This window comes from Dryobates pubescens, chromosome 4 (assembly GCF_014839835.1).
Source record: "Dryobates pubescens isolate bDryPub1 chromosome 4, bDryPub1.pri, whole genome shotgun sequence".
Taxonomy (NCBI): Eukaryota; Metazoa; Chordata; class Aves; order Piciformes; family Picidae; genus Dryobates; species Dryobates pubescens.
In genome coordinates, this window is record NC_071615.1 from 46,820,312 (window position 1) to 46,964,490 (window position 144,179).

The 144,179-nt window shown below is 41.6% G+C and overlaps 1 protein-coding gene and 1 long non-coding RNA gene across 6 annotated transcripts; one reads left to right on the top strand and one right to left on the bottom strand.

The window, feature by feature from the left end:
* Positions 1 to 9,748: 9,748 nt before the first annotated feature.
* On the bottom strand, positions 9,749 to 108,974 carry SATB1 (SATB homeobox 1). Of its 5 annotated transcripts, XM_054161229.1 has the most exons (13): positions 89,768 to 90,392; positions 89,606 to 89,675; positions 86,568 to 86,803; positions 82,540 to 82,716; positions 81,523 to 81,649; positions 80,629 to 80,752; positions 60,386 to 60,497; positions 57,370 to 57,824; positions 47,952 to 48,164; positions 38,164 to 38,319; positions 13,883 to 14,086; positions 13,312 to 13,407; positions 9,749 to 10,662 (listed from the first exon to the last, which is right to left on the bottom strand). In XM_054161229.1, the coding sequence occupies exons 3-13, from the start codon at positions 86,776 to 86,778 to the stop codon at positions 10,180 to 10,182; spliced, it is 2,358 nt and encodes a 785-aa protein (XP_054017204.1). In that variant the 5' UTR covers positions 86,779 to 86,803; positions 89,606 to 89,675; positions 89,768 to 90,392; the 3' UTR covers positions 9,749 to 10,179. The 5 variants fall into 5 exon arrangements, with proteins under 5 accessions (XP_054017204.1, XP_054017203.1, XP_054017205.1 ...); XM_054161228.1 differs by lacking the exons at positions 89,606 to 89,675; positions 89,768 to 90,392 and adding an exon at positions 108,906 to 108,974; XM_054161230.1 differs by lacking the exons at positions 89,606 to 89,675; positions 89,768 to 90,392 and adding an exon at positions 90,399 to 90,525.
* A 98-nt stretch (positions 108,975 to 109,072) lies between these two features.
* Positions 109,073 to 114,628, top strand: LOC128897185 (uncharacterized). The gene is made up of 3 exons (XR_008462233.1): positions 109,073 to 109,225; positions 110,154 to 110,341; positions 113,721 to 114,628. It is a non-coding gene; the product is annotated as an uncharacterized LOC128897185 (long non-coding RNA).
* The last annotated feature ends 29,551 nt before the right edge of the window (positions 114,629 to 144,179 follow it).

A 144,179-nucleotide genomic window follows, 5' to 3' on the forward strand; every position in this document is an offset into this window, starting at 1 on the left:
CTACATGGCTGCCATCACTGGGTCACACACAGGAAAAGACAGCACAGCACAATCATGACGTTGTATGACACTACAGCATGGAAAGCAGTCCTTGGCCCCTCTAAAATGAGGTCAGATCAACCTTTAGCTTTCACAAACTCTTAGAACTTTTAAGCTGTTTGTGCTTTTGGAATAGCAGTGAGTTTGGCAGTTAAATGTGCAGACAACTGCTCCATTTTGCTGTTGGTTTTTTTGGGTTGGTTTCTTTTTGGTGCTGCTAGTTGATAATTTCAAACATTGCCTCTAGTTGTGTTACAAGAGATTTGGAATTTTCTCTCTGTATTCATCTTCCACACAGTATTTACTGCCAGTAGCTTTTTGCAAGCCTTCTCCATTTAGTTTTTCCTTTGAAACAGCTATTTTACTATGTTCACTCTTTCTGCCTTTTTGCAGGACATCAGTACATGAATCACAAAGTGCTCCTCACAGTTTTTTCCTCATGGGTATCTCCGATCTCCTTCAGCTTAAAATAGACTTTCAGTTCTCCAGTCATCTCTAGGCATGACTGCCCCCTGTAAATTTTTATCTAGATATTTCTTCTCACCTTTCCTCCTTTTCTGTCTCCTTCAGTCTCTCAGATGATATTAAATCCTGATTAGGCTGGGGATACAGCATTTTGCCTACTAAGGCAAGCCAACAACACCTGTACTTATTTCCAATTCCGAGCTGTCATTCTGATAATGATAAAGAATCACTTTTCCTAACACTTTTGAAAGGACACTCTCATGTACCTATTCCCTGCCATCATTTGCTCTGTGCTAAGTTGTTTCCTAAATGACTTTCCTCAGGTGAAAATTTTTACTACAGATGAAAGGCTGTGTTTAGGTTGATGACAGAAGAGTAAGGAAGAGTTAAGCCATTTGGGGAATGGTACATAGCATCATAGAATCATAGAATAGTCCAGGCTGGAAGGGACACCCAAAGGTCATCCAGTCTGACCTCCCTGCAGTCAGCAGGGTCATCCCCAACTAGATCAGGCTGCCCAGGGCCTCATGAAGCCTCACCTTGAATATCTCCAGAGAAGGAGCTTCAACCACCTCCCTGGGCAATCTGTTCCAGTGTTCCATCACCATCATAGTAAAGAACTTATTCCTAGCATCCAATCTAAATCTGCCCTTCTCTAGTTTGCAGCCATTGCCCCTTGCCCTGTCACTGCAGGTCTTTGTAAACAGTCTCTCTCCATCCTTCCTGTAGCCCTCTTCAGGTACTGGAGGGCTGCTATTAGGCCTCCCCAGAGCCTCCTCTTCTCCAAGCTGATCAACCCCAACTTCCCCTGCCTGTCCTTGTAGCTGAGGTGGTGCAACCCCTTGATCATTTTCATGGCCCTCTTCTGGACCCTCTCCATCAGGTCCATGTCCTTCCTATGTTGAGGGCTCCAGACCTGTAGAGAGTACTCCAAGTGAGGTCTCACCAGAGCAGAGCAAAGTGGCAGAATCACCTCTCTGGATCTGCTGGCAATGCATCTTTTGATGCAGCCCAGGATGTGATTGGCCTTCTATGCTGCAAGCTCACACTGCCTGCTCCTGTCCAGCTTCTCGTCTATCATCATCCCCAAATCCTTTTCCTCAGGGCTGATTCCTAACACCATGAGGAATCCTACACCCCCAGTCTGTAATGACAGAACCCTGCACTTGCTCTTGTTGAACCTCATGAAGTTCACCTGCATGAAAGGCCCCTCAAGATGAGGCAAGAAGGAACGCCCAGCTTTGAGCAGTGCTGACATTATCAGGACAGTGTCCTGTTTTAATAAAGATAGGGAAGAGTAGCAACATTTCTGAGGTCAGTTCTGCAGACCACTCATTTTGTAACGTGAATAACAAAACAGAGCACTGTTTGCTTAAATTCTGTTCTGGGACAGAGCGCCCTCTGAAATTAATGGAATGCTGCTTGACTTCTTCTGGCCACAGCAATTTCAGACCACTGCAACTGATGCTTTAGGACAACTATATCAGTATGGAACCTCTCTGTGAAGATTCTTGGGGCAGCTTACCTGCTCCAAAACTTCAGAACTTTGTGTGCTCGTATAGCTCTGTGCACCCACATAGGTAATCTTTCCACACCCCCCCACACCCCCTGCTCTGTTCTCTTGCACCAAGATAAGCATTTGGGCCACACAACACCTCTGACCTTTTTTTAAACTCCTATGGCACATCTGCTCTGTGGAGGAGCAGGGCTGTAGGAGATAGGTCAGAAAAGTAGGTTCTAGGTTGGAAGCATACTGCTTGTGGTTAGATGTGATCCTGGAAGAGTATGAGAGTGTTTACAGCCTGGATGTTGCTTCAGCACGTTGTGTGGGTAAGCAAGTAATCTGGAAAGAATCCTAACTGCATTTGCCATGGTGGCTGTCAGTCTGCAGCTGACAAAAAGAATCCTGCATGTCCTACACACTGGGACAGTACCAGAGGACAAACAGGGGACCTCTTTTGCCCCAGACAGCTGACAAGGGCTTTGTGTTACCCTAGATATTGCCTGCCAGGGCAAATCCCATGATTTAAGACCATTGTATGTTTCAGGTTAGGAACATTTTCCAAGGAGTCTTGGAAGTACCTTGGAGTATGTGTGGGTATCACTGTAGCCCAGCTTGCAAAAAGAACTCATTCCTCCACACAGGGGTATCTATTGTGACTCAAGTGATGCTCCCATCTTTCTTCAGCATCCTCCTCTTTGCTTTTCCTGCTATTTGTCTGCCTGTGGGTTTGGTCCAGTTACTCTTTCCAATGCAAGTGGCCTATTCTAGCAACTCTGCAGGGCTGAAAGCCTGACTGGTGATGATAAAGGGTAGCTGACTTCAGATACATTCAGTCCTTACTGCCTCATATTAAACTGTGGCACATATATTTGAGTGCTGGCATGTAACCATGAGAGATGCCATTTGGGCAAGATGACCCAGAGCAGGAAGGGTGCCTGGGCCAAGCCAATGTGAAACAATGTGTTGTGGGACAGAGGGAGGACTGGCAGCAGCAGAGCAGGCAGGAGGCTCCCATATGAACCTGAAAGCAAACACGCTCGCTGCCAGGGAGTGTTACTCCTGCTCCAAGGAGGATCACTTATTGCAGTTTGAATTATTAGCTCATTTGTTGTAGTGAAAGACTGTGAATGCAAGGCACTGTGAGGATACCAAACTAGAATTATATGTGTTCCAAAAAAGGCCTGGGAGTATATATCCCTGCTTTGCTGTGGGTCTGTTTCTCAAGAAGAGGATTAATCATCATACAAAAATCAAAACACCTTTGGTCTCTGCCATGTGTAGCTGACATCAAAGCACAAGTTCAATAAGTTAAGTTGAATTGCTACTACTTAATGCTCAAGCAGACCTTCTGTAGTATCTAATTTGCACTGCTCTTAACCTATGGGGCATTTGCTTTGGTAAATGAACTTTGCAAGGTTTGGTGTTCTCCCAGCACACAAAAGTATAGACTCACTAAATCACTGAAATAAAATCACTGGTTTCAGTGGGACCTTCCCAACTTTCTCCTATTTGCTGCACCTTCCCAACTGAGAGGAAAAAAAATGAAGTGGAATAGTTTACTTTAAAACCTAAACTTTTTCCTCTCTTTTTTTTCAGCATCACCTGACCAGTTTAAGGTAGCTACAGGATGCCTGTGGGATCAGACCCAGCCAGCATGGATTCGGGAAGGGCAGGAGAAGAGGAGGCTCAGGGGAGACTTTATTGCCATCTACAAGAAACTGAAGGGTGGTTGTAGCCAGGTGGGAGTTGGTCTCTTATCCCAGGCAATCTGTGACAGAATGGGAGGACACAGTCTCAAGCTGCACCAGGGAAGGCTTAGGCTGGATGTTAGGAAGAAATTCTTTAGAGAGAAAGTGATTGGTCATTGGAATGTACTGCCCAGGGAGGTGGTAGAGTCACTCTCCCTGGAAATGTTTAAGACATGGTTTAGTTGATTGGATGGTGTTGGGTGATAGGTTGGACTGTATTTCAAAGGTCTTTTCCAACCTGGTTAATTCTGTATGAAGGATGGGTATTCTCTTGTCACAATGTCCTTTTCTCACTGATTCTTTCTGTAGAGAAGTGTGACTGATTTCCAAACCAGCTTGAACTTTTTGCTCTGCATTTACCACCATGAAACATAACCACAATGGAGAAGATGCAGACTTTTTCTGTCCTGTTTGAAATTTGTCTTGTGATTCATAAGGAGTGATTCTCACTTTCCAACCTGCCCCTCTTCCTGAAGGCTTCCTGTTCAGAAGTGATTGATAAGTGAATGCATTTTCCAGATATGCTTTATTGCTTTTTTCTCCTCCTTTCCTTCCTTATTTGTGAAGAGGAGCAGTGAGGGGGAAGAAATGGTCTTTAAATGAGACACAAAAGCAGAGATTTATTGAATGATAAGAGCAGATTCAAGGGGTCTCCAGGTAAAAAAAGTATAATTAGCTTAATATCATCTGACTAAACAGCTCCTGCTCCACCACCACCAGTTTGCACTCATCCCAGAGCTGGGGGGGAGGACCCTCACCAGCCAAGGTACCACAGAGAGGAGCTCAGCCCCAGGAAGGAAGCCCAGCCAGCACCCGTGGACAATATTGGAATGGTCATCAATGATTGTCCTAGCTAACCGGGGGGCCACCAGGCCCCCCGGCCTTTGTTGTCACCACCACCATCACCCAGTGTGCACCAGGGGCACTCACCAGAGACGAGAGGAGGATCCTCCAGCCCAGATGGGCTCAGCTTGGGGCTTCTGCCTTTCCTGGGGGGGAATATAAAGGGGAGTGGGTGGGGAGGGCCAAGTGGCCACACCTGGGGTGGGAGGAGACTCCAATAAAGCCCAGGTGCTCTGGGTTTGAGGGGAAAAAGGGGGAATATGGAGCAGGTGAGGGAGCTTTAGGGTGTCAGGTAATGATAGGACTAGGGGGAATGGAAAAAAAAATAGAAATGGGTAGAATCAGAAATTCTTCCCCATGAGGTTGCTGAGACAGTGGAACGAGTTGCCCAGGGAGGTGGTGGAAGCCTCACCCCTGGGAGTTTTTAAGGCCAGGCTGGATGTGGCTCTGAGCAACCTGATGTAGTGTGAGGTGTCCCTGCCCGTGGCAGGGGGGTTGGAACTGGCTGATCCCTGAAGTCCCTTCCAACCCCAACAATTCTATGATTCTAAAACAATTTTGCAGTTTAGGCTGGATGTTAGGAAGAAATTCTTCACAGAAAGAGAGACTGGCCATTGGAATGGGCTGCCCAGGGAGGTGGTGGAGGCAATGTCCCTGGAAGTGTTTAAAGTAAGACTGGATGAGGCACTTGGTGCCATGGTTTAGTTGATTAGATGGTGTTGGGTGATAGGTTGTACTTGATGATCTTGAAGGTCATTTCCAATCTGGTTAATTCTGTGATTCTGTGAACAACCACAAACCTAAAATGCTACAGTGAAGGATAAGCAACTGCTGTATGCATGACCTGGGGTTGAGACTCTAACCAAGCCATGGACTTCTTGAGATCTGTGAGCTCTTTAGTTTTCCTTCAGGCTTGAAAACCACACAGAGAACCCTAGGATATACACATAAATCTTGTCAGTTAAATATAGATTAATGGGAATCAGCAGGGAATAAAAATAATCCACTATTTATAGTAAATACCATGAAACATGGTAAATACTTCAGTTCTATAGCAAAAATTAAGTCTCAAGTAGGGACTCAACATTTAGGAGCAAGTTCCTTACAATGAGGGTGGTGGAACACTGGAACAGGTTGCCCAGGGAGGTGGTTGAGGCTCCTTCCCTGGAAATATTCAAGGTGAGGCCCTGGGCAGCCTGATCTAGTTGGGGATGTCCCTGCTGACTGCAGGGAGGTCAGACTGGATGACCTTTGGAGGTCCCTCCCAGCCTGGACCGTTCTATGATTCAGTTTCCTCTTTTTTAGGCATTTGGCTTTCTTTGCAGCTTAAATTTTACTTTCTGTATTAATTCCCCCACCCCCCCCACACACTTCCCCAAGGGTGTACAAAATGCTCATTGCACATACTCTCAGGGAAGGGCTACTCAGTTTCACTAACACCTTTCCCTTTAAGTGTTTTGATGTCTCAATTTGTGCTCTTTGTGACAGAAGTCCGGTCTGATCTCTTAATTATTGCAGAAACGGCAATGTGTAGTTGTGGGGCTTTTTCTTTCTTTTTTTTTTTTTTTTCCCCAGAATTATACCAGATGGTGAGAAAATTGAACAGAAAAGGACATAAGGTAATTTTCTAGGTAGTCTAGCTGGTCCATGAGTCAAGGTGGCACATGCGTGTACTAGCTTAACTCCTGACAGCATAAATCTCTCACATCCACATAAAGTTAGAATCCTTAATACCCATGTCAGCTTTGAAAACACTCCTAAGGATTTAACAAAAGTGCTTTTGGTCACTTGGTCCAAGTTAAAAGACTATACTCACAGCCCCCCCCCACTGGGACACAAAAATGCACTGATTCAAACCTCTGTGCAGGTAATACACAACTGCAGAGGCTGAACTACTTGGAAGACAACCTCAGCTATGGCAGGAGAAAGAAAAATGAAGATAATGGAAAAGAAAGAGCTCTAATAACCACCTGCAAGCACACATGGCCTCTACTTCAGCACCCACAAAACCCAAATGGATAAAAGAAAAGGGAATCACATTCAAACCACCAAAGACACTTTAAAAAACACTCATTCTTCTTTTACAAGGTATAGGGCTTGTCACCCTGTTTCTGATATCAGGAGTGCTGTATCAGCTTTTAGTGTGAAAAAAGTTATTTTCCATGAGTGTCTTTATTTCACTTTCCCTTCTACCCTGCCTATGCAAAAGTTTTAAACATTAGTTTTTCCTCTTAAGCACTCCTATTGTACTGGTCACTGCATTTCAGTATGCTAAAGTGTGCCAACAGTATTGTCCTACATGTCTACATTTCATCCTGCCCCACAGCTGTGAGGAGGGACATGACCTAGCTCCCAGGGGCTGAGTGTCTGCACAAAGCAATGATCCCATTTAAAATAATTGAAGAAATCCAAGTGACCACAGTGGATTCCTTGGACTAGGTTTAGGTTTTGCCCTTCTGCAACCAAGATGATTTTGGACTATCAATAGCTTCACAGCTACTACAAGTCCTCTAAGAGCATAGTCTGACTGTCCTTCCCTTGGAATGCAATGCCCAATTACACAGCTGTGTCCTTCCTAAGGCTTGCATCCCTCCTGGAGCAGTATTAAGGCTCTTTTCTTTTAGCTGGTCTGGATCTGAAGCCCAAATCACGGTGTGCACCTAACAGTCCTGGGAGCAGCCAAGAGGTTTGGCAGCCGGGAGCAGCTCAAGGAGTCTCAGTGGTGATCACAGTATCACAGTAACTAAGGTTGGAAGAGACCCCAAGGATCATCAAGTCCAACCTGAATGCAGGAAGTGATGCAAGTGATGCAGCACTTGTGGCAGTTTGAAACATGTGGAATGAAAAGTGGCATTGCCGCCTAATATGTATCTTCTCAGAGAACTTAACAGAGGTAGAAGGAGAAATTTGCTGTACCCCAAGAGTAATTTGCACCTTTGAAACTCATCCTGAACTTTTCAAACTTTTAATCATTTTAGAATTACCCAAATCCTGAATTGCACCAGGTGTGAACTGCCTCTCTCCCAGGAAAAGAGAACAACGTGTTGTGTGTACTTCACAACTTTCAGCCTGGACTTCTCTCCAGCCTGGACATGAGCCTTGCATAAATTCAGAACTCACCAACTGTTATGGCTTTGTCAAGAACCTTCTGAGTGATCATTAAAAGTAATCTTGCTGAGAAGGGGACTGCTATGTGCAAAGCTCATCTTTCCTATTTACTTTGTGACTATTAATGTTTTCCTTTAATGTTTATACGTCAGTGCAAGGAATGGTGTTCGCATAATTCTAGTGTAAAATAAAACCAGCTGTATCCATTATAAGTGCATTACTGCCAGGAACTGTAAATATGTTTTTGCCTGATAGCCTTTTGACTCAATAATATCCTGCTATCTCTGCTGGGCAGGCAAGTTTTTAAACCAAGAAAAGACAGGTTACGATTTTCGTAACCAAACTGCGTTGCTCTTTGAAGTCTGCTATCTAAATTCAAATTTGAAGAAGGTCATTAGGAAAAAAACCCAATAATAATAATAAGAAGAAGAAAAAAATCTGCCTGTGATTTTAAAGGAGAACAATCAAAATGTCCTCTTCAAAGTGCTGGCGAGAAAGGTACAGCGTGCCCCAAGAAGAAGTTATTCCTTCCAGAGATACAGATACGCAGACAAACCCTGCTGGATCATACCATACAAACAATTTTAATTGTGTAGTTACAGTCAATAACCACTCCTAGTCAGAACATTTCTGCATAAAGAAAATTGTGATACACTTATAAAAACAGCCAGCTGTAACAAAATAACTGGTGTTTTCATAGCAATAAACTCATAAAAAAGAAATACACCTTTATACAGAAAATTTATACAGCTGTAGCTTTAAAATTGATTGTAAACCAAAGGAAGACACATTGCAAACATCAATTATTTTCACATTAATTGCATAAGTTTCTAAGGTGATCTATTAGTTTTATTTACCTAAGCTTATTTGCATGATAGTAAAAATTGCATACAACAATAAGAGTGAAGCTTATAGTATGAATTGCTTGGATAACATAGAGCACTTTTTATAGGCAACTGTGTAAAGCACATTTTCTCTATTTAAAACTTTTAAGACACTTTGTTTTACTGCCCATCAAAATACATTTATAAATAGAAAAAAGAAAAATCAGTATGGTAACAAGAGAAGCAATATTACACTTAACGGAAACTTCCCCAAACAAACCAAACCAAACAAAAAAAAGAAACAAAACATAAAAATAATTAATTACAACATGATGCTGCAGGATCTACAAATAAATAATGAGGACTAAATTGTGTTTCACATTTTTTCTCTTTTTATTTTTTTCCTTCTTTTTTTTTTCCCCTTTTTTTTCTTCTTTTTTTCTCCTTTTTTTTTCTTTTTTCTTTATTTTTCTTATTTATTTTTTATTTTTTTCTTCTTTTTTTTTATTATTTTTTATTTTTTATTTTTTTTTTTCTTTTTTTCTTTTCTTCTTTTTTTTTCTTCTTTTTTTCCCTTCTCTTTTACCTTCTTTTTTTTCCTTATTTTTTTTTATTCTTTTTTTTATTATTTTTTTTTTCTTCTTTTTTTTTCTTCTTTTTTTTTCCTTCTTTTTTTTTTCTTCTTTTTTTTTTTCTTTTTTTTCCCCATTTGCTCTAAAAACCATGTAACAATGAGAATGGAAAATTAAAAACCAACAAACCACATCAAAATAAAATAAAAAAGAAAATACAGTGACCTTTATTTCCAAAAGAAAAAAAAAAAAACCAAATCTGAATTACGGCAGTGCCATATAATACAAGGCATTTGTTGGCATATGTTATCTTTAAACTGCATTCCACAGTCTATAGTTCTTTTGTAACATACAATAGAACAAGAGTAACAAACTCTCTCTCTCTCTCTCTCTCTTTCTTTTTTTTACTATTTTCTTTTCTTTTAATTTTTTTTTCTTTTCTTTTCTTTTTTTTTTTTTTAAATAAATGTGAGTTTCCAAAGATCAAATGTGGAGTGCTACGGTAATAATTAACAACAACAACAGCAGCAACAACAAAAAAACCAACCAAAAAAAAAAAACAAACCAAACCAAACCCCAAACCAAACCAAACCAACCCAAGAACGAGAAACGGAGACAAACAAACAAACAAACAAAATTAAACAGGAAATCACCAAAGTTGTAATGCTTGTCTGAAGGCTCCAGAATCAAAAATCACTGGTATCATGCTTTATTGGGTACACTCACAGTGTATCCAGTGAACACAAACGAATTACCAAACAATCCTCAATGCTTCATCTGTTTCTGCGAAGCAGTTTGTAAAACAGAGTAAAACATCTAGTGCAGTCTGCATTATCCTCCTTTCATTTTTTGTGTTTTTTTGTTTGTTTTTTTCTCAACTTTTTGTGCAAGTTTTGGAAGATTCATTGGCCAAACAATGAACAATAAAGGGGGTGGGGGGTGGGGGGTTTGTTGTTGTTTTGTTTTTGTGTTGTTTTTGTTTTTGTTTCGTTTTGTTTCGACAGAACGCCGAGATGGAATTTTCGTTTCGTTGGGAAGTATCAGTGGCACTGTTGAAAGAAAATAATACTTCTAGCTCAGTCTTTCAGTTCAGCATTAATCTCTGTGTTCCCTTCTACCGATAACTCTTCTTCTAGTTTGACTGAAAAGAGCGTGTTTGCGTTTTTGTCTTGGATGCTGTCTTCTAAATCCTTGAGCAACTCTTCTTCTTTGTACTCCGCGACATCCACCTCCAAGCCGGCATTGTCCTTCAGCTTCCCGTGGTGCTTGAGATAGTATCGCTGGTTCTGAAAGAACTTGATAATGGTGTACTTGGGCAGGTCAAGCTGAGCAGAGAGAGTCTGGATTGCTTCTTCATCTGGATACAGGCCTACATCTTGGATGAAACTCTGTAGGATCCCTAGGGCTTCAACAGAAATCTTTGTTCGCGGACGGGTTTTCTGACGATTTTCATCCTCAGATTCAGCTGGTGATGCTACTGTTGGTTGCCTTGGGGGTAGTCTGGGACCTGGTTGCTGTTGCTGTTGCTGCTGCTGTTGTTGCTGTTGCTGCTGCTGCTGCTGCAAGACAAAGCACAGCATTTTTATTATGTGTTTTTTTTTGTACGTGTATTCTTGCTCATGTTTTGTGCTACCCAGAAAACCTGGGGGAGGGGAAATTGCAAAGCTACAAACAAAGGCTTGGTAAGTTTAGAGAACAAAAAGGGAAAAGAGAGGGGGGAAAAATCAACACAAACACAAACCCAAAGCAACCCATTTTTGCTGAACCAGAATTAAAATATGAATTAGTAACTCTCTGCATACCTCACATGTCTGCATGTGTGTGAGTAGAAAAGGAGGATAAAGGGACAGAGGGGTAACAAACAGAGAGCTAGAAGGAACACTCTAGCTTTGGCTGACTGAAAGCCCTGATGACACGACATCAGTGTGGTTTAGCTGACAAATTTTAATGAACATGCTCCATGAGTCAAGTGCAGACAAGACAAAATGCTAAGCAGGTGACATAGTATGGGATTAACTTGACCAGCTTAGCCAGAACTGTAGCAAGGGGAAAGCGAGAAAAGTGCCAGATGAGGGCAAACGCGAAGGAGCTCTGCCAGCAGCAGCTGCTGCTGCTGCTGCCCAAAACCAAGGGTTGCAAATCTCTAGCAATAGCTAGACTAAGAGACTGGGGGGAATTGGGGAGAAGGAGAACATTTTAGCCGAGAGCAGAAATATCCCACAGCGGAGCTGACCTTAGCATGCACTGAAGTCTCATCAAACTTGCAAACGTTATGACAGAGTGCGTTAGCTGGAAGGGCCTAACGTTACACCGTCAAACCTAGCCTCAGCAAGGACAAAGAGATCCAGAGCTACAAAATAGGTATTTGCCCTTCTGTCTCTGGCTTCTGTTGCCTGTGGTCCTGGAGAGGGCCTGCCCTGCCCGTGTTCCAGTATCCCAGCATATAAAGGGGAGCAAACACATTTATCTGCTTCTGTGTTTGTGCTGGGGATTACTTGGTTAATATTATAAAGCACTCAGATGCAAAGCTTTAAATAAGTTGCACTATTATTATTAGATGGGAACATGCTGCATGCCAAACACTCGGGCAATGAGTCAGTATGCACATCAGCAGACTAAGATAAAGCAAATCATGATGTAAATAATTAACAAGACCCTAAAATGAAGTTTTGCAAGCATGGATTTCAGAAAAAATTCCTAAAAGGTGAGGCACTGAGCCCTAGGGGCAGAAATGATTTTCTCATCTACCACCCAAGGGCAGGACACTACAAGATCACGTTTGAAATCAAAAGCAAATTTATCAGCTACTGTTTTTGTTGACAATTCTTTTGCTTCACAACACAGGAAGCGCTGGTTAGTAAGATATTTTGGATCAGCACATTTCTTGTCATATGGTACAAACCACCAGTTATTACTGAAAAAAACAACAGCAGCAAAACAAGCAGTGGTTATCACTACATTTCATTTCCCTTTGTGAGTCTCCCCCCTTGAAAATTCTGGTGTGTCGGTAGCAGTTTCCAAGCTTCCAGTTGCAGCTCACTTGCAGACCCCAAGATGCAGAAAATACCGCAAGAATAGCATCAATACTGCAGGAGTTACAATTCTTGCCACTTCACGGTGCCACTCCTGGCTGTGGAGACTGCATAGCTCTCCCCACCCAGCTGAGAAGCCACCACTTCAAGTGATCTTCTTATTGTAAGATATGACACAAATGCTAGTGGGATTGGGGCTTTTGCCTCATCCCTATTCACATCCTTTCATGTTTTATGGTCTGTGAGCAGTCCCATTCAAGGCTTCAGCCCCAAAGAGATTCAGGACTACTCCCAGCACATTAAATTCTGACAAGACTGAAGGCTTTGCATATACAGTTTGAAAACTCTGTATTTATGCATTTATGTAGAAGAGCAGAAACAAAACTCAGGCCCAGTCTCCCAATCCTTAGTCTTACAAGTCATATTATGAGATTACAAGGCAACTCCTTATGTGAATAATATTTAGGAGATCAAACACACGACATTTATCAACAAGGCAAGAAAATCTAACTACGTGGCACAGTGGCTGAATGTTTATACCGTGCATAAGCTTCTCCTTTTATCCCTTGAAGAAGCAGTTTTATTAAACACAATGTACAATTTCAAACAAGTGCTGGTTTATTACTTAATACAGATCTTTCTCTCCCTTTTTTGCTAAATCAAACAGCAAGTTTCCAGGCTTTCCCAATTATTCTAGCACTTGATATCCTAAGGGATTGTCTTACTCAGTTTGCTTTATCTTTAATATACACTTGTGTTGTTTCTGGCTGTGAGATAAGTCTATCCTTCCTAGCTTTGTAAATAATTTTCTGTACAGGTAATACAAATGATACACACTGGGTCTTAGCTGAGGTTGAGAAAGCACAGGGTAATATATGCCCTTTAAGAGGGAGCAGTTAAAAGGCTGATCTCAGGTCTTTTATGAGAAAGGATTAAAGACTCCTCAGCTCAGAGAGACAGCAGTTCACATTGCTCACCTGGGCTACAATACTTAGCAAGACTGCCAGCCGTGCTCCCACTTTTTGTGCCCATGCAAGCAAAGGGTAGGTGCAGCCCATGGAGGAGGGCACAATGCTGGGACTACCCTGGAGCAGAGGGCAGCTGTTTCCAAGCCCTATGGCACGGGTCCTGCATCCCCTCCTCTCTCCCTGACACAGTGTCCTTGTGCCAGCTCACCTGTGGAGCAGCACCCAGCCAAGGTCCAGCAGTCAGCAGGCCTGGTAAGAAAGCGCCTCTATGCTCTCCTTTCCCAAGGGTGGTGGGAGAGGGGCTCTGAAGGAAAAACAAACAAACATTGACTCACCCCAGCCTAGACTGAGGCTAAAGAAGGATGAGGAATCCCCTACCCTTCACTCCTACCCAGGGCAAGCTGGAGGCTTGAGCTATCTTTTGAACGGCACCGCAACAAGGTCCTCTGGCATTGCTGGCAAGATGTTTGTGCCAACCAGTGCCAAACACCTCTGCCTTTTGGTCCTCACACCTGTCTAGGCAGGGACAGCCCAGCATGCAGGTGCCTCTGTGCCGCCACATGCACACACATCTGTGAAAAACCAAAAAAGCTGATGCAAAAGCTGTGGGTGGATGCAGCCCCTTCCTTGAGCTCTGGCAGCGGCTGGCAGTGCACTCTTATCTCATACCGGGAGACCTGTGTTTAGCCCGGCCAGAAAGAAAGAAACACTAATTTCCTTTGCTCGGTTTAAAGCTTTATTTACTTAGTGCTCTGTGGGATTGGCCAAGGTAAACTAACCTGAATCTGTTCTGCTGGCACATGGATAATGTGGGAAGGCCTGTCACCATGGTGATGAACTGCATTGCTCTCTTGTTCATAGATGGCATCGCGTTCAGGCTGAGGAAGACTGAGGAACCTTCGGATCATGGAGAGATTCTCCCAGAGGGTCCTGTTCTCTGGTGAAGGATCTTCTTTCCAACGTAACAGCTCACAGAGCCATCCCTTGAAAATAACACCGGCAAAAGGTTAGTTTTTTCCCCTAACTTCACAAGGGGCAAAACGAGGGTGAGACATGGACTTTAGAGGCACCGCATGCTCTTACACACTCCCCTGATAGGAAAAGGCTTTCACCGTACAGTCTGGGCTCAAAGCAAACACTGACACACTGTGTGAGAGGGTGCTGTACTGTTTCACAGACCCTTGCCCACCACCAATGTTTTTGAAAGCACCTTCCTTTTGGGTCCTGCACCACAGCACTGGTTTTCTTTGAAATACAGTGGTTGATAAAGGCAGAATCCCTGACAGGGTTTTCACTGACATCAGTGTATTCTCTTTTCTTTTATGCATGGCTACATGCACAGAAGACCACTGAGTTTCAGAAAGCAGTAAATTGGTGAGCAGTATTCTGTTAGGGCTGGTCAGGGAGCAAGATATGCTCACTTCTGACACACTCTTTATACCATTTCCACAACACAAGACAGCAAGTTGCCCAAGAGCTTACCTACTTCAATCCAGATGTGGTTTTGTGAAGTAATCTATAGAATTCCCTGCAAGAACTGCAGTGGTTACTAATTTTCTTCCACATGAGACATACAAGTTAATCACAGAATCACAGAATGCCAGGAGCCAGAAGGGACCTCGAAAGATCACCCAGTGCAATGCCCCCCTGCCAGAGCAGGATCACCTAGACCACATCACACAGGAACACATCCAGACGAGTCTTGACTATCTCCAGAGAGGGAGACTCCACAGCCCCCCTGGGCAGCCTGTTCCAGTGTTCTGTCACCCTCACAGGGAAAAAAAATCTTCCTCATGTTTCCATGGAACTTCCTATGCCTCAGCTTCCACCTATTGCCCCTTGTGCTGTCATTGGGCATCACCAAACAGAGCTTGGCTCCATCCTCTGGGCTTTCACCCTTTATATCTTTATAAACATGAATGAGGTCACCTCTCAGGCTCCTCCTCTCCAAGCTAAAGAGCCCTCAGCTCCCTCAGTCTCTCCTCATAAGGAAGATGTACCACTCCCTTAATCATTTTTGCAGCTCTGTGCTGGACTTTTTCAAGCAGATCCCTGAGGTCTTTCCTGAACTGAGGGGCCCAGAACTGGACACAATATTCCAGATGCAGCTTCACCAGGGCAGCGTAGAGGGGGAGGAGAGCCTCTCTCAACCTACTAACCACAGCCCTTCTAATCCACCCTAGGATGCCATTGGCCTTCTTGGCCACCAGAGCACATTGCTGGCTCATGGTCAACCTCCCATCCACTAGGACCCCCATGTCCTTTTCCCCTTCACTGCTCTCCAACAGGTCAGTCCCCAACCTGTACTAATATCCTTGAAAATTTAACAATCTTGAAAATTAAACAATATTCTTACATCTTCTTTAAACTTAATGGATGAGGTGTTTTTTTTTTCTTAATAGTGCACTGGTAGCTTTAAGAGACTGCCAACGCTTTGGATGGCGGAGTGTGCCTCAGCAGCAAATTTTGGTAGATTAAAATGTAGGAAAGAAAGAATTTACATGCATAAAACATGCATATTTCTTTTGCTTTTAGCTTCAAGAATCTGTTTCCAAAACTACATCCCTGCAATTTTATTTCTCAATGCTGCAGGAAAGATAATGTGGCAGTTTATTGAATCAACAAATAATGTACGTGTACAGAAGCTTTTAGATCCAGTTTATATGTACTGGTAGTTAAAAACTGGTTTATCCAGACTAGTTTACTACTAGATACAATACCCATTTTATATGTACTGGTAGTCAAAACCTGGTTTATCCAGACTAGTTTACTTCTAGATACAATAGATAGAGAGATACAATATAGATAAGTATTTTCTTGAAAACATTCAGAACTTTAGCTAACAGTTAATAAATGCAGTGTAAAAATATTGCCATGATAGGAAGAGGTGAAAGTAAACAAATAATCTTAATGCATTCATGTTGCATATGAAAATAGTTAGTGAGATGTGTATACAAATTTGAAGTATATTCTCTTGGATAGAAATGGAAAACTGAACTAATGACACAGGAGAGAATGCCCCCAAGCAACAGAAATAAGCAAAATGACAAATGTTAGAGAGATGGTTGCACCATGTGATAGGATGAAGGGCAATGGATGTAAACCACAGCATAGGAAGTTCCACCTCAACATGCAGAAGAACTTCACTGGGAGGGTCATAGAGCACTGGAACAGGCTCCCCAGAGAGGTTGTGGAGTCTCCGTCTCTGGAGACCTTCCAGACCCATCTGGATGCATTCCTGTGTGATCTGTGCTGGATTCTATGGTCCTTGCTCTGTCAGGGGGGTTGGATTTGATGTGGGTCCCTGTGGGTCCCTTCCAACCCCTAACATCCTGTGATGGTGATAGCAGAGCTGAGAAAACAAAAATCTAAACGGGTCCAAAATCTGGTGAGTGCTCACTTAGGGGTATGAGGCAGGGAGGGGAGAGGAGGGGGAGAAGAATGGCAGCAGCAAAGGACCTCCTTACAGTGTGGGGATGGAGTGTGCCCTGTTCCTTGACCATGTGGTAAGGGTGGATGACTGGTACTGCCCCAGGGTTTATCACACTGACTAGGAAATGTGGCCAAACTCATTCACCTAGAGCATGTAACATCTAGCCTGTCCCAGATGGAACTGTATGGTGTGCCTTTAAATCAGCAGCAAGGGTCTGTGGTCTTCCCTCCTCAGCATAAGGCACCCTGGGATGTATTAGCAGGTTAATGCATGAACTGTCCCTGTCCTTAACAAAATCAAACAGGCTGCTTGTGTCTCTCTGCCCACTTTGCTTCCACAGGGATATGTGTTGGATTATGCTCAACAGCAGCATTAGTTTTCTGCAGTGAGTTGAAAGAGCTGCAATCAGAAAGCACAGCTAGTTGTTGGGGATGGAAGAGAGAAGAAAGGAAATGAATCCAGGTATTTTAATTAAAATGCAGCTATAAAATTTTTAATTAGAAACCCCCAAATGAAACAGCCCACCCCAAAGCATAAAGATTCATAGATGCACAGAATGGTTTGGGTTGGAAGGGACCTCAAAGATCTTCTGGTTCCAACCAGCCTGCCATGGCCAGGGACACCTTCCACTAGACCAGGTTGCTCAAGGCCAGTTGTCCCCTTTGGTTGTCTGGAGCCTGCACTACTTCACATTGAAGCTAACAGTGGTGAAAGAGAGCAGAGCTGACTCTCATGGCAGCCAGGTGAAACTAAAACCAGCCAAAACAACCTGTACTCTCCCATGACACTTCTCTAAGGCACACAGACAGACGGCAAAAGAGATTGCACTACGCACCCAGACATTGCACATAGCTGGTATGGTGACCACACGAATCACAGATTTTTTTGGGAGGGAATAAAGACAGCAGAAACTCTTTTTAAACAAGCAGTAGTATAAAGTATTTCCTAAGCAATCCTATTTTTATGCTGATTAAACATATTTTACAACAAGAAGGTTTTAGTTAACTAAGAAATTCCTTCTCCCTTCACTGTCTTGTCTGGTTTTACGTTTACTAGATCAGACCTTATCTTCACTAATTGCCAAGAGCTGACATGGGATTCCCAGTATTTTTCTATCAACTTCTGCACTGAAATAGTACTTCTTACCCCTTCTGTAGAAATGATTTGATGAACTGCAACCTGACACATGGCTATGCTAGCCTTCCAAGGAAGCAGTGATTTTGAGACACTGAAATCAGGGATTTCTGACCTGGCACACAGACTGCTCTCCTACCAAAATGTCTCCCCTGGGTTTGTCATATGTTTTAAAAGCAGACACACTCTTATGAAACACATGACAGACAGCATGGTAGTGACCACTTGAATCATGCTAAAATTACAAGGATGGAAACGATTTCTGTCTTTATTTTTAAATCTTCATGGTGTATTTCTGAAAACATTTATGATGATCTTTGAGGTCTCTTCCAACCTTGGTGATCCTGTGAAATCTGACTTCCAAATATTCTCAGAAGAGACAGTGAATGGTCAGCAACAGAGGCTGTAAGGCTTTTACTTTGTTAAGAGACTAAAAGCTTTCTATCAGTGTGCTTTCTTTCATTTCCAACCAAACAAAACTGGAACTACTTCATTCAGTTTCAGAATTCTGTATACAACTTAATGCTGATACAAAAGTCAGCTAGGTGAGAATGTAGGAAATGTTTTGTTAAACTGTAGGAAAAGCAATCACACAGGCTTTACTAAGAGTGAATTTTAAGCTCTGTAAAACTTGAGTATTGTTTTCACTTGACCTAAGAGGCTGCTGTAGGTAAATGCAGGTGAATTTACAAGTGAACGCAATGACGCTGATTTTTCTCCTCTTGCACTCACATTTAAGTTTAGAGCAATTTCTGTCTAGTTCACACAGTTCATTCTGAAGGAGGGCTCGGGCCATAGCTGTTGTTTGGGGTTGGTTTTAGTTTGGTTTGGTTTTGTTGGTTGGTTGGTTTCGGTTTGTTGTTTTGTGGTGGGTTTTTTTGTTTGTTTGTTTTTACAGTCTTACAGGAAGTGGAGAGGACCACAAAATAATAAAGAAATACATATAACTCCAATTAGATCACAACTGGTTTCTACAGCATATCATTACAAAAAACCCCCAGCCTTAAAATCATTAAGCTGATGCACTTGTGTGGGAAGGCAAACCCCCCAAAACTCTGCACTGACATTGGGAACAACCTCGATTTTAAAACAGTAAATTTGCCAGGCAACATTACACTGAATATAAAGAGAGTACAAAGCAAAATATAAACATTAGCCACATGTAAATATGTTTGGAGAACTTTCAGGATGTTACTACTTTTCAAACTGACAAAGTTTAATTTGACACCTTCTGTTCTAAAACCTTTGTTTCTATTCAAAATCACGCCTTTAGCTGCTATCAATCACTGTGCTCTCCCTATTACTTAAAATACTGGCATGGGCCCTGGATAAGCTGAAAATGCCATGCAGATGAATTCTGAGATAATATGTTCAAACCTGTTATATACAACACAAATCCTGTAAAGTTATGTATTGTAAACCTACATTTATTGGGAACTAAAAGTCTTAAATCCATCTGCTACAAAGAAAATACTGTTATGCACTTTCAAGTAACCAAGTACCATCTGCAAAGGTCTTGCTACAGTAAGCAAGAAAATGGTGAAGAAAAAAAAAAAAAAGATGCTAAACCTAAGATATCTAAAATAAATAAGAGTCTTCTGTCTAGTTTTCTGATATGGATTTAGTACAGAAACATAAGACACTGGGGGGGTGGGGTGGGGGGGGAACTGTGAAAGCTGATCTGCCAAACTACTGCAGGAAAAGCGCAAAGATAACTGCCAAACATTAGACTCTGCAAGACCCATGAGCACGCTTGTTTTAAAGCAACCCTCCATGTCTTTTAGCTATGTATCCAAATGGCATTTTATTTAGTTTGACCTGTGCTGTGTTGAAATAAAAATCTTCTGCTCTTTCGCACGGAGTTTCTGAGAAGCTATTCTTGCAATCTGGTTATTTTTTCTTAATAAACAGCAAACTACAACAGAAGACTGCACTTCAAGGTGCAAATACCAACCCTGAGCAGATCAAAGAGCGTCACAATCGTGAAAGATGTTCTCTCTGGGCAACACTTCCCCAATCAGCAATAAACACATCTAGCCAGGGAAGAAAGGGCTTCAAGGTACAGCAGCTGAACTCTTTTGTTTGATGGATTTGTGATAGTGTTAATAATTTGCCAAATTCTGAGTACCTCTCACGGAATGACTAAGAAAGGCTCCGCCGTTTTCAGAGGAGCTGTAATTTGATTCTAAGGAGGCAAAACATTTTAGAGCATCAATGCTAAGATACGAGCAGCTTTTCTTTGGTACGGTGTATCTCAGGATTATTTTGTATCATTCTCTGGGGCATATAATATAATAAAGACATATGGTGTTCAAAGAAATCAGTCAAAATACGGAGGTATTTGATACAAACATTTTAGCAGAAACTGTGAATTGCGTTTGAGCATCTCCTACGAACAAAGACTAAGTACATAATCCATTAAACAGTACTTCTAACCCCCCAAAATTGAGCATTGTGCACTAAAGTAGACATTCTGAATGAGAGCATTTTCAGCAACTAACTGTAAAGCTAGCAATTTATCATTCAGCAAATAATTTTCTACTTTTAAAAGAATCTGTAAGTGTTACTTATGCTAATGAAGACTGTTTTTAATCTGCCCACAAACATGCTAATAGAGGACAAGTTTTAGTTTTTTTATTTACAATGCTGAAGGCATTCCAGTGTATGGAACACAGATATGAAATTACACTTGGTAAAATGAGCTCTTAATTGTCTGAGCAACACAAATCCTTCACCTTTAACACAAAAGCTTACAGACAAAACAAAAGAAAGAACTCCTGGACTCAACTTTAAATATTGACTTTTGGGTGGGTTTTTTTTTCACCTTCAAAAGCCATTCAATTTGCTTTACAAATCTCGTTTTTGTTCCAAATAGGCTGTGTTCATCATAAGTATTTCCATTTCTTTTCAAAACACAATCTGAGAGGAGGAAGAGAGACAGAAGAGAGGAGGAAGAGAGGAGCAAGAGAGCAGCAAGAGAGCAGCAAGAGAGCAGCAAGAGAGGCCAACATCCCCACTACAGCACATGCATACAGTCTTAGTCTTTAGTATTAAACTTGTAAGCTGCTCATTGCACAGAAAGGTTGCTTTGGACAAAGTCATCATACTTTGAACGAGATACATAATGGTAGCAAAGGAGTACTGAAAGCATTTAAATTATTTACTAGGTTAAAAGGGTGAAATGGTACTTTAAATACATCAAATTTCATCATCTGGGCCATTTTTTGGTGGCAAAGTGGTATTGATCTTTCCAAATGCTTAAAATTAACTATTTCCAGAAGGTCATTATTTGATTAAAGGCATTAAAGTTGAGGGCAAGAAATGATGTACTTTGTCTTCTTTCCCATTCAAATAATCATGTAATTTAATCACAACTATCCCTTCATGTCCTGTAATAAAAATGTTTGTCTTAAGATATTGTTCTTTACCTAACATATTAACCTTTAAATGTTATGAAGTACTTAAGAATAATCTTTGCTTAGAGAAGATTCTTCCATAATGCAATGAAAGGATCTCCAGCATTTAAACTGATAAGGCCAAATTTCCCCTACGCATTGATTAGAAAACGCATTAAAGCCTTCAGCTGAGATTTCTCATAGTGTTCAACAAGATGGAAAATTCAGGGAGTTCTGAATCAGTAAGCTTATGCATATGGCATTGTGGAGCAAAATACATACATTTCTCGTCAATGTAAATAAAGGCAACAAATAAGTAACAATGGACACAGCTTTAATGTATCTGGGGAATGTTGTTTGTGCTGCATTTGGAAGAACACAGCGAGGAACGCCCACCACAGGGCAAGAACAGAGCTTTGCATTCAAAATGGTTTTCCAGGATGAGAAATTCGAGTTCTTTCGGGGGGGAAATACCTGTCTGTAGGCTCAGACACAGCAGATGAAGGAGGTTCTCCTCCCCCTCTACTCTGCCCTGGTGAGACCTCACCTGGAATATTGCATCCAGTTTTGGGCTGCCCAGTTCAGGAGGGACAGGGATCTACTCAAGTGAGTCAAACAGAGAACAAGGGTGATGAAGGGACTGGAGCACTGCCTGATGAGGAGAGGCTGAGAGACCTGGGGCTGGTTAGTCTGGTGAAGAGAAGTCTGAGAGGGGATTTAATCAGTGTTTATAAATATCTAAGGGCTGGGTGTCAAGAGGGAGGGGACAGGCTGTTCTCCATTACATCCTGGGATAGGACAAGGGACAATGGATAGAAACTACAGCACAGGAGGTTCCACCTCAACAAGAGGAAGAACTTCCTCCCTTGTCAGGGTCACAAAGCACTGGAACAGGCTGCCCAGAGAAGTTGTGGAGTCTCCTCTGGAGATGCTCAAGACCCACCTGGATGCATTCCTGTGTGACCTGTGCTAGAATCTGTGGTCCTGCTCTGGCAGGGGGGTTGAACTTCACGATCTCTGGAGGTCCCTTCCAACCCCTAACATCCTGTGAACCTCTGGAGCAAGCCTACATTACGAGAGCAATCCTAATTACCCTTATCTGTTCTGCAATTGCCTGACTGCAGGAACGTTTATTATGACTGCAGGTGTGTCTTTCCTGAAATACATAAATTGTCCTGGTTTTCTACCATGCAAAGCCAAGAGACCTAGGCCACCAGATATTTTTAGGAAAACTAGCAATCTACCAGACTTAGTAGTTTTTGATACGGACCAACACCCCTGTCAGTGAAAATCTTTTCAGGGTATTTCTATTTTCCAGTAGTTTTAAGCACTGACTTCTGCAAGGTGTATACTTCTGAGTCATTTTTAAAACTGCTGTGAATGTTCAATACTTTGGGATTTCTCTATTTTTCTCACAAACCTGTGCCTCTTTAACTCAAGAAACTGTTTTCAGCCTGCTCCAGAAGAGAGATAGCGCAATACAAATGCCTCTCACCGCGATGTAAGCTAAAAATAAACGTCCCCCAAAAAAGAGAGTTGCCTTAGCATTCTGTTTACAATAATCAGCCTTAAGTTTCAGGCTTTGCCTTTGAGCATTCCCCTGAATCAGAGAAAAGTTTGAAACCTGAAGCTGTCCTTTATCTCCAGATATTTCTGGTTTATCTATTTTACTGGCTTTCATTACTCCAACACTGAAAGGGGAAGCCAGATGTGAATTTTAAATAAATCTCTATCTGCCATCATAATAGAGGAGATTTAGCAAAACAAACAAACTGAAGCCCCTCCAACCTCATAGGGCTTTTCAGAAGAAAGGTAAACTTCACTAGCAGGAAAAACTTCCTTTGAAGAATAGTGATACAGATTATGACAGTTCTTTAAATTTCTTCTCCAACCTATTATTCAGCTACACCATCTGTCTGGATGCTACCTCCACCTCTTCTCTGGATTGTGAAAACAAATGACCAAACAGGTAGCAGTGGTACTGACATTTCACTGTATATTTTTGGTGATATTTTAGGGGGGAAAAGGTTCATAATGTCTCTTCTCTCTGCTTTTCCTCCTCTTTAGCTGCATCACTTCTTGTTTATTGTATTAGACCCTTTACTCAGAGTGGCTAAGAGCCAGTGACCCTGAAAAACTTGGTGGATTGTGGCACAGTTACTGAATATGAACACTTGAGATGCTTCACCAGCACTTGGGAAGAGAAAAACCTAACCTTTAACTCAAAAAAACCTTATTGAAACTTAAGTATTACTACTTCTTAGTTGAGTATAGGGGGAATTGAATAGCCCAGATGAAGCTTGGCTCCTCTGCTCCCTGCTTCCTCCACCTTTCCTTTCCCTTGTTCAAATGTAGCTTTTCTACAGCATTCCTTTCAATTGCCTAGCAATGATAGATAGGCACAAGCCCTAATCAAAAACATAATATTCATGCCTTTGAAAATCCTACGTAGAATTCAACTACATTCATATGTAAAAAGAAGGGGGGGGAGGGAAGTAGATGCAGAAAAACAGTGGGTGAAGCTTTCTTCTGCCTTCCTCTACTCCAGATTCTTCCTCTTTCACGCACAAAATTCAACTGACTCTGTTACCAGAAGGTACATGTGACAAAAATGGACTTAGCAATAAAAGAAATAATCTGAACAAGAAAAAACAACTGCTAATTATTAAATAAGTCAGTCTTAGTCTGGGACATTGCTTTTTATAGTGCAGGCATATAAAATGGGTCAGTGAGTTTCACAAGAGGATGACTGGCAATATATGTCCCTTTATCTTTTATTTAAGCAGAGAGAAGTACTGATTTCACTGCAATACCAATGCTTCCCTTGAAAGCAAACACAACCCTAAACCAAACCACGACCTTTAATAGCCTGCATTCATTTATTCTTACACAAGCAATCAATTCTTCTATGGAAGACATCTCTGCAGTTTAGTCAAGAGTCCTCAGCACAAAGAACAAGGCAACTTAAAAATAAAATAAAGTCTTTTTTTACTGCTATCAATTTACAAGTGAACAGCAAACATTTATTATTGTGTTGCTTACAGAGATCTAACATTTGTTTTGGAGGAAAGACCTGCAGTAGAAAAGGTCACAGGGCTGAAGCGCCACTTCCACAATGACTTAAATATGTGGATATCACATTGACAGATTTTGAAAGTTGTTGTTTTTTTTAATCATCATTTTCCAGAAGGAGTAATTTGAATCTGTGGCTTCTTGTCATATGATTGATTTTCTTTTTTTTTTTTAAGTTTTATTTTATTTTTTTCAGAATTCATTTGGGATGGAGGGGAGATCTCCCACACACTGAGGAATCATAGGCTAGTAGATATTTGGACTTCATTGCAAATTCAGGTCAGCTGACAAGATACTCCGACTAGCAACGCTGTTCCAAAACAGACAGCTCAAATCCATTCTCAGACATTCCTTCACATTTTATGAGTAAATGTTGTTGGGTTGGGGTTTGTTTGTTTGTTTTTCTTGAATTAGACATTTAACAGAAATTTTATCAGAATATCTAACTTCCCTCCTGCAGCTCAGCTGGTTTCTGTGGCTCCCAGCTTGTTAGTGAAGAACATTTAATGCTCTGATAGTGCCAAGAGGGAAGGAAGCTTTAAGGAAATTCAAAAAGAAACTTTTCCCTAACTTTCCTCCAGATTCTGTTAGCCACAGAAACAGTCAGAAAATTAATTATGATCATTACCTCAATGTAGTTTAAAAAAAGAATCTTTAAAATCCACACCTGTAAAAGAGGGATGCCTCCCAGCACATTATAAAGGAGCAGCCAGAAGCACAGTTCTCACCCGTGCTGAAATAAAGGCAGAGAAGCCCTTAGAAAGCTAAAATACTCTTACTTGTAGCATGGTTACTCGGGGCACGGACAAAAGACTAGGAAAGCCGGATCAAAAGGGGAGCTGGAGAGATCAGGTTTCTCCCTCCTGGGTGGGAATTGACACAAGAGTGTTTTCAGGTAGTTTGCGGTCAGGATGGGGACAAGAACAGCCACAAAAGCAAAGCTCATAGAGCGAGCTGTGCCTAGCATTAGACTTCTTAGGAGCCAAGAAAAGTGCCAGCCGAGCTGAGCCTCGGCAGCATTTCCAGGCAGCAGCTTCTGCTCTTCAATCAGATGTAGCATGGAGCAGGCACTCTTCTTCCTGCCCTGATCCAGCCATCCTGTTCCCCATGTGAAAAAGGATTGACTTTAGACGGACTCTCTCCTCATACCAGAGAGCAGCAAAGGATTTCTCAGAGAAGCAGCAAACTGCTTCAGAGCAAAAGTAAAAAGAATTTAAGACCTTCTTAGCTGTTCTAAAAAATGTTTTTCTATAGACAGTGGGAAACAACCCTTCACCTGAATTGTAATTGGTCACTCCTTTAACAGAGCACTTCTTGGACCACGGCTGTCCATTTGTTTCTGTTTGCACCAGATGCCTTTATTCTTTTCAGGGACATGTCTAGCAGCTCTGGGTTTTCCAGGAGTGTTGTTCCCCTGTCTTTTCCTGTTTAGTTATGGGTCGAGCTCGCTTTTGTTTTCTGTGCTGTTTACTTGGTACCCTGCTTCCCCCACTGCCGGGAACCACGGGCTGCTCGCTAACTCCCCAAATTCCTCCTCAGCTCTGGCATCGCAGCTTTGTTTCCATTTCCATACATCATTACCTCTCGTACAGCTCAGAGTTTTCCCTTTCTCTTCTCTTCTTCTTTTTTTTTTTTTCTTTTTTTAATAACACTTTAGTTTCTTAGTGTTAAAATACTGATACACTGAATCTTCAAAAGCCTTTCAGTTCTGTGATCTGCCCACAGCAGGCACCAGAAACCTGAGAAATCAAGAATGTGGCTCCCTTCCCAGCTAAATTCATGTTGCCATGAGGGGAAAGGAATGATGCTTCACCCAGGAAGCTGGCAGTGCTGGCACTCAGCCCTCAGCTCCCCACCACCTAGCGAAGCCCAAAGATATGGGGTGCCCACACTGCACCCCATACACATGGAGATGCTTGTGCAAAGAGACTGCATGCCAGGGGGTGTAGCTAGGGTGAGACTCTGGCATGCTGGTGACAGCGGTAGGACAAGAGAAAGAGGCAGATGGAGCGAAAGTGGATAGTGAGGGTGTAATACAAGAGAGAAATGGGGTGAGAAAAAGTCAGAGGGATAAGAGGAGAGCTGTAATGAGAGGAATTAGTGAAGGTGGTGAGAGGAAAACAAAACAGGAGGTGAGGATACAGGAAGCGGGAAGAGAGATTAAGAAAATCCATCCTGCCAGAAACAGCATTTCTTGTCAGGCAAACAGCAGGTGCTGCCTGGGGAAGAGCTGATTCATGCATCTGGAGTGCAGGAACTGAAACACCTCTACCTAAGTAAGAAAAACTAAAGCAAAAAAGAGGCTCCACAGAGGTGGGAGAGTTTGCCATGCTGTTTTTTCCTTTTGGCTTCTCAACTGAACGACATCTTTCAAATAGTTTTGTGAATGCGGTGGGTTGAAAATTCCCCCCCAGCATTAACTTTGCCAGACCACCCCAGCTGGAAGCAAATGGCAGCTGTATTTACAAGCAAAAACTACAATCTACAATGAAATGCAATGAATATGTACAAAATATACAGGACTTACAACATTTACAGATATTTACAATTAACTAACAGCACAAGGATCCCCCTGGTCAAAGACCAGGGGAAGCTACCTGCTTCTCCTTCCCTGCCTACCCAGACCCCCCTGTACAAAGAAGAGAGAAAGAAGCAGAGAAAGTTGTTGTTAGACTTAACCGAAACAATGCAGCCAAGGTCAAGCAGAAGCAAGTTAGTATCTCTCCAGCGCGAAGAAGCGAGAAGAGAAGGAAATTGGTTTGGTACAACCAGTTTAAGTTCCTTATCTCTCCAATGGAATTGCTTAGAATTATCTTTTTGTTTTCCTTTTTACACCCAATAGTGATTTGTTTACATTTTATTACTTTTCTGCTCAAGACCTGTGAAAAATTTTAAAGGCATAGCCTAAAAGTACCACAGTGAAGAAACAGCTGAATTTCCCAACCACTGCAAGATCCTGACAGTTCACTGCAGCATTAACTTTTCCAACCTGAGGCCTTCCTGTCCTCCAGTTTGCCTTGCTCCAGACTAATTTTTGAAACATCTGCAGTCATAGCCCCTCCAGGATGAGATTTCCCCTTTGTCTGAGGTCTGCACAGACTCTGAGGAGTCAGTAATAGAGGTGGCATCGCCATGCAGTGAGGGATGCTGATGGTACACCTACATTGACCTGCTCCAGCTCAACTTCAGGGGACCATCATCGCAGAACCACAGAATTTCAGGGGCCAGAAGGGACCTCAAAAGATCATCCAGTCCAACCTCCCTGCCAGAGCAGCATCACCTACACTAGATTACACAGGAACGTATCCAGGCAAGTTTTGAATATCTCCAGAGAGGGAGACTCCACAACCCCCCTGAGCAGCCTGCTCCAGTGCTCTGTCATCCTAACAGGGAAAAAAAATTTCCTCATATTTATGTGAAACTTCCTATGCCTCAACTTCCACCCATTGCCCCTTGTCCTGTCATTGGGTACCACCGAATAGATCCTGGCTCCATCGTCTCAGCACTCACCCTTTACATATTTATGAACATTGATGAGGTCACCTCTCAGTCTCCTCCAAGCTAAAGAGCCCCAGCTCCCTCAGTCTCTCCTTGTAGTAATGCTGTCAGTAACTGCATGGGTCTTTAACCCTCTCCACACCAGTCTGAGGTGTGGAGATTCTCACGCTGTCCCTTCAGCAGCTTTCAAAAACTATCCTGCTCACATTCTTATGACACTGAGCCTTAGCTCCCCATCCCCTCCCTGATTGATATTGCCACTGCACCACAAATCACAGGCAATGGATAAATCAAGCCCTAACCAAAGCTGCTACTATTTTTTTTCCCTCAAAAAACCTCCCCAGGAAGCCTTATTACAGATTAAATTTGATGGATTTCTATCAGATTCACTGCACCACTCCTCTCACCTGACTGTACCCGCAACAGCTATTGGGGAACCTGCTCAGCTGCATCCTGCAAGCTTCCTTCCTTTCCCCCTCCTCATTGTAACACTTGGTTTAGAACGTTATAATTAAAGCTTTCTAGCAAAATTGGGTTAATTTTGTCTCTGTGTATGAAAAGTAGCCAACAGTGATCTACTAAGGAGTTATTGTTTAAAAAAAAACAACAATAAATAAACCAAACAAAAAACCCTAAGTAATGAAGGGCTGTTTAATTAGGGCAAACTGAACAACAGAACTAATAGATTTATTAAAAACCAAACCAAAACAATACCATTTACAGACATTTAGCTTCCTAAAAATTGACCATGTTCTGTTTTCAGGAGAAATCATGGAATGCTTTAATCACAATAATAAAATAACACCAAGAGAATTCCATTTTCCACTTGCCAAAATTCGAGACCTACCTTAAGGATTCTTTTGTTTGGTTGGGTTTTTTTTAGGAAGAATATTTTGCCCAAAGGAGGAGTTAGAAGGAAGAGTTAGCGAAGAGGCAAATTTGGTGGTGAAGAACTTTAGCAGAAAATTTCATTCCTGCTAAATTTTTAGGCAGCAGTGAAGGCTGCGCTTTGGGTTAGCAGCCCCTCTTTAAAGCGAGGTTGTTTGCTGGCATGTCAGTTTGAAAAACAGCACGGTAGGATGACTTGTTTAATAACTGGGCATAAAACCCAGAGATTAGAAAGTCTCAGAGTGAGTGACAAAACTCCTGTGCGATAATCTGATTTCTTTGCCAAAGCAAGGAAGGTTTTTTAATAAAGGTCACGGAGAAATAATCTCTGAAGACAGCAGTGTCTCTTTCCCCCTGAATTTTTACTCCTTTGTAATTTTTATACTCCTTTACGGCAAAAGGCAGACCTTGCCAGGCACACACAAAAAGCAGACAACCACCACAGAGGAGAAAAAAAAAAAAAATTTAAAAGAGGAAAAAACAGAGAAAAAAAAAATCTTAAAAAAAAAAAAAATGAAAAAAAAGAAGGGAGCCTGAAATTTTAGTTACACCACATGTGGTTTTCATTTGTGAAAAATGAACAAGCTGTTTGTGGTTAAACTGTCTAATCTGCTGTTATCAATCTAGCACTGCATTCAAGATTTACAGGATACATCAGCTTCTGTGCCACATTAGCTGTAAAAGGGAGAGGGGGTGGGAGGAAAAAGGAGGAGGAGAGAGTTTATCCTGAGGAATAATATTTCCAATGCAGCCACACTCACACTACATCTGGTTGTGCTGGTAGCGGCAGTTAAATTGAAATATTTCACAGCGTGTGTCAGAAACATGCAGAATGGTAATTATGACAGATCTGATTAAGCCTGAGTGCCACTAGCTCCCTGGCCAGCTCTGGTTGTGCAGGTGTGACCTTGTGCGTGCCTGCGTGTGTAAATAAAATTAATTACAAGCGAGAGGGCGAAGGCTTCGGTGACATCACAAAGCGGAGAAACTCCCAAGGGGGAGACCTAATGGAATATTTTCCCTCAGTCTAATAATACAGTTCATATTGACTTGAGGTAATTAGTGGGATCATTAAAGCAGTTTTCCCGGCGTATTTGGCTGCCTGATCAGATTAGTGAAAATGTTCTTCAGAACAAGCCCTGTGTGGTCTGCCAGAGAAGGAGGAAATAAAGAGCAACAAAGCATATTTTGGAATGATAAGCAGCGCTGGACTTTTTTGCATGGCGTTTTGCAGGGCTGCTCTCCGGAGCCTGGGTGCCTGACTCTCCTGACCGACTCAATCTTCCATCCCAGGCTCCTGCTGCGCACCATCTACGAGTCTTTAATTTGTGTGCCTCTAGCCTTCAACACCGCACTTTAATTTTGCTTCTCCAGCCTTCACCACCACCACACTCTACTTTTTGTTCCTCTAGGCTTCAACACCACACTGTCCTCATGCCTTACTGCTTAAAAAATACCAAACCCCAAAACACATTAAAAAGATAAAAAAGGCAAAAGCCTTTGCAGAAGTGCTAGCCTTCGAAGGACTGCAGTAAGGTAAGTAGAAGGAAGAAGGATAAATATGTGATCAGCAACCCTTCACCTCTTCCCAAAAAGCTAACAGAAGATTGAAGGCACTGGTTTGAGAATAAGTAACGTTTGCATTTCCTAACAAGCTTGCCCCAGCGAAGAAAAATGGGGGGGGGAAAAAAAGTTTAACTGTGATATAAAAGTCTTCCACAGTAACAGAACACAGAGCCCTAATCAAGAAATGGACCATTTGTTTAAAAACAGTCTATTGAGCATGCTCTACCTTGCAAATGGAATATGCCAAGCTCTGTCACAGATGGCAAGCTTTGACAGTTCCCATCCGTAGCGTCGATACTCGACAGTTCAGCACAAGATCAGTGACATTCTGTCTCATTAGAGCCACGCTAATTATCACAGCTAGTTTCAGGGGAAACCATGTGTTGCAATGGTCAATTTGAAGGAGTCTGTGCATCAACAAACTGGTAATAAGGATCAGACACCTTATTATATGACAGCATGTTGCCTATGATCTGATTTACTGAATCAGAGGTACTGAGGCAATGCTGAAGCCTGATGGGTTATGGAATCGCATGTACACAATGCAGATCTCAAATATGCTTTACAAATAAAAGGGAGCTATATAGAAGCAATACAAAGAATTATTTTTTTTAATGGTGAAGTTATGAGGATGTTTCTCATGTGTCATTAAGACATGCAGAGATGTTCAAGATCTTGTCAGCCAGCTCTATCTTTAATCAAATCATATAAGATACATAATTCAGAAACAAAACTGTAAAATTATGGATTATGCTAAATTATAATTCATTCCATACTTTGATTTTTCAGTTTCAATAACATGTACCAAACATTCCTTATGTTGTGCCGTCTTGCTGCTTTAACAGAATTTTGTATTTTGTAAAGAGCTTTCTCTACTTGGCTCTCTTTTTTCATTTGTACATTTAATGACTCAGGCTTCTATTTCTCTTGCGTTCTCTCACACATTTGTGCTCTTTCCACCACAAAAAAACCCTCAACCAAGAACCCCCCTTTGCTCTTTCTGGCCACCTGCAGGGCCACATCCTGCCAGGCTCTCGGTAATCCTAGCCCCAGTGCCTCCCAGGGATGCTCTGCAGGCTGAGGCCATGAGAGCGTTAAGCATTAACTCCCAGCCAGCACAGGGCAGGTGTGCACCTCTTCCCTCCAGGGAAGGTCTCCTCAGGGCTCCAATACCCAGCATTTCCTGAAGCTGCTACCCGTTTTTTTTACATAGCCTCTGTGTGGAATGTAAGCAGCATTTAAACAGCTAGCACTGCCACACGCCTGGCTGTGAACCTCTAGCTGGAGCTGATTTGACCCCACGTGGAAAGCATGCTCAGGAAGTACACTTTTTCATCGGTGTGTCAACAAATCCAGCCTTTGCCTCACATGCTGAAAACACTGCGTGGCCCCAAGGAGCTGTCTGGAGAGGTCAATATAATCCTCTTACCAGTTAAGTATTTTCCATTCTGTAATTTTTTTGCTTTCACTTGAACTGTTTCAGAGTTTAATGCTTTTCATTTGTTATATATATATATATATTTACAGTTTATGCAGATTTCTGTGGGTAACTGCACACCTCCACCTTGGAGATTTTGAGACTGTTTCTCTTCAGTGCATCTTTGTTGATTCAAGAAATTGCTGCCTACTTTCTTACTAGCAGGAACTCAAGACTCACTAAAGTCAATCCACTCCACCAAGGTCATAGCCGTAAAGTGGGTTGCGGCCAGGATCAGCACTGGCCCTTCTCCAGGTCTATCCAGGCTGAGTGATGAGTTACTCAAACTCTATTTTTCCACCCCCCCTTTCTGAGAATTAATGAAAAAATAAATAAAAAACAACCTGAGGTTTTAACTTTTATTTCTGAGGAGAGATGTTTTAAAAGAAATTAAGGGGCACAGGGAGGACCTGGAACACTCTAAGCATTCATTTTGTTCCCACAATATAAACCTGAAAAATCTCCTTCTCCCTGACCTGGGCAAAAGAGAACACTATGACTCTGCAACATGGTGTTCTGTGAAAGAGACAAACCTGTTCTATCTGCCAAGTTTCGCAGTGTCACTGAATAACACACCACTTTCTGGGGGGCAATTCTTGATTGCGTGCAGAAGCCCATCTTGCTTGCACAATTCACACTCATCCTCCCTCCAGCCCCACTGACATGGGATCCTGTCCTGGCTCATGGCACCTCTTGCAACTGTCAGAGCAATCACCCATGGGTAGTGGCGAGGGGAGGAAAAGACATTTTAAATGTCAAAAACATAGAGGCTGCTGTCTGGAGTACTTCTGCAGCTGATGTTTTCTAACTACGGTATTTCATCTCTCCACAAGGGCATGGAGTTTATTTCCAGGCGGACCTGTGGAACAACAGCAGACCTCGGAGCACGTTTTGTTTCCACCTCGTGTCTCCCTGAGCAGTACCCCTCCCCGCTCCACAGAGAATCCATTGTATGCCAAAGGGAAAAAGAAGGTTTTTAAGCCAAGATTTAAACCCAGGAAGTGACTCAGCTGCTCTGAGGGAGATAAAGGCTGGAGAGCACTTGACTGAGACTGAGCCCCCTCCTGCCTCACAGGCTGGACCCTGCTGGGGCAGCTTAAGGTGCAGCACCCTGAGGAAACAGCTTTGAAAATAAATTTCAAGACACTGCCCCCGTTGAAGCCCCATTGTTACCAGAGGGTTACTCCTGGTCATAAAAAGGTTTCTTTCCCCCCCACTGGAAAACAGTTGAATAATTTGTTCTCTTTTCTGCGGTAATGGCGTGTTACATCTTCGTGCCAGACCCACAGTACTGTGCTCGTTCAGTGCTGAGAAGCTGTTTAAGAATGACTTTCCTATTAGAGTATGTAGCTTAATCTCTAGGTGGAAAAACCCAGATCAAAGATACAGCATTTATAAAACTGCAGGTTAAAAAAAGATAAAAGTGAGATAACAGACATCAGTTTTCGACTGTAAATCTCCAGGTTTACTACAACATTAAAATTTCCAGTAAAAACAGGGGGTTTATATACCTGAAATCTAATGGCCTATTCTGAAAATATTTATGTCAAGAAAGGCATGGTATTTTGCATGCCAAAAGCAATTTTAGTGCCAGTGTTTTGCATTCCCTTCCCAGTTAACTCTTTCCCATCCACTCGTGAGCATTAGACGCTCTGCCTAATGCATACCTGGCGTGCCTCCCCAGGCAGCTTTTTAGAGGGAGACACTTCAGGTGCACACTAAGGCAAAAGTTGAATGCTTATAATAAAATATCACTGGGCAAAATACTTGCCTGATTACTCAGGATGGTGTCCCTAGCTTGGTTTGAATCTCTGATTTTACCTCCATGCCTTGCATGCAAAACTGCTCATTTACACTCTCATTTGCCTAACCGAAGCGAAAGATGGGGACAGGAGGACAGGAAATTGGGCAACACAATGCAACAGCTCAGAAGTAACGGGTCAAAACTCTCCATAATTAGATGAGGTTTTGGGAGGTATGGGTAGTACTCCATTAGTTTTATGCTAAAAATAAAGTCAGAGCATGATCCTCCTAGAGTCAAATGTCTCATGTTCAACATAGAGGCATTTTTATTTGGTGAGAAGCGAGGGCAGTTTGCATCCACCTGGCCATACACAGCTGTTGGCAGGACTGATGCTGCAGAGAAGCAGTGATTTTACCTATTTGTTCTACTACCATGTAACCTTTTTTAGGTATAATAACACAGTCTGATAGCCTTGCAGTGTAGTGCATGCTACTTGCAGAAGCCCAGAAGCTAATACCACCTCAGGTTTTGCAAACTGTACTTTCCTAAATTTAAGAAAGCCTTAGCAACTTGGGCTGGTTTTCAGCTGGTTTACGTTCTTCCCTGTTTCTTACTAGCCTGTGCAGACCACAGCTTTTCAGGACAGACCATTAAGACAAATGCAACCTCTCCAAACACAGCAAACATACAGAATCACTACAGCTCTCTCCTTGCCTTATCTCTTGGGCCTCTTATGTTTGTGGGGCTTTTTTGTTTGTTTGTTTGTCTGTTTTTTATGGAATAAAATTAGATTTCAGCATCTGTCACTATCAAGAAGAAAAAACAACCTCATCCCTGGCTCCCACATGAAAACACTGTAACCAATGCACAGTTGCTGAACCATGATGCCTTAATGATCATTACACAAATCAACTTTTTGGTTGTTGTTGGAAATAACAAAATTAAGAATGTGCTTTCATAATTACTGGAATCAGGCTGTCAGGTTATAAATTTAATAAAACCCCAATATAATTAAATTGTGAAGGTGACACATACCACACACAAATATGTATGTATATGTGCAGGTGAATTCTTTTCATTTTGACTTATTCAGGTGTGCTGATTAAATACTAGTGAACACTATTGTTAGCATTGCCATTTTACCATTAAGAAACCCCCAAACCAATGACCTGGGAGCAGATACAAAGCACTTCATAAACCTTTCCTGTCTTCCTTTTGCATGCATTTCTCTAAAGCTCTCTTCTCAACATAATCTAACAAAAATACACGTAGGCCAATTAGCCAACTTTCAATGAAACTGAGATTTTAAGTACTGACAATAGGTCAGTATCACATCCCCAAAGACATGATGCATTCAAGCAATTTCATTTAGAACCTCTTCCTTTGCTCCTCAGGATACCCAATGGCAACCTTTAACGTATGCCTTTTGAATTTAACAAGATTTGAATTTATTCCAGAGATAATGTATTGATCCCTAAAAACCAGAGAAGCTGTAAAGAAATGTACAGAATGAATACATTCCTATGTGGGAAAAGAATTCAACCTTTGAAGGAATCTTCTAAACAAGTCCTCAGAGTTGTTCAAATCCATGTGCCAGATAGTCTCCTTCCTTTACAAAAGCCAACAAGCCACGAGCAAAGTGCACTGGCACCTAAACCAGAGCACAACCTCACTGGTATCACTGCAATCTCTTCCTGCTCTCACTAATGCTTCCATGCCCTGCACTATCACTTCTGCTGCACTGAGTCCCTGTAGCCAGGTGGTTTGTTGAGCGTCAGGTCCATACGATGGTCCTCAGTCCATCAGGTAGCTCTTGCCAAAGGCACTAACACATCACAAGGGAAGATGCTCAGTTTCTACCTTGGCACTTCCTAAACAAAATTCTGAGGCGCATCATTTAATAGCTCTTCTGTACAAAGTGCTCTAGTCAGCAGAACATTAACTGCAGTCTCCTGGCTCAGGCAAGCCCATCCACCTTGCAGATGCTGGCTGCTTAGACACTCAATTTAATGTTCACTCAAATCAGTCCCTTAAAATAAAACAAAATAGAAAGGCCCTGCAGCAAACAACAATCTTTCCACTGTCAGAGCTGGCTTAGGTCACATACTGTTTTATTCCATAGCTTGAGTCTATAGTCAAGAGTTAATCAAGTTTTTTATATCCAAAAGAAGAGCAGCAATGTTTGATTTTAGTGATTTTCAAACAAAACAGTTAACTAATACAGCATTTTCTAATATGTCTCCTCCAGACTTTTCACGATAACTGGAAGTCATTATCCCAGGATTTCCAGTTCTGAGCAGGAAACCAGTATCACCAAATTAAAATCAACCAAACAAACCCACCAAACAACAATGTACCTCTCTCACGTGAGGTTCTCTTAAAGCACACGTTTCAACACGCCTCGCTCTTGTGCAAGTGAGACTCTGTCCCTGAGAAATATTTCTCTGTATCACTGACAAGCTCCATTGCAGACTTTTTTATAACACAAGTATCTCCTTCAATATACAAGGCTTTGCTGCATATTTAAACCTTATCAATTGGCTGGCTAGTTGTCAACGGGCTAAAGCAGAACCAAAACATTCCATTTACCTAAGAGGTTACTTCCATGAAGCAGTTTTGTACCACAAGCGGCACTTTGGCTAACTATAGACCTGAAGACTTGTTCAACACAAATTAATTTTGCATTGCTTAACCTGAGGAGAGAAATAACCTCTGAGAAGACAGGCATGATCTCCACAATGAAAGGAAAAAGAACTACATGTTTGTATTACTTGTTTTCTATGTGTGGTAGCAAAGCTCATGCAAGAATCTAAATGTTGTAACAATGCTCTAAAAGAGGCGCACTACATCCTTGGGAAGATTTTGTGCCTCACTTGATTACCTGTCCTCTTTTAAGACTGCAATAGAAGAGCTGTCTGGCCTAACAAAAATTAAGACTATGCACTTAAATAAACATACTGTCACACAAATCAGAGTACATCACAATTTTGTGGACCGATAGACTGGCTTCATAGCTTGGGTTTGTGGTGAACTGCACTGGAAAGGGGAAGGTGTATAAAAAAACACTTCTCTAACCCCAAGTCTTGACATGTGAATAAAGACATCTGAGGAGCACACAGGTTGGAAGCTGCTGTAACATTCTATCATAATTAGAAACATTTCAAGAGCCCTGTAATTTCCAATCAAAATTACAGTAATTTCTGATATACAAGCCATGATTCATGACAGAATTTTTACATTCCATGGGAGATTATAGTGGCCTGATGTATGACACACTGAGTGCAGCACTAACATAAACAATTCAGTTTAATGTTTAAACAGCACTTGGTGTTTAGAATCCCACAATAAAAGAAACATATTATTGTAGAAATTATCACTTTGACAGTGATTGAAGGGTAGGCAGGCATGTGGCCTATAAAGCTGTAATTTTTACAGTCCACAGCTTGAGTTTAATCATTTTGATATAACATTTCCAAAATATCTCTTTAAATGCTCCTTGCAGCATATAAGTTAAGAGGCAGCATCCTTTCTATACAATGAAAGGCAGTAAACTCCAACATGTGAACAAGGCAGAAGTCAAAAGTTAAAGACTGTTAAAAAGAAAACCAGTGCTAAAATGCTAATGGCTGAAGAATCGTTAGTCTAACTGATCCTCATCAGCCTCTCCTGGAAGATGCTACATTTTCCTATGAAGCAAGCTTAGAAAAGTAAAGGAATAGAGACTAAGAGGACTTAACATTTAATCTAACACAAAAATTCAACAATGCAAGCATTAGCAAAAGCATTGCAGAGCAAGACTTCAGCATTTCTTTCAAGTGTTGGTATAACCATAGTTCTAGTCTTTCCCATTTTTCTGGTTTTTCTTTACTTACTTTTCCAGTACATTCTCACTTAAGTCTATGTTTTTGCATACTCTGGCAATCTTTCTCAGAAGCCATGTCACTTATGATAATCACACCTAACAAGTGCTTGCTCATTTCCCTTTCTTGCCACTCAACAGAAATTCTTCAGCCAAAGGAAACAGAATAGAATCATAAAATCGTTAGGGTTGGAAGGGACCTCAAGGACCATCTAGTTCCAACCTGCCATGGGCAGGGATGCCTCACACTACATCAGGTTGCTCAGAGCCCCATCCAGCCTGGCCTTCAAAACCTCCAGGGATAAGGCTTCTACCACATCCCTGGGCAACCTGCTGCAGTGCCTCACTGCCCTCATGGGGAACCATACATCCAAGCCTTCAATCTGAATATGCAATATCTGTGTAGGCATGAGGGCAGGTAACCAAGCAGCCACAGTCCTCCACAGACATCATACATGTGTCCTCAGATGTAACTTGTATAATGGTAATCTGTTGGGGTTTTTGCTGTTGCTTTTGATGTGGATAGTGCTGCATCAGCTGCCATGCACAGCCTCACCAGTGGGCCTGACTAAATATTTTCACAACCCCAAGAGTTCAGCGACTGCCCTTGCAGTGCACGTGATTTCAAAACACCGAAGTCTCAAGATGAATTCAGCAGAAATACACAAAGCTCACCCACACAGCTCTTTCCATGCCCACACCAGCCAAGATCTGATGAACCTGCTGCTTTCTGAGCTGTGCAAGACCCATGGGTGTACAGCAAAGGCAGCTCACTGGTGGGAAAAGAGAGAGAGGCATCCAAGGAAGCTGCCTCTCAACCCTGCCTAGTGAAGAGTAACCAGAGGTTACTTCTAGTCTCAGGAAGGAGCTACGAGTTGTGGTATGGGGCTGGTGTGCCAACCCACTCATTACTCACACAGAAACAGATCAAAGCTGGGGGGGATGTGAAACAGTTACACAGGACAGCAAGTCTGTTGCACCTTGGGAACTTTACCTGGCTTTTGGTTGCCGCAACCTTTGCAAACAGTGCTTGAGACACCTTAGCTCTCTTCATTTCCTGCTGAATCTCGTCGTAAATGGAAGCATTAATGTTCATGGAATTATTTTCTGTTTTTCCATTCCTCTCAGTAGCAATAGTAGCAGTTTTGACCTGGAAAATATATTTTATAAGACATTTTTTATTATGAAAAAGTTCTTTCTTTCTTTCTCTTTCCCTCCCCAAGCAGTTCCCTCTCCATTTTACTCCTTTTATGCAGTCTTGCTTTGATATTCTGTCAGAGACTTAACATTATAAACTATCAGAGGTTCAGGCAACTGGGAAAGAAGAAATAGGTGGAATAGGTGAGAGCATCTGAAATACGAGTTGTCATTAACTGACCACTAAGAATTTCAAAATCATAAAACAAATTAGGTGGAAAGCTGTCAAAGAGTCTCATGGAGAATACTGAGTCCTTACATCATTTCTTTGCCCCATGCAAATTACGTGAAAATTGTTAAGTGCAGTATAAAAGAATCTCTAATGCAACAAAATACTGACATACAACTTCATTCATGCCTCATGTTTAGCACACTCACATGCATGATAATGTAGAAAAATTGTGGCTTTAGACTTAACTTTAAAAAATATTATCAGTTTCCTTCTCAAGCTGTTTTTAAGATCATTTAGGATAATGCATATTTTATCCATTTATTTATGAAATCAAGATAAGGCTTTCTGAAAACTATTAATTCCAGCAGTCCTTCACTTGTAACATTAAATATTTATTCCTCTTGCAGTCCATGTTAAAGAGAAACACAAACCAAGCAACACAACCGACATGAAAACAAGACAGAATGATTACACTGCCACATCTGCATCGTTAAGGAAAAGAATAAAAATACATATCAGTAGTGATATTGATGTGCAGAAGACTATCCTTTCCTTCATCCTCTGGAAATGATTGTTTCAAACACCATGAATCATCCCACCAAGGTTATAGTGCAATTTCTGCAATATCAGTTGAGAGGTACAATAAAAAAATCAGCAGGTACTCAGGATCTCCTACAATATTCTTAATAGTCAAGGATAACCTTTCTTTAGCAGGTATTCTTGCAGTGTTTCCCTGAGATTAGTAGACATAATGGACCACTAATCCTGAAGTGGACCAGAGGAAATGAGATGCTGAATTTCTGCCAAGAACACACAAGGTGATGATGTGAAATCAAACCTTAAGATTTCAGTTCAAATCTGCAGGTTCATATTGAGGTTCTTGAGAGATGAATTCATTTAGCCATTCAGAACATACACGTCCACTCTAAGTTAGCCATTCAGGCTACTTCTGCACCTAAGGGACAGACCTTGGCACTTGCAGAGGGTGATTCAGCCTGCTCCTAATTATGTGTGTAAACCCACACTTTCACTATCAGTGCAAGTCAGCATTTTCCTGTGTTCTAATGTCCCTTGGGGTTCAGAGGGAAATCACGACAACGTGATCATTCATCTTCTAACCTCACTTTCTATGAGCTTTTGTATGCCACAGGTCTCATGATAATAGGAGTCAAAGGGTTTGGGTGAGAGACATACCTAGGCAAATTATCCTTTTTTTTTTTTCCTCTCTCCTAGAAATGTCATGCTCAATTTGGGTTAACTATCCTCCACAGAGCTTTTAAAACAAAATAATCTAGCCCAGAAAGTGAAAGTGCATGCCACTTTTCCTGAGCCTGATTTGTCTAGCAGGTGTTTCAGGAGCCGTGTAACACATGCCCACTAGCTGCAGGGGGTGTTTCACCAGCAAGAATAAGGCTTCCACACACATTTCCACCTGCTTCCTTCTGGTAGGCATTAGCCCTTTCTAGTGCCCTAAACCAGGACTTCAAAATGAAGAGGGAATTGAAGAAAAATCCCAGAATGTAGTGTACAGTTTATCATGTGATTTGCTTTCATCTGAAAACAGCTGGTACTTTGCAGCCATGTCCTGGAGAGTGAGGCATTTCCTTTTCTGCAGTGTGACATTTTATAGACAACACTGCAGTAGAGCATGGCCAAGCCTGGGCCAACAGCTGCTCAGAAACATTGGAGACACCCAGCAGTGGAAAGCATAAGCAGCGGCACCATCAACCTCCCTTCTTCCCACTGCAGAGCTGGAAAGTCTGTGTCTCACACTGGCAAATCAGCATGGGGCCACAAGAGCAGGTGCATATCCTGAACATCATACAGTGAAATCATTTGAAAATTACAAATCAGTGGCAATTTTAGAACCTTCAAATGAGAAGGACTCGATAAAAGATAACTGATAACCAATGGAGATGTTAAATACACAACAACAAAGAGCCTTCTCTGCTTGCTTGTAAAACAGAGGCTAAGCTACATTAGAGAATAAAAAAGTTATGGTTTTGTTCACAGACCTTCTTGAACCTTATGTTTAAGTTTTAGCAAATTTATTTCAGTCTGTCCCAAAGAAATATTTCTAACTTTTAAATAATCTTTGAGGGTTCTGAGGGGATGATGAAGGTGTTCAGATAGCATACACAAGTCTAGTGTCATTGGGGAAGAGAAGACTTTGCTTTTGTGAACCTGATCAAAACGTCTCATTTCTGTGAGCAAACTGCCTTTCTGATTGCTACTTGGCTTCAAAAGGTAGCTTCACATTGTAGCAGTACTTCATAGAGCACTTAGAATCATAGAATTGTTAGGGTTGGGAGGGACCTCAGGGATCATTCAGTTCCAACCCCTCTGCCATGGGCAGGAACACCTCACACTACATAAGGTTGATCAGAGACACATCCAGCCTGGCCATAAAAACCTCCGGGGATGAGGCTTCTATCACACCCCTGGGCAACCTGCTGTTCCAGTGTCTCACCACCCTCATGCTGAAGAACTTCAAACATCCAATCTGATTCTACCCATTTCTAGTTTTGTTCCATTCCCCCTAGTTCTATCACTCCCCGACACCCTAAAAAGTCCCTCACCAGCTTTCTTGTTAGACCTCTTAAGATACTTAACTGAGCTGTGAGCACCCAGATTATTAAACACCAAGCTAGAGATACAATTTACACTATGCATCTTGGTCCACACTTTTCAAAGTCTAGTATGGATATGCATTTAACCGAGGGGAGTTACCGAAAATCCCCATTCTAGCTGGCAAATCACATCTATCTTTTTTACAGATACGACAAACTCAACAGCATCTAATACTGTTTAAAACAAACACACAAACCTCCTATTGCCTTTGTTGGTATTGAATTAGCAAGTGAAAAACAGAAAAGACTAATCACAGGATGTTAAAGGGTTGGAAGGGACCTCTGGATAGCTTTGAGTCCAAACCCCTGGCCAGAGCAGGACCACAGACTCTAGTGCAGGTAATATCTGCATCAAAAAGCTGTAGTAGCCCAAAGAGCTTCAGGAGAATAAAAATAGTAAAGTTATAAAATGATGTGTTATCAAGATTGTAAATATACATAGAGAGGGGTTACGGATTATCAAGAGCTGTTCTCAGCCTTACCCTGTACCTCTCCAATTTACATCATTGACCAAGTACAAAAACTTTTCTGCCACATCTTCATAATTTCTCCTCAAAGATCAGGAATAGACTGTGGCTGGACTAGATGGACCATTGGTCTGCTCTGCTCTGATGAATTCCATGCAATAATGCTAATTAACCTCTTGGAGAATATCCATACATAAACCTGCTCATAATTTATACATAGCAAGCATCTCAGATGTTGTACTGAATTTAGAAGTGTGTTCAAGCGACAGGCTGCTTGAAGCTGGGTTGAAAGAACACCACCCCCCTCCTCAAAAAAAAACCCAGAAAACAAAAAGTCCTCAGCAGTGCAACCTCAGGACTTGAAAGAGGAGGTGGAGAAAGTAATCATTCTGGAGAGAAAACCAAACCAAAACAACGCTCGTTTCATCCACAGTTTAGCACAACCTCCCACCTGCACTTAGAGCCACGTTTTCTGTTTAGGAGTGAAACCGCAGATCTGCTACTTTGTTTCAGAGGGTTTGTTTGTTTGCTTGCTTTTTCTTTTACAGCACCCAAATTTTGCAAACGCAGGGGAACAATATCTGACAAATGTAACACACTGAAAAACAGAAATTTGTTTGGTCATCTTCCTATCACCAATCAATTTAGCCTTTTAAAAATGCTTGGAAAAAAACCCAACACAAGACCCCGCACATCCAATCCCTCCTGACCTGCCCAGACGTTCTCATCAAATAAGACTGATTACAGTAGGAAGAAGTTCTGGACTAATTCAATTTTCCCAAGCAGGACAGGTTGTTATAGAAGGAATAACCAATCTGAAGAGGTTTTCAGAAACGTGGAAGCTGATTTCTTCCCCATCAAAACTGAAACAACAGAAAAAAACCTTTTATAACACATTCTCCTAAGTACTGTTTTAGCTCGGGAACAAAAATCTTCTTTAATCCTGGTTTAGCTTTTAATATTACATCGTACATTAAAATTCATAAAGTAGTTCATTCCAGGCAAAACAAACTACTTTTCAGTTCTGCTCTGCAAATAGCACAGGAGGTACAATAAATGTTGTTGCTTTCAGAACAGCTTTTATCAGGACAAAGTTTACTACTCCATTATTACAGTGGCGCCTGGAAGCGCAGTTATAGTTAAATGTCGGAGTTTCCATTAACTCTCCTCTACGGTGGTTTTTTTGAGGAGGGGGGAGAGGGGGTGGTGAGAGGGCTGCGGTTACCATTTTGCTCATTTTTGCTTTCATTAAAATACAACTTGGCACAAAGACTATTGACCTTGATCTCAAATTTTGCAGACTTAAAAATACAAATTTTGATGGTGGTGATGCATGGTGCGTGTGTGTGGGCATGTCTGAACTCCAGGGCTCTACTGTCAAAAATCACGGAAGCTGGAGTTATCCAGAGATCCTTACAGTATCACAATACCTTAGAGGTTGGAAGGGACCTCCACAGATCACTGGGTCCAACCTCCCTGCCAAAGTAGGATCACCCAGGGTAGTCTGTACAGGAATGCATCCAGGCAGGTTTTGAATGTGTCTGAAGAAGGAGACTCCACAACCTCTCTGGGCAGCCTCTTCCAGCGCTCTGTCATCCTCACTGTAAAGAAGTTTCTCCTCATGTTGAGGTGAAACCTCTTACAATGGAAGATCACTGGTCCTCAAACACCGGCAAAGCAGTGTTCTCAAGACCAGTCTTTCAAGAGTGACATCCTATCACTGGACCCAAACTGAGACTACTTTGGCACGAAGGAACTATAATTTATATTTAGTCAGGGGGAGGCCAGGATTATATTTATGCAAATGACAGATTTTGGCAACTGAGTACCCAGAATAATGACTCATGCAAGATTTGAGGATACTTCTTCTAAGATGCTTTGTTAATATTACATTCTGCTCTTGACGTTACACATAAACTGTTTTCATACAGGATGATGATGTGTCCCAAGAGTTAGCCCAAATTTTGTTTGGGAAATATGAGTGTCAAGAAGGATTTCTTCCTCAGCTCTGCTGACATGTCTCTGATGAGAAGGAAGTGTTCACAACTGCAGGATGGCTAATGAGTTTTAACTAGAATATCTTTGAAAACAAAATGGGTACATTCATATTGGATGTTAGGAAGAAATTCTTCAGCATGAGGGTGGTGAGACACTGGCACAGGTTGCCCAGGGAGGTGGGAGAAGCCTCATCCCCAGAGGTTTTTAAGGCCAGGCTGGATGTGGCTCTGAGTAACCTGCTGTAGTGTGAGGTGTCCCTGCCCATGGCAAGGGGGTTGGAATTAGATGATCCTTGAGGTCCCTTCCAAACCTAACAGTTCTATGATTCTAAGATTCTATGATTCTAAAATCTGTGACTTAGTCACTTGTCTCCCTCTTCCTTAGTACAACTTGAGGAGAGGATGGAGTCCTTTTTTCTCACACTGCCCTGAGAAGAGGGAGAGGCTGTCCCTAACACCTCTGTGGGGAACTCCATCCACCCTGAACATTGTTCCACACTCAGCATCCTCTCAAGTATCTCTTGTTCCCACACAATATGTAATAGGTTCATCCTCTGACCTTGACTTAGTGATATCCAGAAAGGACTTCTGTGTGGTGATCTGCAAGATGAAGGTGTAGAAAAATAAATAAATAGAAGAAATAGAATGAGAAAGGACCAAATTTTCTTCCTTAGAGCTTGGAAAGGTTAAGCTATGTCTCCATGCAGTACCTACCTGATGGAGATACTAATAGTTATAAACTCCAATGCCTCAGAAAAGAGCCTTACAGACAGGCTGCTGCTCCAGGAGGTGGTGAGATGAACAATGCCCAAGCAAAAAGTTCTTGTGTACACTGTCTCCCTGCACTCAGTTCACCAGTGTGGAAGACAGCAGCAGACTTTTACAACTTGACCAGCTCAGAGGGCTACACACATTTCCCCAAAGCTCATGCATTAGAGGCTAATGATTTCAATTAAAAAAACAAACAAACAAAAATAAAAGATTTTGCTTTTTTGTTTAAGTAAGAGAGAAAGGGAGAAGGAAAGAGGACAAAGAGCTTCTTAAAGGATTTCAAAAAAGAACTGGAAGCAATCCAGCTACATTAGCTCAAGTAGCAACTAGTAAGAATGCTGTAAAAATGAGATAAATTCAACACACTTCCTTCTAACTCAAGCACCAGGGTTTATGCTTGGCCAGTTCCTACCATCCTCTCAGACCTCCGAGGTCACGCTTTCGGTTTCTGCATGCAACAGCACACTAAATTCACACAGAGCAAACTCAGATGCTAAATGGTTAAGTCTGCTCTACTGTCTGGCCACCAGTTGGCAACACAAAAATGCAAAATAGATCCTTTTCAGGATGTTTATTTTCACATCCTTCCGAAACTGATAACTTGCAATTGCAAAATAAACCTTCATGTGTGGCACATTAGCTCCCATTTTTCATGGTTTCATAGTTTAATTGTTTCAAATGTTACACTGGTCTAAAGATTTAATATTAAATATGTTGGCTCTTGAGTAAATTCTGTTGTCAGGATAAAGGGTTTGCTTTGCCTTTCAGTAGTTATCGAAGAAGCTCATAGCTAAGCTAGAAATATATTATGCTTCATTTCTGTATAGTGAACTTTAAATAATTGCTTATAATACATTCAGTAGTATGGATGCTAGTAGCTTTATTTCCTTAGCATCAAACATCCACTAAACTGTGGACATTTGGGGGGTGGGGGATATCAGAGTAGCACCATGCATTAATAAGTTTGTGGTATCCTGAATATCATTTCTTTCTGCTATGATTTGTGAAGTTATACCTGCCAGTGCAACAATTAGAACTATTATTATTTATAGCATTAAGTATTGTCTTTATGGTAGCAACACAGGCATTTAAACTGTAATACCTGGGGCTCTGAGCACTTAGTAGCAGGTGGCAAGTGTCGCACGTGTTTCCAGGTGGGTAATTGGGGCAACAAGTAAAAAGTTTGCACAGAATCCTAACTTAAAGCAATTTGTACATCCTCAATCCACCCACTTGGTAAAGTACCTTTGTTTTGCTGAATGACAGCAAACAACATCACAACTAGAAAAACAACTGGCCTGTAGAGCTAAGGTTTACTTGTTAAGCAGTTTCCCTTTTTAAAAGGATCAAAACAAAACCATATGCCATTTCCCCTTTGAACTGTTGCAATTGGGTTAACCATACCCCTGACTCCCACTGAAAAAAAAAGAAATGTAATTATGAACAAGAGCACAACAGAGACATTTGGACCCCTTCATTTGGATGTACAGTACGTTTAGTCAGTTAAGAAAACCCCTAAGTCTCACTTTCTTCCTGGCTGCAAGGGATTTATACAGTTCAAAGTGTGAATTAAAACCAATACAAGGACTACCTCTGACTTGACATCCTTCTGGAAGGTCCTGTAATTAACTCTGTTCTTTAGCTGTGAAATTGGCCAAGACCACTTGAGACAGAGTGAGACATTACCTTGGCAGAAAGAGGTAAGTTAAGAAAGAGGGTTAGCCTTTGTTCTGAATTACCTGGGCTGTGGGAGCAGGTACAGATATTAAAACAAACTCAAAGGTTATTTTAAACACAGTTATCTGAATGTAACTACTTCCTACTAAAGCATTACTATGTAAATAGTTTCCCATCCTTTATCTTGAAGAGTATCTGTAGTGGATTTTACAGACTAAACTCAGTTAATGATAACAAAATTAGACCATTAGCACAGTCTGTTCTTTCTGCTAAATTTTTTTCCCCTCTTCTTGAGAAATGTACTGCAGTAGGTCACAGTGATCTTCTGTCCTCCCTATCCCTACAATTTCGTTATTACTTTAGTGTTGTCCTTAGCATCCATTAGCCGCAGGAAAACTAGAAAATAATCTCCAGGAATTCACAGCATTCAGAAAGGGCAGGAAACACAGCCATAGGCACAAGTCTAAGCCAGGTTAGCAAAAAACTGCTGTCTGTGTTTTTACACTCAACCACTGCAAAATTCCCACAATCCCAAAGCTTTGCTGTGTGTCTGGACTGTGCACACAGCATGATCAGTAGACCCTGTATCACAGAATCAATGTTAGGGACTGGAAGGGACCTCGAAAGATCATCCAGTCCAGCCCCCCTGCCAGAGCAAGCTGTAGATCAGTTTGGTTTGCCCTTCACAGGTACAACCCTGAGCCACAGCGATTCAGAATATTTCAGAGAAGATGCAGTTTTTTGGAGTGTCTCATTCACAGCCACATCTTTTCTTTGTGGAAATCCTTTGCATTCCTATGGCTCAACACCTGTGTTTCTCACATACCCTAAAATGTGCATCAGTTTCTTTGATAGACACAAGACTAAGCCCACTGAATTTCTGGATCCCACTGTATCAGACATTACAATCTGGGGAGAATTAAACCAGTAATTCCACTAGATTTTACAGAAATGAACAGGAGTTTCATTTGAACAAATAGTAAAGGAAGCTGGAACCAACATACTAAGACCCTTCTGCACAATGGATGTAGCAAGCCTGTTATGTTACCCACTTGTCAACAGCTCAACCTGGTGAAAGCATGCCCAGCATTTCGGGATGGAGTCTTCCTTCCCCTATCTGTTTAGATTTGCCTATTTGACTTTCTGGAGATAATTTTTAACGCAATATGAGGTACTCATAATTCTGCTTTCATTCCCAGTTTTTGGTCCAAATCCTTCCAAATTCCTACCTGAACTTCTAACATTAAAAAACAACACCTGAGAATTATAGGGGAAAAAAAAGAAAAAAGATAGCTAAAAGTCAACATCTTCCAGGCCAGTAAAGGCAGCTAGAACTCAACATCTTCCAGGCCAGTAAAGGCAGCTAGAACTCAACATCCTCCAGGCCAGTAAAGGCAGCTAGAAGGCAACATCTTCCAGGCCAGTAAAGGCAGCTAGAAGGCAACAGCTTCCAGGCCAGTAAATGCAGCTGGAAGGCAACATCTTCCAGGCCAGTAAAGGCAGCTAGAACTCAACATCCTCCAGGCCAGTAAAGACAGCTAGAACTCAAAATCTTTCAGGCCAATGAAGACAGCTAAAAGTCAACATCTTCCAGAGCAGTAGAGCTTGTATTTCTATAAAATAAGCAAAAAAAAGAAGCCACTGTAGGGACCATAATGGATAGAAATTATCTTAAAATTATAAAATAGGTAGTAATAAACTGCTCCTGTCAGCCACTACATTTCTTAAATTTAACTTGTGATAGCACTGCAAAAATGATTCTACAAGTGTTTAAAAATGCAAGAGTGAAAGGCTTGCTTCTGAAGAAAGGCATCACACTGCAGAACATGGAGACAACACTGTGAGCAAATCAGAGAGTGAGAGCGGTTTACTTGTGGAGGCCGGGTAGGCGGTGTGCTTATGAGTGGTGCAGGGCCCATCGCAGAGGCTGCATTCAAGCTCCTTTCCCTCTCGTCCTGGTAAATTCGATCTCGCTCAGCTTCTGGCAGCTGCAAGAAGTTCTGCATAGCCCGAAGATTTACCAGTAAGGACTGTGAGGCAGTCTTGGGATCCTCTTCCTTTCGGAGGATTTCTGAGAGCAAGCCCTGTAAGGAGGAAAGCAAAAAAATAATACGCTGCAGAGTTAGTCCAGGTGAGTGCCTGCAAAACCACGCTCTGCAAAGCTGCTGCTCACCAGCACTCTGTCCTCTTTACACTAGGCTGAGAATGAGAGCAGCAAATGCACTATTCACTCGACACAGGAATATATTAATGCTGTTTTAGGTAGTAGGGAGCCTCCGTTGTGCCCTTAATTTTATTAAGCATCTGTTTTACATAAACCATAAACTGGATCTGCCTAACAGGTCTCCTTTCTTTTACTGGCTTAACTTGCCATGAAATTTTTCACAGTCAACAGACAATCACAAGGTGTTAAGAGCAAGCGAAATACAGACAGTTCAGAGGCATGACACAGGGGTGTCCTCAGGCTTCCCAGATGAAACGCATACCCAGCCTAAAAGAAAAAATGACTTTCCACAAATCTAGCACTTGAACAGCTCTTTGAAAGGAAGTGATAGTTGACAATTAATCTGAGACAATAAACTCACCATGTTTCAAAAGTACTGCTTAACTGACTCAGGGATGTATCTGTTTTTCAGGTCAGTACTTTGAGAGTTGCATATTGGAGTGAAATGAGGAAATTCATTGTTGAATGTTCCCCCTTCCTTCACCATCCTCCTGTTCCCACAATCCCATTTCTCTTCACCAGGGCAACCCAAATTCTCACCCAGTGCACTGCTTGGACTATATATTTGAGCACCTGCTGTTCAGGTCCTGTTTCCTAAGTCCATTTACCACAGTTGTCCTTTGACCACCTCCAGAGTCCAGCAATAATAGACAGAAGTGAGCACTGAGGAGTAAAAGGGAAAAAAGCACATCGGGCATCCATAGCAGTGAGACAGAGATGGGTAGGCTGCAGGTGACAGTATGCCACCAGCAACTTGTACACACCACACCAGGTCTCCTACATAATCATTTCATCTTGGTTCTCAGCAAGGCTGATGTTGACAGCGCCTACGGATGGTGTCACCTCTCTCAAAGTTCCTATCCTATCAGGCAGAAGGTCCTTATAAGGATGCAAAGCCATTGCTCCCAGGTAGCTGTGCTTAGGCAGCGTCAGAGTCCATGCAGGGTGGCTCTGAGCTCTGCATTTGCCCCATCACCCCTCCACCTCTCATGGGCATTGAGGGCAGAGATGCATACCGCTACACTGGGGCCAGTGTGGTGCTCACAGCCCTGTCTGTGCCTGCACACAAAAGAGAGGTATGGGATGGAAGACGGAGTTGTTCCATCACGAAGCAGGAAGAACAATTTGGAGGAGCATTGAAAAAACTCATGATCATGTGGGATACTTTCTTACCACTATTCATTTCTCCTCTTTTCTAATATCCAGGCAGAAACTACACAGAAGGTAAATAAATGAATTAACAGGCAAAAGTGGTGTTTGGGCAGAGTATAAGTTTTAAAATTTCCATATTAGCAAATATGGAAATCTAATTTTTGTCTGCCTTTTTTTTTTCCCCTAAGTACCCAAAGCCATAGTTAATATTGTTTGTCAGCGGTAGGGTTACACAACCCATTCTCCAAGGGAGGCAGAAAAATTACTTAGTGCTAGTGGAGACAAAGCAAAGCTGTCAGCAGAGCACAGGTTATATGATGGGGATGTGATTTCTGACTGGTACTGTGCTGAAAACAACCATACCAGGATTAGAAAGAGGAAAGGAAAACTAAAGTGGACTGATCATTGGCAGGAGAGGAGACTCCTGACTAACAGGCAGCCTTCTGTCAGTGACAGGAAACACCCCTGAAAAATACTTTAGTCTATAACAGAAAAGACTTGCTTTTATGAGCTCTTGCCACAGTGGGCAGCTAAAAAAAAAAAAGAAACAACAAACCAAACCAAAAGAGGCTGTTCTTGTATAACTTTCCCTCAGTTAAACAAATAAAACTGGGGTTTTTTGTAATTTTTTCCTGCATTTGTCTTTATGGCCATTGCTGCACCTCTTAGTGATAAGAAACACAATCAGGCATTCACAGTTCCCTCTCCTTCCCCTGTCACTGCCATGACTCTGCATGAGCGCAGAGCAGAGGACAGAGATGCAGAGAGGAGGGGAGATGAGAGAGCAGGAAGAAGGCAAGAAGAATGTTTGCTTCTAGAGCTTTGAATCTACAGGTCTGAATAAGTAAGGAAATAATGCAAAAAAATCAAGTGTATTACCAGGTGCAGGCAAAGTCTTACAATACAGTTTGCCTGCTTTAAATATTACTTTGTTGCTACTGCTTCAATTTTTTGAGCTCAAAACTTCAGCTAACAATTGTTAGACAGGATGCAAATTGGGACGATCCTAGAAAGAAAAGATCATCTCTCACATTCTGCCCTACGCTGACGTGCCAAGGTACAAGTCTCAGGTTGCATAAAAGCTAAATGCTGTTTTGCACAGAGATTACAGACAGTGTTAGGCTTAGAGTCCTCCTCACAGGATCACAGGATGTCAGGGGTTGGAAGGGACCCAAAGAGATCATCAAGTCCAACCCCGCTGCCAGAGCAGGACCATACAATCTAGCTCAGGTCACAGAGGAATGCATCCGGAAGGGCCTTGAAAGTCTCCAGAGAAGGAGACTCCACAACCTCTCTGGGAAGCCTGTTCCAGTGCTCTGTGACCCTTACAGTAAAGAAGTTCCTCCATATGTTGAGCTGGAACCTCCTGCGCTGCAGCTTACATCCATTGCTCCTTGTCCTATTGCAGGCAGCAAGTGAGCAGAGCCTGTCCCCTCCCTCCTGACACCCAGCCCTGAGATATTTAGAAACACTGATTAAATCCCCTCTCAGACTTCTCTTCTCCAGACTAAACAGCCCCAGGTCCCTCAGCCTCTCCTCACAGGGCAGTGCTCCAGTCCCCTCGTAGCCCTCTGCTGGACCCTCTCCAGCAGATCCCTGTCACTCTTAAACTGGGGAGCCCAAAACTGAACACAGTACTCAAGATGAGGTCTCCCCAGGACAGAGTAGAGGGGGAGGAGAACCTCCCTGGATCTGCTGGACACACTCTTCTTCATACACCCCAGGATTCTATTTGCCTTCTTGGCCACAAGGGCACATTGCTTTCCCATGGATAACTTGTTACTCCTCACTGTTCCTCTTTTCTGCACTGGAAATGTATTTTCTTCAAATGTTTCTAGTTTTCATTGGGGGGAAAAAAAAAAAGAAAAAAAGGAAAGTTTACATGCTATCACAAGTATAATTTGCTACTAATTACACAAAAATATTCAATAAATATTATCAGGGCTTTCAAAAGCTAATTAAGAATTCTTTAAAAGTGGAGATAAATTGAAGTGTCTGCCAATATGAACAGAAAACACTGCCTGTCTGGCCCTCGGTTTGTCTCCTCTTTGAAAGTAATCACCGATTCAAATAGATGTTATCAGCCCGATAGAACTTCAAAGCTCCCAGAAGCAAAACACAATTTGCCCAAACCTCCCCAAAACCAGGCAGGACATCCCTGAACGCTATTCCTCTCACTTTGCAGGGTGCTCCCATCCCATGTCCAGGTGGAGGATTGTTTGCAAGCTCCACCCACGAGTCTGGATCCCTGCCAAGTAAGTTATAAGCAGACACATTTATCTATGTCGCTTAGTAGCAAGAGGAGAGCCGTCGTGATAGTTTAACAGCACCTTTTTACCTTTTATTCAACAGTGATATGGATAGTGTGCTTTTTCTTAAATTACACTACCAAGAATTATATGAATACAGTGGCAATTTCTGTTATACTTAAGCAGGCAAATTTCTCTCCCCCACATAATTTGCAGAACTCAAATTCAATAAAACATTACATGATGGTCCATTACTGTTATCAATTTGGAATAATCCATCTTCATTTTTCATTTTACTGGAAAATAAAATGTGCCAAAGACAAAGTGGAAGAAAAAAAAATAAATATATATATATATGTGCCTGAGAAGGTGGCTTGTGTAAACTTCAGATTTTGTTTTAAAATTACACAGAGCCATTTACTGCATCCAAGTGTTCTCCCTTGAAATAGCAGTTGCTCAGAATTAGCATGAGCACAGTCCTAAATATACAGAAGTTTTCACATATGAGCAAAGCCAATGCATTCCAGCAGCTAATATTTTAAACAAGCAGGGGGGTGAAGTAGAAAGGAGGGGGAGAAAAAAGAAAAACCCAGCAAGGTATCTGGCAGAAGCACTGAGAAGTACTGGAAAAGCATGAGACCAAAAACTGTCACTTATGGGGAAAAGAAAAGTTACAACAGTCAGGCATGGCAAAAGCACTCCCCCTCCCTCTCAGGAAGAAGGAGCTGAGAGACCAGGTCCATACAGCAGCAGCTGAGTTCATGTAATGGTTGAAAGTGTACACAGAGAGGCAGCCCCAAGGTACAGCTCCAGCCACAACCATGACTTAACACAATTCTTTGCTCACACAGTATGTACGTGTCACCCTGCCATGCACCAGCTTATGCCTTTAAGTCAAGTGTCAGACCTGCCCGTGGGAACCCAAGCTTTCTGTTTCCTGACTCACGTTTACGTTGAAAAAAAACCCAACCCAAACCAAACCAAAACTATCAAAAAACCCCCAAACAATCAAAACAACCAAAGCCTCAAAATCAAACAAACAGGACAGGAGTGTGGAGTTTATTTGGTTAGAGCTCTGAAGGTGGTGGAGCCAAACAAACACCAAGGAATGCCCTGCTCCAGCTCTCTCATGAAGAGCGAAGCAAAGAGCCTCTCAGGTTAGCTGCACATTTGCAGAGGCAGGCTGAGCCTCTCAGCTGACAGGAGGCTGCAGCAGAGGCTGTCAAGAGGCACCGTGCTTTGAGGGGCTGCGCCAATGCATCAGTGCCACCACCTCATAGCTGCTTTGTGCCACCTAGGCCAGTGAGCTGATCACAAATGCCTTTTTCTGACCAGCAAAGCACAGGAAAATACCAAACTCACTCTTTCAAGAGTGGAGGTGTATGCACAGTGCACTGACATCAGCTGGGGGATAAAAAAGTCATGTTTGTTAATTCAGTCAAATAGCAACTGAAACAATTCACCAAAATCAGCCTAGCAAAGGGACAGGCTGGTAGAAACATTTGGTAGCCATGCTTGAGGTGAAACTTGGATCTGCTAGCACAACACTTGACTCAACCAGCTTGTCCATGGTGGTACTACAAAGAGGTTCTAGCAGGATTCAATCTGTTTCTTTGCAGTCAGTGAGCTGGAATCACAACTGCTGAAGAACAAGTAACACTTCAGACCCTACTGTGCTCTGAAGCCTTCCTAGAAGGATAACAATTTATTTTTTTTGTGGGGAAGAGGTGCTCTGAAACAACTTCTGCTCCCCACAACAACTGTCCTACTGCCTTTATAGATGTTAATTTTCATTCAAATTATAGCTATCTGGACTCCTCTTTCATTAAACTTTGCAAGGCACATTCCTGAGAACTACAGATTCTGAAGTTAAGGGTAGGGTGGAAGTTATCCAGGAAGATATTAAAGATGTGTTTTCATTCTTCTGAGATGTGGCTGAAGGGTTTTTTTTCTGCCTTCTTACAGATGACAGTTTAAAAATAGACACCTTAGGTTTCAGAATTAATTTTAATAAAATCCTTTCCTTTGAGCTTGGAGAAGGTAGAAATATTTTCAGTCAAGGTTTTTGCCCCCAAATGAAAATTGCCTGAAAATCAGGGACAAGAGTTGCCACACTAAGGTGGCAGAACCCTGCCTTCTCACCCAAAAAAGAGCTGCTAAATTGTGTGCTCAGACTGTAGGGGGAAAGTCTGTAAAACAAGAGGTGCCACCTTCTTCAGCCCGTTGAAAAGCCCATTTTTCTTATCAAAACATTAAGCTAAATTTCTCTTTATAGTTTACAGTTCAATTCCTTCCTTAACTTTCACACTGAAAGCAAATCTCTCCCCCTCATCTAAGACCATATCTTGACATCAGGGCTGGTTGTTTTCTTTCGCACAGAACTCCTAACTGATTTCACTGTGATCTTCTGCCTTTACAAACTGATGGCACGATACGGTCCCTGGACACAGCTCGAATATGCCTGTGACAGTTTAAAAAATGTCAGTGGTAAGCCTGAGTTAGCTTTTTATCTCAGAAAACAGTAGATGAATTTAAACAAGCTTCTCACTTGCTCTAGTGAAGAGAAAAAAAAAGACAAAAGATATTACATCAATGTTAGAAAATAACTTCTAAATAGCATCAAGTTATTAAAGTGCTGCCCTACTTATAGTTAAATGTGATGCATCCTTGAATAAACTGTGGTGAATTCCAAAGTACAGCATGTAGAACAAATTTAAATGGTTTCATCACCACAGATCTCTCAGCCTGTGTTCATACTTGGGCATTAGCTGTTACTGTGGGTAAAATTAACAATTTTTAGCTTTGCAAAGGTGAAATGTGCCTACAACAAACTTCTCCGGATCTCAGTGGGGCTTTGCTTCACGCTTCGTATGTGAAGTATGCTGGCAACATGAGGCTAATATTATGTGGGCTCCGTGGATGTCTCCTTTCTGTCCCCTAAATTTGCCCCAATGCATAACAAAGACTGCAAAATCACAGGCTCACAGGCTGTTAGGGGTTGGAAGGGACCTCCAGAGATCATCGAGTCCAACCGCCCTGCCAGAGCAGGACCACAGGGTTATGAAGCCAAGTGCAAATACTAATTTGATTAGCTAACATAATTTGTAGCATATAGCAATACTAATCTGTGTTCAAGTAGATTTTGTTTAAAAGTGCCAAAACATATTACATTTATATTTCATATCTCTTCATAGGATTTGTTTTCAATGTTCATTTTTGGGGTTTCCTCCCATTTTGGGTCGCTTTGAACACCTACTACCAAACTGCCTAACCACAATGTCTGTGGAAGTATTGAACTAAGCAAATATTTACTATCACTTGTACTAAGAAAAACACAGTAAGCAGTCTTTGCACTCATCACATCTCAAAAAGCATCTTCCCATTTGTGCCATATAAATTCAATTCCCAGTCACAACTAATCCTTCTTGTATTTCAGGTAAAAAGTACTGCTCATGCACCAAATGATAGACCAAAAGCTGTATGCTAAATTACCTGACAAAAACTGAACAACTTACTTTGGAGAGGGGAAAAAGCTGAGAAGTAAATATACACTAAACTATTTCTCTCCTGAATTAATTGCTTTGTTCAAGTAAGACAGCAGCTGCAAACCATTGTAGCTTGATGCTCCTATCATTAGTTCAGTATTTTGTATTATTGTTAGTTAAATATTGTGTTCAACAAAATTCTATTGCCACTTATTTGGGGGTGCACTAAGAGGAGTGTGTCCAGCAGATTGAGGGAGATTCTCCGCCCCCTCTACTCTGTCCTGGGGAGACCACACCAGAATATTGCATCCAGTTTTGGGCTCCCCAGTTCAAGAGGGACAGGGATCCGCTGGAGAGAGTCCAATGGAGGGCTACAAGGGTGATTAGGGGACTGGAGCACTGCCTGATGAGGAGAGGTTGAGAGACCTGGGGCTGGTTAGTCTGGAGAGGAGAAGACTGAGAGGGGATTTAACAAATGTTTCTAAATCTCTGAGGACTGGGAGTCCAGAGGGAGTGGACAGGCTCTGCTCAGTTTCACCCTGTGAGAGGACACGGGGCAATGGCTAGAAATTACAGCACAGGAGGTTCCACCTCAACATGAGGAAGAACTTCTTCACTGTGAGGGTCCCAGAGCACTGGAACAGGCTGCCCAGAGAGGTTGTGGAGTCTCCTTCTCTGGAGATTTTCCAGACTCATCTGGATGCATTCCTGTGTGACCTGTGCTAGACTATGGTCCTGCTCTGTCAGGGGGGTTGAACTTGATGATCTTCAGAGGTTCCACCAACCCCTAACATCCTGTGATTCTGTGATAATAACTGACACTTGCCTGTATGTAACATATGTGTGTAATCCCTGTTTAAATTCAAGTATCCCATGAAATTTGGGATGAGACCCAAGTCTTGAAAGCCTCCCTTGTTGTTAAGAGGAAAGACACACATACACACTGAGCTCTACAGGGAATGCATACCACGCCTCTGCTTTCTTTTAGCCAAATACTTCAGGCAATAATAATTCAAAATAACTACTAATTATGTACTAAGTCAAACCTGGTACCAGTGAATTTGAAACAGGATTTTTATTCTTTAGAGTATGCAGGGGATAAATCAACATTTCAAGAGGAGTCTAATTTTTCTCTTTAACTATAATCCACAATGGCCAAATACTTGTTCATCAAGTTTAGAAGTAGAAAAAAAAAATGTAGGATCCCAATCAAGTGTACCTACAGATTGTAAAAATATTTCTTTTTTAAAAAAAAAATATATAAAATCCTATTTTTACTTCCTGTTCAAACAGGCCTCCAAAATTTTGAGGTCTACTTATTTGCATTGGATAAACTGACATTTCTTCCATAATTTCTGCTTGATTAAATTCCATGCAACATGGCATTAAAGTTAAATTCATAGAGCAGCATAAATTATAACAGGGTTAGCTTCTAAAACAGGTGTAAAAAATAACACATTTTAGTGTTACTTATCAGCTTTGCTAGGGCTAGCTTTTTCTGCATTGGAAAGCTGAAGCCTATGTTCTGATGTGGACATCGGCAATCGCTCAGCAGCTACTGTGTTGGGTTAGGGGTGGGGTTTTTTTGCAAATAAAAATAAAAATACATGGAAAGAGTACATGATCTAAAAATAATGCTTTTAGAAAAAAGTAATAGTTTTAATCTTTTCAGAAGCCTAACCAAAAAAAAAAAAAAAAAGGCTATTAAGAATGTCAGTGGAAAAAAACCCAATCAAAATAAATGCAGGGAAGAATAAAAGAGCATCTCCAGTACACCTGTGAAAGCAGACAGGCTGTTCAGTGCATGCATGTGGTCAGCAGAGGTATACCTTTGCAAAACAAAAGGCAAGCTGTTGAGGGACTTTGTGAAGGGTTCTGCATGGAGTTGTTCATTTCCTTTCTAGGGAAGACTCAGCTATTCACAAAGCATCACAACTGCAGAGGAAGCAAGGCCAGGTATTTCCACAAACCCAGCACTGAAGATTTCTGTACTGCAGCAACACTGGTCACTGGACACTGGCCCTGCAAGGAAGCATGATTCCTTCACAGGAGCTAAGTGGCAAGTAGAAATGAGAAGAGAGACTTAAAAGGCGATAATTACTAAATAGAGAGGGAGAAAAAAAGAAGGCCTACTTGGATTTTAATTAAAAATGAGGAAACAAACCAAAACCCAACTGACCTGAGTTCGGTTAAAAGCCACACGTGCAAATACTGCCTGTGAGATTCCTGCTCGTTTCAGTTCATCACGGACCCACTGGTAGATTTCGGAAGACACCTCTGTGTTGGTTGAGACCTGCTGCTCCAACGGCTTGTTCATGGATCTACTGACAGGAGGAGGGTGGTTCAAGTACTGTTGGTTTAAGGACTGCTGGGCTAGAAGTCTGTTCACTGCATACTGTTGGTTCAGCAACTGGGCCATTACCAGCTGCTGATTTACGAGCTGAGGGCTAATGGGAGTAGATACAAGTCCAGGGTGCAGGTTTGGAAGCGGGGTCCGAACTGATGGTTGACTACCGTGAGAAAGCTGAACAGGGGATGGAGGCTGTTCGGCTGTGTTCCCCGGGACCGGCTGCTGACCGAAGTTGACGTGGTTGGCACCTTGCTGGGATAGTTCAGAAAGGCTATCCATCTCAACTGCAGCGGGAAAGAAACATTGGGAAAGCCAACATAAGACTGAAAATATCACAAACTGAAGGCTCCTCACAAGACATGCTAGCACACAATATAAACACTGAGGCTCAAGCTTCCTGCACTCTCCAGCTGAAATCACTCTTGTGGCTACTTCCCTTCAGAACTGACCTACAAATAATGATGTAGTCAATATTTTTTAAAAAAAAAAAAAAACTAAAATAAAAACAATTTAAAAAAAATCCAACAAGCTGCTTGTCTTTGTCACTGAGCTCTTGGAACCAGCAGAACATCAGAGGCAAAAGCCATGTGCTGGAAACCATGCACGTCACAGGTGCAACTCGCCTAGAGTTTGCAAAGGTGCAGTGCAATCAGACTGAGCGTGCAGCTGCAGAGCACATCCCTCAGAGATGGATGCAGGGGACTTCAGACAAGGAGCAAAGATGCCAGCCAGGAAACCACTCTGCGCTGCAGGAGATGCAGGTGAAGCAGTAAGTGCATCTGCACAAGGCATAAGAAGGGCTGTTATAGGAAAGCATGCCCTGGCCACAGAGAGAGAAGCTCTCGGTGGCAGTTTCATTCCTTTTGTGGTGGCCCTGTCACAACATCTGCAGTTCCCAGCCACTGGAAATCCGTAGTAAGCAGGGTGGGGTGTGGACCCTCTGCTAATTTCTAGATGCTGCATCATTTGTATGGGACTGCTAGGAACTAGTATAATTTATGTAAATTACACAGATGGGCTGCTTTATCTTGCCACCATGTATGCATGGGGTTTTTTTCAGTGACTTGCAACATGGTTGAATTTTTTTCTTATATTAACTCATCTGCCTTGACACACCCTCCTTCTTAAGTCACAACACTCTTTTTTTCCCCCTAAACTACAAGAGTTCTTCCTGCTCCCCTCTTGTCCATAATAATACAATATAAAGTTACTCTAAGTTGATGTAAAGGAGTTTACTTTTTATCAATGTATGTCACGGTTTCATTTTAAACAACCTCAGATCTAGAGCTTTAGCAATGCTGGTCTGGAAATAGCCTTCAAAAAACCCCAAACACAACACTTTATTTAAGACCCAAAACTCTAGTTAATCTCCACAGAAGTGCTGTAGCACTTTTTTTTTTGGTTTATTTTCTGAAAAGCAGTATTTTTAATGAAAGGCTTTTCATAGCAATCGTTATCTTCAATAATAGGGGGCAGGACCACCCTTTCCTTTACAGGGGTGAGAGCTGGAAGATGAGATCAGCACCTAGATTCCTACCCACAGTACTTCCTTTCCCCTTTGTCCTATTATGGGCAGAAATTCAAAAACCAAGTTGTTCTGCAGAGAGGTCTGGTCTCCATAGCCTGCATCAGTCCCACTGCAGAGCACCTGCTGCTCCTCATCAGTGTGGCTTTGCGGGCAGTGCATTAGATTACACAGGAATACAGGCACATACATGTTTCATATGCACTGGCTTCACTGTCCCTGAATGAATGGGTGCTGAATTCTCTTAACAGGTCACATAAGGAAAATTTTCAGGAGCGCTGCTGCAATGGATGGGTGAGAGGATGCTGTGGAAAGGTCACCCTCCCATGCAGGTGCTCTGCTACCTCACACATGGACCACCTGCAGGCTAGTGAAGTCTTACCACCAACTTCAGTGGTCTCAAAATAAGGGTTCATTGGTCCTGAGAAGGTACAAAGTAGATCAAGTAAAGAAGCTGCCTTTACCAGCAGAAAGTAGAGACCAACCCAAGTGGGCCATTCACTTCCAATTGTACTTCAAGCAATTATCACAAAAGTGATGCATTGTCTTCATTACAGCCTTAAGCTATAAAAGGCAAGGAATCCATTTTGGTAGATGAATGATCTTGTTTCAAACACTGAAAGCTAAGTCAAGCTAAAAATTCAAGCCAAACTGAAGTCTCACATCTTCATTGTGTTGAAAACTGCACAGAAACTTTCTAACATGAAGTGTTCAAAATTATGTTAACAGGTTTAAGAAACAGTTTTGGAAAGGGTCAGTACAAGAAAGATAAAAGGCATTAGAGAATTAACACATCCCACTGATGGATCTTATCTCCAGAAATTCACTTGTGCTTGCTGCAACAGGCAAACAATTAATGGTCACAAAAATATCTATTTGCTACAATAGCTTTATAAAAGCACAGAATTTTTGCTGGAAGGCAGTGGCAGTTACAGGAGACTGCTTCTTTAAATATATGTTGGCCAGAGCAAGAAAAAATAATACATTGGAATAAATAAATAACTAAATCACTCCATCACAGTTCTAGGAACAGGTTTTTTTAAACAATTCTTCTGGGTGGTAGAAGTTCTCTGGATTTACAGAGTGACAGCTTTACGTCTCTGGCAACCCAAGTCAGTTTGGCTGTTTCAACAGCAAATATTTATTTAAATTAATTCTTTCACTGTATATGTACTTTCTACATCTACTCATCAAAAGCATCCTAAACTTGTCGTGAAGGGACCTGGCTTCTTCGATGCCTGTGACAGACCTCAATGTGACATGTAATGGTATGAATCCACCCTCATGCTTGGGGTTGGGTTGTTTTTTTTTTTTGCTTACCCATCATATCTTTTGCCTTCTTGAAATGTTTATACCACCTTCCAAATTCCTGACATTTTGCTGCTGAGACATTTGCATAGTAAGTGCTGTTCACAATGGAAGAAATCATACTCTGTGTGAAAAGGGGAGAAGAAAAAAAAAAACAACAATCCTGTAATGCAGAGCAGCACAAGTCAAAGCACAATTTATTTCAATTGTTGAAAACCTTCTATTTTCAGAATTTGAGGACCATACCTCGGTTTTAATCCTATTGTCCAAAGCCCTTTAGAAAAAAAAACTCATTAATTGAGCATAAAACCAAACCAAGTTATAATCTAAATGGGAGCAAAAAAAACCAGAGGTACTAAGTGAAGAACAAAGTCATCAACCAAGAAACATCAGGCAATGGGATGGGCTCTGAATGGAAGATGCTGACTGAAAGTGAATTGTGTTCATACTCTTTCTTCTTCAAATTTGATTTACCCTTCATGTACTCACACGAGTTTATTGGCACACAAATCCTACACTGACTCCGAAAATGCAAACACTGCCCCAAGTAAGCCTATGCTCATTCCCTTTGTGCCACTTATCACAGGGCAGATGACAGAAAATCACAGGATGAAACTTCATCTGAATGACCTACCAGTAGAATTTGAAAAAAAAGAGGTTTATAGTAGAATAAAATAACAACCCCAAGTAATAAAGTAAGAACAACCCAAAATGAACTCAAACTCGCTTTTCCTAAACAGGGTATTTTAAGTGATTCAAAGAGACAGGCTTATGAAAAGCTCTTATTGTCATGTCTAATTCTGTAACTGAGTATTAGCTGCAAAATAGATCAAAGGATGTTAGAAACAATTTTTTTTTTTCCCCCTCAAAGGTTTTCGAGATATCAGATAGCTACAGTGAGAAATTTACCTTCTGCTCAGTTTTGACCAGTTTTAAAATAGTGGAAATTACAATGCATGAAACTTTCAGTTCCAGTACATTCTTCTACAAAACCAATTAAGACTAATTCTTGCAAAATGAGATAATGCTTACGCTTGAAAGTTACACTCAGTGTATCAAGTGAGGACAACAAAATCAGCAAATGCCGTTTCAACAGACTGAACTTTGACACCCTTTAGATTTCTGTGTGGAAAGTAGTTACTTTTAGCTTAACTACAGGAATCGCCCAGCCTCTTGAGAGAAAAGAATGACAAGTCAAGAATGACAAAGCCCTGATTACTATGTTTCTTTGCTATTCAGCATGTAACATTTAGCTGTATTTGTGCTGTCATAAAAATCAATGTGCAGCATCAACCCTTTGTTACACAAACAGCAACAACCACTGGAAGAAAGCGTTCAAAGTAAAAACGCAATAAATATTACTATCTGTCTTCTTTTGTAAGGCTAGCTCAGCCTCTGAGTAGAAGTACCTTGATTATTGATCTGAGTGAAGTTCATTATAACCGTTTTCTAATGCATTACTCAGTACCAAGCTATTTGTGGAGTCTCAGAGCTGCTAGAGAGATAGTATTATCTATGCCAAATGTGGGAATACACACTACTCACCAGGCAGCTATTTTAATGATTCCTCTGAATCACCAAAATTCTTATCAATCCTCAATATTCACCTGGCACTTCTGAAATTAGCTAGAAGCCTTTTGCCAGTGGTATAAAAGGAGAATGAAACCTTAACAGGCTACCACAACTTCAGCCTAAATGACCTGAACCAAACTCATCTGAACACAATTTCAATTTCCATCATAATAGGAGGCTCATTAATGTCTAATACTTACAAAATCATTGTTTAAGCTTCTTTTACAGATTAAACCATTTGAAACACGGGCACATGATAGATTTAAAAAGTCCTTTAGCTCCCAACTGGTAGACTGAACACACAGATAGTGGCTATGCAAAGTCTGTAGATCCAAATGCACAAAATGGGGACGTGCACACGTAATGCGCCATCATCCCATATCGGCTCATGTGTATTTTCTACGTGTCACTTAAGACTTCAGGGTGGTTTTCTATCCTTTTACTTTGCCCCTTTTAGATGTCGTCTTCTGCCCAAGTAACTTTAATAAGTACAAACCCATACACATTAATAACACTGTTAGCAAATTACCTATCAGCGCTGAAGATGTTTGTCTAGGATTTCCTACTCCTCCTTTCCATATCATTTTACAAAGAAGATATGCCAATGACATGGCAGTTTGTGACATCCTCTGCTTCTTCAGGAATAAAGTTAATGCAGTTAACTTTATTTTACAATCAAATAGGGGACTGGTCTGTTTAACACCGTTAGGAATTTTAGCTTCTTTGACACAATGTAAATTTCAGGCTCCAACAGCCAATATTGGGATTTTAGTCCAGCTCTTCACAGTAAATTAAAAAAAAAAAACAAAAAACCAACAAACCACAAACCACAGACATTATCTATACATTTTACAATGCTTTTTCTTTGAGAAGACTTCATGCAAACATTTGAGTGGTGCTACCTAGGCTAAGAATCCTCAATCAGGAGGAACCAATGATTTATTTACTAATTCACTGAAGGCAAAATTTTACAAGCTAGATAAAATATAACTACCTTGTTAACTCAGAAAACAACCTGACAACATTGAATTTCATTGTTCCTATGCTTTATTTATTGTCATCAAACCTGCAGTCACATCAATGCAGAGAGATGCACTTCGGTATAGAAATTCCTGTTGCTGCAAATTTCCTGTATGATTTAAGGGCAATCTACATACACAAATGCCCACTATGCTTAGGGCCTAAAACTGAACATTAACCCTTTAAGGCAGTGTCCATCAGAGATCCACAATCTAGAGAAGAGATACATTGAAGTTCTTCTTAGTTCCCAGGTCACTACACATGAAGAATTCCCTATGTCTTAGCTTATATCTACCGATAATCAAAATGAAAACTGATTGCATTTGAAGCACATCACGTTCAGGTACTACTCCAGATAGACATTGCTTATCTGCAAGGCACAGACACAGATGCTTTCCATGTAAAAGGATGACAAATATAAATATAACATACAAGTATTCAAATGCATCACATCTATCACTCATAATCTGGTTTCTTCTTCACATGTCACAAAGAAAATGGATAGAATGCAAAAATTGGTCATAGATCTGCACTCTTCAAGTATCGCCCACAAGTTTATCCTTAAAAGTAAGTTGCAAGACTCCAAGATCCCAATTTTCCCTCTTTCCCCTCTCTCCATCCCTCCTGCCCCACAATCAGATCATTTGCAATCATGTTCTGAGAATCAGAAAATCTCATCTGAAATGGTGCCACCTTCACAGAAATCCCACTATTCTGGAATGATACCATCTGCTGCAGCCCAAGTGCTCTTTTTTTTTTTAGCCAAATAAGTTAATTATAATTAGGCATCCAACAACTGTGTGGAGGTAGAGGTAGAATTGATTCTGAAGTTCAGCTGAGGTTCAGAGTAGTTTGAACCAAGTCCCAATCTCTCAGGAAGATTAAATGCCAGCGATCTGAAAACCAGACACCATCGTCTCTCTAAGAATTTGGGGAACTCCCTAAGGAAATATCTTCAATCTCAACATGAACTCATTTCAAAGGACCATCAAATAAAACCTGATAAAACAACAGCATCAGACACCTTCCACATTGCATTAGAATCTAATGCAAGGTGTGTCCTGCAAGACACAGGAAGGACCTTCATGCCAGCTGGTCACAGCAGCCACCACTGCAGGTGCTACAAGGGAGGCATTTCTGAGTCATTGCCTCTAACACTGCTCCCAACCAGGTAAGACATTGTTCGAGCATTGCTAAAAGTATACTATTGTCCTTTTTTGCAAACCAACAAAAACAATGTTAATCAGGTTAATTCAATCATCTAAACCAAAACTGTTCATGCTTTTCTGCCAAATCAACCAACCACAGCAAAATCTGTTATCAGTGATTGCTCAGCTTCCAGTCAAAAAAGCTTTTAACCCCCACAGTCCCAAAACTTCCCCTAAACAACCTTAAAATTATTTTTATATGGGCAGAATGAGGTTGTTTTCATGCCTCATGAAGGGGCAGTTGGGCTGCAGTATTTACACAGAACAAATACATGCTAACAGACTTAGCAGTAACAGACACAGCAGCTTCCTAAAACAACTTGGCTGAATGAGATATTGGGGGATTCCTTTGCAAACGAAACATCTCCCTCGAAAGGAGCATCATAACCAAAACTTATTTAGGGCCTTCCAGGTTGTTTAACTAGGAATAAAAAAAAAAAAAAAATGAAGGAAAAAAAAACCTGAGCTTTTTTTTTTGCAACTCATTCATTGGTGTTTAAAGCTTCAAGTCTGCACAGTGGAAGGGGCAAGGGCTGCAACAACTTATTTACACAATTATCTAAATACGATTAAACAGCTGATGGACAAATATTAAACTGGAAAATGTATAGTCATTTCAGCTTAATGTAATCCTCTTTCTGTAAACACCCAAGATGATTTTTTTTTCCCAACCAGAACAGTCCTGACATCTCATAAGCCTAAGGGTGAATAGCAAGAGATTGTTTTTGATAGTTATAAATATTCAAAAGACATGCAGACCATCTGCTTTCATAATACAGGTAAAGCAAGACTGAAATGGTGACTGCTGTATAAAAATGGTTCTTCTAACAAAGTCTTCCTCTCCTCGAAAACTATAAAGACAGATGTCAAAAACTGTTTACACAGGGTAATCAGGAGCGTGCAAAATGTAATATTCCTTTTACACACAGTGCTTGCTAAAGAGATTTTTTTTTTTTCTTTTTCTTCCCATCTGTGTGTTGCAACACATTTCTACAAGTTAAAAACATTTTTTCAAACAGAGATCTCATGAATACCCAAAAACATGCTATCTGGTTGCTGAATGCTAATTAATTTCAACTAAGGAATCTGATTTTTTTTTTTCCTGTAGGAAGGAATGCATGCTTTTGAAATGGAGCACTTCAACAATAACAGACACTGAAAACAGAACACCCCACAAGTTTAATTTTGCCCTGGTTTGACACTGGCTATTTTCACAACTGCTTTACATTCAAACCCACATCTGCTAAATCTGGCTATAAGGCAGCAACTATTCTCCTGATTTTCCAACGAGATTTTATTTATGTTTCACTATTTACCAAGTTTGTCAGTATAAAGCCTTGTAACACCCTAATGGTTTTGTCAAGTGCTAAGTAGAAGATACCTCATCTCCCAAGAAGAATATGAAGAGCGCTGCCCATAAACCCTACAGTCAATTTCTAGTGCTGAAACACTAATCTTGACAGTAACCTTTTAATGTATTATATTAATGGCACAGAGGCGTTAAGCACCTTTTTTATAATTCTCAATAAAATGAACATTTACTGAACAATCTGTCAAGCTACTGGCTCCATTTTTTTTTTTAAAGCCAAACTTTTAAGGCTCTATTCCAGTGTCTCTTCTATAAATCCTCTACTTTACATCTTCAGAGACCAGCAGGGCAGCATGTAGTCTGCAAACCTAACAGGCCTTAAAAATGGAAGGAAAAAAAGGAAAGAAAATGAAAGAAGGGAAAAAAAAGAAGACAAAAAAAAAAAGGGAAGAAAAACAAAAGAGAAGAAAAATAAAGATAAAAAATAAAAAGAGGAATTTTAAAAGAGAAGGGGGACAAAAGAAAGAAGAAAAAAAGAAAGGAAAAAGAAGAAAAAAGAGAAAGAAAGGAAAAAGAAAGGAAAAAGAAGGAAAAAAGAGAAAGAAAGAAAAAGAGAAAGAAAGAAAGAAAGAGAAAGAAAGAAAGAGAGAAAGAGAAAGAGAAAGAAAGAAAAAGAGAAAGAAAGAAAGAGAAAGAGAAAGAAAGAGAAAGAGAAAGAAAGAGAAAGAAAAAGAGAAAGAAAGAAAGAGAAAGAAAGAGAAAGAGAAAGAAAGAAAAAGAAAGAAAGGAAGAAAGAAAGAAAGAAAGAGAAAGAGAAAGAAAGAAAGAGAAAGAAAGAAAGAAAAAGAAAGAAAGGAAGAAAGAAAGAGAAAGAAAAAGAAAGAAAAAGAAAGAGAAAGAAAGAGAAAGAAAAAGAAAAAGAAAGAAAAGGAAAGTAAAAGAAAGAAAAAGCAAGCAAGCAAGCCATAAGCCTGTGTCCCTAGACCTAGTTTGAATAGTGATAAAGTTGCAGAAGAGAACAGAACTCAAAGACTTGGGGCGGAGGGGGGAGGAATCTTTTCATAAAGGACAGAGGAACTTTGTTTCCCCAATTCTAGCCACTATCAGTGGCTTTTGTTCGCATGGAAATTGCCAGCATCAGTTCTAATGCAAGCTGAACTCTTAGGAGTGCTTATTTCTCAGGAGGCTCTACGTTAACATTTTTCAAATGAGAAGGGAGCATTCAAGCCCCAACCGGATAACACAAGATTATCCCTAAATCAAAAGATTTTAGCCTGCCTGAGCCTACGCCAGCCCACGTACTGCAAAAACCCAACCAGGGCAAAACGTTGTTCCCAGTCTTCTGGTATGGCAGAGAATAATCATCTGCCACTCCAAATAAAAGCAGACCAAATACATCCAGCCAGTAGTTGGGTTTTTTAGGATAAGGAATCACGAAATGGACAGTTTAATCGCATTTGAAGAATCGTGTTAGATTCTGTGGTCTATTACCTTGAACTACAGCAAGAAATGCAATGGAATTTGTCATCTGCCCTATAAATGCATAGGGTAAGGGTATAAAAATCACAGATGGACAGAGAAGGAAAAAACTTTTGTTTGTGCCTTTGGCATTGCACTTGGATGGCTATCTGACCTCCATCCTGTTGCCAGGGACAGGAAAAGTAAGGAACTGCACGGCAAATGCTGGTCATATAAATTAAAACTGCATAAAGGCATATTTAAAATGACTGCACAAGATTTTCTTCCAATACATAAGCACATCTTTCCTTTTTTTCTACTATCCTTGTAGAGCCTAAATTATCTTCTCTCCTTTTCTGCCTTATGTTGTCTTTAAGCATTATAAATGTACATATTAACATAAACATAAACCTACACTGAATGTAATGAGGGAAGATATAAAACAAAGAACCCCAGTCACATATATACATCTATATATATAGTTATATATGTATAGAAACATACTCACACAGAAGAAGAGTTTGAAACTCAGAAATTATTCAGCATCTGAAGAAATTGATCCTTGCACTATTTTTACCATTTTGTAATGTAAATTCCCAGTTGCTGCATGACAGAGCAGCATTCTCCCCATGTTTTCCAAGCATCTCCCACTGACAGATATAAATAAAGCTCAAATAAAAAGCTGGTTCCCAAGATCCTAGTCTTACATATACAAAGGTTAAGAGCTTAAAAGAAAGATAGGTAGGTAGGTGGGAAATGTTAATCCAGATCTGAAGAACTGCATAACTGTTTTATGGCATAGTGCCTTAGGCTTCAAAACAAAAACAACAACAACAAATAAAACACCACAGAAAGAAAAAGAAGTCACAACCTCAACCTGTAAAAGATAAGGAGACATAACACATTTTTGTCTTCATTGTCAGATGTCCAACATGAATCTTTTTAAGAATCCTGACTTTTATTTTCACAGCATTTATAAATGGCATACACTTAGCAGTCGAAGTCCTGGCTAAACCCTTCCTAATATCAATCAGGAGAAAATGTAAGATGCAAAATAATCAGTAAACCAAATTCTCAGTTTACCTCATAGAACGAAAGTGGTCTTATATTTTGTGGGGTGAATTAACATTCCCTAAGGTTTAGATTCTCTAAGTGCCTGTACAGAAAAGCTCTGAAACCTGAGAGCTCCACAGGTAAGGAAGACACTATCCATTTTAGCCAGAAATACGCTTGGAAAAGCCGTTATGAGCTATCTAGATGGCTTTAAACTGCTCTTTTAGCTTGAAGTGGGAAGGCACATTTTCAAGGGCTCCCCCCATTGCTCACATTTCAGCACCCATCCTAAAGCTACCTTAGGGTATGCAGGAATAATGTCTGCTGGATGAAGTCAAACTCAGAAGCTGTGGTCCAGTCATGGTTGGATTCCAAGTCCACAGGACCAGAGCTGAGATACTCCATGGTAAATTCTATCTCTTCTTCCTAGTTCCATACTGCAGAGAACAGTCATCAGCTCCTCTCCAGACTGCTGCTGTTCCTACACTAGGTAGTGTGCTACGCAAAGGCTGTGAGCCTACGCTCATCTCTTCTCCTTGGGACACAAGAAGTGAAACTAGAGGAAGATGAAATCCAGGAGGACAACTGAGATTGTGCACAATGAAAGCAGACAGAGCAAACCAGCATTTCTTGTACATGAACAAAGACTCGTGTAGGTGGGGCACTGGAGACCTCACAGCTTCCAAAAAGATGACATAAGACACCTTCAGCCTTTCTCTCAGGTGGCTTGATTTTATTCCCAAAGACTGATTCAGCCAGGTCAGAGTGCTTCTGGCTTGTTTCCTATCTGGAAATGCTAATCACAATGGACACGCTTCTAAATGCTATCCTAATGCAAAATGCTTTGTATTACAGGGGACATTTTCCATCTATCAATGCATTAAGTTCAGCTTTGGAAGCATAGAAGTGTTCCACAAAAATGAAATGTAAACATTCTCCTGATACAGATGTTGGCAATTCTTCCATCTTCAACCAAGACACACGAGCTGTTTTCACTACAGTTTTTGTAAAAGGCTCTTCAAAATTGCTTAGCATTTTCCACCACATTAAGGAAGATTTTCTTGCTGGGAAATAGGACATGATTTTCAGCAAGTCTCTCCTCAGATTCCACTGTTCTGCTAGGCAAAGCATCAGATGTCTGGCATGAAGTTGAGCCCTAAGGCACAATGTCCAGACAAGAAGTCATCAGACTCAGTAGCACTAACAGTTGTCTTGCTGAATTTCTTTTGGTATTTAGGACAAGCCTTTTCTTTGATTTTTTTTTCCTTTTTCTTCTGCATAGTTTTTTGCAGATTTTCAAAACCAAAATGGACCATTTTGAGCATCTATGTGGAGTCTACACAGAAAGAGAGCATAGAAGTTCACCCAGCAGTTTCAGAATTCAGACAAAGTATCTGTGGCTGAGCTAGAGCAAACATCTGATACTGATCTGAAGACTTCTTGTGCTGGATCTTTTCACCACATCCCATGGTAATCTCTTACTAGATATGCACTTTTGTTTGTTTGTTTCAGGGTTGGGTTTTTTGGTTGGGTTTTTTGGTTGTTTGCTTTTGTTGCTGTTTTTTTGCTTTCTATTTTAACATATGACTAGCTTTTAGTTTGAATTTCATTGATTTCTACTCCTAGTCAGTGCTTCATTCATGCCTCTGATTGCTTGCTTAAATACTTCTCTAGTGCCAACAGCATCCCTCGCCTGTCCTTTGTATAAATGGTTAAGTGTCAGATTTATTGTTTCAGGCCATGTGCCTCTATGAGCCACCTGTACATCTTCATCATATAGACTCAAATTCTGGGAGGTTATTTCTGCTGCTACAAAGCACATGAACTAACAACGTTCCATTCTGTTGGAAATGTCAAACTTTGTCAGGAGAAAAACATGAGTTATAGTGTGAAATTTGCTATGGATTCTTAACTTCTGTTGAGCAAAATCATACGAAGGTGACATTTTAAGCAGCTATGTTAGCCAAGAGACCAGTTTCCCCTCCATGGTGCTGCACCTTTCACTGACAAGAGTTTGTAAAAATGGTGTAGATGCTCTGAAAAAACTCATAAAAAGATGCAAGATTCAGTGAAGGTATCTTGAAAGAGAAGGCTAGCTTCCCACATGGAATAGGCATATTTTTTTTTATTAAAAAGATTGTTCTTAATTATCCCTTATATTAAAATGTATAAATTAAAATAATAATAATAATTTGGTAGGTTAGGTTTAGCACACAAAATTCCTCCTTACAAAATTGCAGAATACAGGGCACAGCTTTAAGAGCCTGGGGACATACTAGCTGGCAAGCACATTTTGGTGAGATTTTTATCATAATACATATAAAGACACACATGTATATTCTGAGGGAAGCTAGGTATACTGATTCAAATATAAACTCACAGGATAAACTTGGGGAGCTGAAATCTCTCCATCTCTAGAAAGCCCACTGACACTGATGTCTTTCCTTTGTGCCTCGGTTTTTCCATCACCACGAAAGCCATCTTTCTCCATGACAGTCTACTAGAAAGTATTAGATCCTTTGGAAAGGTGGCACAGCCAGGCACAAGTTATGGTTTTAGCACACTTTCTCCCACTCTTCTGGCACAAGCTTACAAAAGCCACTCTCAGTGTAGGCAACCATAGTACTTAAAAAATAAAATAAAATAATTAAGAGACAAGCATATATGAGGACAACCTTTCATCTGCTCCCACCCCTGGGGAACAAACCCTTTCCCTTTTCAGTAGTTTATGCCACGGCTTAGAGTGAGGCAGGTCTGAGGTTGCCACTGTCCTGAAAAACCTGTCCCCTGATCACTGCTGCAAGACACCAAAGGAATCTGATACTATTTGTGCCGCTCTTAAAGTGTCCAAGGGAACGAGAGACGAAACTCACCATTACCTTAGGTTTTCCTAGCATGTTTCTTGGAAATAAAAAGGAAGAATCTAATTATTCATTTAAAAAGAAAAAAAATCTAAAAGGTGGGAGGAGGGAGCAAGCTTTGAGAGTTTTGCCTAGAATCTGTTTGAGCAAAGCATCTCCTCTAAGTTATGATTAGAGCAAAGACATGCAATGAGTCTGGTCTGACCAGGTGAGAGTTGCTCATCTCTTAGCATTGCCCCTGAATACGTGGGTCCTTTCATTCCTGTCAGGTAAAAAAAATTATTACCAATTCAAGTAATTATCTCCCAGCGCATCTTTATGCCTACACTCCTGCATCCCCTAACACAGATGTACCTCAGCTTTAAATCTGCTGACAGTGACGCTACAGCACCTACAGAATTTACTCAGCTTTTGGGTAGGTTTTATAACCATGCTGATCTCTGTGCCTCCCACCACTGCTAGTAATAACTGAACCAGTCAGAAAAGGTCTCTGCAAGCCAGTCACAGCAGTGATTAAGATGTAGACATACGTATCTTCTCACCCTTTAAATAGAAGGCTTAATTGGCGATGTGGATAGCAACTTCCTAATGGACAGAAATTAAATTCCATTTAATTCCTGAGCAGACACTTCCAATGCACAAGGTTTACCACACATTTGGAGTGGGGAGGCAAGGGGGGGGGGGGTTGAAAGAAAGGAGCTGCATGCACAACTCTCTACCTCTGACAATCACCAAGGAAAAGCAACATGAGGACCAGAATGGCATAAGTGTGGCAGGTGTGAATTGACCTGCACTGGCAAAGCTGCGAGCTGGGAAACTTGCAAATCACATGATTGTGCAATACTTGGCTCCAGTCAGTGCTATCATGTTCTTTATAGGGGGAAAAAAAAAATAAAAAGAAGTCTTCAAGACATGTACATCAAGTTAAGGGATTAACCGTCAAGTGACATTACTGAAAGAGACAATCTATTTCTTTATTGTTAATGAAATTCAGTTAAAAGTGAAGGAAGTGATAAAGAAAGTGCTGTTTTGTAATGTATTTTACATAAGAACGTAATATAGAAAGGGAAGTGCAATTAAATCTTAATGTGGACTTTTTTATTTTTAGTTTATCATCTGGTTTACATTTTGAGCCCCTTTGCAGCAGTAAATTATGCTGGCGTTTCTCAGGGAATAGCTGCCATGTTAATTTACTTTAATAAAATAACTGACAGAAAACTGGGAAAAGAAGCAAGAAGAGACACTTGCTCCCCCCCCCCCCATCCCCCAACACACACACACTCCTTATCTTTAGCTAAGTATTCAAAGGTTTTCTGTATGAATTGTTCGTGGTCCAACTCCAGCACCATGTAATAATACAATGCATTACAACACAGTACAATACAATCTTGGGTTTCTGTAGCGCCCTTCATGCAAGCATCCCAGGGTGCTTTACAATCATTATGAGTTAAAATTAAAACTGAAGCACATACAATTCCTAATAGAATAATTTTAAAAATGCTAAACAGAACAAATAACTTTTAAGTCTAGATTTAAAAGTCCCAACAGCCAGAGCTTTCCTTACTTCAATTGGCAATGAGTTCCAAAGCTTGGGAGCAAAGTGACTAAAGGCTCTCTCATGTTATGTTAAAGGATCTCTCATGTTGTTTATGCTTGTGCAGTACTCTACAGCCAACAATTTGCCAATATGGGGGGGAAGGGAGGGAAAAAAAAAAAGGCTTATTTGCAATCTTGCTTTAAAGAACACTGGAGGAGTGGCTTGTTAACCCTCTAATAAAGTTATGGAAAGGAAATAAATAAATCAAGGTTCACACTTGGCCATGACTGTGTTAAGAAGTATGCAAGAAACATGAATGAATGAATACAGAATTTTGTAGCAGTGCATTGCTTGACTGCCTCTTAAGCCACTAGATGTGAAAAAGGGGGGGGGGGGGGGAAAGAAGCATGGTTTTTATATATACATGTATCTATAAAGAAGAACATCACTGCAAATATTTAAAATGTCAGTTATTCTATATACCATTCTCAGGATCACTGAGTGAAAACAGAAGTCAAGCAGGGCTCAGTGCTACAACTCACGCATATTTTAGAAGGGAAAAATGTATCAGAAGAGAACATGCTGTGTTCTTTTTTGTTGTATTTCCCCACCTCGTTCTGCTACTTCCCTAAAGCTTGAAGTCTGTGTGACGCAGATCATCATTTACATGACGCAGCTCTCAAAACTGCTGAAATCTAATCCCAACTGTTTGGGCATACAAAGTGGGGAGTACAGTCCCAAAAATGTTATGCTGTTAAAAAGCATGAATTTCTCCTGGCTCACTGGAGAGGTGCCAGATGACTGGAAGCTGGCCAACGTGATGCCCATCCACAAGAAGGGCTGGAAGGAGGAACCAGGGAATTCCAGGCCTGTCAGCCTGACCTCAGTGCCAGGCAAGATTATGGAACAGGTCATCTTGTGTGCACTTACAGGATGGCCAAGGGATCAGTCCCAGCCAGCATGGATTTAGGAGGGGCAGGTCCTGCCTCACCAACCTGATCTCCTTCTATTATCAGGTGACTGCCTGGTGGATGTGGGGAAGGCTGTGGATGTAGTCTACCTGGACTTCAGCAAGGCCTTCGATACCATCCCCAACAGCAAACTCCTGGCCAAGCCGTCAGCCCATGGCTTGGACAGCAGCACTCTGTGTGGGGTTAGGAACTGGCTGGAGGGCTGAGCCCAGAGAGTGGTGGTGAATGGTGCCACAGCCAGCTGGCGGCAAGGGATCAGTGTTGGGCCTGATCCTGTTCCATATCTTTATTGATGATCTGGATGAGGGCATGGAGTCCATTATCAGTAAATTTGCAGATGATACCAAGCTGGGGGCAGGAGTTGATCTGTTAAGAGAGTAGGAGAGCTCTGCAGAGGGACCTTGACAGGCTGGACAGATGGGCAGAGTCCAAGGGCATTTTAACACACCTAAGTGCCACATTCTACACATTGACCACAACAACCCCATAGCAGGCTGGGGTCAGAGTGGCTGGAGAGCAGCCAGGCAGAAAGGGACTTGGGGCTACTGGTTGGCAGAAGGCTGAACATGAGCCAGCAGTGTGCCCAGGTGGCCAAGAATGCCAAGGGCATCCTGGCCTGGATCAGAAATAGTATGGCCAGGAGGAGCAGGGAAGTCATTCTTCCCCTGTACTCAGCACTGGTTAGGCCACACCTTGAGTCCTGTGTCCACTTCTGGGCCCCTCAGTTTAGGAAAGATGTTGACTTGCTGGAAGGTGTCCAGAGAAGGGCAACAAAGCAGGGGAGGGGTTTGGAACACAAGCCCTATGAGAGGAGGCTGAGGGAGCTGGGGTTGCTTAGCCTGGAGAAGAGAAGGCTCAGAGGAGACTTTATTGCTCTCTACAACTACCTGAAGGGAGGTTGTAGCCAGGTGGAGGTTGGTCTGCTCTCCCAGATAACCAGCACCAAAACAAGAGGACAGAGGTGTAGGCTGAATGTTAGGAATAAATTCTTCACAGAAAGAGTGATTTGCCATTGGAATGGGCTGCCCAGGGTGGGGGTGGAGTCACCATCACTGGAGGTGTTGAAAAAGAGACTGGATGAGGCACTTAGTGCCATGGTTTAGTTGATTAGATGGTGTTGGGTTCTAGGTTGGACTCCATGATCACAAAGGTCTTTTCCAACCTGGTTAATTCTGTATTCTATATACTTCCTCCCTGCCCCAGGAAAGCCTGTCAGAAGACAGCTGCTTATAACTTCTTACAGCTGACTTCAGAAGTTTGTTTTGTTTTATTTTTTTAATAAATAAAAAATTGCCACAAGACTTCCTGATAGCACAGGTATTAAGGGACATGTACACCTCACGGGGTTGGAAGAGACCTCAAGGATCATCCAGTTCCAAACCCCCTGCCATGGGCAGGGACACCTCACACTACAGCAGGTTGCTCAGAGGCACATCCAGCCTGGCCTTAAAATCCTCCAGGGATGAGGCTTCCACCACCTCCCTGGGTAACCTGTTCCAGCGTCTCACCACCCTCATGGGGAACAACTTCTTCCCGACATCCAATCTGAATCTACCCATTTCTTTATTTTTTTTTCCATTCCCCCTAGTCCTATCACTACCTGACACCCTAACTGCATCTATATTTGAGAAACAAGGTACCTTCTCCTCCTCCCCACAGTAAGTCCAGGCCCCACAATTGTGCTGACAGTCTCATATTCAATTTGAATGCAGAGGCAGAAATAAATAGCTGTTATGTTTTCTCCTTTAATAGGGTGCTGCTGAGATCTAACAGTTGCAGACAGACTGACATAGCTTTAACAGTGTTTAAATGCATCTAAAGAACATTAATCAGTGATCAAAAAAACCCAAAATCAAGCAATTTAAACATTGAGTATGCTGCAAAAGTCCTCAGACAGCTCTACTAGCATGCATATTTCATCTTCCCTATCCCATCAGCAATAGGCTCTGTACTGCCCATTCTATCTGGATGACTGAAAAATCATGGGCACAAGTTTTAATAGTTAATTGAAAATGTTTTAAACATCCAGATACCACGTCAGCTTGAAGAGACATCAGAGGGAATGCTCTTGAGCAAGTGAGGGGTGGGTTGAAAGGCCCTGCCTGCCAAAACCTGAGCCCAGGCCCTCAAGGATTTGCTTTCCTGAAATAATTAATGACATTTTTAAAATCTAAAGTACAGTAACTTCCAAAGTAGAAAAAGGAGCTGCATTCCTTACTCCAGTTATTAATTATTGGGGGAGTGTAGAAGGAGGGGAAAGAGAGAAAAGAATCACATGAAGAAAGAAATCCAAAGACTTGATCGCAGGTCTAGGCAGGTAAAACGTAAAGAGGAGGGCCAAAAACACCTTTAGTTTTGTAAAGCATGAATTAAAAATTGCTCATAAAAAAAAAATAATCTGTATTTTGGCAACTCCTAAGAGCTCAGTTCTTGGCTATTCGAAATTTTCATTCTAGCCAACACAACTTTGTGTGGTTGGGATTTTGGAGGGGTGGGCAGTCAGAACGGCAGCAAAGAAATGCAAGAGGATTTCTATTATGCCACTTATTTGGTATGATGGCCAAGAGTCTTCGGATAGGTTGAAATGAGAAACTCTGATGTTCCAAGCAAGCTTGCTGTCTGGCCTTTCTGCCAGACCACACAGATTCTGTCAAATTTCTGCACAAAACAGCATGCAGCTTCGTGGCATATAAAATCTATTGTGCCCACGTCAGGTGTAAACAATCATTCACTACAGGGCAGATCAAATGCAGTCAGGATAGTTACATTTGTCACAAGTGCAAAACAGTCCAGGCTTTGGTATCATGTGTGTCACAGAATGCAAGTGTATATCCCTCTAACTGAAACAAAAATGCCATTCCCTTATCACCAAGAGTAAAATTATGTAAAAGACATTAGAGGCATAGGGGTGGTGGGGTGGTGGGGGTGCACACAATTCTATTTGATAAGATAATGCAATGTCTGTAAATGACTGTGTGCATAATAAACTAAGAGACAGGAGATTCTACTATACATCAGGCCTAGAGTTTCTCATCCATAGTGCACTGACTATTGGTGGGCCAGAAAGTCAGGCTAAGCACAAGCATCTTCAAAGGATGAGCAAAGGGAAAAAAAACCAAACCAAACCAAAACACCACCCAGGAAACAAAACCTTCACATTTCAGGATATTATGGGGGGAAAGAAAGAACACCTTGTGTTTTTGCAGTGGCTTGATGAAGTGCCTACTTGTAAATACTAACAACAATCATTTATATCATCTTTTTTTGTAGAAAAAAAGGAAATCAGGTAAGACAATACCAGTTAAAAAAAAAATAATAAAAAAAATCAGTATTGTTTGATCACTGCCATAGTTTCAAAGAAGTGCCCAGAGAATAATTAAGCTCTGTGATCTCTGTATTTGGTAGGTGACTTGTTATCTTCCTTTCATGGAAAAAGGTTACAGCAATTCAAGCTAAGGGGTACATCTAAACACTCAAAAGAATGCTGTGAGTTTGTTTCTGAATTATCAAAAGAATTTCCAGTCTTTTCTCACACCAATACCCCAATGTTACTCTCCTCTCCCTCATAAAAGCTTATCCAATTATAAATATACAGAGAGAGAGAGAGAGAATAATTCAATAGGGACAAAACAAACCAAAAAGCCCTTCTTCATATTACTTAAAGCCCTTAATAAATACAGTCTCTATTATTTCAGGTATTTTAACTGTGGAAGTAGTAAGAGACTTCTGTACTAAAAACCAAAACAAAGCAAAACTGTGAAAGTGAAGCATGAAAATGTCAAGACTAAGGCTAAGAGATGGAAGAGATAACATTAAATAAATAAATGCAACAGGCCTGCCTCTCTGGCTGATGACTTTAGAGCAGTTCCCAACAGACTGAGGTAGAGTAGAGCTTCTGTGCAAGGGGTTGGAAAAATAAGAATTGATGGTAGAACAATTTCTTCACGACCCTTTAGAGACTGCAGAGCCAAAACAAGAGGGAAATGAGATCTAGGCCACTCACGAGATGCACCAGTTTAATGGAATGCACAAGATGGCTCAAAATTGAGCCCTAGATTAAATTCCATGTTGCCTTCCCCACCAAAAGAAGCCTGGAGAGGAAGCAGAAATGAAGCAAACTGTGTGTATCAAACGTGAAAAGTCTTTCACTTGGCATCTGCGTACGCCGCTAGTCTCTAGCAATGAAGTCTGCAAACCCAAGGCAAAGCATGAAAATACACGCTACAATGCATAACTCAGAACAGGTTTGACTTTTCCATGTGAAATTTGCAGCATCCTTTTCCCTTGCCTGCTTGATACCTTTGGATAGGTGCTTGCAATTCATGGCAATCGAGAGCCATGCATTTGCTCCGGTCCATCCCAAGCGCTCCAAGTCATGTCAGCGGGGATTCCCCATAAGGCAGGCTCATACACTGAGTGATAAACCTGGCCTTTGGGGGTGGTCACAGCAGCCACAGAGCACCACAATTAAAGTAACTTCGAAAGAGACCATGTATTCAATTTGCCTGATAAGAGTCACAGTTCTGTTTCATCTAGGAAGGCATGAAGAGTTCACACCTGTACGCCCCAAAGTCTTAATCAAAACCAAAACCAAAAAATACCCAAAATAAAACAAAAGACCCCAAACCACACCAAAACCCACAAATCAAATAGATGATGCTGTTAAGTTTTCCCGATGAAGTGGATCTCAAAGTTTGTTTCCTCACATAAGTTCAAGATATTAAATGTACCCGCACTACAAAACCAGGCTGCTTGGGTTTCTTTTGTTTTGAGGCACATAAAATTATTCTGAATAAATATAAGCAATTTTTTGGAGCACAAAATGTGAGATTAACCAAGAAAATGCAGCAAATTCTAAGTGATGATGGTGGTTCTTAGTTTCTCATACTTAGATGGGGCTTTGGAAATGCTGCATCATGTCACAGCAACTAAAGTACTTTGCAACTACAACAAATCCTTCAGTCCCTACACAAAACAGAGTTCTGCTAATGACAGTGACAGAAAACGATAACTACTCTCATTTCCACTTTGAGTCATTTTTCTGTGGTTAATAAATTATATCCATAACAGTGTTAATAAGTTATGGTACGGTGTCACTGCATTAGTTTGCATTTGTGATGAAGCACTTCATATGGAATTACCTATGCCCACTAAAGTACATAAGAGGAGAGAACACTTCCCTGCTCTCCAAAAACCCTCCTATTCTGGCGTTTTGATGGACCTTCTAAGGAAACATTTTCTCCCAACCTCTACCTTGCTTATACTTCTCACCTCTGTTGCAGCAGCAGCATAACACTGCGGGGCAATTTATAAACTCCTACAGGCTTAACAAAACACAGACTCCCTAAAATCAGTGTACCTTCCATAGGAGTGATACACAACAAGTTGTTAGTTAGGCAAACAGAGAAAGCATTCAGATCAATTTAGTCATGTGAAAAGCACACCATCAGATCAACATGTCCTCCCTTAAGCCCCTGGAGGAAAATGGGAAGATTTAGACTGACTGATGGCCTCTCAATCACTGTAACAGCTTTTTTTGTTGTTGTTTTCAAAAGTTAAGAGTAAATAAATTAATTTTAAGCTTAATTTAATTGTGTCTTTAAATAAAAGAGAAAAGCAGAAACTATTAAAATTCTTACAGCCCAACTACTGCAGCGCTGGTGAAGATAGATGTGACAAAAGTAATAAGCATGGTTTAAACAACAAAAAGAAGCTCGCAGCTTTAAGTATATTCTTTCACAAATAAAGAAGTGCAAAACAGTAAAGAAATATCCCCAAAGCAGAGCTCTGTAATCTGGAGTTTGGGTCATCTCAAGCACTAACCCCAAAAGCTGGGTCAGGCAAGTTGGGTTTTGTCCATTCAAATCATTATATAAACATTCAGTGTAGTTTTAAAGCAACACTTCAAAAGAGCAATTATTGAATTGCCTCCAGTATGATGATACTGCCTCTAGTGAAGTATTCCCTTTAAACACTTTTTTTTCTGCTTTATCAATGCATCATCTACCTATATAGGGAAGCTCCTATGCAAGACGTGATGTCCAAATACAAAGAAGGTATTCCATCTCAATAGAATTTACTTGCATCAGTATCAAGTAAAAACTAGCACTGTTAGATGAAAAGGGAGATACATCACAAATTATCTGCAGCCTCCAACTGCAGAAGCTCACATGCTTTACAGACATATTACTGGAAAGGTTTACAACCAGTGAAGATAATTTTGATTATTTCCACACCAAAACTTCCTGTATTGGAGCCACATCACAGAAAACAATCTGACCATGGGGGTGGGAAAACCGTCTGCTAATGTGTCCACTGGAAAGACAGATTGAGAGAGAGCAGCCCTCTAGGTTACCTATAGATTACCTGAGTTTTTTTGAGATAGAGTCCAATATTCTGAGCAAAAGAAATAAGATCCTCATAAAAATACTTTGACTTCCCTGACTTCCTTTCTCCCCTCCCTATCACAACAAGCAGCATTTGTTTGTACACTGAATCTGTCTTCACCGCACCACAACAAAACACATTTTAAAACTTGATAAAAATAGATATGATGTTCCCACTGCAGCATCACTGGACACTGCATTGCATAGAAAAAACAAGTTGTGCCTTCACAGTAGTTTGACAAAAGAATGGCAAAAAGAGAACAACACAGCTAAAGGCTGAGGAAAGCATCAGTTCAATATTTAGCAACGCATAAATTGAGGTTTCCTTTTTTGTTTAGGTATATTTTGATTAGAACTAATAAATAGCTGATTTTCCTTTGGTTGTTTTCAACAACAAAACATCATCCAAACGGCTTTATTCTTTATTCCCTTCTCATATAGCATGCCAAAGACTGTCTCATTTCATGAATTAGCATTTAAAACTCCTGTAGGTTATCTAACAAGCATTCAGATTCAATAGTACTTTTGACAGCAGTAAGTAAAGAGCCTTTTAACATCTTGAACACAAGTGCATGAAAAAAAAGTAGTTGCATCAAAGCAGTTCAAAGACTGAAGACAAAAACCAGTTAAAATCCAGTTTGCAGCAAGACAGTTTTAGTGTGGTGTAAACAACCTTTCACGACTCCCCATGGGAAACGTTGTAAGACTACGTTCAAAATGAATCAGGCATATTTATAAAGATCATGAAGTGGTCAAATGAATTTGCATTTTTGGCAGATTCACTTCATGGGCACTACTTGCTACAGTCTGTAGAAACCTCAAATCTCACATCAGTGCTGCCTATAGTGCTTTATTATTTATTACATGTTATGCTAAGTACCTGTGAAAGGGGACATTCCTTGGCCAATGAACTCTGGTTCATATCCTTCAGTAAGTCCTTCAGAGCATTTCTTACTGTTGTGTGAGACCATTGTTCAGGAGGCAAGTCTTCTAGTTTAGGGCAACTATTTGAAACACAGATTAGAAAAGGGATTATTACAAGATTGCATCCTGCTGCAGAACATTCCTTTAAGACAGACAGATTTCATTTCGCGCATCAAGCAGATGCATCTGGAGATTGCTCTCGGTCTCCTGATTGTTCCGATTAGTTAATTACTTTATACAACACATCTGCTGTATTGATGCATGAATTATACATCAGCTGCATGTGGCGACTATTTTTTCATGTTACTTCTACCTTCCTGCTCTGATGCGCTTGGTAAAACAATTTAAGGTGTAATGCTTTCTCACGACTGATCATGAAAAGCATTAATATATTAACTGCTTTTTCTCTCTTTTTTTTTTCCCCCCTTTTTTTGTTACCGTGAAATTTAAGAACCTAGACAGCAACAATAAGTGTCAGCAAGTCATTCTTGGTGTTTTTTTTTTTTTCCCCCACGAAATGCACACAGATGGTATTGTTCATGATATGCAAAAATATTTTTCTCTTAAGTAAACTTTATGTAAAATGCCTTCTTGTAATGCATCATTTAATTGACTAAAATGCAATATAGTTTTAATGAGATAGCCAAAGAAAAATCTATGTATCAGAGCTAGAAAAGTTTGCTGTGATGGTATACTGGAAGTCAAAGAAGAATTAGACTGACTAAAAAGGAATTTAGATAAGCCTTTGTACTTTGAGGACACAGCACGGTAGGAATTAAGTAGAAGCAATATTAACAGCGAGAGCACAGACAAGTAACAGTTCAGATCCCAGAGCTGGTCTGCAACTTACCTGTGTAACTGGATTTTCAGTGTGACCACATGATACACATCTTGCAGCATGTCTGCTACTGTAGCATCAGGGGCATCTGTCACATAGGACAGTGGAACTGGATTCCACTTTCCAACCTGGATAAGCCCTGGGGGATTTTTTATTTTTGAAGGGAGGGGGAATGGACAAGAAAGGCAGGAAAATTGAAGAAAGCAATTTATCTGTTAATTCCCAGTGGCAAGAGAAAAAGATCTGATTTTTAACATGATCATCACCTTTATTTCTAGCCTCTTAAATTCAGCAAAATAAAAGAACATCCCCCTGGAAAACCCCCACCCACACATGATCAAAGATATGCTTTATCTATATTCTGAAATTATACAAATGCATTACAGGAGAGACTGTTTGTTGTTTTTTTTCAACAAGGGTACAAGTGTATTTTCTAAGTTCCCTTTCATTCACAGGACATGATACAATTGTTAGCATTCCTCTTAATAAATTAGGAAAGATTTTGCAGTGCAAGGACTGAGTTAAAAAAAAACCCAAACCAACAACCAACCAACCAACCACCACCACCACGAGAAATTAACAAAACCAAACCCCAAACAACCAACTTTGCAGTCTATAAAACCATCAGGAACAAAATAAAAGAAACAGAGCTGGATATTCAGTCATAAATGCAAGTTGACTCTCAACAGTCCATCTGCTCAAATATGCTTTACACTTCCTTGTGGATCCTCAGTGGAGCAGATTATTAAGGTCAATAAGCATACTAATGATTCGGTTGAAGTCTTTTTCTTTTTTTTTTTTTCTCCCCCTCAAAAAAACAATAAAAAAAAATTCTCCCTCCATACTCCCCACAACCAAAACATGCACTAAGCAAAAATACGTTAAGTGTATATCTATACACACACAGAGAGACAGAATCTGCAAGAAGTTTAAGAAGTAAAGCCTGCATCGCATTCCTGAAAGAAATCCTGCCCCTCCCCTGAGGCCCCCCAAACACAATTCATTGTACAATTTCCTAATCTTATTTACCTTTTGCTTGGGCAGCAGAGCTGTGAGAATATCCAAGTGATAGCAATGCCATTTCAATCAGTTGGTTGAAAAGCATATCCTTCCTCACCAATACAAATTCTGCATGCTCCTCCTTAGAATCATATTCAATGGCATTTTCATAATGCTCCACTACACAGAAAACTGGAAGCATACTTCCTATTGAAAAGAAATTACATTTAACATATTAAAGTAGAGTTAGAGTTGAGTAGGTGGGTCTATCCAGCATTATGTAAATAAAACCTGTACAAACAGGCAGAGCAGGCATCAAGGATCATCACAAATATTTGATAAACATATTCCCCAAGTCCTTTCGCCTCACCCTCCCCCATCTCCAAAAACACAAAAAGATAAAGTTCTACAAAACATACATCTCTCTGAAAAGCAGGAATGCAAATTCATCTCCCTTGATCAGATACAGATTAAAGAATTACCTTCTATAGAAATAACAAGGTTGACTGAAGAGAAGTTGATTCCCTCTGTCCTGCCTGATTTGTTGTGAGTAGCAGGCAGCATGAGAACCTAAATACATACTGCAGATGTCTTCACTGTAAGCCATTTTAGTATCAGCTACATGATTTTGTTCGTTAACATTAAAATACTCCTTAGTCCTGCCAAAAATATTTAATTGCCTTCAAACATCAACAACAAATCACCTTGTGTGTTATTCATTCACTCTGAAAAGAGTATACAAGGAAAGCAGGCAAAAGTTAACGCTAATTCATGCCTCATTCGCTGAGTGCACTTGAGCACTACTTTCACTCGCATCTTTAAGCAACAAATCATGATTTCAATGCCTTTTTAAGAAGTCTACCTGCAGTTCAGGGGGCTTTTTGTTTGGTTGGTTGGTTTTGGTTTGGGTTTTGGGTTTTTTTTTTCTGCTGTTGCCTCCTGCACTTTACATTCCACGTTTCTGGTATGCGTTGCTATTTCGGTATGGCTGAAAGTTAATTACTAATTTCCAGTTTTGCAGCATCATATGGCAAACCCTTCCCTATGCTGCACAGAATATTAAGCAAACGACCTTTTTCCTTTCCTTTTTCCTATTTAAGAACATTTTTCCTTCTCCCTTTTGACAACAACCAGAGAAGTAACAAATGACCCAAACAGTTTTATGGGTGAAGTCTCAGGTTCCTCGAGTTTGTGAAAACCCCTCCTGGCCTCCCAGACAGACACAGATGACAGAGAATCTCAGATTTGTGGTTTTAGAACCTGTCCCTGTCCCGCTGTCTCCAGCAACACAGGTTAGGATCTCTTAATGACAGAAAGCAAAAGGGTTAAAAGCAGATGTACAGAACTGTCTTATGGCAGCCTGCCAGAGGGGTATCATCTTTAGCATAAATGATGACAAGGGTTATTTTAACAGGGCACCCAGGAACTCCAATTAGTCCTACCATGTTAATGCCTCTATAATAACCGCTGCCCTCTAGACTTACAGAAACCTCCTAACCTACTAAGGTGCACCAGACATGCTGTAGTCTAAAGAGAAGATTTACTCTTGGCAATAGATAAACGCTTTAAGACCATGTCTGCTGATTTGTGCTCTAATGTACAGCAAGAAATCGCGACAAAAGATACCTCTTAAGCACATATATTTAAACTACATCTGTTCACCAGAGAGTCAGTCTCTGGCAAACAAACCCCTTCAGGCTTGCTTGGAAAAGCTCACAAACTCACTCCAGTTTGCCCAATAGGCTCAGCATGAAAGTCAAGACTAAAAGCTTGCCAATATTTATATAGTGCAGGAAGGAGCCTTTCTTTTTTTTTCTTTTTTATCTAAGCGAGACTGGTCAGGGAGAGGAGACCAAAGCAAAAGCAGTACATGCAAACTGGTGATTTTTTGTTTGTTTTAATTAAGCTTCATAGAGCTTTCAAAAACACACACATGCTTCATCTGCAAAAAGGTGGTGGGATATTTTTTTGTTTGTTTGTTTGTTTTCACCTTCCAAGCTCTCACAATTGGTGTCTGACCTACTGCCTTCTGACTCAGAGTAAGGGCTCAAAATTTGTAAGTAGTTTCACCATTAATACCTGAAGATAAAATGTAAACAAAGCTTCATTTTAACAAACAGCACAGAAACACTCAAAACCAGCTGAAGTGTATTTGCTTTTCCTCTTATCAGTTCCTACAAATTAAGCCATGATCAGACACAAAACTAGCAATACACAGGTGCTTTGCTGCGTATCAGCACACTTTTTGCCAGGTACACTGCCTTGCGACTTGCAGCATTCTGGATAATGTGATACTTCAAAAGAACACAGGAGAACCTCCTGGCCAAATGTTGATGTACAGCATAGGTTATAAAAGGTGGATCCTGGCAGTGCGACACAGGTATCATCTGACTACAAATCAAGCCACTAAATCTTTTAGCAAACTGTCACTAGTGTCCTTCTGTTAATGTGAAAAATGCTATACGGGAGAGCACAATCTCAACTGGCTGATCGCTCCTGCTAACACTTGGCAAGACCTCCAAGTGCAGCAGCTTCATAACCTTCTAGTATTAAAAGGAGAGAGCATTGGTCAGTGCTCGCTGCTAAAAATACAGCATGATTTAAACTTGAAGGCAGTGTTAGAGCTTTGCTGAAGGTTTATGAGTCTGGGTAAACAGCACGTCTGCCATAAGAAGCAGTGAAGTCTGTAGAATCCTTGTCTAAAACTGTCCTGGCATTAAAGTTTGCTGTGCAAATATCACATAATACTAGAGACAGCTGAAATCTCCTATTTAGGAATTTATGGAACTTATATGTTTGCAGGCGTCAGAAAGTCCTTTTTATATAGCCCCACTGCTTCCCTGTACAATATTAATGCACTCTGCTTGAAAAGCCGTAATAAATTATATTTTTAATGCTCTTACCCTGGCTTTCTTAAGATGCATACATTCTTGGCAAACAATCAATAAATAGGGTAATCATGAGCAGAGGCCAAAGAATTTGCTGAAGTGCTGTTTTTCCATTTTTAATAGATAAAGATCTAACAATACGGACTGCTGTGTCTGTTCATTTCGGGATCAATATATTCTTTGTTTTCGCCAAACCGAGGAAAAAAATAAATGATTGTACGATAAATGTTATGCATTGGGCACAATGAAATTCCTCTGCCTTCTAACTTTGTGCGTTTAACGGTCTTGTGGTTGCATTTTTGCTCCCTGCTCTTAGCAAATGTAAGAAAAATCTGGATTATAAACATACACTGCTTACGGTGCGAAAAGTAGAGGCTGGTTTTAAAACAAATGCCAAATTACATGCGGCAGATTTTGTTTCAAATTAGCAAGCCTGCAACGTGGTCACAAAAAAAAGACAACGCACGTCGAGGAGCAAAATTTACAGATTATTGCCCATTAGAAGTATTTTCAAGGCAAACAAAAGCCATCCACATCCAAACATCCAACGATTCTGAATGTGCCTTTTCCTTGGGTAAATGTCTAATTACAGCAAACCAGCCACTGAAAAATATGACACCCAAGTTGTTCATTGTTCAATAATGAATTGTACTTAAGAAAATAAACTGCGAAGATTGACATCACAAATGACTTTTCCAATGTGATACCTAAAGATTTACACTCTTGCCTTTAAACCAACTTGCAACTGTTGAGGAAATACTGCTGCCCTTCCAAGCTTGGACCATCATTAAGAGGAAAGGCGAGAATTTGGTTTAGAGGTTTGGTATTTCCTCTTACTTAATTTTGCGGTTCTTAGCCCAAAGACATTTATTCAAAGAATTAATGCATTACATTACTTCTGTTTCAATGCAGGAACTGGCTTTAATCAGGACAGCTAGCCTTTACCTTAACAAAAATCAGACTCCACCCTGGAAAGCAAGATGCTCCACCCAAGCACCAAGCTTACATTTCCCAAATGTGATTTATATCAAAGTTGGGAATATATAGTATTTTCCAATGGAAATTTAATAATCCTGAAATATAAATGAAGTAGAGTCCGAAAAAGAAAGCTTTCCCCCCCAAACCACCACATACCATATTTCTCTAATCCAGAATTATCAAAAGTGTTACCTTTTCTAATGTTAGTTTTCATCAGGTGTCCAGAGTGTTTTAAAGGCACTCCTTGCATTTTAGTTCCTGTACTTCCAAGTCTTCCTCTTCCTAATGGGCTCCCATTCTGTTCCAAGCGCGCAATTTTGGCTGGTGGACCCTTCGGATCGCTTACATTGTTAGACATTTCTGAATGTTCTTTCCCCTGAGTTGCCTCGTTCAAATGATCCATACTCAGTCCCGCCTCTAAAGATCACCTGCCATGATTCAAGGAAAAAAAAATAAATATATATATATATATATGTATGTTGTACACGTGTGCGCATATGTATACGCACGCAGCCTGCACATGGACAGAGAGAGGCATGGAGCATAACCTCACAGGGAATAAATAACTAATTTTAACTGGAAGGAAGATGCCATTTTTAAAAAGAAATAAACTTATTCTCCCAAAAAATGACCTCACACCCCAGTGGTTGGTTGCTTGTTTTTTTTTTACAGAGAGATCGCATCACAAACTGGTGGAATTCTTTACCAGCCAACTAGAGCATCCCTTTAAAAAAATAAATAATAAAATCTTCAGAGAAATTCTACTAAATCTGAGAAAGATTAAGACTCATATAAATGATGATGACTGTCAAGGTATGTGCTCCAACACAGCTATTGTTACAAATCTCACAGAAAGGTTTGTTATTAATCCCGGGTGGTTTTATTGTCTTAAGAAAAGAGAGAGAGAGAGGAAGAAAAAGATTCTAGTGCAACATTTCTGATTCTACTTGATTAAAAAATATGTATGCACAACAGGAGAGACATTGTTAAAACTTTAGTTGAGGGAGCAACAAATTTATTAGACATGTAGAATATCACCCATTTACAATTCCTTCCACCCTTAAAAAATAATAGCTAGAAGAGAATTTACCATTTAACTTCAAAAAGCAGGAACGGGTGACAAGTTGGGGTTTTTTTGAGTTCCCTAACCAACATCACACACAAAGAGTTTATCAACTTTTGCAAAGTTCAGAATATACACATCAAAATTTTTGGATCTTAAGTGTTAAATGGAGAAGTTTATTGAATTAACAAAAATGACTGCGAAGGCAGCATCTCACAAAATGCAAGGTTGGAGGGGAGAAAAACCCACTATTTCTACAGTACTTTTGAAGCTCTTAAATATAGAGAAACCCCTCCAGCTCGGGGTGATGCTAAGTTACACAGTGCCACAGCTATTTGATGCCAAAAAAACACCAGAAGTAATTTCAATACCTAACGAAGAAAAGGTATATGGTAGCATGCTTTTAGTTCCCTTTTTCTAAACTTTTGAAACCTCACTCCATGAATAATTATTCCAGTTAAATCACTCCAAAAAATCTCCCTAGGCTAGAATACAACAGACTACGTTTTGAGGATTTTTGTCACTCATCAGAATCTGTGTTGTCAATTATATTTAAAAAAAGAAAAATTAATCAGTTGCTGAGAAGAGAGACATCTTTCTGGTTACAATTTCACTCATCAGTTCTATTGTGACTCTTAGGTATTTTACCTTACCTTTCTCTGAGAAAGGTGTGACTACGATGACAATTACATTACATATATAATATAATCACTAAGGACAGGTGACTAGCCAGTAATTTATGAACTAGTATTTACATTAGGAAATACAAATTCCAATAGTGGGGGAAGTCAGAAAGACTGGTGTGAATCAGGTAATTGCCACTTTCTTTTATGTGTCTAATAATTCAGTACATTTTCTGTACATTTCACAGAAAAACTATTAAAGTCTAAACATCTTGGGATTTTTTTTTTATATATATATATATACACACTTCTGTGTTGTCAAGAGCTATAGATTGATCACAGTCCTGTAAACTACATTTCTCTTGTTTGAACACCACGCCGATTTCTCAGTCCGGTGTAGCAAGAAGTAATAGATTAATCTCAACGTTTACAAACAACCTCAAGAATGCCACTGAATAGCTAAAGTTCAGAAAATTGTTCTTTTCCCTTATGCTGCAAGGTGACAGGCTAAGGTTTACCATTCATCTTGAGCCCATCTGCTTTAGGTCTTGTGTTGCATTAGCAGTAAACGTGCCTATGTAGCCCCTTTTTGTAAAGAATTCTTTTTTTTTGGGGTACTGTTTTAACTGCAGTCTAACCAAATTATTACAGACCCGAACTGTTAACATCTTACAATGTTTCTGACAATGATAACATACTAGAGGGTTTCTTTTCTGAGACTGGTCTCTCTCAGGAATAAGAGGATTAACAAAAAAAGAGAGAGGGGGAAAAAAAAAAAGGGGGGGGGGGGGGGGGGGGGAGGAGAGAGAGTAAAAGAAAACATTAAAAAAAAGCCTCCAACAAGAAAATCCTTGTCAATTCTGGCAACTCCGAAGTACTCTAAGCCACTGAGGTTCTTTGCTACAAAAAGTATCTAGTCATCATGAGTCAGAATCGCACTACATCATGTACAGTGAATAAAAGTAAGAGATTGCAGTTTAGTTAATATACTGACTACAACCAAAACACCAAACTGGTCATTTTCCCCTGGCCTGAGAATACCCACCCATCAGCACCCTTTCACCGCTTAGTCATCTTGTAAAAAGCTTTATGTTACAAAGAAAAATTACATGCACATAAAACACCTAATTTACTCATTTAAACTCCATGCCCAAGGCTAAAGTTCACTGAAACCTCAGTTTGGAATAGTGATGAGCAACAACGAGCATGGCCTGCCCAGCGAGAGGGTTACAGGGAAGAACTATCATCCCCACCGGTTCCAGGCCAAGAGTTTCCCTGCGTTTCACATTTAGGCATCTTTCACCACTACAAGTTTTCATCACAGGCATCGAGAGAAGAGCACAATTTCAAAGCAGTTTCCCAGAGCCAGCGTGCACGTACGGGCACACCGCGCAATTTCTGAATGGGAGTCGGTGCGGTATCTCCTTTTGTCGCGATGTAACGCCGCCAGTATTATATTATTTCTTCCTCTCCTCCTGAATCAGCCCCCTCCCCATGCCTTTCCCCTCCTCTTCCCTCCCTCCCCCATAAAAACCCATAATCACATTTGAGAGAGGCTCCGCACTTATCCGTTCCATATGGCTCTCACAATCCAGGCCAAGCTTTCCCTGTGACCTTTTAAAGAGACAAAGAAGCAAAGTACTTATCTAGAAACAGAAACACTGCAGTTTTCTGAGTGAAATTAGCAAAACCGACCCGAAACTCACCACTTCAAAACTTGACAGCATATAAATAACAAAAACAAAGGAGGTTTCCTTTGCAGCCCGAGCTCTTGAAGAGGAAGAAGTTCAAGACTGATGTTTTCTAGGTCCCCCCCCCTTTTTGGAGGGGGGGAGGGAAGGGGGGGGCAGCAGACCTGAGGACTACTTCCCCCTAATATTCTCTTATTTTCTTTTTTCCTTTCCTTTCTTTTTTTTTTTTTTTTTTGCTTGTTGCTATTTTCCTCTAGGCTGGGAGGGGCAAAAATAGATAGCGAGAAACAGAGTAGCCATGAGCAAAAACGGCAATGGACAAAAAAATACTGATTAAATCTCTTTTGAGAGAGCCAGTTTTCGAGGTTTAGCAACAGAAGAACGAGCTGAAGATCAAATTATCAGACAAGTGCAACTCTCAAACCGAGGAATTAATAATAAAAATAAAGTAGCAGGTTTAAATCGAGGTGGAGGGTGACTTGAGTCTAGCTATCCTTTCAAAAATAAAATCAATGCGTAGAGAAGCAAGTGCAAAAGGGGGTTCTTTAAAAAAAATAATTAAAAAAGAAAATGGAAAAAAAAAAAAAAAAGCAGCTTTTCTATCCAGTGCGAAGAGGAGAAAGTCTACTTCTAGGTTGTCACTTACACTATTATTCTCCAATAGGCACCCAGAGGAGCAGCACACACAGAAGGAGCCCGCTCCCCTCCCCCTCCGCAAAAATACACACCGTAACAGCCCCCAAACTTTCTGCGGAAACCTCAGCCCCAGAGATCGCTACTGGAGATTGGGGGGGGGGGGGGAGGGGGAGGGGAATTAAAAAAGAAGGAAAAAAAAAAAACAAGTGTAAAGAAAATTGCAGGAAAAGGCACGAAAATCCCACTTTAAATCTCGCCTTTGAGGTCCGAGAGGAAAAAAAAAAAAAGGAGGCAGAGAGGACCTGTCTCCTCTCATTTACCGGGGGCTGTTGTGCGAGTGAGGGGGGGAGAGAAGGAGCGAGAGGAGGTAAGAGAGAAAAAGAACAGAGGAAGGAAACACACACAACAAGGCACACCACCACTACAAAAAGTGACGAGATTTCACTCCCTCCGAGTCCAAAGCCGGCAGAAATTATAATTAAAAAAAAATAAAAAATAAAAACCTCTACTAAAAAAACAGAAGGAAAAAAAAAAAAGGCAAACAAAACAAACGCACAACAAAAACCTGTTCCTGCTTCTGTAAAGGACAAAAACAACAAAAAAAAAAAGGAGGGGGAAAAAAAAAAAGAAAAAAATAAATCTGGGAACTCCAAGAAGAGTTACTCGAAAGAAGGGGTAAAAAAAATACAAAATAAAAAGGCTGCAAACCCCCAACAACAACAAAAACCAAGCCAGCAATAAAACAACAACAACAACAACAAAAAAAGCCACCAACCCAACAATAATAATTGAGGGGGAAAAAAAATAATAATGATAGGCTCGGGGGGGGATGGGGTTGTCTCTTTTTTTTTCCCCTAATTCTCGCTTTCCCTGGCTGGCTGGGTATGGTTGTTATTTAGGCCGGTTTGGTGGTTGTTGCTGAATGTTACATGGATGTGTGTGTATGTATGTGTGTGTGTGTATCCCCGGACGAGCTGCCTTCCTCTGCTCTCTCTCTCCCCCCCCTCCTCCTCTCTCTCTCTCTCCCCCTCTCTCTCTCTGTTTCTGTCCCCATTAAATTATTAGTTGACTCATCACTACTCCTCCTCCTCCTGCTGCTGCCGCCGCCGTCCCCTGCTCAGAGCCTCCTCTCCGCTACCGCTCGCTGCCGCTGCTGCCGCTGCCGCTGCTTCTTCTTCCTCCTCCTCATTTTAATACAAAATAACACCGAGGCCACCGGCTTTTTTTTTTTTTTTTTTTTTTTTTACAGCCCGAGACGGGAGGAGGACGCAGCCTCCCTGCTGCTGCCCGGAGCCCTTCCCCGTCGGCCCCGGATCATCCGACGCGTCCTGGGAGAGAGAGAGAAAGTGGCAGAGGAGGATGAGGAGGAGGTGGCGAAGGAGAAAGGCGTGGGGGGAGGGGAGAGCCAACGTGGGGAGGGGGGGGGTGGGTGAGAAGGAGAGGTGGCAAAGAGGGACAGCAGCGGGAGGGGGCGCAGGGCCGGGCTGGGGGAGGGGGGTGGGGGGGGGAAGCAGCCGCCGCCGGTAGGTGAACGGGGGGGGGGGGGGGGGGGGGGCCGGGGGAAGAGGGCGTGCGGCTTCCGGGCGCGCACGAATTTGCAGGCAGCTGGGTGCGGGTGAGGCGGCCCTGCCTGCGCCGCGCACAATGCCCGCCGCGCCGCGCGCCGCCCCGCGCAGCCACCGCCGGCCGCGCGCCCCCTGCGCGCGCCCCCGGCAGATGGGGACCCGCGGCTGCGGGGGCGAGCCGGCGACGGGGTCGGGGAGCGGAGGAGAGAGAAGAAGTGGAGGAGGAGGAGGAGGAGGAGGAGGAGGAGGGGCGGGGGTGAAGGTTGAACAATATCCTGCCGGCGCTGTCGAGTACGCCGCGGCAGCGCAGCCCCCGCCCCTCTGCGCGGAGCCTGCGCGGGCCGCGCCGGGCAGGTGCACAACGACGGCGGCAGCAGCAGCGCTCTGCAGGGCTTCCGCGCCGCTGGGGAGAGCGGGGGTGGCCGGGACCCCCGCAGGTTAGGCGGCCTTAGGGAGCCAGCCGGCCACGTGGGGAGAAAGAAGTTTCTCCTCTTAGCAACAGAGGGTGAAGGGAAAGCACCCGGCACGTTTTCTACAGGCAGTGGAGGCGGGTGGAACGGCCCCGTTCGGCGGAGGGCATCCGCCGCGGCAGCTCACCGACAGCTTGCGCTAGGGTGAAGCGATAGTCGCCGGGGCGAGCCAGATCAACCAGCAGCACACCCCGAGTACCAGCAATGCATCGCGCCGTGCTCGCAAGGGGGGAATGCTACAGCCCCACTGCGATGCGGGACAGTAAAAACAATAAATGTCCCTGTCTCGTGTCTGCAGGCCGGGACCGAAAGCCACCCGTAAAAGGTGGAAACTCCAAAGTGGTAACTACTAACAAAATAACTGCGAGATAGAGGCAGAACTTTCTCCCATCATGCACTTGAAAAAAAGTAACCCGACTAGACAAACTTGAAAGCAACAAGTTTGTACAAGCTACGAGATAAGAGAAAAAATTACACCTCTTTATTGATAAAATGCACGGTGTTTGAATATACTACATCTAAAAAGAAAGTTACATCATCGGCAAAGAGAACGTGAATTACTGTGCAGGAAGACATACAGACAAAATGTTCAGGGTAGTAACTTTGAAAGAAAACAAACCAATAAACTCCCCCATACCGAACTACACGTACAAACTTGAAGCAACAGCGAAAGGAGGCAAGTGGGGGAGGCTAAATACCAGTTCTGTGATACACAAAATAAGCATGGCCTCCGAACAAAGGGAAGGCGAATCAATAAATCTAGGAAGAGCACAAATTATCACTGCATGTATATTACTGTGAAAAGAAGAAGAATGCAACAAGATTAGGTAAAGAAAGAAGCTGACATTTACCAAAATAAGCACAAACAGCATACAGGTCAGGCAGGAAGTAGAAAATGGTAATAGGGTGAAATACATGAAATATTTATCACAAAATAGATTATAATCTCAGGAGCAAAGAAATGCAAGGCTGGAAAAATGAATACACTGTTACATAATAGAATTATTCAAAGCAGAGCAAGTGGAGGTGGCATACATAGGAAACATGAAAAGCTGTACCTATGTTCCATGTCCCGAGAAAGGTTACTAAGATTGTTACCAAGAGTGCTGAAAAGGAGAAAAACCAAGAAGGATGTTTCACAATGAAAAGCAAGGGAAAATGTAGATGACATCTTTCAAAAGGTGAGATAAAGGGATAACTATCTAGAGGCTGTTTATTTAGAAACCAATCTTTTTTTCCAACAAGGGAGCATATTATTCAGTCCCTACAAAAATCAAGAAAAATAAAGAAAAATGTTTCTCAGTACATTTGAATGCTTGGAGGAAAACCAGTGCTAACTAGTTGAATTCAAACTTTTTGGGTACAGTGGAACATATCCCCATTGTATCCTTTTTCATCCTTTTCCAGAAAGCCTGATACAGTAAACTTCAGCAATGAGCAAGACCACTAAAGAAGAAAATCATGAAAGACAAGAGATTTTTCAGCTGGCAGTATGCTGCCAGCAGTATGATGGAGGAAAAGCGCACTGAGGATAATTTGAGCGATGCAGAGCTGATTAGAATAGAGCAGATATTTACAAATATGATTTGAAACAAGATTTGGGACTAAAACACCACCTTCTACAGATGATTGCCAGATATGACAATAAGAAAGAAAGACAAAAACCCTAACAAACAAACCCCAAAAATCAACAATGAAAAAAAAAAAGAAATATTAAAATCTTTTCTAAAATAACTTTTTGCTTTGGTGTTCACAAACCATTCCCTCAATGGTCACACACACACACACACAAACCAAAACCCCACAACATAAAATGTTCAGATTAAAACAAAGTGATTAATCTAAAAAAAGCAGAGGCAGTGAATTAAAGGAGCAGCAAGATAACAATCTGATAATACAGGAGCACAGAAGACATAATAATGATATTATTATGCACACTATCCAAACACTGACAAACAAATATTCTGTTAATTATATAATCATGCATATGCTTCCTATGCTTGAGATAAATGATTACGGAAAATAACTCTTCTTGAGGCTGCATATGTGTACTAAACCTTATAAAATCCCTGTAACATGGATTAATCTAATTCACCTACATCACTTATGCCTGATAAAGTATTTACTACAGACATGGAAAGCTGAATGTGGAACCCTTGCTTTGACTAGAAAGCACAGATTACTGAAGGCTGCTGCGTCTTGATGCATAGAAGGCAATCAGATACCTCTTATCAATACAAAACTACTTGGAATAAATTCAGAATACAGATATCTGATTTTCATTTGACCTATTCCAATTTGCACTTCGCTGTTCCAACTTTGATGTAAAAATGTTCCACTAGAATAAAGATATTTATAATAAAAACATATATAAAGAACTGAAGATGAATAGATATTGTCATGGATACATATGCAGGCAATCATTTAAACATGCTGCAATAGTAACATAACATTTTTCATAGCTTCTAGTCAAGTTACAGCAGACAAATACATGCTTAATAAAGCTTATTAATCTGTAATAAAGTTGCTGCATTGTGTTTATGATCTATAAATGCATTTTGCACTACGCTTTGTTGAAATAAGACAAATACTTAGAAAGTTGGACAGCGTTCTTTCAACCCCACAGTGAAATTTACTCTTGAGCAGCAGTCTCAGTAGCTGCAAAACAAAATGAATTCTCCAGCGTGGCATGCTGCCTTGGTACCTCCTAAGGTCTCTATTCCAATCTTTTCTTGTTCGAAATAAATTAGGAAATACGGGCCCAAATCTTGAGGCTTGGCTCTTGTGCAACATAAACAGAAATTAACTGGCAGCAGAGCAAACCCGGCATGGCTCTGTATTCTCTTTTATCAGATTTCTTTGGGGAGATCAGGGTGATTGGGTTTTATACATACATGCTTCCGAAAACTCTGTGGCCATTTGGGTAACTTGTAAGCATCAGCCTGTTCTGAGGGGATGCTGAGCTGTGCAGCAGCAGCAAGACTGCCGGGAAAGGCAGTCTGGTCGGGATTTACAGCTAGTGGTAACTGCTGGACAGAAAGGTAATGAAAATACCAATCCATGGCTTTCCAAAGGTAAACATCTGTGGCCAAATGGTGGATGGATTCCTGGTGGCCTTGTGCCTACTTCCTTGCATTGGTTAGATGTAAGTGTGGGTTAAAGGAAAGGATGCACGTTACTGTTCTTTCCACATCTATCTGTGCAATCCTTGGAACAGCCACCACTGCATTGCGGACACAGTCCTGTGGCACTTGGCCCTGCAAGTTTTGCACTCTGGACTGAAAAATCTGCTCAGACTGACTTCCCCTCCATTTTGCCCCGAACAACAATTGTTTGCCTGGCACCGCTCAGACGCTTCAGCCAACCTGACTGCAGCAACCTCAATTTACATACAACCCAAGGATCGGATGCGCACCGATGTGAATCACGGCAATCTGTGAAATCCCCCACACTGAACTCAAAAGTTACATACCAACCTAGATTTTTTTTTTTTTTTTTTTGTGACTGCAACCTGCCCCAGCCTGGATAGGATGCCTGTCAAAAAGCAGAAGTGCTATGAAATGAAATTCATAGCACTGAAAGGCATCACACACAAGCTGTCGTCCCCTCTCACATTTTGCATGAGCAATTTCTGCTCGTTTGTGTTCCCTCAGACATGATGTCCTGAAACAGTTACGTAAAATGAATATTTAACTTACAATAGTCAGCTGTATTGAACTGTACTTAATTGCTTATTAAGTGAAGTAAATTATCCTTAACATATTCGTTAGAGGTGAAAAACCTACATATATGGCTACATGTAGTGCATTCATTAGTTTACAGACCCGAAATCCCTTGGAAAGTATCAGATATCTACACAGTGTCCCATGGTGTAGCATTTTGTAGTTGGATGTCTCAGCTAGCTTGCAGATATGTAAAATCATATACAAACAGACATCTCCCTATTGATTGCCTCTGTGACGAGGCTCGTTTACTCCTGAAAACATTTTCTGCAGCATAGCTCAATCATGGAATCTTTTTTTCTTTAAATACAAAAAAGAAAGGAGAAAAAGAAACAAAGGAAAAAGAAACCAAACAGAGTTGATTAAGAGAATGCAAAATGTGGTTTTGGATAAAACAAGTTACTTATCTTCAAGCTACCGAACCCTTGTGCCTAATTCCCTTTCATAGCTGTATGTATTTTGACTAAGATGCTTGTACAACTGAAGTAAATTTCCGGGTGTGACCCCAACAGTCATTTCAGCTTGCCCCTTGGTGCCAAATTAGTCACAGAGAGGCAAAATGCAGGAAGAAAATTATGGAGTAAAACCCAACAAAACCGGTTGGCATAATGAAGTGACCACTATCAGCAACAGAGGCTTTCACCTCTGGCTGCCGTGTGAGAAATCCCAGCCAATTGTAATAAGACAGGTGCCCATCTTTCCATAAAAGATCACAGCAAATGACCATTAGTGGATTAATTACATAAATCTTCCTCTTTAGTTTCACAGTCTTTGCTGTGTGGACGAGTTCACTTCCTAAGAGTATCAGCATCGCAACTTCCACAAAGACTATTTACATGTTATTTAATATAAGCCAATATTTTTTATGACTATGGATTTCAGAACTATTTCAAATAACAAGCTTCAACTTCAAAAAAACCCCCACTTTTGGTGGATCATATCCCTCTTCCATCCCTAACAGTATACTAGATCCTTGATGAATCATACTCGTAATTGCCATGTGGCAGCTAAAGCCCCAACTACTTCCATAAAACAAGAAAGGAAAAAGAAAAAAGCAAGAGAACTTGATATAATATGTAATGCAGTTAGGCAGCTGGAAAAAAAAAAGAGGAAAGATGGCATCTTAGGATCAGCCAAGCTACATATGCCATACGAGTTTGTTCAGCAGATCACCAATTTCACAGCTTATTTACTTTCTTGTTAAAAGCAAAGTTACCAAGTTATGTCCAAAGTGCTTTGCAGTGTTTTTGACTGATAACACTTTTCTTCCCCTTTCTGAAGTCTGCCATCACCTCCAACCACTTTTCCAGTCCAAAGGGGGGGGGGGGGGAAGAGCTGCTTTTAGGAATACAGAAGTTTGATCCAATAGTACTGGGTGAGAATCAATTTTGCACAGCTGAAGCAAAGCTCTGTATTATGGTAGAAAACAGTCTGAGCCATTGCGGTTAGCACCACAGAGGATTATTCAAGCATCATTAGCTGAAGTTTAGATCCTCATGCTGTTGGGCTCAAACCATAGTGACCTGTTACATAGGAATGTTTCAATGGGATAACAATGTTTTTATGATAGTATGAATAAAATCTACTGATAAAAAAAATGAACACATGGAAAGGTTTAAGTATAAGGAAATGGTTAGAACTGATTGATGACTTGAACTATGTCAAACTTTCATAGTGAAACCCAAAACCACATGAAATGTCCTGTTTCCAGTTTCATTAACTCAGAACTCTGCCCAATTCTGGTAGACCTTTTCTAAGGTTCAAAACCTTTTAAGTAAAACTCTGAATCTAAATATGGCCACACTTGATAGGAGCCAGTGTTCACTGTACATAAAATGCATGCAAAATGTGTGGTTTTGGTGTAAAACAAATTGAAAGTTGGTGGTTTTGTCCGAATTCACTTTTTCTTCTAGAGCTGTTCCCATCTCAATCTCAGATATGTTCCACAATAACAAAGACTAGATGAATGAGTTTTTCAAGGTTCTTTTCAGGAAGAATTAGCTGTTAATATTCACAGTTCTTTTAAGGAACAAGATACCTGTTAATATAATATTGAGGTGCTAACACCATGAAAGGCTTAACATATTCAGTGTCACTAAGATAAAGGTCGTTTATGCATGTGTCTGAGTATGCTTAGTTTAAATTCAAGCAATATAATGTTACTCCAAGTACCCTGTAAATGATCAAAATACTCATCCTGATTAAGAAAAGGGGGAGAAAAAAGAAGAAATTAACAACAAGGACAATAAATATTCAAGTATTTCATGTATTTATTTACTAAACCAACTACCTTTCCAGATTTTCTGCTAAGTGGCTACAACAGCAACAAACTGAGATGGAGAGCTGCAGCTGGAAAACCCACTAGAATACAATACTTTTAGGGCAAAGTGAGGTCAATATTTATGATATTGCATTTATACTCATCAAGCAGTAGAAAGAAAATGACTGAGTAAGAGTCTAAAAATTAGTTTCTGCATTAAATGTAAAAAATTTGGGGGGAAAGTTTAAATTTTATGTTGACATAAGAATAGCTGAGTAAGAAGAAACTGAGCCACGCACGTGACATTCCGTAGCAGAGCTTGAGTTGTGATAGAAGTAATGTGAACACTAATGCTTGTCACAGTGTCCTTATTAATTTCCTTAGGATCTCTTCAATATAATTTGTTTCTGGTGGCTTCTAGTACAAACTCCTTCCTGTGTTAGATTTTTTTTCCTTCACAGATGTTGGTAGGTCGCTCACAAGAAAGTTTGACGTATTCCACTCATGGCAAAGATGCGGTGCATCCTCTCAACTAGTTTTTCTTTCATAGGAATACAGATGGAAAAATCGCTCTGCACCACATCCGAAAATGTGTGCTTCAAAGGAGGGTGGAGCCAGGTGAAGAAATGATCCAAATTATTGCAGTCACAGAAAAGTAATGTCCAAATCAGCTTACCCCGGTGTTTCTGAAACACCTGACGCCTTCCAATATGAGAACCCCTTGATACACTGCCATGAATGTACACAAAACCTCTGTCATCTCACATCTCAGCCCGTGCTTAAAGGCCTTTTAGCTACTTTTATGTAAAAAAGGGAAAGAAAGCATATTTGGCTCTTATTTTACTTAATACCAACTCGCTGTTGCTGTGGGCGTGTTAAAAAAAAAAAAAAAAAAAAAGGGCTATCTTTTTTTTCTCTCTCTTTCTTTTTTTGTTGCTTATGCCTGTGAAATTTATTTTTCCATGCACAAAAGATTATGTCTAGTCCATATTGAACTTTTTAATAAAAAAAAAAAGCAGTACAGCAATCTGCTTCAGCGTTGACTGATGGAAAGAAATATAATGAAAGCTTTGGAGGGAACGCCTATGTAAGTCTCACAATCACAAGAATGTGCATATATGCATGTAGGAATACATATGCACAGCCACTGTCTACCCTGTTGCTTTAATGTTGCAATGCTAGAGGCCATGAGCAGTTGAAGGCAAAATGACATTGTGTAGTTTTTTGTTGTTTGGGTTTTTTGGTTTTGTTTTTTTTTTTTGAAGATAAAATGCTGGCTTTATCACAGGACAATTTAGCCCCAGCAAATGAAAGCGGTATAGAAATTACAGCAGACAAACAAATTAAAAATAGTAAGTTAGAAACAGGTGAACATGAGTTTACGCCACACCAACAAACCCAAAGGGAAACAAACAAGAAGAGAAAAAAAGCCCTCAAACACACACACACACACACACACAAAAAGGCAAAAACACAAAGATGCATGAAAAGCAGTATGCTGTTAGATGTTTATCTATACATAAGAGACAGGTGTCACAAAAACAAAACAAAAAAAAATCACGAAGCTAAAGAGAAACTTTAACTCACCAGTTTCCATCTGTTATATCCGAATTCATGCATAATTGATTATCCATGACTGGTAAGTTCTTTTTTTTTCACTAGCCTAACACAGTTTTCTAAACATTATGTGTTAAATCACCACCAAAGTAAAGGGTGTTTGAGAAACCGTAAGGGCAGAATAAAAAATTTTTAATGAAAAATAACATGTCAGTTAATAATAGAGCTGACCTATGTTTAAGAGAGAAATTTTAATCATGTGCATATTAAATATTAATAACCTATTCTGTTATTGTTATAATAAGGTTAAGTAAGCTTCTCCATGCTTAAGGAAAGAGAAAAAGTAGGAATATGTAACAGGGAAAAAAGCACTGAGAAGCAGAGACATAAGGAAAATGTGTCAACAATAAACAAGAGGAAATGAGAAAGAAGGAAAAGATGAAGGTGGAAACTAATCTCTATGTGTCATTATGACTGCCAGAGTACTGGCAAAGAAGCAGCATCCTTTTATTTCAATTTTAATCATTTCTGAATTTTAATACCCTGCTCCTTTTGTAATTCTCCTGGCATTCCCTATATGCATCCATCCCAGCCAAAACACCAGTGTAAATTAAATGGCACACAACCACACCACTGATGTAGTTCTCCCCGTAGAACCAATTGAGTGACCAAAAAGCAGAGAAGGTATGACTACTTTGTGTCTCCATAGACTACTGGCCAATTAAGTGACTTAATGTTCTTCAATTCCTTTAATTTTCAAAAGAAGGGCAGTGGTTAGGTAACCCAGCAATACAGAGCCATTAAAAAAAAATAAAGCAAGCCAGTAGTAATACAATAATCAGTGACCATCAGGGCCTGGAAAAATGAGTTTGCTCTCACTGGCACTAAGGAGCATCACATGATTATTTAATTACAGCTCTAATTTTTGTCTCGTGGATAGCAACATATCAACAATTAATAGGGCAAATAGAGGAGACTGCATTTTTAAAGAGACAGAACCTATACGAAATACTGCTTGGAAGTGCAACTTACCAGGCAGCATAATGCCTCTGAAGGCAGACCTGTCATCATGCCACACATAAAAAAATTCTACTGGTTCAATTTTCTTGCATGGCATCTGTAAATGTTTGCTTGGTTTTGGTTTTTTTTCCTGGAATGTTTATAAAATAATAACTACAAGTATCCTATTGTAATTTTAAGTGGCAATGCAGAAGTCAGTTTCTCCTAGGACATGCAGTCCAAATAAAGAAAGTAATAGAATCACAAGTTGCAAATACAAAAGTGTTATTCTAAAATTATTACATCCTTTATCTTCAGAAGAATATAATAAAGTTCTTCAGGAATGGTTGAAAGGATTATAATGTTCAGTTAGTCAAGTGAAGAAAAACAGGAAGAAAGTCAATAAAGTACAGCCAATGGGACAGAGATTAATTTTACCGGGAGATTTCCTTACAAAGCATACTAGAACTAGGGGCTCAGCACCAGTGTTGTACCATTCCTGCACAATGCTGCTAGTTAGTAAGTCAAAAACAACTTCCAAAAGAGGACATGCATCTGATCGATTGAAAAGCTCTGCTCTGGAATGGTTGGATGCAGTTCCCACTGTGCCTCATGCCTGCAATGACCGCAGTGCAAAGCACAGGGAGCTGTGGGAAGTTCAGTACGTGGAGGAGGACTTTTCACAAGCTGCACCACTACAGGAATGTGAAATGTATCAAAAGAAAACCTCTAATTGTATGCACCTGATCCTTCTTGCAAATGTGCTCACTCTTCCACAGCAATGTGTGGACTAACTTAGGAATCCCATAAATTTACATGATCCAGAACATGTTTCAGACTGTATTCAATATCTTACATGGGAAAGGCAAGCTCCACATTTCACAGGATCAAAGGATGTTAGGGTTGGAAGGGACCTTGGGAGATCATCAGCTCCCCTGCCAGAGCAGGACCATAGAATCTAGTGCAGGTCACACATAAATGTATCCAGGTTTCCTCTAAACATTAATCTGTATGTGTGAGAAATCTACCAAATGACTCTTACTAGTTGGGTTTTTTTTAAATCTTACTCCTCAGTGTTCAACTTAAACACGCTTTTTCCTTTAGTGTTCCAAAACCTATCCTGTGAACAAGCAAAGAAACAACGACTTTGGGCTCTTGCACAGAAAACGAACCCAAACCAACCTGCTAAACAAACAGTTCAAGCATTACTGCTAAAAGAAGTGTAACCGCACAAGAAATGCTGTTGCAATAAATGCCCTGTTACTCCAGAAAACGGTGTAAAATTAAGTTGTTTCCATTGAAGACATGAACATTCTGGACTGGAGCCCTTAATCTATAATCTTGAAAGGAAAGCTGGCAAGCAAAAGCTTGTATGCAAAAGTATGTATCATTCTTTTTATGCACTGGTTACTTATACAGATAACATGTCTCACAAAGGCATGTAATTAAATGTCTACTGCAGAAATAACACTAAAAAGTATACAGCATTATTATATTGCAATGAATCCATAGAAGCTAAAACTGTCTTTTTTTAAGATGCCTCTAATTATTCTTGAGATTCTCAGATTAAGGAAGCCCACCTACAATGAAAAGACTTCATGATTTCAATATTTTTTTAATACACCTGTCCACAAAAAAAAATAAATAAATTAATCTGATCTTTGATTATAGACATTTTAAAACTCACTCTGCAATTTCCCTCCACTTCATTTTTTGCCTTTGGTCCTTCTGTGAGTTTGCATACGTGCACTCTCTCTCTCTCCCTCCCCTCCTCTGTCTTTTATTGTATTAAAATTTGGAATACAGGATGTGTATGATATTTAGAGTTTTTCTCCTGTTCACTGAAAATGGTTTAAATTATCTGGCTGTTACAAACTGACATAAATTCTAAGTACAGTTACTGAAAAACAAATACCTTTGTTGTACCTTTGCATGTGGGTTTGAGTTCAGAGAAGCAATTACTTTGCTGTACAATATTTTCCACTCTAGGACTGATTTACAAATAGAAAAACTTAATCCTTCAGTGCTCTATGAAACAGATCTATTACTAATATATATATAGGCTAAAATAGAATTTATTACTAATAAGCTATTATATTAGTAATTTTATAGCTGAGAAAATAAACTAAGGGCAGATTAAGGCTGCATTTACGGAGGGACTGTGAGTTGGCAGCTTTCTTTTCTTTCATATGAAGTTGCGAGTGCTGAGCATTTTCAAAATTGGGGTTTATGGCATTAAGGATTGCAAACATGGCCAAGATCACACATCTTTGTCAGGGCTGAAACCAGAACCAGGACTCCAGACACCAGAAAAGATTACCAGACAATATGATCCAAGCGCATCACTACTTCTAGTGAGCAGCAAGTGGAACAAAACACAAATGATTGCTTCTGGCCAAATAAATCCTGTCAGAGCAGGATCCTGGGAAGATGAGATGCACTCGAGGTTTAAAGCACCTCCCTCATCTCCTCAGGTCATATCATGTCATAATCTGCCAAGGGAAAGAGATGGAGCAGACAGTCGCTGAGAGTTATGCAAGGCCAACACAGCTGATAGATGTGGCCCATCCTGATGTTCTGCACCCACGTGCAGCTCGGATAACTGAGGTCCATATGCAGTTGAGCAAACTCTCCTGCCTGTCTTACCTGTAGTTCACAACAGAAGAGCATGAGGTGGCAAGAGCTAACTCTCATGAACTCGTACCTGTGGAGATGTCTTCCCAAGGAAGCTTTCCAACAGCTCAGAAAGAGAAGAGCTAGCCTACACTCCAGTGAAAGGAAGCCTTCTTACAGCTCATCCGAATCCCAGCATACACAAATACACACAGTCTCACAGGAAAGTTGATGTCAAAAAAGACTGCTGGGTATTGGTACATCTAAATAAATAGCTTAAAGGTGACCTTGGCATGAATACTAAGTGTTAGCCTGTCCCTCAGCCCATCAACACCCAACACCAGTCCCTTGCAAGAACTGAGAAAACAGAGGTCTACCAACCTCATCAGGGATAGACCTGTGTGTATGGGAGGAAAGTCAGGCCCAGCAAGTTTAAAAGCAGATATTTACAATTCAGAGAGTGCCTGAGCTAGGCTACTGCACTTTACTGTACTCTACTATCACTGTGCCATTCCTACTACACTGCACCAGATTCCATAGATTAAGAGTAGTTCACAGCTGTTAACAGGGCACAAGGACTAGATCAGAAGATATGAACAAGACCAGCACTGGCAAGTCTCTTGAAAATTAACCTCTATCACAGTTTATAACTATTGAGAACGATACAGAACAGAAACCATTAGAAAGATGACATTTGCAAGGTGACAAATCAGGTATCAATTAAGTGTCAGTGATAACTGTGGTAAACTTAGAGGCCGCAGGATGGCAAATGTTTGAAAACACGTTTTTGAAGGGAACTTTACAGTATACAGTTTTTGAAGTAACAGTTACAGGTTGTGGCCTGAGCTGTTAAGAATTCATGCCGCCGCTCACCTGGGAACTGGGGTGCAAGCTAACTTAATATTAAATGCCATAAATTCAGAAAAAAAAAAAAAAATGGACCTCTCAGGTAGTGGTTATTAATGGGATCTTCTGAGGGGGGATTTAAGGAAGTTTTCTGCAAACTGTGTGTTATTCTGACTGCAGTTATCTTCAGTTAAAATGCCAGCTACTTGGATGCCTTTGCCCAAGATTAAAAGTAACATCAATAAGGGTTTTCTGTTAGGGACTTTATAAAGTTGCAAAATTTCAGTATAGCGAGCAATAAAGACTGTAAGTTACTCTTTAACCATCAAACTGTTTGACTTTTCTTCTTTTTTTTTCCCCCCCTTTTTTTTTTTTTTTAGAAACAGTAGCAACTTTGTGACAACTAAAGTTTAAAAAATGCACTTGATTGCATAGTGACAGATTTGCAGAACATTTTTCATCACACACACATATGTGCTTTCAGTTATTAATAAAATGCTTCTGCCCTTAATCTGCCATTGCCTGAATATACAATTTCGGTGACTTGGATAGACAAATACTGTTAAGGAATTCTGTTTTCCCTGTTTGAGATGCAATTCAAATACACCAAGTAAAACTGTAGGCTATGTCTTTAAAACTGGCTTCTGCGTGCCACAGAAAGGAATACTGAATCACTCTTCTATTAAGTTCCTCCTGGAGTGGAATGATACAAAACTTTCTTTTCTTCCTCATCCCTCCCCCCCCCCCCTCCCCAACTTGCATTTTTTTCCCCCCTCATTTTAAACAAGGAAGAGCCATCTGCCTCGGATAACATCACAGGTAGATATTAAAATGGAGACAGCCATTATTTAGTGGCGACAGGAATATAAATACATGCACTAACCTATAAACTGGTGTTTACTTCAGGAAAGTAAGTCATATTTTTCCTCTGATTGCCGTGCTGTCAGTTTAATGCAGCGTAAATAAACAGTAGGTGCATGATAGCTTTAAGTAGAAAGTGTTCATTCCACAAGAGGAGCAGATTACTGAAGCCTGATGCCTATAATGGCAAAAGCAGAACTTCCATTTTACCTGAAAATATAGCCTCGTGTGCTAAGGGACTTGTGGCTTTTCTATTAAATTAATTTGTCAGAATTCTATGAAAAATATTATGTACTCAAAGAACTTTACCAAAAACATTCATTTCTGCAGCCCTCAACTTGAACCATTTGAAAAAAAAAAAAAAACACAAAAGCCAATCACTCCTCTGTAATTTCATCATCCCATCGTTCTAAATGAAAGCTTTATATAATCAGCCTAATATAACAGCAAATAAAATGATACATGGAATTGCCTATACTTTGAGTTATTTTGTTCTTACAAATATATTCCCTGACTGAAAGTAAAAAAAAATTCCCTTCTGGAAAAAGCAATGATTTCTGAGAAGACTGTATATACACTCTACATCTATTAACATAAATTATAAGAAAGTAAAATGTTCCAGATGTGTTTAAACCGTTGTAGAAGGAAAGTTTGTGGCTTCATTGGATATATATTAAATATATCTAGAGAGAGCAATGGCAGCTCTATACAAGAAGGCAATAAAATGATTCAGTAGTATCTACATTAAAACACCTAAAAATATGACTAAAACATTTCAAAGTCATATTCCCTCCAGCCTTAATTCAGAAACCTGCTTTATTATTTTTTTCTATATATCACAAACTATTTTATCAATGATGTCCTTGATTATTTTTTGTCCCCTCACAAATGCAGCGGGAAACCGTAAGAAGGACTTCAAATTTATCTGACAATGCTTAGATTAAAAAATAGGTGACAATAAAAAAGTGACAATACCTCCAAAAACTGCGCAGTTGATACAAGTAAAAGAGTTGGGGGGGTATTTTTTTTTTTGTCTCCAGGAATGCCAGGCTTCAGCTGTTTGTCTTCTAAATGGCAGTTGCACACATTTAAACCTCTCGCTATCCCAGACCTGACATGTGGGATGAGTTAGTGCTCATTCAGGACTTTGCTACTCTGAAGAGGTCTCCGTGCTGCTTTCAGCAGTAGATGTGCCCGTGCTGCCGGCAGGACTGGACAGGGCTGCAGGCAGGGCTGGCACTGCCTGCCCTGGCTTGGGAAGCACAGCAGCAGAGGGAAGATGCTCATCAGCTGACCTGCTGGGCCTAATGCGCGAACCAAAAAGATGTCCTGCCCGTATACACGCTCAGGCTACGGGGGCAGACCCTCTCTGCTTCTCATTCTGCCAAAGCACTATGTCCCATTAGCGAGTTAGAGAGCGACTCTGCCTGCCTTAGAGTGCTTTCTCCGGAGTATGCAGCAGCAGGTTAGGATTGTTGGGCATCACTAAAATAACAGGAGAGGAGAATCTGCGAGGTACTTTCCTATTTAAAGTGTTAAGAACAAAGAATATAAAAAGGAAGCGGCCAGTTTTTCAAAGTACACTAACAAAAAGCATTCAATTTAAATGTTTTTGTGGTTGGTTTTTTTTTTGTTGTTCCAGTGAACTCTTTTGTGTACAAAGAACTTATTTATTACATATTTGAACTTGTGGGAAAAAAAGGAAGGAATGCACTGATTCCTGAAATAACTCTACAGTCTTTTTGGAGACTTCACTCTTCTATGCTCTTGTTCTACTCACAACAGTTTTATTCCAGGGATGGAGGAATTCCTTGGAGTCAGTTGTTTCTCTTCCACTAGCTGTTTGTATTCTACAGTGGGCATACATAGCATACTAACCAGTCATTTTAATTTCTCTTCTGTTGCCTTATTATGTGCGTGTGCTATCTGTTGAGACGCATGCTTATACACGAACATGTTGCATTTTCTGCCTGCTCATTTTGTGTACCTACTGTATGTTATTACACATTCCTGTGCCAAACATTGCTTTGACCTGAAAAGCAAGGTAATGTCAGCAACAATCTCAAATAAAAAATGGATTAGAAAATGAGTGTACGTATAAATGAATTAAAAGAGCTGATAGGAACACTGGACTGAAAAGAGTCCTCTCAAATTCTACAAATAGTGCTGCAGAGTAATTAGAAGACACAAACTGCAGAGAACATCCTGCATTCGTGTCTTTACACTCCTGCTTACTCTCTCAAGTTGTTTCTGAATAGTCCGCCTGATTTGACACATTTCTATCTGGTGATTGTGTTAAATGCTTGAAGAGATAGTGAAATATCCAAGCATTCCTTGTGCTAACTACAGCTGAAATTTTACACTTATTGTAACCTTTTCTAACAATGTGAGAAAAACAGAGTAAATATATTAAATTTGTTTCACAACAGATGCTTAGGTTGTTAATATTTAAGATGCCTATTCATGCTATTCCTGTCTGCACATTTGTCAAAAATGTAAGCTTGAATGCTAATGTTTGCCAGCAGACTACAGCAGACAAATATACGAATGCACTGTACCAAAATAACGTAAAGTAGAAATAAGGAACTGCTGCTAACTCCCACCCGAGCAGCATGGACCAGAATGAAAGGGCACTGCCGGATCATACGCCCTGGAGTCTCTGCATCTGAATTTGTGAATTATTGTCACAGAAGCGCTGAGCTCAGTTGGACTGGCTAAAGCCAGCGGAGAGCCTTCGTCCGTTTAAACTCATTACAGCTTAGGAGCTGGTGCAAAGTATTTCATCAAACTTGCATTTTAGCGAAGTTTCTCTCGCAGTCAGAGAAGCCTGGAGACTGGCAGAGGAGAACTCCGGACCGGGCAGGTGCCTGTCAGGAGCGCTCCCCGGGCAGCGAGCGGTGACGGCCACAAAAGGACGACAGTTTGAGCAAAACCCGGGTAGTAGGTTTGGAGACGGAGCGGAAAAATCAAATATAAGATCCTGGAGCAGAGAGGCGAGTTCCTGGCACTGCTCCCCGTGACAGCGGCGGCGCCGGGTCGTGCCGCGGGCGGGTGAAGGGGGGCCGTGCCACACGCCGCCGCCGCTCCGCCGCCCGCGCAACTCCCGCGCCCGGCGGAAGCACCACCCCACGACCCCCTCCTTCTCGTGCCCCCCACGCCCGCTACGACCCGCCGCCGCGCCCCGCGCCGTCGAGAGAGTGCCGCCGCCCCGTCGCCCAGCGCCTGCCGCTGCCGGGAGGTGCGCGGGGCCAGGGAAGAACTTTGTCAAACTTTTAGGTGGTTTGTTGTTTTTTTCTTTTTTTTTTTTTTTTTCCCCCTCTGCCCCCCTCGCCCCCAGCATCTTTCATTGCCCCCGTGTCGGTGGCGGGAGAGGCGGCGGCAGGCAGGGAACGGAGCGGCGCCCGAGTCGCGGTGGCAGGTGTGAGTCCGTGCCGGCCCGGAGACTCCGGCGGCTGCAGTGCCAAACGGACCCCCCTCCACCCCGCGCCTCCCCCGCCCGCCCTCCTTCCCTCCCTCCCGAGTCGGCACCGCCGGCCTCTGTAAATTACCGCGGTGGGTGCCCCCAGCACGGTCCCGTCCCCCCCGTCCCCGAGGAGCTACGCCGAAGGAGCGGGAGCGACTCACTCATGGGAGCGCGGCGGGCGAGGCCGGCGACACCTCCGGCTTCCGAGGCGCCGGCGAAGTTAATTGCACTGAAGTTCAAGTTGTCTTTTCACCCATCAGGAGTGGGCGTTTAAAGGAAGGAGAGCGAGGAGGAGGAGGAGGGGGAAGGGGAGGGGGGAGAGTCTCTCTGGCTTGTCGCTCGCTCTCGCACACACGCATGCACACACACACACACACGCGCGCACACACACACGCACGCACCCGCCCGCCCGCCTGATCGACTCCGCTTCCGAGCTGCCTCAGCAAGGAGGAGCCCGGACGGAAAACACCAGGGCAGCAAGGTACCGGCGTAGGGCAGCTCTGTCTCTCTGTGTGTGTGTCTGCGTGTGTCTGTGTGTCTGCGCGCCCCAGCCCCCCCCGTCGCTGCCTCGTACGGCCCCTTCGGGCGGGGAGGTGCGCGCTGCCCCCGGGGACAGGCGGCGATGCCGTCGGGGCAGCGCGGCGGCAGGAGGCCGTCTGCGGACGGGGGTCTCCGCGCCTGCTGCCTCCTGCCTGAGCGGCGGTCGCAGGCTGCGGGGATTGGGGGGCGGGAGGAGCAGGGAGAAGCGGCTGGAGCGCAGCGGCTGCGTGAGTGTGTAAGTGTGCGTGTGCAAGTGAGTGTGTGAGCGTGTGCGCGCTTGTGCGTGTGTGCGCGGCGTCTCCTCGCCTCAGCCCGCTCCCGGCCCCGCGTGGCGGTGGGGCTGGCTTGGTGGCAGTGCCGGGGGGAGGGCGTCCCTGCAACTCCCCCTGCCCTGCGAGAGGGGCCAGCACACCTCCTGCGCCCCCGCCTTTCATTCCTAGCGCACTGCGCCCCCTCCCCGCATGCCCGCATCCCCGCTTTCCCTTTTCCCCTGATCCTTCCCTCGCACATTTATCTCTACTTTATTCACCTGCCCTCGCTGCCCCCCGCCGCTGCTCCGAGCAACCCCGCGGCGGCCCCTCTCAGCCATTAAGGCTGCTGAGGCTGCTCCGCAACCATGCTGGCGACCTCCGTAAGACGGCGATGCCCGAGGTGGGGGCAGGTATTCCTGGGGGCGCGGCCCGCCGGGAAAGGAGCCAGGCCCCGCCGCACATCACCCCCGGTTCCCTCGCCTGGTGTTTCACCTGGCACCACGTGCTCCTCAGTAACTCAGTTCTGAGAATTGTCTTTATTCGTGTAACTTCTCCATGGGGAGGGACTTCAGCTCTCTTTTGTTTTTAAGACCTTCTTTCCCACCTTTGCTGATGCAGGATTTGGATGTGGAGATCCAGGAGAGTGAACCTAGCAATGAGTGAAGGTTTCCCTTGAAGCAGAGTCTGTTTGTTATTCCCTAGGAGGCTGAGAAGAGAGGGGACGCTGGATGTCAGCCCAGTTTCTGGGTTTTATTTGTCTTGACTTTGAGGCAGATGGCCTTTTTCAAAGCCCTGGGAGTTGACAGGTACAGTTCCTCTAGACACCTTTGCACGTCTTGGAAACAAGACCAGGACCATGAAGTTGATGTGTCAGTGCTTTTCCTTGTTAACCACTGGTATGCCCTTCTATTAATTGCTATTAGAAAGTGCAATCTTGTAGCACAGTTATTGAATAATCATTAATTTGTGGAGGCCACATAAGCTCAAAGGTTAATTAATAAAAGGAATAACAATAATACTGACCTTGCCAGTGGGAAGAGCATTTTTGTCATCGTTATTAGAAGGCACCCCTATTTATACTATGTACAGTGCTATAAATGTGGACCAAATACGCTGAGTACCAGATCACTGCAGCAGCACCAGAAATTAATTTACCCTATTATCTCCATGTTATCAGACCTCTGAGTTTTTTTATCCCTCTAAAATGTATCATCCACTACTCTCATTTTGAATAGAAATGCTAAGTCTTTAATCAATTCTGACATTTCCACTGGAAAATAACGTTGAGCTCTCTTATAGGGATAACATTTTATTTGCTTGCAGCTGATATGTTGCAGTGCTTTGGACCTATTCATTTCTCAGAGACGACTTAGGTTCTTGCAGTCTTTAGGTGCCAAAGGGCAATAAATAGAAAGTCCATACACAGTTTGCCATTCTCACTTTCATGGGTCCAGCTGGCCACTCCCAGGAGCTGCCCCCTGACATAGCTACTTGGGCTGAATGACTGACTTAACTGGCATCTTTCTATTGTCACAGACCCATCCCCTTTAATTTGTATCACACACTTCTGACTGAGACTGGTCAGAAAGTCCTAGTGATAATCATGTTTCATGTCTCAGAAATCTAATAATCAAGTTACTTGTTCTTATAAATTGCACCTGAGCTGTTTGGGTTCGTTGCGTTATCCCCACTTTAAAGGCAGGGAAACTGAAACAGGAAAATTTAACACATTTGCCTGAGGCCACACATGGATTTAAGAGCAGAGCCAGAACTGGATTTGAATTTAGATCAAGCTCCCTCCTGAAGATCCTCAAATGCACTATGGAAAATGCTTCTTTAAAAAAAGAAATGCAGTGTAAATGTTCTTTGGGTTTTTTTCATCAATTTTGTATTTTAGTCAAAATACACCTTTTTTTTTTTTTTTTTTTTCATTTTAGATTACATTTCCTTTTCTAAGCTTTTTAAAAAGTAAAATGATACCTTTGAATTGCATAAAGCAGTTTACTTTGGAAACAAGAAACATTGAATATGAGATTGTGAGCAGTAATGGGAGCAGAATTGCTTGTTATTAAGTTACTGCAAGCAACGTTTGCTGGACGTTGGGGGGTAGTTAAAGGCCAACAAAATACAATGACAAGTCCAGCATCAGTACTGTGTGGTGCTGTTGCCTACCTGGTGTGTGTTGGTTTTCACCATCATGCTCCTTCAGTATTTTCAGTATGAAAATACTTAGTGTGGGTCTAAACACTGAAAAACATGGGACAGCCATATACTGTGTTTGAGAATTATGGTTTATCTCATTAAGCAGTGAGTTTTAGCAGGTTGTGTCATTCATGTCAGTGAAGCAAGACACATATATATTGCCTGCCCTTTAGCTGTGGGCATGCCATCAAAGCTGTATTATGGTATGACTGAAGGCAGATGGCATGCCTAACAAGCAGGTGTACAATATAAGTTTCCTATTACTGACACATAGATATTTCCTTTTCCTTAGTGTCCACCCCCAGATGTTTGCTTGCTCAACCTTCTGCAGGAGCTACAGAAAGTCCTGCTCATCCTGCTAATCCCTGATGGCTGAAATTGTACAGTCAAAACCCTATACAGAATAAGTGCTTACATATATTTTTATGTATTTATGCCGACAGCTCTGTTCTGAGCTTTTCCAGAGTCCTAATTTCAGGGAAGTGGGTGCAGATCTCATTCAAATAATCATTCTCCAGTAGCATTAGCATTACCTGCCAAAACTGAAAATGGCATATGAATCACAATAAGCCACTCATGAATTTGTGAATTTAGAGCCTGCCAAGGAATGCCAGAATCCCATGAGTTTGAGGGACTTGAAATAGATTGTGAAAATGCATTTATTCAAAGACCATCTTGTTGATGACCCCTTGTATGTCTATAAGGTCTACAGACATAACCAATTCAAGTGAAGGAGGAAATGAAAATATTTCTGTTCAAACCTCTCTTTCAAGTGAGGTAATGAAAGTGGTGAATTGAAACTATGTCAGAGGCCCTTCCTGAGGTTCCCCTTACTGGAATTGCTACTGTGACATAATGTTGTGGAAATAGGCTTTTGTGTGAGAAGAGCTATCAGATCCTCTGGGAAATATATCAGATGCTTTCCAGTTCCTTTCAGACGTAAATTTATTTGTGTTTAGACTTGAGTAAAGTGAGGTGGGAACTGGAGTGAGGAGTAGAGTGGGGTTAAAAGTATCCACATAGTTCCAGGAACCAAATATTCATGTAGGTTTGGGTTGGGTTTTTTTATTTGTTTGGGTTTGTATTTGTTTTTGTTTGGGTTTTCCCCCCTGTATCTGATGTCAAATGGGGCTTGAAATGAAATGTTTGTTATGAAGAAGAAACACTGTATGAATGTGTGCATACTTTAGAGTTGTGTTGACCCGTGGTTGATAAAGAAGGCCACCTTCTGCCTGAAATTACTGATCAGCAGCAGAACTCTCCGTAATGCTTAGCTGTTGTTCCCAAGTGACATGTACCTTAGCAAGTGTGGTTTATTTCCAGCTTCTAGTATGTGGTTAATGCTGTAGACATAGAATCATAGAATCAATAAGGTTGGAAAAGACCTCAAAGATCATCAAGTCCCACCTGTCACCCAACACCTCATGACAACTAAACCATAGCTTCACGTGCCACGTCCAATCCCTTTTTGAACACCTAAAACAAGAAAACCACTACATGCCCCCTAGTAGTTCTTATGATCACTTCTTTTCTGTGCTTTAAATGCATAAGAAACTGAAAACAATGTTTGAGTTGTGTTTTGCTTTGTTTGGGTTTTTTCTTTCCATTTTAACATACAAAACCAGGAGCCTAAATTTTGTAATCTATATTGTAATGTTTATGAAACATAGCAAAACCCCCCTGCTTACTAGCATGGTCTGCACATACCTGTCTCAGTAGCTCAGTGATATTAAAGATTTGGGTTGAGTAACTATGTTCTAGGTAGTATTAGCATTAGCTGTTGTAGATGAAAATGGCAGTGAACAAATACAACCATGCTGGAGTGGCCTTCTGTGCATGTTTTAAATGCAAGTGGCCATTATCAGTAGTACTATAACCTTGTCTGATGTTTCATCTCACCAGTGGATCGAAGACTGCTGAATGTGGCTGCTGTTTTCAATGTGTTTCTGAAGTCTTTTGATGGTTCTGTTCTTTGTTGGTTAGGTATCAATCTCCCGACTTAGACCTGTGCCACCTCACTACTTGAATGTCTCTCCTGAGAATGTTCACTGAAAGGCCATCATGGCTTAAGTTTCCTCCAGTTCATGTTCCAGGCACTGACACTGCACAATACCTCAGTCCACTCAGCTTCTCTCCAAGATGGGTAACTGCTTCTTGCTCCGCATCTCTGTAAAAGGACATCTTTTGGTTACCTGAAAAATTAAATTGCATCCTGTAGATTTCCTCTTCAGATTTACAGAAGAGAAGATCAACTTGTTGCAGGTGCATCAATGACATGAGACTCATCTGTTTTGCCTGAATGCTCTTTCCATCTTCTGTCAGTTGAAAATTATTCGTTTTTAAAGGATCGAAGGAGGTGCTTTAATACTTGTGTGAACCACTTTTCCTGCACATTGTCTGTTCTTTTCTCCTTCTCCTGGGTGTCTGGTTTGTCTTGACTGCTTTAAAGAATTCTTTTGCCTCTAGTGAGGGACTGCCAGTTTAAACCAGTGAAGGGAAACCAGGTGACTGTCTTCTTTTACAAATACAGGTTGTATGTAATAAATTCAGGTTTTGCATCTATGGAGATTAAAACATCATATGATTCTGACTACATGCATTTTTTATTAAATATGGCATAGATTTCACAAATTATATTTAACTTAGAGTTGTGTTTCTATTCTGAATACCTAACTAGGAGTTACAAGGTATGCCATTAGAGTTTACTAAATAGTCTTGGGAAAACAGAAGAAATAAGAGGAAATATGTTTTCTTTCTCTTGTATTCTCAGTGTATTCAATAGAAAGACTTTTCCTGCTATAGGTGGTAATATAAATACAGAATCATAGAATTGTTAGGGTTGGAAGGGACCTCAGGGATGATCTAATTCCAACACCATGCCATGGGCAGGGATACCTTGCACTACATTAGGTTGCTCAGAGACACATCCAGCCTGGCCTTAAAAACCTCCAGGGATGAGGCTTCTACCACCTCCCTGGGCAACCTGTTCCAGTGTCTCACCACCCTCATGGGGAAGAACTTCTTCCTAACATCCAATCTATTTTCTGTATTTTTTTCCATTCCCCCCAGTCCTATCACTCCCTGATCCCCAGCTTTCTTGTAGGGCCCCTTCAGATACTGGAATGCCACAATTAGGTCTCCTCAGAGCCTTCTCTTCTCCAGATTGAACAGCCCCAACTCCCTCAGTCCTCATAGCAGAGGAGCTCCAGCCCTCTGATCATCCTCATGGCCCTTCTCTGGACATGCTCCAGCACCTCCAGATCCCTCCTGTAATAGGGGCTCCAGAATTTAGCACTCGCCACTGAACTGTTTAGACACACTGTTATTAGAAATGCAGAGATTTTGTGAAGGCCTAAACAGAACATACCCAGAATAAGAAAATTTTAAAGCAATGTGGTTTTGGGCTGGAGTTAGCTCATCTAGCTAGAAAGGCCGCCTGCTGATTTTCTGTCATGGAGTGCAAGACATTAGTCACAATGTCAAAATAAACACAAAATTGTGTTTTCACCTCAGGAATATTGTGAAGTGAGAACAGGATTTAACACAATACTTCCTGTGGAGTTTATCAATGGACAGGGCCACTTTGTAAGCTTTGCAATATGATTCCCAAGCATAGGTGCACCATGCTTTGAATAGTCCATCTGTCAGCTGGGCCACGACAAGGCTTATGTTGTGAAGGGAACAACTCGGTGCTTTCAATGTTAACTGTCCTCGGCCACTGCTGCTGGTTTCTTCATAAATAAAAACATATTCTGGTGAGCACAAAGATGTGTGTGTCAATACTTGTGTTTTGATCAGTAAGAGGGTCTTGATATTGTGAAATGTGGGACTTGGATGGAATTTAAGCTTGTGAACAAACAGGTGTAATACTGAAAAGCCTCTGCTAAGCAGTTTCCTAAACCTCAAAGCAATTCATTTACCTCTCATGATTCATGCCTTGGAGTTACTTCCTTGTCGACCTGGGACTCCTGAGTGGCCTTTCAGTTGAGCTCGTGCAGGGCTATGACATTTGTCCACACAAAAGTGACTGATCAGATTGACCTCATGACAAAACACAACAGGGTCATGGTAATGATGAGACTTAGTCCTGGGACTATTTTTTTTGGGGGGGTGTGGGGGCGTTGTGTGTATTCCAACAATTTAGCATAGCAAAGACAGAAATAATTCAGAGAAAACTCAGTGTGTGCTCCAGCCCTGGGAATAATCTAAACATTAGATTGTGATCTAAGGAATCTTGAATTTGTTTGTGCTCAAGGGCACTCTTTCAGTAGAAGGGTCGAGACTGGCTTTTCTAAAAAAACCATCAGCCTGATGGTCAGAGTCCTCCCTGGGGTGAGAGGAGTTGTGAATTGGGGCTTTTCAGGGCAGGAGAGATGAATCTCATGATTGTGTGAGTGCTCTAATCACAGAGTTGCTATATAGAGGGAGATGGGAAACCAGCTTCTCCTCAAGCTACGTTTTAATAAAACATAAGTTTTGAAGGAAAGATCACAGGAACCTATTTTCATAAAAAGAATCAAGGTGTAGATACTGAGTGGATGGAGGCATCTCTCAGACAGCTCTGGGTAGCACCCTGTCTTTACAGGTAGCCCTCAGGTAGAGCCTTGGCTTTAGAGTGAGGCAGGATTTTAGATTTGGGACAAACCTATTTTTTTTTCCTTGGTTAATTCCAGCCATTTTATATTGAGGTCAAGGTACACTGTGCTGGCTGCTTTCCAGGCTCCTCAGGTGTCTCTCCATGTGCACTTCTAAGCTGACTTTCAAAGTACAATTCTGGGTACCTGGTAAGGGACTATGGGCAGGAAAAAAACTATATTGGAGCACCAGAACCAGGTTTTTGGAGTGCCAGAATCCTTTACAGGATTAGGCCATAAACCATATCAATCAGTATCTGTTTATTCATAGCACTGGGTTTCATATTAGCACCAATACTATGTATCTGCTGGTAACTGTCCTCCCTCTAGTTTCTGGTCCACTTGTATTTTATATTACAAAGGACAGTACAGGAAACTGTTCCATTCCATATCATATATGATGAATATTCTTTCCCATTAGAACCTGAGAGGAGGGTTAGCATGGCTAGACACTCATACTGTTTGAATCTGTTTGGGGACAAGGCTAGAGTTATATTTTCATGGAATGTAACTCAATTAAAATGAAAAAGCATACAAAAAATGTTTACCTTTCCTTTTTTTTTAAGGAAAAGTGTGCTGATCATACAGAGATGTTTATTTATCCTTTAAAAAGAATTTAATTCCACCTGCTTGCACCGTTCCAAAATCAGAGGACTATATTCCTTCAAAGAGAGGTAACAACATGACAGCAGCCCGGTGTACAGGTTCCTCCCCTGCCAGGGTGTAACTTGACTGCTTTTGCCACATCGAGGATGTATAGACACAGTTTGGACAGTCTGTCCTACGCATGTTTCCTTCCCCAAACCTACTTAATTCAACTGCAGAGGACGTTAAAAAGCCGCCCTGGAACTTTTCCACTTGTGATCTGCATCCTAAAATATGGAATATTCTAAAGATCATGGCCTTTCCCTAGGTAGCAAGCTGGTTATTCTGGCTGTGCATGAAGATACAGATTTGGGTCTTAATTAACATCTGTAGTTTAATCAAACCATTTATGATCCTGAGAAATCTGAACCGTAGACTTACTGGTTTTTCTGATGATAGACAAATACCATAAACAAAAAGCAACCGAAATAATGGTTTAGTACAGAAAGCATTTGCACCAGCTATGGCTGTGGTAGCTTCTGTGGAAAACTGGAAATTCTGAGGATCACATTTATCAGTGCCTGATGATAATTTTGAAGATAATAGACATGAGAATAATACATAATAATACATTTCACAAAAGTTTTTGGTGTTAAAGCGTAAACAGCATTCTATTTATTTTTACAGTGGCTAATTCTCTGGCAGTGCCAGTGCTGTAAATCTCCTGCTAGGCCCAGTTTTGTTAGAAGGTGGCCCAAGAGAGAAGATCTGGAATAAAGTGCTGTGAAAGTGGATTGACCTGTTTAGTCTGGTGACCTAGTGAAACAGTGCAGGACTTTATAATCTTCAGTGCAGACAGGTCTTCATTGTTGAAGGAAGCAGGAAGTGTAAAGAGGGCTGTAATTGCATATTCTTTAATATGAAATGTAATTGTTGCTCTCTCCAAACAGATCTCAGACAGATTTTAATAGTGTGCACACATTGAAAAGCCTCTGAAACACACCCTTCCACCCTAATTTGTTCATATACATTGATATATTCTGATGTATTTACATTCTCTAAATCTGGAGCCCATGTAGAGCATTTCTGATGGATAGGGTTCCTTAGTCTTTTTTTCCCCTTTTAGATTGACTATGATGTAGAGAAACATAATGGAACAAGATCCAATATGAGGGCAACAAAAGGCCCAGTAGATGTGTTTCTTTGGATACTTTGAAGTTTCTGCCTTAAAGGCTTATCTCGCCATGATTATTAGTCGTCATTCTTTATTGCAGTGTCAGAGCCATGCCATCATTCATATTAATTGAAATACTTCCAGTTGGGCAGCATGTTTAAAAAGAAACTAACAACAGCATTGTATTTAATTTCAACAAACTTCAAATGAGTGAAGTGCATTTGTGAAGTGTAATTTTCTTTGATGAATTTGAAGGGATCATATTGATGTAACTCCTGGTCAGGAAAAGTGGTGGTGTGCAAAGCCAGTCATAACCACTGAATGTGAAGTTGAGCCAAAAAAGACATGAGCTTCTCCTAACACAATTTTATCTTTGGTGGCTGAAATTCAGTTTTTCTTCTTCATGTCCTATACCCTTACTCTAGTTATTACAAACCAAATCGTATCCTAGGCTCCATCAAGAGAAGTGTGGCCAGCAGGTCGAGGGAGGTGATTCTCCCCCTCTACTCCACTCTGCTGAGACCCCACCCAGAGTACTGCATCCAGTTCTGGAGCCCCTATTACAAGAAGGATCTGGAGGTGCTGGAAGGTGTCCAGAGAGAGAAGGGCCATGAGGATGATCACAGGGCTGGAGCACCTCTCCTATGGAGACAGACTGAGAGAGTTGGGGCTGTTCAGTCTGGAGAAGAGAAGGCTCCGAGGAGACCTAATTGTGGTCTTCCAGTATCCGAAGGGGGCCTACAAGAGAGCTGGGGAGGGACTTTTTAGGATGTCAGGTAGTGATAGGACTAGGGGGAATGGATCAAAACTAGAGATGGGTAGATTCAGATTGGATGTTAGGAAGAAGTTCTTCAGCGTGAGAGTGGTGAGACACTGGCACAGGTTGCCCAGGGAGGTGGTGGAAGCCTCATCCCTGGAGGTTTTTAAGGCCAGGCTGGATGTGGCTGTGAGCAACCTGACATAGTGTAAGGTGTCTCTCCCCATGGCAGGGGGGTTGGAACTAGATGATTCCAACCCTAACAATTCTATGATTATATGAAATGATCTTTTAAAATGTCATATTGCTTCCTGTGAACCACAGTAACAGGCTTGAGATTTAGAAACAAGTGATAAGTTTTCCTCAAACTCCCTTAATCTGTAAATCTAAGCAAAGTCATGCCACATGTTGGAAGTCAGTTCAATAGTGACTGTGCTTTAGCTGTTGTGCAGACTTTGTACTGTTCCACAGTTCATGGACAGTTTCTTCAGGACAGTTGAGGGCATAGGTATATGTTAAATTATATTTATTTCCAATGAGTATTATCTCTTAAAAGGCTTGAATTCTTCCTTCCGTGAAATGTGAAGTTAGGAAAACAGTAGCTTTTCAGCCAAGGAGACTCAGTCCTTCAGTTTCTTTGTAGAAAAGATACACCATGGATAGTGGACTTGTAAGAGTCTCCATAATGACCTGACTAGTCAGCTCAAAAATGTTAAAAGTTTTGGGCTTTATACTCATAAAGCTCTTTTGTTTGTTTGTTTTGCTACAAAAAAAGAGAAAGAGGAAGGAAGGAAGAAAGGAAGGAAGGAAAGGAGAGAGAGAGAAAGAAGAAAAGTTAAAAAAGCAAAGCTGCATTCTCTTGTAAATTTGACATTAGCTTTAGAATATATATGTTCATCTGATAGTAAGTGTTGTGAGTTCATCAACTCCTTTTATATCTTCCACTAATCCACCACCCCTGATAAAGTCTCTACCTGCTCAGGTGACCTTTGTATGAGGTATCCCACTTTAGCCCCTGAGGGATATTCAATATCATCTACCTGATCAAGGAGTAGGAGGACAGTCTGCAGTATCTACTGATGATATTTATACAACTGGGGCTCAGAAAGAAATTTGATCCAAAAGGCTATCTGCAGACAAAGAAAAAGACCAGGAGAGTTTGTCATAGTTCATACAATTTGTCTTTTTGAAACCACATGTTGAGGTAAGTTGCCTCTGTGCAAGCAGGAAAATGAAACCGTGGTTTGCTACTGCTTGGCAATATTCATGCAGTGAGTCAAGTCAACAATACTGAGGTTGAGAAGAACATAAACCAAAGAGGTTGGCCATGCAAATGACACATCCTGGTTGCTTCCTCATGAACTCTTCCATGAAATCTAGCTGCACCCATCTTGATTGCATATGCTAATCCTGGCTTCTTAATTGACTCATAACAGATTTATCTGGATTTCCAACTTCCTCTTCTCTTTAGAATGTTAATTAAAAGAAAAATGATTACACTTAAGATATTCTAGACAATAACAGAGTTTTCTGGTAGAGGTGTTCAGTGGCAAATTTTGCTTTTATTTAAAAGGGACTATTTAAAACCAACGAGATTGAGTCTGTTTTGCACCAGGGACCTCGAGATAACCACGTAGTACAAAATGGCCTTAGGAAGAAGAGAAGATTCCCCATATAGTGCAGTTTCTACATTTTAACTCAGAGAGTAAAACTGAGGAAAAAAAAGCCCCCACCTTATATACCCAGAAAATAGGTATAAAAGATCAAAACACAGATTAATTGGATGAAAATGAACCCCAAGTTGTTCATTCAGACTTGTATATTCTCCCTCTCTTTCTTTAAATCAGTCCCTGTCACTATTAGGCTTGCAGAAGAAGACAGAGGAGGGCTTAAATATTCTTTATTTGGAATGTGAAGATTTGGAGCCATGTACCAAGCATAAAAGGATAATTATCTTTTGCTATTTCCGACACCAGATGCGGGGCTCATTTACTTTTTACTCAGGATTTAGGACCTCTTTAAATAAGTTCTGGGGTTTTTATCACATGGACAAAATGGGATTTAATTAAAGAAGGAGAAGGAGGACGAAAATGCTCTTTTTTTCCTCCTCCCTTTAAAAAAAACAAACAAACAAAACCAAAGAGCAAAATAACTTCATCCCTATTGTGGACTTGCACAGCATTGTCGGGTTTTTTGTTTCCTTCCTGGGTTGTTTTGGTTTTGTTTCTCTTTCGCAAGGCACTTTGTACCCCACAATATTGTTGGTGGTGATTTGTTTCTTTTTTATATTCAGTAGATTAAATCATACTATCCTATTTGGGATCTTCCCACCATTACAGATTTTGCCACCCATAACCTTATTTTATGATCAAAGGGGAAATAAAGGGAATGCAGTAATGTTAATAGGTTTTCCCATGCAGCCTCTGTGGGAATGGTCTTTTTATAAGTGTCTTGAACTTGACCTCTTCAGAAGGCCCAAAGGTCCAACACACATTTTTTAAAGTTGCATTTAAATTTTAATATATGTGTTGGTTTTTTTTTTATTCTATGAAGCCATTTAAAAACCTGGCCCTCAAAACACAAAGCATAAATCTTTCAGGACAGTCATCCAGTAAAATTGATGTGTGCGGAAGAGAAGTTCCGGAAAACCCCTAAAGCTCTGTTGCTTTGCTTTTCATGTTGTTTTACAGATACCTTCCTTACAGCACTCACCAAATAATCAAACAAAATCCAATGAATAATATTGTGATTTCATCACTCTGGCATTTGAACTTGCAAATACAATTTAGCAATGAATTAAGAGAGGAAAAGTTTTGCATTGCCCCACCCTCATTATAAAAATGTTCTTCGGAGCCAAACATTTGAGGCATTAGAAAGATTTACAGTAATAATGTAAGTAGCTATAATGAACTTGGGAACAAGGGAGTCTTGCAAGAGATTCTCAGAATGAGAGAGACTGTTTGTAAGCAATTCTATCAACACTAAATAAATATTTAGGAAGGTCGTCTTCTTTTAGTGAGTCTGTATAATAATTGTAGTGCTAATAGGAAGTATATGATTTGGATATGAGAAGATACATATCTTGTAGTCCATACAACTTGTTTGTGTGGGTGAATCTAGTTCTCATTAAAGGTACTGGTTTGACTGTCCTGATTGCTGCAGTTTCTTTCCATGAAAATCAGCCTTGTCACCAGCTGTGCAAAGTTTCCAGCCATCCTTCAGTTCATCTGAGGGCAATCTCTCCTGTCTGCAATCTCTTGTTTTCAGGTGGTCAGCAGGGCACCCAGACGTGGCAGGCCAATTTGATATTATACTCAGAAGGAAAAAGAGCATGTGTCAAATGACTGTACTTGACCTGCGGGTTGGGGGGGTCACACTGTTGTCCTCCTTGCTCCAAGTCCTAAATTGGACTGTAGCAGTAAACAGAGAAAACCGAGGACCAGGAAGAGGCAAGGCATGAGGAAGGCAGGTGAGAGTGGCTGCCATTCACCTCTGGCACGTCTGCCCTGACACCTCTGTTCAGCGTCCTGCTGCAAAGGGAGTGGCTGGGGTGGAGTGTGACCTCTTGTTCTTGGCACTTGCCCCGTCTTCCTGTGTGCAAGGCTGAGCTGAGGATGTGGGCACAGAAACAGGGAATCCCGTTGAAATTGCTGGGAAAAAAATCCCTCTCATTAACTTAATGAGATTTGGAACATTACAAGGGAACTCCAGTTGGAACCAGATCTGAACCTGAGTGAGAAACATTCCTGAATACACTACCACAAACTTGTTTCAAGGAGAACATGTGCTCAGACATACAAATGGCTAGATTCTGATCTTGGTAACACCAGTGTGAGTCTCTTGACTCATAAAAACTGCACTCGGAGGACTAGCCCTGAAGACTATAAAATGAAGACGCACACATGCCATGGGAGGCTGTGAAAGGAGGGTGGAGCTATGAAGATTTAGCCACACACCTTGTTGGAACACCTTAAGACAGGTAGATCTGGCAGCAGCTGGCTGAGACGGGACTTTCATCCTGCATAATCACTACTTTCCATAAATAAGTGCAGAGCCTGACTGGGTTCACACTTCATTGTGCTGTAGTCTAGCTATGCTCAGATCTTCAGTACTAGACTTCTTGCCCAGCTCTCTGACAAATACACTTTGGTTTCATTTCTTTAAGATAAGTAGCTGAGCTGCAGCGACTGCTGGGCTTCTCAGGGGGAAGAGGGCTGCCTTGTGAATATCAAAAAGATAGATGGAGGAGAGAAGAAACAGATTCTCCTTTCAGTATAATGTGATAAGGCAGCAGGCTGGGCTCAAAATAGGCAGAGGAAGTGCTGAATGACCCAAGTGATGACAGGCTGGGTGGCATTCTCCTGCACGTATAGGAGACACTTGTTTTGTCCATATGTCTCCATACTGTAGCTGAGAAACTATGGAGTCCTACTGGAGTGATACTCAGACCGTGAGTTTAGTCTGAAGGGGAGAGCCAGTCTGTTTCCATCTAGTTTATAAACTTTTGAAAAAAAGTCAGGAGAATGCAGATCTCCACATTTTAACTAGTCTGTGCTCCCTTCCATCTGTGAAAGTACCAAAAGCTCTAACTTCAATCAAAGTTAATGTGAATTTGTCTGAAATAAGAATTGGCCCTTGATACAGCTTTGACTTGTCACCTATTTAAGAGTGGTTTTATTATCTTCGGATTTCTTACTCAGCACTGCCAAATTTAAGTTTCCTTTATTAAGTAACTTAATACTCAGAGCTCACAGAAAACTTAACATGTCATTCATCACTTTCATTTTAACTGATTCAAAGCAAACTCCATTCCTTAAAGCAGATCTGCTTGTTGTTTTTTAATTTCACATTGCACATCTGAACTTGCAGTGAGAAAGACTAATATGAAACAAATAAAAACTTCCCTTTAAAAAAACCCCCAAACTTCTGTACAAGTTAAAGCACATCCAAAACTCTGTTTGCAGTAATTGATCCTGATAAAAATGCTGAAGCTGCGTTAACAAGGAGTATTTTGGGCCTTATCTTTTACAATGTGGATGTTTTTCATGCTCAGCTTTTCATGAATGTGGAAATATTATACCTTGTATTATTTCTCTGAAAAATGCTAATGCTTTTTGGCATTTTATGGGGTGTGGTTTATAATTTTAATAACACCATCTGTTGTTTAAAAGATAATATAGAATGTTTAAAAATTACCCAAAATGCTGGTGTACACAGAATCAGGAGCAACATTTGCAGTTTGCTCTTTGCCTGGCAATTTATCTACACATAAAGCTGATTCATACTGAAGCCAGTTGAGTTTAACTCCTTATGGCTGGTATGATGATCTAAGTATGTCCACTGGATTATGCATTAACTACTACTAGTATCATGAACACATTCTGTATCTGAAACAGATATCTGCCTTTCCTGCCATATCTTCTTAAAAATGCTGAACGGTAAGGAGAGAAATGAAAGGACCGAGGACTCTGAAGGTCACCTTCAGGCAGAATTCCATGTCTTTAAAAAGGAAAGGTAGGTCAGCAAGATGAATGAGGAGTGGATTTGTTTGTGTGACTTGCATTTCTGCTAGAAACACTTGGATGCATCTAAGGAGGGGGGAAAAAAAAGAAAGAAGGAAAAAAAAAAGAGGCTTTAATTACTTAATAAACCTTTCTTTCCTGAAGCTGAATGGAAACACAGCATCATGGGCAGGTGGTTTTACACATTTCACTCCACCCACAGCCTGAGAGCAGAGCCAGTAAAAATACAAAGGCAGGAGAGGTCATAAATACAGGAGGTAAGGGATGCTTGAGTGAACTTGGAGAAAGATCAGTGATAAAAGACCAGGAAAGATGCCTGTGGTTGGCCTGCACCTTGGCCAGGTGGAGAGATATTTCAGCTTTGCTTAACAGACAAGCTATCATGCCTTCTCTGATCTTTGTCTCTAACCTAACTGCTTAAAATAAATAGCTGGTTGCATTTAGGGAGAAAAGGAAGAACGCTATTAGATAGAGGTTTGACATTAATGATTTGACTTTGCTGGATTTACGAGGCAGAGACAATTGCTCTGTTTTGCTAGAGAAGTGAAAAAGAGAAATACTTTCCAGCAGGATCCCACAAAATAAATGCGTAATGCTTTGACTTCCAGCCACAAATTTCTTATCTGAAGAATATGCTGAGGAAGGCAAGTCCCCTGTTACCAAGGAACAGAAAAATTCTGTCAGAGGCCCATCAGCCTGCTATGGTTGCCAACGCAAATATTTTGGACCAAGGAAAACTGTGCTTCAAACTTAAAAGAATTCAGGTGACAGACATTTTATTTAAGTTGATAGCATAGCTTTATCTGTAAGGAAAAATGACCTAATGTAGCTATTCTAGGGGGAGGAAAAACTCATGGAATCATAGAATTGTTAGGGTTGGAAGAGACCTCAAGGATCATCTAGTTCCAACCCCCCTGCCATGGCCAGGGACACCTCACAGTACATCAGGTTGCTCAGAGCCACATCCAGCCTGGCCTTAAAATACCTCCAGGGATGAGGCTTCCACCACCTCCCTGTGCAACCTGTTCCAGTGTCTCACCACCCTCATGGGGAAGAACTTCTTCCTGATATCCAGTCTGAATCTACCCACTTCTAGTTTTGCTCTGTTCCCCCTAGTCCTATCACTCCCCGACACCCTACAAAGTCTGGGGTAAAATACAAAAAAAAACCCCAACACAACAAAAACCCCAACAACCAAAACCAAAAGAACAACTCAAATCCCAAATAAACAAAAGTTCCTGAATGGGTGTTTCTACTCTATCTTGGAATTAGGCTGACTTTTACTCTAGAATAATTATTCCATCCACAATGCAGAGTAATTATTCCCAAATAAAGTTGGGGTTTTTTTCAATTCTTTTATTGCAATGAGGTGTCCACAGGGAGCTATCACAGAGTAGTTATCTCAGAATTGCTATACTGCTTACCTTCCCCCCCATGTAGACAAGCCTTAAGAAATCATATCCAAAAAGAAGATTGAGGAGAAAACAAGCAAAGGTGTCTGTGCATGTGTTACAGCACAATATGTGCCTGCTGAAAGTTATACCTTGGAATATAGATGCTGTAAACCATACATTTACCCCAGGAAGGTACATTGTAATAGCAGCACAAAGAGCTTTTGTGGAAACATGTGATAAGAATTAATGTCTTTTCATTTAAAAGTTGCTTTTGAATATTTCAGATGTAGCTTTTGCCTTTATTCAGTGCAGACGCCCTGTTTACTAAACAATTTTTATGTTATTTCTCCCCTGGATCTGTTGGGAAGCTGTGATTCACAATGATGGAACATGGTAGCCCTGGCATGGTGCTGGGTTGTAACTCCTGAAATGAGCCAAACTGCTCAACTTCTGGCATGTGCCTCTGCAACATTAAACTCAAGAGCAAGAATGAGGAATGTTTTATTAGCTGAGCTGGTACACCTCCTATTATATGAATGCTTTGTTGAGATGCATAATGCAGTCTAACCTCTTTGTTGTTTCAGGCTGAGTGATGGGTAGTTGTAACTGTATTCATTATATTTAGATCATGTTTTCATGCCCTTGGAACTTGTGAAAAAAAACCCCACAAACTCTATATATGAGTCTTAAGCCTCCTAGAGTTTGTGGTCCTGGGAAGGAGTTGACTGTCTTGCCACTTTATGTCACTCTCATGCCTTCCTTAAATATGGATGACTGAGACAGAATCATAGCATCATCAAGTTGTAGGATCATAGAGTCATAGAATCATAGAATGGTCTGGATAGAAAGGGACCTCCCCGCAGTCAGCAAAGACATCCCCAACTAGATCAGGCTGCCCAGGGCCTCGTCCAGCCTCACCTTGAATATCTCCAGGGAAGGAGCCTCAACCACCTCCCTGGGCAACCTGTTCCAGTGTTCCACCACCCTCATAGTAAAGAACTTGTTCCTAACATCCAATCTAAATCTGCTCTGCTCTAGTTTGAAGCCATTGCCCCTTGTTCTGTCCCTGCAGGCCTTTGCAAACAATCTCTCTCCATAGGCCCCATTGAGGTACTGGAAGGCTACTATTAGTCTCCCTGGAGCCTCCTCTTCTCCAGGCTGAACACCCCCAGCTCCCTCAGCCTGTCCTCGTAGCAGAGGTGCTCCAAGCCCCTGATAGTTTTTGTGGCCCTCCTCTGGACCCACTCCATCAGGTCCATGTCCTTCCTATATTGAGGGCTCCAGACCTGGACCTCACCTCCAAGTGAGGCCTCACCAGAACATAATAAAGTGGCATCATCTCTGACACCTGTCATAGCCCTGTGACAGGTACTGTTATGGTATCCCAGAGTGTCCCAATGCCATCCCTACGGCACGCCGTGTGATGTGCTGTTAGACTTATCCCCATTCTCACTGTCCCTGGCACAGCTGCTTTAACGTGCGGTCCAAAGCGTGGGTCCTGCCCGCATGCACGCATGCTGCAATACATGGCCACCACACAGCTGGAGAGGGCAAGGACTTATTCAAGCATAAGACAGAGAGTCCTGGTTCTCTTGGGACCTTCAAAATAGGTTTACCACATACCACTATCTACCAGGTGTTAACTCCATGCTTTGTGCACAGTACCTGGCTTGGGAGAGCTGCTGCTTCTGAGCCCAGGTTGGACATTTCTCTGGATACATATCAGAAGCCAAATGATGCTGCAGTGGCCTCCCAGGCAAGGCATGACCAGCCCTGTGACTGTAATTTTGGGATAGGTAAAGGATCAGCACTGTGTTTTGTTTTGCTTTTCCTTTTTTTGACTGGAACAGGTAAGTTGCCCATCCCAGGGTACAGGCTGGTGGGCACTGTCTTCTGGAAGGTCACCAGGTAGTCCTTCCTAAATCAGGGAAGAGCAGCTTGTCATTTGCAAACCCCCTGGCCTTCTAAATCCAAGCAACTGCAGGGGAGAGGGAGCTCTGCAAGGTCTCTGCCAAGCCTTGCCATGACCTTAGGTGCAGCCTCAGTGGACATGGCTCTGGCAGGGAGAGAGCCATGTGCAATGCCATCTGGGCCCACGCTGGCTAGATGACCCTCCCTCCGGCCCTCCGGCTGTGGACACCTGTGCCTCTGTCTGCCTCCCCAGCCCTAGCCCCTGCTCCTCTCTCAGATCTCACCCTAAAAATCACTCAGGCATCTCCCTCTCTCTCCTCTCTGTGGACAGTGTCCACCCGAGCTAGTCCAGGGCTCAGTACCATGCGTAGTCAGGATGTGGAGCTCTGTGGTCCCTGCCCAGGATGGTGGAGGTGTCTGTACAGCCTCCTGGTATCCTTACTTGCCCCTACAGCCACAGAGTGGATGTAGGCACCACTGGGTACTGGCTTGTCTCTGCCACCAAAGACTCATACAGAAAACATAGGGTGGGTGAAATTTGCTTTAAGGTGCTTTTGATTTCAGTGATTTTGAGAAGACCCCTTCAGCAAGTATGAAAAAATAACATTTTAGTAACCAATATTGAGAAGAATCTTTCAAATCCTGTAGGGATAATTTTCTCAATATAGCAGCACCCTTCCAATGTTTTCTCTGGGGAAATGTGGGGAAAAACCACACACCAAAAACTAGGCTGGGGAGGAATTGTTTGTTTTCACGAGTCTCCTAGTTCTTGTGTTTTCGTCTTGCTCAGCAGGACCACTAGACCTTTCCCTTCACATTCTGATGCTTCTTCTTTGTGATCTGGATGCAAGCAGTAATTAGAGAAACATTTCAATTTTTTTAAAAACATGTTGCTGAGTATTTTTAAAAGAATTGTCAGTAATGTTTGGGCTTAAATTTGAGAGCTGGCTGATGAATCCCTTGCTGGAGTGATATTATTCCTGCTTTTTTGGCACCAGATACTTGTTCCTATTGCTTTCAACTATTTTCAGGCAAGAAAACAAAATATTTGTACTGATTCTGATAATCAGACTTCTTGCACACTTTCTTAAGTGTGGTATTGCTAAGGATAATCTTTCAAACATCACAAGACACCTTATTACAGGAGGGATCTGGACGTGCTGGAGCATGTCCAGGGAAGGGCCATGAGGATGAGCAGAGGGCTGGAGCTCCTCTGCTATGAGGACAGACTGAGAGCGTTGGGGCTGTTCAGTCTGGAGAAGAGAAGGCTCCCAGGAGACCTAATTGTGGCCTTCCAGTATCTGAAGGGGGCTACAAGAAAGCTGGGGAGGAACTTTTTAAGGTGTCAGGGAGTGACAGGACTAGGGAGAATGAAAAAAAAAAGAAGTAAATAGATTGGATGTTAGGAAGAAGTTCTTCCCCATGAAGATGGTGAGACACTGGAACAGGTTGTCCAGGGAGGTGGTAGAAGCCTCATTCCTGGAAGTTTTTAAGGCCAGGCTGGATGTGGCTCTGAGCAATCTGATGTAGTGTGAGTTGTTCCTGCCCATTGCAAGGGGGTTGGAACTGGCTGATCCCTGAGGTCCCTTTCGACTCTAACAATTCTATAAGAGGATGTCACAGTTGATGCCTCTGTAATAAATGGGGCAGTCTGTTCACAAACTATGGAGGTGTTCCCATATTGGCTTGCACTTAGTTTGCTTTTAGTTGTTGTTTTTTTCCCCATACAGTCCTCATTGTTAACACTAGGAAAATATGCTGTTAAATCTATGTCAGCAGGTCTCACATTGATGGAAATTTAACTCACCTTTTTACTCTATAACTCTTGTATTACTCTCTGCTCAAACTTTGCTCTGTTTCACCTTATTATGAGGATCCTGCCCTGGGCCCATCAACTGTTGTGATTGAAATAGAAAGAATGTCAATTATTCAGCTGTGATCTCCCTGGCCTGTTTTTTCCTTAAAGTTTCTCTGCCACATCTTTCCAAATTGACAACATCTGAAACCAAACCAAACCAACACACCAACAAAAAACCCTCCACCAAAACCCCAAACCAACCAACCAAAACCAAGACCAACCCCCACCCCCCAGCAACAATAACAAAACACACAAAAAACCCCCAACCAGCAAAAAAAATACCAACCAACCAAACCACACACACACACAAAAAGGCCACCAAACCTTTCCCTTGGTTTAAATCTTGTTTCTTTTTGTTCTGCTATAGGTAAGGGAACTATGTCCTTGTGACACTTGATCATAGTGCACAGGGCTGCCAAGATAATACCTGCTGTGGTTTTACCTTGAACAACTGAGGGAAAAGTCTTTTTCTTGCAGCATATTCCTTGTATTTCTGTAAAGGGCTCACCCTGTAAATGCAGCTTCTGTTGGGATTCATGTTCCCAACTTTGATTTTCAGAGATAGGCAAAGCACTTGGCCTGACATCTGTAATTTGCCAGTTGTATGGAAGTGATTTATTTTGGTATATATGAAATGATCTTGGCCTAATGAAGAACAATATAAGGAATACAACTGAGACTATATTGGGGTTTATTGTAGGTTTCTTTTGTTTGTTCATTTTTTTCTTTTGGAGAACCCTGTTGATCTGAATCTGTTGTTCTCCCCAGTTCAGGGGCCATTGGGTGAAAAATGAAGGCACAAACCCCACTGCTGTGTACCAACGAGATTCCAGAAATGCAGAGAGCAGAGAATCTCAGAAGTCCTCCTAGAAGTCCCTTATTTTTGTGTTGTAGAATCCCTTGCATTACAGAGTCTCAGAGTTCCATTTACAGGAGTCCCAGAAGCCCTTAACAGATGAAGTAGCTAACAGAAGTCCTAAGCATATCCCTAGCAGCATCCCTAAACCAAAGCGCTTGCCAGAAGAAGTAGCTGCCTAACAGAAGCAGAAGTCCCTAGCAGTCCTAAACCCCACAAGCTATTCCTAACCTAAGTCCCTAACCCCAGTAACTCTTGCTCAGAGTGGCTGTTTCTACATACTCTGTTATCAATCCCTTCAGCGGTAAAACCCAACCACATCTCTAAGTTAAAATCTTTTCCCAATGAGAGGTGCCAGCATGTCAAGGAGGTGGCTTCTGCAGCATGTTCCAATCCAGGGGTGCCAAGGTGAGGCTGTTGCTCTTGGCATCTATGGAATGTGATTGTTTTGCTCTAGGCAGCCTGCTAAGGAATTGGTCAGCTGAGGAATCCTGCACTCTGCACATGGCCAGCAGCTGCTCTCAGAACAGTGGCTGCAAGATGAATCCAGTTTTAATTCTGAGAAGAAACAGGCTAAGAAAACTTGTCTTACCTTTTCAAAATGGGGCATGACAGGAGTGAAATAGGTGGGTGTGGCAGGTCTAGGCTGATGCCTAGGAAATTTCCCAAAGATTGAGTAGAAAGTGATAGAATGTAAATAAATTACCATTGGATGTAAAGGGAAAATAATCACAGAATCACCAAGGTTGGAAGAGACCTCAAAGATCATCGAGTCCAACCTGTCACCACAGACCTCATGACTAAACCATGGCACCAAGTGCCACATCCAGTCCCCTCTTGGACACCTCCAGGGATGGTGACTCCACCACCTCCCTGGGCAGCCCATTCCAATGGCTAATGACTCTCTCAGTGAAGAACTTTCTCCTCACCTCAAGCCTAAACTTCCCCTGTTGCAGTTTGAGACTGTGTCCCCTTGTTCTGGTGATGGTTGCCTGGGAGAAGAGACCAACCCCCTCCTGGCTACAACCACCCTTCAGGTAGTTGTAGACAGCAAGAAGGTCTCCCCTGAGCCTACTCTTCTCCAGGCTAAACAATCCCAGCTCCCTCAGCCTTTCCTCGTAAGGCTTGTGCTTGAGGCCTCTCACCAGCTTCCTTGCCCTTCTGATAAGGTCTACATAATCCCATTGGTCTGGTAAAGTTGGTTGTATAAACTAACTTTCTGTCTCAGCTCTTTGCTCTAGCTGATACGAGCTGCTAGCTTACGCTGGCTTGCTGACCTTGGCTGCGTTCTTCTTGTGGCTACTCTCTGCTTTCCTCTTCTCTATTTTCCCTTGTAAAGGGAGAGGGAAGGGGCTCAAGAGGAGGAAGCTATTGGTAGCCCCCTGGTTTTGTCCAGGGGGCCCCTTGTGTTGTTTATAAATTGTAAATACATGTAAATATTGTATATATTGGTACATATTCATTGCATTTCATGTTTCTAGATTGTAGTTTTGCTTGTAAATATAGCTTCATTTGCTTTCAACTGAGCTGGTCTGGCAATCTTATTTTGGGGGTGTTTTCTCCAAATTAGCTGGGGAGGGTGGGGGGTAATTTCAACCCACCACAGTGGGCAGGAATCCTGTGGTGATGGGCCCTACACTATTCATGTCAGTTCTTAAATTCTCCTTTTGTCACTTCACTTGAAAAACAATCAACCCACCAACCTTAATGAAACTGATATTTTCCCAAGCAGGGTGTTCACACGTGTGAGAGTTACACAGGCCAGCTATGTAACACAGCTGTGTGGAGGCACCACGGTCTCTCTGGACTGTCAGCCATTAAGCTGAAAATGGGATTAACCCTGGCCTGGCATCTCATCTACCATAAAGTTTATTCATTTTGGTGGAATGTCCGTGACCGCCGTTATTCCTTACTGCTTTTGATGTTTCACCTCCTGATACTGAGGTGTATCAGAGTATAAAAATAAGTCTCTTTTGTGCGCTGGCCATCACCAGAATCGATTTCAACATGTCATTCCACTCTCACAGACACAACAAAAAGTCCCCTAAGGTTTAGGTTTATCAAGTGTGTGAACTTTACCCAAGATGCATGGTGCTGTCACCTCTGTGTGATTCATAAAGAAACATTCTGTTTGCAACTCAGCATGAGCCTCAAGAAGTGGAGTTTAGACATGGCTTAAAATATACGACAGAAATGGAATGTAATCATAGAATTGTTAGGGTTGGAAGGGACTTCAAGGATCATCCAGCTCCAACCCCCCTGCCATGGGCAGGGGCACCTCACACTACAGCAGGTTGCTCAGGGACACATCCAGCCTGGCCTTAAGATCCTCCAGGGATGAGGCTTCCACCACCTCCCTGGGCAACCTGTTCCAGTGTCTCACCACCCGCATGGTGAAGAACTTCTTCCCAACACCCAATCTGAATCTACCCATTTCTAGTTTTTTTCCCATTCTCCCCCAGTCCTATCACTCCCTGACACCCTAAAAAGTCCCTCCCCAGCTTTCTTGTATCCCCCTTCAGATACTGGAAGAACGATGATAAGCATTTGATTTTCCCATAAAAGCAGCAGATACAAAGGTCAGTGAGTGAAACATGAATATGCTTAGTCCAAAGCTTTTGTTTACAAGCTTCTGACTCACAGAATCATAGAATCACAGAATGGTTTGGGTTGGAAGGGACCTTCAAAGGTCATCTAGTCCAACACTCCTTCAGTGAGCAGGGATATCCTCAAATAGATCAGGTTGCTCAGAGCCCCATCAAGCCTGACCTTGAATGTCTCTAGAGATGGGCCCTCCACCACAGAATCATAGACTCACCTATTAGGGTTTATTGGCAACATTTGCACCAGGGAACTGAAAAATTCAGGTTTTTCTAAAAGAAACCCACCCAAACCAAACAACAAAACACCAACCAACAACAAGCATTTTATTGCAAGAACACGTGTTCCATCTTGAAGTTTTGTGAAATTACTTAGGAAATTTATTCTCTGAGGTAGAGTATCCTGAGGCAGAAGAACAGCTGAAGGGCTGCAAACAACTAATGCAGAAATGGATAGGTTTGTATTTGTTTGTTTGTTTGTTTGCTTTCGAAAACCAAGCTTGGGTTAAAATAGTCTTCAAAGAAGAAAATAACCAGCTTTCAGACTGTTGCAGTTTGAAGAGGGAATTTTAGCCTAGTCCCTGACTGCAAAGACTGAAAGTAAAATAAATGACCACTGGATGCAAAAGGAAAATAATGCTAAGGTCTGTAGAATTCGTTGGATTGCTAATAGCGATATAGAGCAGAGGCACAAACAGTTCTTGCTCTCTTTTCTGCTTCTCTCTCCTCTGCTTGCAACTTTCCTTTCTCTTTCTCTTCGTGGCCCTGCCAGAGGATCTCTGTTGTGACTACTGTGTGAGGTAACAGGAAGGAGGGAGGAAATGGGGGAGGAGGTAAACAGGTCCCCCTGGATCTGTCCAGGGTGGTCTGAGGAGTTTCTGTGTTGTTTGTAAACTGCAAATCTATCTCTATATTGAACATCTCTTGGATATTTTGTACATATTCATTGCATTTCATATTTCTAGATTTTAGTTTGCTTGTAAATAGACCATTTGCTTCCATCCCAAGCTGAGCTAAGCCTGCCCATTTATTTTGGGGGTTACTTTCTCCAAATTAGTTGGGGTGGGGTGGGTAATTTCAACGCACCACAAAAATACTTCAGAATAATTAAAGCATAATTCTACTGTATTTTCAGAGGGGGGGGGGGGGGGGGGGGTGGTGAAGTGTTATAATACATCTCAGAAGCCTTATTTCACCTGGAAAGACATTTGAAAGAACTGTTTGCTCTCAGAAGTGTAGTCACACTTGAAGCAGATCAAACTTTTGGAAGCATGTGAAGTCTGTAGTATCTATTCGTGCCAAGTAAAAGTGCAGACTGAAAAAAACCCTTGCAGATGTCTGATAGTGCAGAAGTTACTGCTGTTCCAGATCAGGTTTTTTGTGTGGTTAAGTGATAGGGTGGAGAAGGGTGTGCGGGTGAAGCCAGTAGCTGCATTTCCTTTCCATCTAATTTGAAGGAACATTAAGAGATGAATGAGAGAAGCATTTTCTTTAATTTACAGCAGCCTCACAGTTCTCTGAGTTAGGCTGTTAGGTACAAGTTTTTATTTTTAATGTTGTTTGGTGTGTTTTGTTTTGTTTTGTTTACTTTCTGGTAAAATGGACCTCCACTGATACTAAGCCCCGTGTAAGATACTTCCTTTTCAGAGGCAGCATGCTCCTAGACCGAAGAGGCAGGATTTCCAAGCTGCGTCAGATGCCGTTTGGGAACAGAATTCTGCCTCCCTCTGCTCTGCCTCCCATATGTTGGCTGCTCATGTTGTAGAACACTAATGAACACTAATGGGTCTTAATGATAAGGAAGTTTTGCTCAAGCCAAAGGTACACATGGAGAAGCATCACTTTTCTCCACAGCAGGACAACAATCAGAATTGATGTGCAAATGGCCACTGGCAGCTGCTTGTTAAAGATCGATGACTTCCTCCCCCCCCCTTTCTTTTTTAAATCTTTTATCACATTCTCTATACCTACACTTTTTTTTTTCGGGGGAGGGGGGTGGGGTGGGTAGGAGAGGGGGGAAGGGGGGCAGTCTTTGGTGGCTTTCTAATTTACATGACAAAATGTAAATAGGAAATCAATCTTTTCATTGTAGGGCATTGCACATCCATGATCCTCATGAACAGCACATGGCCAATGTCTCTGAATATCAAACCAATTTCATTTCAGTGTGTCTCTTTGTGGCAACAAAGGTGATGAGGGGTTTGGAGCACAAGCCCTATGAGGACAGGCTGAGGGAGCTGGAGGTGTTTAGCCTGGAGAAGAGGAGGCTCAGGGGAGACCTTATTGCTCTCTACAACTACCTGAAGGGAGGGGGGGGTTGGTCTCTTCTCCCAGGCAACCAGCACCAGAACAAGAGGACACAGACTTAAGCTGTGCCAGGGGAGGTTTAGGCTGGATGTTAGGAAGAAATTCTTCACAAAAAGAGAAATTGGCCATTGGACTGCCCAGGGAGGTTGTGGAGTCACCATCACTGGAAGTGTTTAAAAGGAGACTGGATGAGGCACTTTGTGCCATGGTTTAGTTGATTAGATGATGTTGGTTGATAGGTTGGACTTGATGATCTTGAAAGTCTTTTCCAATCTAGTGAATTCTGTATTTTTTATTCTTCCTGGGAAGTCCTAAGAGTGCTATCTTATTTACCATGATCTGGTAACTGCCTAAACTTTTAATATATCTTTTTATTTTCTTCCCCTCCCCTCTCCCCTCCCCCCTCATCCCCCCCGTATATTTGTAACTTAACTGCTAAGGAGCATTTGCTCAAATAGTAAGGTTACATTTGCATCCCAGCAGTGATATGTGACCTTAGTCAAGGATCAGGTCTGGATGATGGGGTTTTTTTTGCAAGCTGTTTTGCTTTTGTTGAACTAATAGGAAAAAACATTATTCTGACCCAGCAAGTTTACAATCAAAGCCTACAACAAGATACAACAAGCGGCTGATGCAGATGAATAGGCAGTAAATATGGCAAAAGGAAGACGAGAAGGAGGAGGAGAAGGAGGAGAAAAGCGTATTTTTTCCATAAGAAATAATAATTTCCACTCTACCTGTTTGTTCACTGTTTCCTCTGGGATATAGATTCCAGGCAAGATTACTTGCAAGTGCATGAGTCCTCCATCCTGCAAACACCTGCACAGGTGACTAAATCCACACATTTGCTTTAAAGGATTGAGGCCCCTGAGTTTTACACTTTTGTAACTTCAGCCTCATGTTTGATTCTGTTTTGGTTTTTTGTTGTTTTTTTAGTACCTTCTTGTCTAGTGTTGTAGTGACAAAATGGCAATCAGGCATTTCTGCTTTTATATTTACAGTAACTTTTGAGTGATCATATGGGGACTCACACAGGAAAGCATAACTTACTTTGAACCTCCTACCCTTTCCTCATATACAGCTTAAAATAAATAGGCACAGTTATCAAACTCTTGTCAGGACTTGTAACTTGTCTGCAATAACAAGGTTAACCAGCAATAGCAGTCTATGCTTTGTGGTTGCATGCCAGTAAAACACTGACAAATTGAAAACTATAATGAGAACAAACACATTATGAATTTACCAAGCACAATGACACTTTTACATTAGAAACCGTGGGCCTGGTAAGTTCCTTGTCCTAACCAACCCTTGCCTTTTGAAATAAGGCTCCATTTGAAACTTATCATGTGCTCTACAACAGTGGTAATAAATGTGTCCCCTGTGCCATAACCCTCGGTTTTCAAAACATGCTTTAAAATGATTTGTCTGCTTAGTGTATTCCTACTTCCCTCAGTAAACAAGATTGAAAGTTAATAACAAGAATGGTTTCATAAATGAAAGCATAAATTGTCATGGAGCTGAACAGAGTTGTCATTTATAGGCAATCAGAATAGTCAAGCAATAATTGTTCTATTGTGTTTGTTTGGGGTTCTTATAGTTTGTTGGGGGGATTATATTTTTGTGGGGATTTTTTTTGGTGAAGATATGATTTGGCCTGTGTTGATTAATAAAACATTCACTGGAAATCTTTTTCCAGCAATGAATTTTCCTAAAATGAACTCAGTGATGTTCTGCAAATCACACAGAGGAATCTACAGAGAGGAGAATGTGACTTCCTGGTTTGGTACGTAGCATGGTAATGATGTGAAAGGGTGGGTTGCTACACCAGGACTAAGAGCTATAGGTCTAAATTTGGCTCTTAGCACGGAAAAGTGGAGTGCACAGGGTTGTTTGATTCCCCTCCACCACATGTATTGTTTTGGAGTGTTGAGGAGGAGAGCAGTCAGAGGCAGTCGGTGCGGTGGGCAGCCCTGGCACAGAGCAGCACAGCTCTCAGCAAGCAGGTGTGTCACAGTCAGGAGCGAGCTGCATTGGCAGTGCTGTGCTGGGAAGTTTGGGCAGGGACTGCCAGCACTGGCTGGAGCTGTCATTATCTTTCTGCTTTGAGTGAGCCTTCGCAATGTCTGCTTAATTTCCCCCTTCTTCCTACCCCTCCAACAAGTGAGGTTTGGCCTGTACCCACAGGGAGTATGTTGTGCAGGAGAGGGATGGCAGAGTAGGAAGGAAACTTTGGACCCTGGACTCGTTCAGGTAAGCCAGAGTGGTTCTGCCAGTGGCTGGAAATGAAAGTGAGTGCTTTTAAATCTCCAAAGCTGTTTGTGTTGTGGAGGATCTGCTCCCAAATGAGCCCTGGCTTCCACGCAGGACCTGACAGGCTTCCTTGTGGGTGTCCTAGGCAGCCCAGGAACTACAGCACTAGCCTTTGTTGTCACTCAGATTTGGGGAGCGGGATGTCAAAAAGGCAAAGGGAGGAGGTGGGGCCACAGACCTATTATGTCTCCTTATCAGCCCATGGAGTGGGGCCAGGACCTGAGGGAACAGCATGGAGTGTGATTGCTCACCTCCCATGAAGAGAGGGTGCCTGCCTTGAGATTGTAGCTGGGTGGTTTTACTATCCTGCCAAAAATTCAGAAATTTTCCTCTGTGTCACAATTAAACAAGTGGAGAATCCAGTAAGCCAGAGGTCATTGGGACACTCACATGGAAGATGGAGACCCATACTGCAAGCCCTGATTTTGCTTCATTCAAACCGAACATTTGAATCTATTGTGGCCCCTTTCACACCATCCTAACATTTTTTTAAGGGTGGGATTTTCCCCACTGCTCTACACAAATGCTTTCTCCACCCTTTGTGAATTGATTAGGCAGTGAAAGGGAGGTCAAGCAGAAGAGGTGAGACAGCAGCCTGGGCTAAGACAGCCTCTAGCCGCAGGCTTCAGCATTAGGCAAATTTTTGTCATTGTCTTACTTCAATAAAGTTCCTTCTAGGGGAAAGACAGGTAATAGCAATCCCCTGACAGAAAACTCAATCCTATTTTAGTCCTCATGGCAGATGTGACAGGTCAATAACACTGAGGAGAGGATCTGTATTGGCAAGTGTGAACAGACAGGCTGTCTGCCTCTAAATGCTTTATGAGAGCTGCAATCTTGTATAACTTCAGCACACTAAACTAACTGATGCAGGTGCCTAGATCTTCCTGTGGGCTAGACAGAGAAAAATTAGGCTCTCAAAACAGTTGTCTGAACATAGGAGTTTAGTGCAGTCTGAGATCATAGAATTGTTAGGGTTGGAAGGGACCTCCAGGATCATCCAGTTCCAACCCCCCTGCCATGGACAGGGACACCTCACACTACAGCAGGTTGCTCAGAGACACATCCAGCCTGGCCTTAAAAACCTCCAGGGAAGAGGCTTCTACTACCTCCCTGGGCAACCTGTTGCAGTGTCTCACCACTCTCACGCTGAAGAACTTCTTCTTAACATCCAATCTGAATCTACCCATCTTTAGTTTTGATCTATTCCTCCTAGATCTATCACTACCTGAAACCCTAAAAAGTCCCTCCCCAGCTTTCTTGTAGCCCCCTTCAAATACTGGAAGGCCACAATAAGGTCTCCTGGGAGCCTTCTCTTCTCCAGACTGAACAGCCCCAACTCTCTCAGCCTGTCTCCACAGCAGAGAAGCTCCAGCCCTCTGATCATCCTCATGGCCCTTCTCTGGACATGTTCCAGCACCCCCAGATCCTTCTTGTAACAGGGGCTCCAGAACGGGAGATACCTTCATGTTACCTGCCTGGCCTGCAACCGCAGAGCTCTCCTAGTGCCTGTGTTACACCTTTCAGCCTTGACCTGATGTCTTGGCTACCCTAAATTATTCCAAGCACTTGGTACTTAATTCCGAACAAAGTAATTGAATCCTGGGCTCTTATTCTTAATTATATCTTGAATTGCAACTTGTCTAGATACCTGGTATAAAGCATGCCTATATAGCTGGTATGACAATGTCCTCTCTCCCTGAGGTCTGAGCAGATCAGCTGGATGTCTTAATCTTCCAGTCCTGGCCCCCTTGGGAAGAGCACAAACTTGGTTTGGAAAGCTCATGCAGGACCTCCCAGCAATGCTGGGCTCTGCTGATGGAGGTCAGTTGGCAGGGTTTATATCATGTTTCCATTCAATCTCTTTTCACTCTCCTGTTTTATTTTCTCCTCTCTCCTTGGTGATTGATGACTGGCCTCATCTGTGATTCTGGGCTGCAGCTTACTTTAATGCAATTTCTTGGATCACCTTCAGATTTGATTTCTTCAATAGAAATACAGCATTTGCTTATTTTCCAGTCAACATACTGAAATACTTTTCATTTCAGTAATTTACAGATTCTGACGGCATGGAACTGGCTCTTGGAAAATTCTGTATAAAACAGATAAAAGTGCTGAAGAAACTATTGCTTTACTCATTTTGCCTTCCCAGGGTGTTAAATAGTGAAAAAAAAAAATGCTCTAGAATAATTTTCTTTTGTGTGAACTGAGGTTTGAGCTTTTACCCCAGGAACAACTTTCCTAAGACTGAACTAACTGCTGGTTCCATCAGGTCATCTGTCATATTGATGTCTTTAGCACACATGTAATCTTTGTTGCAGGTAAAGAAAATGTTTTCAGTGATTCTCTGCTTTCTCCACAGCACTGCCTTTGGCTACTCTTGGAATAGAATAGAACTAACCAGGTTGGAAAAGACCTTCAAGATCATCAAGTCCAACCTATCACCCAACACCATCTAATCAACTAAACCATGGCACCAAGTGCCTCGTCCAGTCTCTTCCTAAACACTTCCAGTGATGTTGACTCTTCATAGTGGTCAATCTAAGGGTAAACATGTGCTATAGACAGCAGCATCACATGGAACTGTGCAATAATGCAGAGCTTCATAGAGGTTAATGCACTCTGCCAAATAAACTTTAGCTGAATGTGGTATTTTTAGGTTATCCCCTCCCCTTCTTCCGAACCTCTCCTTCCTCTGAACCTCTCCTCTCCAAACCTCTCCAAACCTCACTTCTTCACTCTCAAGTGACACTAACTTCTGCTTGACCTTGGCTGCATTATTTTGGTATTAACATCCCTCTGCTTTTGTCTTTTCTCCCTTTTGTACAGCGGGGTAGGGGAGAGGCAGAAAAGGAGAAGGTAGTAGCTTTCCCTGGGGGTGGGGGGTGGAGTTGGTGGTGGTTCCTGTGCTGTTTGTTAATTGTAAATATCTGTAAATATTGTCAATCCTGTATATTTTGTATGTATTCATTGCAGTCCTTTGTAGATTGTAGTTTTGCCTGTAAATACAGCTTTCATTTGATTCCAACTGAGCTGGTCTGGCAAAGTTAATGTTGGGGGTGGGGGGGGAAATTTCAACCCACCACATTGAACTAGCCAACAGCCATTGTCTCTACTCAATTTTACATCATTCAGTCCAAACCGAACTGTCAGACACAGCAGGGGCTGTGGTGCTTAACTATCAGTGCACTGTCAAGCAAAAAATGCTTCAGGTGCATAGCAAAATGGTACCCAGTCAGTGCTTTGCTACGATTATATAGATGTAACTAATGAGGGAAATGGTGTTGTAAATCTTCTTTTCCATCCAGTCTTCCACTGTCCTCTCATTTTTTTTTCCAAGCAGTAGTAGTAGACAGAATAGTCCTGCAACCCAGATTAAAATGAGAGGTGTTAAAAAGCAACTTTTTGTTCTGTTTCCTTTTTAATGACATCCAATAGTAAGCTGAAATGAAAGCTGAGCCCATGTGAATCTTCTTTATTTATTTTAAGTTTCCTTCCCAACATTCAGACTATGTTAGCATTTTGTAAAGATTTTTGAGAGGTATGGATGTGGGAAAGAAATACTGCCAAGGTATCTGACACATATAGCTTAGTCAAACTGTGTGTGTATTCACATCAGGAGAAATACACCACCTGGCACCCAGGCAAAGAGTTTGTAGAAGATCAGCGAATCACAGAATGTTAGGGGCTGGAAGGGACCTCGAAAAATCATCCAGTCCAACCTCCCTGCCAGAGCAGGATCAGCTACAGCAGATCACACAGCAACACATCCAGGTGGGTCTTGAATATCTCCAGAGAGGGAGACTCCACAACCCCCCTGGGCAGCCTGTTCCAGTCTTCTGTCACCCTCACAGTGAAAAAAGTTTTCCTCATGTTCACATGGAACTTTCTATGCTTCTGAGTGCTCTGATCTAGGTTCAAAAATATTTTTTATAATGTAAATATTATTTTGGTCTTGTCAGATTATGCCTTAGAAGTTATGGCTGAGAAGAAGACCCTAATGCATATGCAAAGGGTAAAACAGCAGTCTAAATAAAAAGTTGTTATTAGAGCTGAGAAAGAAATCATTTTCAAATGGCACTAAGATTTTCAAAAGTTTTATTTCACAGAGTTTCATAGAAACATTTGGATTTGGAAAAGATCCTCAGGATCACCAAGTCCAACCCAGAACCCTACTCTACAAGGGTCACCCCTAAACCATATCCCGAAGTGCCACAACCAAACCACTAAACAGATCCAGCCTTGGTGACTCAACCACTTCCCTGGGCAGCACATTCCAATGCCTGACCACTCTTGACATGAAAAAATGTTTCCTAATATCCAGTCTAAGCCTACTCAGATGCAGCTTGAGGCCATTCCCTCTTGTTCTATCACTAACTACCTGTGAGAAGAGATCAGGACCAGTCTCTCTACAACATCCTTTCAGGTAGCTGCAGACAGCTGAACAGTCCAGAAAAGGACAAACAGTCACAATCTTAAACAGAGAAGCATCTTAGTTACGAAATTACATCCTAGATCAGCTCTTCTCCACTCCTCTTTTACTCTAAGCTCTGGTAGGGTTACAAAATTCCTTGCAATCTAGAAGCATTCAGTAAATCTGCCTTTATTTTCTGTCTTGAAAAACAGAAAGCCAAATTTCCTTTTCTAAAAACCTGTCTAGAAAATGATGAGGCTGCTGCCACCGCTTACCTTCTGTAGCCAAAGAAGTCCCAGCTACCTCCCATGTGGGAGGAGAGGCTCTAATGTGCAAAGAGGCTGGTACCACACCACACCAGCTGATACTGAGGAAGCTGAAAGAAAAATGGCTGGAACCATGCCGGTGAAAGGTTGCTTCAGTTCAAGCAGAGGAAAGAAATCTGTCCAAGTAAGTGAAACAGAGAAGTAGAGGAAAAAATGATGCTAATGCCTACCTCAGCTGCAGGAATCAAAATGAAATTTCCTTGAATAAATACTCTGTAATTGTATTCTCTAATCCAGGAAACTACACTAGACTGACAGCAAAAAGTTGCAGTATTTGATGTAAGGGCCAGACCCCCCCCTTAGGCTGCACTTCCCATCAGGGCACTGATAGGGGCAAACTCTTACTGACTTTTAATCTTCTTTTTAACACATCTAAGTGCCGGGTCCTACACATGGGCCACGACAGCCTCAGGCAGTGCTACAGGCTGGGGTCAGAATGGCTGGAGAACAGCCAGGCAGAAAGGGACCTGGGGGTACTGGTTGACAGTAAGCTGAACATGAGCCAGCAGTGTTCCCAAGGTGGCCAAGAAATCCAATGGCATCCTGGCCTGCATCAAGAATAGTGTGGCCAGCAGGAGCAGAGAGGTCATTCTGCCCCTGTACACAGCACTGGTTAGGCCACACCTTGAGTCCTGTGTCCAGTTCTGGGTCCCTCAGTTTAAGAAAGATGTTGAGATGCTGGCACGTGTCCAGAGAAGGGCAACAAGGCTGGTGAGGGGTCTGGAGCACAAGCCCTAGTGCCATGGTTGAGTCAATTAGATGGTGTTGGGGGATAGGTTGGACTTGATGATCTTGAAGGTCTTTTCCAACCTGGTTAATCCTGTAAGATCTCAGCGCCTCGTCTTTCACAGACAATTCTTAAGAAAGTGCTTTAGCATATATATCTGAAAATGTATTTTGTAAAGTAGCAGCACTCCAGCACAGAGCAGCACTCCAGCACAGAGCATGTTATCCAAATGATTTTGCAACCAAAATGCCACCTCCATTTTACTTGAAGGAGCTGTCCCATGACCCTGCTCCTCTCTTTTGCATGACACTGAGCACCGGCTTTTAAAGTTAACCCTGCAAAGCACTTAGACAGCAACTGGTTATGAGGTAATCTTCCCATTCCCTTGTTCCCTGATTCGCTTTTCTGAAATGCACAATTTTTCATTTCTATTATTTAGCAGCTTGTATTTAACAAACTTTTTAAACTGGCTAGAGACAGCTTTAGCAAGCATCCATCATCTAGAAGTGGGATAGATTTATCTTTCAAAGACTTACACTTGGTCTTCCATGTTTTCAAGTTGTTAAGCTTAGCTCTCACTCTCCTCCTCTTTCAGAAGAAGTAGTGTTGCATTTTTAGGTATCCTGATGATATAGTTGCAATTATTAGGGCAGCAATTTTTAATTCTCACTCAAAATGTCATTAATTTATCCTCCATGAACTTGAAATAATCTTCATAATATTTGTCCCTTCTGGCTGTAACAAAAAGTAATAAACTGTGAATTGAAGAAAGCCAGGATGCACCACTTGGTAATGCTTAACAGTAGGGTTTTTCTGATGAGGCAATTAACCATTTTTGTCATATTTATTTTCAAGAAAAACTTTTAAAAAGTATTAAAATTGTCCACCAGAGCTCTTCAAGAGTAAGGGTTATTTTCACTTGGATAATGTCAGGGATGTGGTTTATTTCACAGCCCAACATTTAGTTGTGCTGGCACGACCAGAGGGAGGCAAACTGTGAAGTGGGGAGTGGGAAGGAGGAAATAAAAAGCTTCTTCACTATCAACTCCTCTATATCATTGAACAGC

Bases quoted from the DNA above. Each gene is read 5' to 3' on its own strand.
- SATB1 (XM_054161228.1), bottom strand. From the start codon at position 86,778: ATGGATCATTTGAACGAGGCAACTCAGGGGAAAGAACATTCAGAAATG. The intron at 81,650-82,539 runs GTAAATAAGATT...AAAATCCCCCAG, and splicing joins CTCTGCTGCCCAAGCAAAAG to GGCTTATCCAGGTTGGAAAG. The intron at 10,663-13,311 runs GTGAGCTGGCAC...TTTGTCTTGCAG, and splicing joins GGCTGGGTGCTGCTCCACAG to CAGCAGCAGCAGCAACAGCA.